At 39.5% G+C, this 118683-nt stretch overlaps 7 protein-coding genes and 1 non-coding gene across 13 annotated transcripts; 4 read left to right on the top strand and 4 right to left on the bottom strand.

The window, feature by feature from the left end:
• Positions 1–422: 422 nt before the first annotated feature.
• On the bottom strand, positions 423–39266 carry syt16 (synaptotagmin XVI). 4 transcript variants are annotated; one of them, XM_063498190.1, is made up of 7 exons: positions 39160–39266; positions 23129–23371; positions 17996–18226; positions 15358–15575; positions 7527–7988; positions 7227–7416; positions 423–7056 (listed from the first exon to the last, which is right to left on the bottom strand). In XM_063498190.1, the coding sequence occupies exons 1-7, from the start codon at positions 39170–39172 to the stop codon at positions 6743–6745; spliced, it is 1671 nt and encodes a 556-aa protein (XP_063354260.1). In that variant the 5' UTR covers positions 39173–39266; the 3' UTR covers positions 423–6742. The 4 variants fall into 4 exon arrangements, with proteins under 4 accessions (XP_063354260.1, XP_063354262.1, XP_063354261.1 ...); XM_063498192.1 differs by having other exon boundaries at positions 23129–23302; positions 39160–39259; XM_063498191.1 differs by lacking the exon at positions 39160–39266 and adding an exon at positions 35582–35667 and having other exon boundaries at positions 23129–23302.
• Positions 39267–40299: 1033 nt separating this feature from the next.
• On the bottom strand, positions 40300–44138 carry snapc1b (small nuclear RNA activating complex, polypeptide 1b). The gene is made up of 10 exons (XM_063498676.1): positions 43757–44138; positions 43191–43347; positions 42967–43107; positions 42672–42776; positions 42179–42337; positions 42002–42055; positions 41778–41840; positions 41556–41694; positions 41029–41100; positions 40300–40927 (listed from the first exon to the last, which is right to left on the bottom strand). Exons 1-10 carry the CDS (start codon positions 43885–43887, stop codon positions 40890–40892), a joined length of 1059 nt encoding a protein of 352 aa, XP_063354746.1. The 5' UTR covers positions 43888–44138; the 3' UTR covers positions 40300–40889.
• Positions 44139–44850: 712 nt separating this feature from the next.
• yipf6 (Yip1 domain family, member 6) lies at positions 44851–50326 on the top strand. The gene is made up of 2 exons (XM_063499465.1): positions 44851–45461; positions 46256–50326. Exons 1-2 carry the CDS (start codon positions 45123–45125, stop codon positions 46628–46630), a joined length of 714 nt encoding a protein of 237 aa, XP_063355535.1. The 5' UTR covers positions 44851–45122; the 3' UTR covers positions 46631–50326.
• A 629-nt stretch (positions 50327–50955) lies between these two features.
• On the top strand, positions 50956–51042 carry trnay-gua (transfer RNA tyrosine (anticodon GUA)). Its single transcript is given in 2 exon segments — positions 50956–50992; positions 51007–51042. It is a non-coding gene; the product is annotated as a tRNA-Tyr (tRNA).
• A 2880-nt stretch (positions 51043–53922) lies between these two features.
• On the top strand, positions 53923–60872 carry LOC134644949 (uncharacterized). The gene is made up of 4 exons (XM_063498146.1): positions 53923–54666; positions 57563–57763; positions 58012–58222; positions 59424–60872. The coding sequence occupies exons 1-4, from the start codon at positions 53961–53963 to the stop codon at positions 59674–59676; spliced, it is 1371 nt and encodes a 456-aa protein (XP_063354216.1). The 5' UTR covers positions 53923–53960; the 3' UTR covers positions 59677–60872.
• A 216-nt stretch (positions 60873–61088) lies between these two features.
• On the bottom strand, positions 61089–75112 carry LOC134645391 (uncharacterized). Of its 2 annotated transcripts, none has more exons than XM_063498814.1 (19): positions 74916–75112; positions 74148–74271; positions 73509–73645; positions 72821–72990; positions 71831–72014; positions 71289–71542; positions 71120–71205; positions 70914–70975; positions 69184–69422; positions 66360–66549; positions 66243–66284; positions 66027–66150; positions 65251–65392; positions 65004–65168; positions 64824–64896; positions 63222–63817; positions 62981–63098; positions 62421–62490; positions 61089–61480 (listed from the first exon to the last, which is right to left on the bottom strand). In XM_063498814.1, the coding sequence occupies exons 2-19, from the start codon at positions 74269–74271 to the stop codon at positions 61152–61154; spliced, it is 3105 nt and encodes a 1034-aa protein (XP_063354884.1). In that variant the 5' UTR covers positions 74916–75112; the 3' UTR covers positions 61089–61151. The 2 variants fall into 2 exon arrangements, with proteins under 2 accessions (XP_063354884.1, XP_063354885.1); XM_063498815.1 differs by having other exon boundaries at positions 66027–66147.
• A 2985-nt stretch (positions 75113–78097) lies between these two features.
• Positions 78098–80134, bottom strand: dtd2 (D-aminoacyl-tRNA deacylase 2). Its single transcript, XM_063499496.1, has 3 exons — positions 79639–80134; positions 79265–79334; positions 78098–79160 (listed from the first exon to the last, which is right to left on the bottom strand). The coding sequence occupies exons 1-3, from the start codon at positions 79747–79749 to the stop codon at positions 78835–78837; spliced, it is 507 nt and encodes a 168-aa protein (XP_063355566.1). The 5' UTR covers positions 79750–80134; the 3' UTR covers positions 78098–78834.
• Positions 80135–80225: 91 nt separating this feature from the next.
• Positions 80226–85298, top strand: nubpl (nucleotide binding protein-like). 2 transcript variants are annotated; one of them, XM_063499494.1, is made up of 11 exons: positions 80227–80460; positions 81498–81642; positions 82067–82101; positions 82358–82448; positions 82545–82584; positions 82695–82785; positions 82870–82963; positions 83115–83200; positions 83296–83416; positions 84430–84512; positions 84831–85298. In XM_063499494.1, the coding sequence occupies exons 1-11, from the start codon at positions 80332–80334 to the stop codon at positions 84891–84893; spliced, it is 978 nt and encodes a 325-aa protein (XP_063355564.1). In that variant the 5' UTR covers positions 80227–80331; the 3' UTR covers positions 84894–85298. The 2 variants fall into 2 exon arrangements, with proteins under 2 accessions (XP_063355565.1, XP_063355564.1); XM_063499495.2 differs by lacking the exons at positions 82067–82101; positions 82358–82448 and having other exon boundaries at positions 80226–80460.
• Positions 85299–118683: the final 33385 nt, after the last annotated feature.

Below are 118683 nucleotides of genomic sequence, written 5' to 3'. Positions count from 1 at the left end.
CTGTGTACTATCAAACCCTTATAAGCTAGACTTACAAAATAAAACAAAGACTCTGTGAATATGGACTTGAAATAGCTAACAAGCTGCAAATTCATATTTGTGGGTTAAGGCCCTTGTAGAGCAAAATTGAGTATTTTGGTCTAAATAACCCAAAATGTGATGTCCACATATGTGGACGCCAGGTCCTAGGAGGTTAAGCTATATTCTGCACAAACAAACACAAAACATAAGATGCTTTCTTCAGTCTCTAATCCACTCTTGATTTGCTCTTGTCCTTAAGCACAAAGATTTAAAATTCAATCACAGTGACGTATGTTTTTGTTTTTAACTACAGAAGCCTAATTTTCAGAATTAAGACATCCAAGCCATGCTCACAAGTGAGGAGAGGACCCAAGAAAACAGATGGCAGGCAGACGTTACCACAGCAGGGATCTTCTGGTTTTTATTGGCAATGACAACTTGGTACAAAAAGTGCTTTCTGGGTGCTGCGGGAGCTCAGCATGCACAGCCCAGACCAGGGCTGCAGAATAGTCAGTGCAGGATCAGGATCAATGTCCACTGTCTCTTTACAGGCCTGAAATGACTCATGAACTTGACCTTATACAGCTATACTTCTCAGGGAGGCCAGAAACAAGATAGAAGTTAGACACATTGCTTTATCTTTGTCTCGTGGAAATGTAATGCTATTCAGTTTTTCCCTCCCAGTTAGCCCAAAACTATGGAGTCAGCTCGAGATTTTGGAGTGAATGGTGTGAATAAAGCATCAAATTAGCCTTATAGCCTACACACCACGGAGGTCAGGTCTAATTGCATGGAAAAACATTGTCTTTAATCAGAGTGAGTGCCTTAAAGCAGACCATGACCAAAACCTGCCAGTACCTAAATATAACCACTAATCACAGGAATCTTAAAATTGTTAATTTTAAGCAAAGTTTTACTCTAATTATAAAACATGAAAAACAATACCTGGATATTTTAAGAAATTACACTTGCACATTACAGTTGCATGAAAAGATTAGTTACTTTCATGTTTGTGTCTTAAGAGCAGAGCTAGACCCAGAAGGTGATTAGACTAGCGTAGCGTAAACACTGATAGTAGCAATATATAGCTAACCAGACTTTGTCCACAGAAAAAGATAAACCCAACAACACTGCTATAGTTTGACACACTTACACGGTATGTGTTTAATATGCACAAAAACAGTGATTTACCATAAAAGGCAAAACTATGCTATCATAATTAGCATAAACTATGCTGTCTCCCGATTCAAAAAAATATCAAATTAAGCTAGCTTACCTATTTAAAAAGTACGTGTGTTCTCGTTTGTACAAGGCCAATGTGGGCAATAAATCTGAAGAAGCCAAAAGTAGATTTCATTTAAAACTGATATTCTGTTAAATGTTCTAAAACTGAATTTGCTAATGCATGAAATAAAACTTTTTGGTCTTGGTTTCTGAAACTGTTTCATCCCTCTACTCACTGGCTTTGCACTTGTCTGACTTCAGCCCTGGTCAGGGCCTTGACAAATAAACCTTCCAGGCAAATGCAGTCCTAGAGCAGCATTCACAGAGAACAACAAGGAGGCTTCATGCAGATGTGTATCAACTCTTTGTCATGGTGGATATGTTTCATCTCAAAATATTACAGGCACTTCATCAGTATTCCATCTGCAGCACAATCTGATCACACAATCTGTTTCACATCTGTAATACAACCTGGGATCTTGAACTGGGCATGCAGATATATAAATACAATCCTGGGATGTATTTAAAAACATTAAACATTTACTACTTTTTTAAAAATATAATAGATATGATAGATTCTATACAACAACTCAACATGCATAAAATATATATAATCTGTGCAGTAAATATAATTCATGTCACTATTCACACTCACAAGTACGAAGCCGGCTGAAGAGGAGTGCTGATATTATTTTACCCACTGCAGAGAAATGCTTCTTCACGGGGGATTGTCAAATTTCTCTCTACATACTATAAAATAAAACTGATTATCAAATGTGGATTGTTCGGACTCATCTGCCAAAGATCATAGTAGATTAGGAAGAATAAATACATTTAAGGATGCGCTGTGTCATCACTAATGTTAATGCAACAAAGAGGGTTTGGATACTTTGGAAGTAATTATTAATCCCAATCTGGTAGAAGACACATTTTTTAGGAATTCTAGATAGCTGATTTAAAAGGAAAAACTTACCTTTTTGCTAAACCCCTAAATTAGTTAATTGTCAATTAATTGTAATTGTCAGTTCACTGCCTTTTGGACAACAAAATGTAAGTTTAGATGATTTAACAGTTGTGTTTTTATATTGTTTTTCCTTTTCAAAGTGAAACCACAGGAGCAGAATTTCAAAGAATAAATTATTACTCTTTTGGGCTACAATGCAAGATGCGAACTTTGGGATGCCTGCAGTACTAACCAGGTGACCTTTTTTTATCTATTTCCTGAATTTACAGATTATAGTCTTAATGTTAGCCAAGAGGCTAACAAATCATTGGTTAGCTATAATAATAAAGGTCAATGTTGAAAATACTGGTTAAAAACCCCCCAACAACAACCAAAAACTTTACCTCACTATGCTAATTCTCACTATATTTGGACAGTGTCGGTTCTTTGTTGTAATAATGCCCTATAATTTCCATGTCTTCTTTAGCTAGGAAAGATACATATGTCCGATCAATGTCATGTTAGCCTTACTCTCAAAGAGCTAAATTACAGAGGCATGTTATCACGTATGCAGTCATTACATGCAGTTTTAAGACACTTTGGCAGGTTTTTCATTTTCTATGAATCACAATTACTTGCTTGTTACACCCAAATAAAGTACGTGATTTTCACATATATAAAAACTTGTACATTCTTCTCAAAAACATTGTTATACTTTTCGAAATGACTATTAATTTGAGAAAAAGAAATAATACAATTAAACATATTTATGGGTGAATCGCAGCTGTCTATATCAAACAAACATTGATGGGATTTGGTTGGCTTTGTCTTTAGAGGGTTTAAACTGAACTACGTCACAGTGTAGAAAATAAAAAAATTATCTGGATGCCTATGTAAGGTAACTGCAGCACTCCTAATCATCATCCATGCTTCATATAATGTACACCTGAAGTAGTTGTCATTACGCATCTACAATCTTAGCATTTACAGCATTTACAGCTTGGTTCCTGTGCTAAATTGATACAAAATGAGTCCATTCACCTATGTCCCTCAACAAGTGACTCATGTTCATATAAAAGGAAAAAAAGATAAAAAGTTGTCTTTCTTCTGCTGGAAACGTCCCTGAACGACTTTAGAAACATAACAAATCACGGAGTAATCAGAAGCTGTTCAGATATTGTGGCTTACTTTCTTGATAAGCACTTGTTCACACGCTGACATTTCCTTTTTCTGAAGAGTTACAAAAAGGTCATGGATAATGGAAAAACTAGGCGAGTATGTTAAAAAGGTGAAAGTTCTGGGTTTAGTAGTGAAAACTGTCAGCAGTCCTTTTTTTGGAGGGGGTATGCTAACACATTAAACACAACAAATCGGCCCTGATTTCTAATGCATGGCGTCGCCTTATGGCCACCAACCTCGAGTCATTTCCGATCACAGTTTTATTAATTGCTAAAGAGACTGTGTTGTCACCTGACCAAAGAAAACAAACGCTCGAGTAAACACATCTCTGCTCTCAGTGTGCGAACCCCTGAGGGTTCAGCTACAGTATTTCTCCACACAAACAAAAATAATCCCCCGATTCAGGCTGCGCTCCTGCCTTATGACTCAAAGACGCTCAGATGGGAAAAGGAAGAGCATTAGCAGCAGCATTACCCTCATCACCATCACACTGTACGGTTTCACTGCCATAACTACCAATTAACACAGAGTGTGACTGGGGGGAAAAAACAGACACACACACACACTTCCAGGGTAATTCATTGGCGGTTCTTAACAGCTGCAGTGAGATATTTAAAGCCTCTTTTGAGCTCAGCATTGATGGATGTTGAAATGAGCTTTGCCCTGTGAAGGAGACTGAGCTGAAGCCAAATAACATCATTCAGGATGGATGAGGCTCATCCCAATGGGTTTAAGAGCCTCCAGCTGCTGGTCTTCCTGCCTGTTGTAGCACGAGCGTCAGGAGAATATGAATGAGCGCTGAATGTGAATGAGACATCCTTCTTCTCCAACTGAATCAGAAAATATTGGTTCCTTTTTCAAGTATTTCACGGGTACATGATCCTTCAGTCATATTTCTGCACTGAAAAACGTAACTAAAATGTCAGTGAGAGCTGCCTTACAATTTTAGGGTAAGCATAAAAACAAAACAAAAAAAGAAGACATAAATAGATCACCAAATGTTATTGCGGTTATAGTACCACTTGCCCAAAAACTCTGTTCCTTTACTGCACTGCTTAGGTCACTGTTTGAACGTAATCACCTTTGAATGTTTAGTAAGTTTATATCTTGTTTATTTAAACTACACAAAGCTTTTTCACAAAGCATTCACTGTGAGGGAACTTTATAGATTAAATTAGCCCTTTAATCTTATCATTTAGCATGTTTACAACGGCTGCAATCCAGAGAATGTAAATACAAAGATGATAGTACTCTAGAATACTTTGGTATCTACCAAATCACCACCTTGCCACCACCGTGCTTGCTTGTGCTGAGCGGCTGTTCGGTTGTCACCAAAACGTGATCATCCTCATCATGAACAAACATCTCTACTTTGGTCTCATCAGTCTAAAATACATTGTGGTTTAATGCAGCTTGGCAAAGATAAACCATACTGGCATGTTCTTCTGTTTTAATATTGATGCTCACACTTACTATTGTGCGTTTGATCAGCAGCACCTAACTGCTACTTTCCCTCTTAATTCCTACAAAAGCAGCAAGGGTGTATTTTCTCACAAAGTACTTCTGCATTTTGGCTTAATTGTTGTTACAGAAATGATGATTTAATATGTAAATTGACATTCTTTAGAGGTTTTAATATCTAATTTTAAGAACCACCAATTTGAATGAAACCCTTTTTTTATTTGAATCATTAAATTTCTGTGTGATGACTTAATTAAATTTGTATCTTTTTGTTTGCATCAGTTTTGGATTACATAACAATTTGCCTACAGGTGGTAAGGGTTACTGTATTGGATTTAGTATTGTTGATCATGTGGAGTTATTGGAGTAAACAATACCCTGACTAAGCACAAAAGTTGATTTTTGACCTGCTAAACAGGAATCCAAATGAGTCAGATTAGCTACTTTTTTGTCGTTTGTCACTTAAACTCTAAGAAAACCACATCAGTTCGGTTTCTGTGGGATTAGCTCTCCAGCAGCGCCCTTGAATCCACAAATTACCACCAGCTTTTCCCAACAAATCTGCTTTTTGTCAGTTTCAGGACGTTTTTTTGTCAAATTTCTGGTAAAGTTAAAATAAATAGAATTGAGTATTCACTGATTTTTTAGTTAAAATGTCAGGTTGGGCGATATGTAAAAATTTTCCAACCGGCAATCTGACGATCCAACGATAGACCATATATTCACACAGGCGCAGACTTTTTGACGGGCGGAGCAAAGTAATCATGCACGGACTGATTTGCACATTTAGAATTTATACGTTTTGTTTGGAGGGAATATTTTACCTTCTCTTTTTGTTTGTTTCAGTATTACTGTAGCTACTTTTTGGATTATTTATTTATTTGAGATGGGCCAAATCACAACGACTATATCGTCAATAGTCGATATATTCCTCCAATCGCCCAGCCTCTACACCTGAGACGGTGTAGAAAACTTTGGAGGCTGGTTAAAGAAACAAAACAAAACAAAGCCCCCCTAATTAACAGATGCCAATGAAGTATAGACACAGGTAACTGACGTCATCCAATTTGAAAATAATAACATTTTAATTTTTGTGAGAGAAGCTAACATATATTTATATATAAATTATCTATTTAAAAAAATCACATGATGTCTACTATTATAATAGTTTCATTTTTTTGTGTTTATAGTTACAGATATTTGCATTTTACCAGCTAACCAAGCTCTCTAAGCTCAGTGGAAGGATGTAAATTGCAGTAACATTTCACTCGAATGTATTTCTCACAAGTCTCTATGCTTTTAAATCACTCCATTCAGGCTAGCAGTGGGATTTAACCAGTGAGTATACAATTGGTTAAACTGATGGGCAGCCATGTGCTTGTGCTCTGATATAAATGACGTTACATCATAAGATCTTAATGAAAAGATGTCTGATGTACTGCAGAGCTCACTGAATACTTACTGAATAATTTTGCTAGTTTTTGTGACCTAAATGAACTTCCTCATATAACATTGATCATTCTCGACCCATAACAAAAATGCAAATCTGTGACACTTCTGACAGGATGTGCCACTAATATTTCCAGAATGTCGACTCTCTCTATTTCTTCTCTGCGGTTTAGTTTACAGTCACTGAAAACAAAAAAACCCCCAAAGACAGCGAAAAAAACAAGCGCACACACATTTTCAGTAATTCCTAACAAAGTTTGCTGACACAAACTAACCATCTGTGCTGGATGTAAAAATTGGGGAGATTCTGTGAATCACTGAGGCCTGAAATCTTAACCATAATAATCCACTCTCTAAATCAAGGCTTTCCTTTTCTTTTCCAAAAGCTCTAAATCTGTCTAACTACAGAATAAAAAAATATAAGAAAAACCACAGAAGAAAGTAAAGTCCTGCCCGACAGTTATTTTATGCCTCTAGCAGGACGTGCCAGCGGCAGACCTGCTGTCCTCGACCCTCCCTCATGTCCTGCCAGTGAAGCTGCTCTTCATCGCCGCTGCTGTTCTGGCCCAGAGCGATCCAACCCACCATCTCCTTGCGCTTCATGCTGCGGCGGTTGTAGATAGAGATCAGCAGAGTGACATCTGACAGCTGGAACAGAGCAACCTGGAAGATAAATGTCTCCTTGTACACGGGGTTGGGCTGACCACGGCGTACTGTCGTCTTAGTCCGACAGATCTCTTGACCAACTGAATTCAGCAGAGTCAGTCGTCCGTAGGTGTCTGGACCAATGGGGAGGAGGGAAGAGGAGAAGTGATGAAGAAGAGAAGAGATTGTTATGAATGCCATTTCAGTTTGGCTGGACGTTTTTGCATGTATACAGTGAACACGTGTACCAAATGTATATAATTCAATTGTTTGTGTGTATGTGTGAGAGAGGCTCCCTGCAGACCTGGTGGCCTGTTCATGGCAAGGTTTCTGAAGTGGCTGCCCTTGATGAGCTCCACAGACATGCGTCCCGTTGTGGCATTGTAGGAGAGACCCACCAGCAGTTCAGGGACGCCACCGTGGGTCAGAGACTGGGTTGATGAGGCGCTGTCGCTCTGAGAGACGGCAGACAGGCTGAGCTGGGAGTCGACACTCTGAGGAATAAAAACAAGTGTGGTGGCAACAGATACGCTGAACAGAAACCTCCCAAAATCCTTTTTAAATTCAGTTACACCCAAAACTTGACGGCATTTTTCCTACTTACCTTCAGGTTACTTCTAGGCTCCAGGACTAGTGTCGTTTCCATCGTCCCCCCGTCTGGGTTAAGTCCTCGTAAACGCAGCACTTTCTCCCCCATCATTCGCTCACGTGATATCCTGCTACCCAGCGCATACAGCCTGAACCTGATAGCTGACTTCTGCAGGTCGGATGGCTCCAGGCGCGAGAAGCGAAACGTCTCGTTGAAGTGCGGGAGTGAGCCTTTCTGCACGGAGGTCTTGTGTCGCTGTTTCTTGGAGGGCAGCAGGACCATGTGCACCTGCCAGGCACTCATCCCACTTCGAGCCTTGTCGGGGATATCTCGGGCCGCAATCACAGTGACCAGCAGTTTTTCTGCGGCAGGACGGTACTCCAGGGAGAGGACCAGATCTCCACACTTGGAGATAGGAGTTCGAGGGGAAGAACAGCCTGGCTGAGACGAGACTTCGCCAAGAGGAGGTGGCTCTTCCTGGCAAAGTAAGGAGAGAAATCATCACAAACACACTACACCAACCTGTAGTTTAACCTTTTGCTAAGGAGGACAGATGCAGTCAGTGGATTCTAGTGGTAACCAGTTCATGACTTAAATAAGCAAAAGTATGTTAGTACAAAAAAATTTATTTCAAGGGATTTTCTGGCTTTTTATTCACATGTCAGTCATAATAATCACTTTCTTTTAAATGTCCAGAGAGACAAAGTGAGCAGAAATGCGATCCTGAAGCATACATAAGCCCCCTCCTGCTTCTCCTCAACCCCTGCAGTTAAATGCTCCCGTGCAGTCAGCAAACACAACATCGATTGTGTCAAGTGTTGACAGAGCGGGCCGAGTGTTGCCGTCGACATGGCAACCACTGGGGAGATAAGATCAGATCAGAGGGCTGCTGAGGTCTACTGGATGTGCAGGTCAGGAGATGCACACATGAAAGATAAAAACATAAGAATGGACCTCCACCTGAAGAAAAGCATTAATGTTTACTGCTGCTAGTAACAGGAAGTAGTGACCAATGTAGTAGTGGGGTGGCATCAGTATAAATGTGCAAACAGTAAAAACATAACTTTCAATTTAAACATCACAGACCTATCATTAGTGGCCCAAGTTAAATGAAGGAATATTACCTTACAAAGCGATCTCCACGAAAAAAAATGTTCTGTTATTTTGCTTACTAAAATATGAGAATTAAGTTTTACACCACGTGTTCCTACTAACTGTTCACTAGCTGTTGTTTTTTAACATATTTTTTAAGCATATGTTCATTTAGTTGTGATAAAAATAAAATCAGAGACATCTTTAATAATCCTAAGTAGCAGTTTTAAAAAAAAACTATCACAAGCAATGTCTGTGAACTTCAGAATACCACATATTTAAAGCTTATTGATCGCTATCGACCTAAAAGACGGCCTATTAGGTCAAAAACAAAAAACCCCCCACAAGATTCAGACTGCTCTAAATGCTTATATCTCTACATGTCCTTGTTTTTTAATATGTTACTGAGAGCCGATATACAGTCAGGTCCATAAATATTGGGACATCGACACAATTCTAACATTTTTGGCTCTATACACAACCACAATGGATTCCAAATGAAACGAAAAAGACATGCTTTAACTGCAGACTGTCAGCTTTTATTTGAGGGTATTTACATCCAAATCAGGTGAACAGTATAGGAATTATGACAGTTTGTATATGTGCCTCCCACTTCTTAAGGGACCAAAAGTAATGGGACAATTGGCTTCTCAGCTGTTCCATGGCCAGGTGTGCGTTATTCCCTCATTACCCCAATTACAATGAACAAATAAAAGGTCCAGAGTTCATTTCAAGTGTGCTGTTTGCTTTTTGAACCTGTTGCTGTCAACTGCCAGGATGAGATCCAAAGAGCTGTCACTACCAGTGAAGCAAGCCATCATTAGGCTGAAAAAAACAAAACAAACCCATCAGAGAGATTGCAAAAACATCAGGCGTGGCCAAAACAACTGTTTAGAACATTCCCAAAAAGAAGGAACGCACTGGTGAGCTCAGCAACACCAAAAGACTAGGAAGACCACGGGACACAACTGTGGTGGATGACCAAAGAATCCTTTCCCTGGTGAAGAAAACACCCTTCACAACAGTTGGCCAGATCAAGAACACTCTCTAGGAGGCAGGTGTATGTGCGTCAGAGTCAACAATCAAGAGAAGACTCCACCAGTGTGAATACAGAGGGTTCACCACAAGATGTAAACCTTTGGTGAGCCCCAAAAACAGGCAGGCCAGATTAGAGTTTGCCAAACGACATCTGAAAAAGCCGTCGCAGTTCTGGAACAACATCCTATGGACAGATGAGACCAACATCAACTTGTACCAGAGTGATGGGAAGAGAAGAGTATGGAGAAGGAAAGGAACTGCTCATGATCCTAAGCATACCACCTCATCAGTGAAGCATTGTGGTGGAAGTGTCATGGCGTGGGCATGTATGGCTGCCAGTGGAACTGGTTCTCTTGTATTTATTGATGATGTGACTGCTGACAAAAGCAGCACAATGAATTCTGAAGTGTTTCGGGCAATATTATCTGTTCATATTCAGACAAATGCTTCAAAACTCATTGGACGGTGCTTCACAGTGCAGGTGGACAACAACCCAAAGCATACTGCAAAAGCAACCAAAGAGTTTTTGAAGGGAAAGAAGTGGACTGTTTTGCAATGGCCAAGTCAATCACCTGACCTGAATCCGATTGAGCATGTATTTCACTTGCTGAAGACAAAACTGAAGGGAAAATGCCCCAAGAACAAGCAGGAACTGAAGACTGTTGCAGTAGAGGCCTGGCAGAGCATCACCAGGGATGAAACCCGGCGTCTGGTGATGTCTATGTGTTCCAGACTTCAGGCTGTGATTGACTGTAAAGGATTTGCAACCAAGTATTAAAAAATGAATGTTTGATTTATGGTTCTTATTCTGTCCCATTACTTTTGGTCCCTCAAGAAGTGGGAGGCACATTTGCAAACTGTTGTAATTCCTACACCGTTCACCTGATTTGGATGTAAATACCCTCAAATAAAAGCTGACACTCTGCAGTTAAAGCATGTCTTGTTCGTTTCATTTGGAATCCATTGTGGTTGTGTATAGAGCCAAAAATGTTAGAATTGTGTCGATGTCCCAATATTTATGGACCTGACTGTAAGTAATTTGGTCACCCTGCTCTTAAGAACAGCAGCCCCCATCCATGTAGTCTATATTTCAAATTTATTTGAGAGGGGCACCCAATCAGAAGAAAGTCAGCTTAAAAGGAGAGCAGTTTCAGTTTTACAAATGCCAATTTAATGCTTAATAGTTTAATAGGAAAGGTTCCCATTAAATATACAAGTTGCTCATCACTGGAGCTGTACTTGCACAAGCCATGGTTTCAGGTTTAAACAAACTGTAGCTGTTGGTGTCCACACACTGAAGAAAAGGTGTGTAACTGTCACGATAGTTTCTTCTACAAGTGTACGTTTAAAAAAAATAGCACTGGGCTACATTAAAAAATGTTCCTTTATACATTCATGTATTTTGCCATCAAGTGTTTTATAGATGCTTTTTTGCTTATGTGGGCTTCACACGCTGCCGTGTAACAACCATATTCCATAAATACTTATAATCAGAGTTGACTGGTTATCTTGGTTACGTGATAATAGTTTAATCTATTACTGATGCATGATGTGGTTTTACAGATTTAAAAAGTTTTATGGTTGTGTCTGTGGGTTCCAGACAAACCTGAAACTTGAAGGTAGTATGAAACAGGTATAACGGCAGTAAACATAGCAGAAAGGGTAGTATTATTAGCAGCTGTAATATTTGCTGTATCTTTAACCACGAGCGGGGCTGTTATATAACTCTATAAATAAACTGCTAACAAAAAAAAGGCTCTCCTGGGTTTCTGTAGCTCTGCAGCCCCTCTGATCCAACCTCATTTGTTATTTATGAAGCATTTCTAGATTTCAGTATCACCCTGTGTGTGTGTGTGTGTGTGTGTGTGTGTGTGTGTGTGTGTGTGTGTGTGTGTGTGTGTGTGTGTGTGTGTGTGTGTGTGTGGGAGGTGTTTACAGCACAGATTGCGCCCAATTTCAAAGTGTGATTCGGTCACTAAGAGGTTGTGAATTCTACAAACACACAAACGATATACACATATATACAAAAAACACAAATACCACACAGAGCAGGAATATTTGCATACGTATGCATGCTTTGTTTACACACGCACACACATACATATGCAGACAATGTAGCAGATATTACCTACCACAATTATAACTGTGCCCCATGAGGACAGCACTAACATTAATGTTAGTGACTGATAAAACAATTAGCCTCTCAAATGATTAACCATTAACTTGGGGACATAAATTAATAACTAAAATCCTCAAAATCAATGAGAAATCAAGATAAGCTATTAGTATAATCAGTCTTATAAAATACATTATTGATTAGAAAGTGGTTAATAATTAAAATAATAATTACAATCAATGTTATATCTCAATAGTCACTGAGGTTGAAGGATTTGAGTGTTCTGCATAAGCAGAGGTTGGCAACATTCACTCCTATACAACACTGATTACGCAGCATATGCATTAGAGACAGGTGATTTACTAAAGTAATTAGTACAAAGATCTCACTAAAGACTGAGACTAAAAGAAGAAGCATGTGTATGTGTGGCAGACAGAGAGAGAAGTGTGTGTCTTTCTTCTGCAACATAGCTGAACAAGTGACCAAAGAGAAGAACGATCATGTGTGGCAGGATCCTTACATTTCCTCACCATGTGCAAAGGTGTGATTATGTGCAATAATGGTGTCAGCTCAATAATAAAAGTTGGTAGTTAGCATGCAAGACCTTGGTGTATGTAGCAAATGCAGGAACAAAACCATTAAGAAGATCATCATAAAATAAATGAAAGTCCACACTCTTAACCATGTGTTATGAAAAACTATGATGTACCAGGGTGGTTTACTAGATTGTGGATCAGTCATTGACCAGAGTGATACTCCATGTGCTAGATCCGAGCAAGCAAGCTAGACCCAGCTGTCTTAGCTAATTATAGGCCAATCTCCAACCTTCCTTTCATATCAAAAATCCTTGAAAGAGTAGTTGTCAAACAGCTAACAGATCATCTGCAGAGGAATGGCTTATTTGAAGAGTTTCAGTCAGGTTTCAGAGCTCATCACAGCACAGAAACAGCTTTAGTGAAGGTTACAAATGATCTTCTTATGGCCTCTGACAGTGGACTCATCTCTGTGCTTGTCCTGCTAGACCTTAGTGCTGCGTTCGATACTGTTGACCATAATATCTTATTAGAGCGATTAGAACATGCTGTAGGTATTACAGGTACTGCACTGCAGTGGTTTGTATCATATCTATCTAATAGACTCCAATTTGTTCAAGTAAATGGAGAGTCCTCTTCACCCACTAAGGTCAATTATGGAGTTCCACAGGGTTCAGTGCTAGGACCAATTCTATTTACATTATACATGCTTCCCCTAGGCAGCATCATTAGAAGACATAGCATAAATTTTCACTGCTATGCAGATGATACGCAGCTCTATCTATCCATGAAGCCAGGTAACACACACCAATTAGTTAAACTGCAGGAATGTCTTAAAGACATAAAGACCTGGATGGCCGCTAACTTCCTGCTTCTTAATTCAGATAAAACTGAGGTTATTGTACTCGGCCCTGAAAATCTTAGAAATATGGTATCTAACCAGATTCTTACTCTGGATGGCATTACCTTGGCCTCCAGTAATGCTGTGAGGAACCTTGGAGTCATTTTTGACCAGGACATGTCCTTCAAGGCACATATTAAACAAATATGTAAGACTGCTTTCTTCCATTTGCGCAACATCTCTAAAATTAGAAATATCCTGTCTCAGAGTGATGCTGAAAAACTAGTTCATGCCTTCATTACTTCCAGGCTGGACTACTGTAATTCGTTATTATCAGGATGTCCTAAAAACTCCCTGAAAAGTCTTCAGTTAATCCAAAATGCTGCAGCAAGAGTACTGACAGGGACTAGAAAGAGAGAGCATATTTCTCCTGTTTTGGCTTCCCTTCATTGGCTTCCTGTTAAATCCAGAATTGAATTCAAAATCCTGCTCCTCACTTACAAGGTCTTAAATAATCAGGCCCCATCTTATCTTAATGACCTTGTAGTACCATATCACCCTATTAGAGCACTTCGCTCTCGCTCTGCAGGCTTACTTGCTGTTCCTAGAGTATTTAAAAGTAGAATGGGAGGGAGAGCCTTCAGTTTTCAGGCCCCTCTTCTGTGGAACCAGCTTCCAGTTTGGATTCGGGAGACAGACACTATCTCTACTTTTAAGATTAGGCTTAAAACTTTCCTTTTTGCTAAAGCATATAGTTAGGGCTGGACCAGGTGACCCTGAATCCTCCCTTAGTTATGCTGCAATAGACGTAGGCTGCCGGGGATTCCCATGATGCATTGAGTTTTTCCTTTCCAGTCACCTTCTCACTCACTATGTGTTAATAGACCTCTCTGCATCGAATCATATCTGTTATTAATCTCTGTCTCTCGTCCACAGCATGTCTTTCATCCTGTTTTCCTTCTTTCACCCCAACCGGTCGCAGCAGATGGCCGCCCCTCCCTGAGCCTGGTTCTGCCGGAGGTTTCTTCCTGTTAAAAGGGAGTTTTTCCTTCCCACTGTCGCCAAAGTGCTTGCTCATAGGGGGTCATATGATATGATTGTTGGGTTTTTCTCTGTATTTATTATTGTGCGATCTACTGTACAATATAAAGCGCCTTGAGGCGACTTTTGTTGTGATTTGGCGCTGTATAAATAAAATTGAATTGAATTGAAGCAAGCGTTGTGTTCCACTTCAGCTGGCCCAGACACACAGCGAACATCTCTTTGTTAGCTGCGTTAGCACTCTGAGCTAACATGCTCTGCTGTTGTTGCTCCTAGTGACTGCGATCAGAAGCTCTGGAGCTTGGAGAGGTCATAGGAGTGAAGAGCAGGCTTCCCACCACAGAGGTAGGAGTGAAAAAGAGCCTCACAATAACTGGTAAATTCCTGAATTAGTCATAACTTGGGATGCTAGCAATACTTGAATAGCTCTATCTTGATAAGAACCAAAACAAATCCTGTATTTACTCGTTTTTTCAGGAACATGCTAACTCAGGAGTGACATCACTCCCAAATTCCAAGGTATTGGGAACACGGCAGTATGGCCGCCTGTGATTTTGTCTTGCAGGTAAAAGGTGTCCCATTACAGATCTAGGAGGTGGTCATTCACCTCCTTGGAGGATGATATTGAATCAATGGATCTTCAGTCTTGCTTTGGATCGTACGACACCATTATTCACAAATAAATAAGCAAAGAATGTATCAGCAATTTATGTGAAATCTCAGAGAGCCGTGGTTGGTTTGTTTCTTCCAAAGTGAACCTGAGCAGCTTACCACAGCAGAGTGGTAATCCTCTCACAACTGAGTGACGATGATACCTCTGCCAAGCATGATGGGAACAGCAGGGCCGCGGTGAGCTCAATGACCCTGTTAAGTAATCCATGCACCACTTTATTTATTTATTTATTTACTTTTAACTTTCTGGTCATTGATGTGAATAAATCACTGCATTTGTTTCCCATTTTCCTAGACATGAGGTGTGGCTCAAGACTTTTGCACAGTACTGTATTGCAGTATTGATTGATTGAAATTAAGAAAATTCTCTGAAGCGTTTATCCAATAAATGCTTCTTTCCTCATTTAAATAGATGTAAGGCAGTGTAAACATAATGCTTGTCTCCAGTTTTACAAGGTCCAGTGTTATCAAACACACCAGTGACTAGAAATGGTTAATGTCTGATTGTAGTACCTCTGGGGTCCAGGCGGAGGGGCTTTCTGTGACCTCATTCTTGTCATGATCCACTGCTTCCGTAGATTGCTGGTCCATGCTCACGGTGGGACAGTCACTGGAGGCCAGTGGGTGGTCTCCTGCAGGTCTATCCAAAGAGAGCATGGATGCCCTTTCTTTTGCTTCTACCACCGCAGAGAGCGGATCCTGGAAACCCTGTTGGCTTTGAGCTGCCGTTTCTGCAGGAAGAAGAGCACTTGTTTTTATACTTTTGGTGAAAGGATACTTTATATTTACACTGGAGATGGAACTTTTCATCATCCTACTTTTATCTCACTCACTTTTATGGTTAAAGGTGCAAAATTCCTAATGGGAAAAGTAACAAAAAAAGCAACAAAAATGTTACAGTAGTTATTATTGTGCACTCACAGCACTGAAGATGTACAAGCAGTTACTAATAATTTTTAGATTATTTGAATGTGTAGAATGTATGTATGTCATGGTCATTTATGGCTTTTAATTATTTTGTTGAACTGTTCTTTTTCCAGGTTAAAATGATTGCACGACACATCTTTAATTATTTCAAAAAGCAAGAACTGCATGCACAAGTTAGAATTTATTTGGGATTTTCTCTAACCCACACATGGCCAAAATTACACATACAGACTCAAATATATACATACATTCTCCTAAATCCTTTAGTGGTTTAGTAGTGCTGAAGGTTCTACGATGTCCTTTAAATGATTGACTACAACTGGTAGTTTGTTTGACAGCATTCATTGTATGACCAATATTCAGAACAATGGGAAAGTCCCAGGAAGTCAGTGAAGATATGGTCTTTTATAGCCTATTTAAAACAACTGCAGATTCCAAGATCATCAACTATACATAAGTACAAGTTATTTAGATGTGTGACCACTTTGCCAGAGTCTAGAAGAAAATGCAAATTGGGACCCTCAGATGAGGCGAAACTACTTGTAAACTAGTAGCATCAATGTTCCCTTTGAAATGTTTTACATCATCATGGATCGAGAGAGCGCTGACCAAGAAAGACTGACTTTTCTCAAAAGAACCTTAAAACCCTGCTCAGAAATGTTATGGCAAAATGCAATGGAAATTTTTGCACATCAGATCTGCACGTACAATAACTGGAAAACTGTGAGTTGGTGCTTCAAATGTTTCAGCTTGATTAAGAAACTTATACTTGCATCATGAATGTAAAATGTATGTGTAACAGTATGTATCCTCACCTAATATATGTGCTCTCTGTGCAGTAATCCAGCAGTGAAACTCTTCCTAACAGAACGAGGTGAACATGTAAACATAGCTGCCACCTACATCAACACAAATTACTGAAATTAGACCTAGGTGGACATGAATATCTCCTCTAGCATACCATCTAATTTAGTCTTAAAGGTCTAAATGCAGTTTTCTAACCTTGTTTAGCACAGCAGTGTGTTAACAGGAGGGATATTGTGCAATTTGTCAACCCTTGGCCTTTTCCTAACGCAGGAACACTCGGAGAACAAGCCGTACCTCAGACCAATCAATAGCAATTATCTCCAATTCTCTGTCATTAAGGTCGGCCTGACTGTTATATCAATGGCTGCATAGAGAGTTCACCATAGCAACAAGCTGAGGTGAGTCATCATCCTCTGTGTGTGTGTGTGTGTGTGAATGTTGTTTATAAAGGTGGAAATATATAACAGAAGCTGAAACAGAGTGACCCTGACCAAACCATGTCACCACCCCCACCAACCACCTGCTGCTCATGTTATAATGAAGAGTAAGTTCAGGATTTTTTTAAATATTTGTCTGTGATTGCTGTATAAAAGCAAATAAGGGTGCTGTTCGTGCAGTAAGTTATGTAGCAGCCGAGCGAGGTGTGAATGAGATAATGTTTTCACAACATACACTTTGGCACTCTCTAATTAAACTATCAGTGTGTTTGTTACATGTAGCTTCAGTTTTGTTTAACCTCTCAGGAATTCTGATTGGCTGATTGTTTTTCCCCTTGTGCTTATTATGTGTTTTTCTTTATTGGTTTGTTGTAATCTTTGGAATTGGCACGGTCAGAATGATAATATCAGGTAATTACAGTGCTGGGCGGTGCAGGTAGAGATGATAATCCAGATTGCATTTTACTGAATAATGTTTCTTTTTTTTAATTAATTCCAGTTTTTAATTAAACTGTGTGAAAGCTCCCCTTCACTCCTAAAAGTTTAAATTTGTGACATTAACCAGTGTGACTGTAACACAAATTAAAACATAAGCTTTCCAAATAATTTACATATGAATATTATATTAGTCTTTTATCCTCCTGTGATTTTGATCATTTGATCCACTGGCAAACAAATCTACAAAAACCACAAATAGAGTAAACAAAATAGTTTAAAAAAAAAGAGAGCTGGTTTGTTTGCAACTTTCTAATTCTTCCTTATCCTCGGGCTTTTCTTAAAACAAACAAACAAACCAACAAGCACAAAGTGTCATATGCCTCCATCTTTCCACGCTCTCTCCCTAAGCTCGTTAAAGCCTCTAATCTCCAGGAAAAACAGTATTTGAGGCTTTTTGGATTCATCAGGACAGATTAGTAGATGACTACTGCTGGCTAAGTCTTTATCTATCGTTATTCCCAAATCAGCATCTGGATGAGTACCTTCACAGTCTGATGGCTCAGTGCTGCCCTCCTCCTGGTCTGATAGTCGGGTAAATTTGTGTCGTCGACCCAGTGACAGGTGAGTCTGCTGGGGCTGCTGTTCACCGATGTTTGCTGCTGCGGTGCGAAAATTCTGTGAACGAGACACGGACATCTCAAACTGCCTCAGGACCTCATCTTCGCTGTCTGACGAGCTGGAGGCATCGTCGTCGTCGTCACCGTAGCTGTTCACTGGAGGGAGGTAAAGACAGGGAAACAGAGGGACTCACAAATGGGAAAAGCTGGGAGAGTTCAGGAGAGGAGGAGAGGAAATCCAGATGAAAGGAAAACATTTGAAAAGACACTGACAAAACTAAAGGAGAAACTTCTTGGACAGACTATCCTACAGGCCCAAAGGACACCAACAGAACTAAGAAGGTCAAGAGCCTCCAGTTTGGTGTACACGCCAGTTAAGACTTTAAAGTCTCTGTTACTCTGTCATATGCCTGTAACTAGAATTTAATTGCACTTGACTGTATGGCTATTGTTGTCTGTGTGTTTGTCAAAAACACAAAAGGTTTTTTGTGAAAGAACAATTAACTACCACCTACCAACCAACATGTTAAAACCATTCAGCGTTGCGGAGGAGGAAAATAATTCCTCTACGAGAGGTAAATAAGCGAGATCACATTTAAAGCTGTGCTCGGCCTCAGTCTGTTCAAAATAACGACGCGTATTAGCATTAGTGGGGTTGAGGGTCACTCCACTACCTTTATAATTTCACCATAACTAGATAGCAACAGCTGAATGAGTGACGCGGCGGTGGAGCAATCGGCCCCCTCTTCTCTAAAGTGCAGGTCACCGTACCTGCCTGAGCAATTGCCATGGTTACATACAGAACAGAAACAAGGCTGTACACACTGTGTGGGCGAGCAAGGCTGATTGGTCTGTTAACTTCTCTCTTCTTTCAGGCTTTTACAATGAAGCAATGTGACTCAGTGGTTATACTGGCTGAAACACATGGGTTATTTCAGATCAACTGAGGGGCTTGCCTGCTAGAAACTTAGAAAGTGACATAAAACCTGGGATAATTCTGACTAACAGAATAGTTTTAATAGGTTTTTAACTGCATCTGAAGGAAGATGCTCGGATGTGTGGATAGCCACTATGATTTTGACATTTATACAGAATAAAATATTTTCTTCAAATTTCTGTTTTAAACTGAAAAACTTTTTTCTTTCCATTTGTATTCATTATACACAATCCTCTTAACAAATACAAATGTTATCTCTTTTAAAGGTTGTTGTTCTTGTGGGAAGCTTTAATATTCAAAGACATGTCAATAAACATATAAATGCAGAGCAAAATTTAAAAGAAGAAATATTTTGGTAACAAAAAAGCAACCTTTCAGAGAGGTCTGGTCCAAACTTCAGGCTAAAGAAAGCCCAATGCTCCACAGCCTAAGCCACACCTACTACTTGTTTTGCTGTACTCAGTGCTGCATATTGAACAGCATGAAATTATGTAGTTAGGTGTGAAATACTGCTCAAAATGAAATAATACAAAGATTTTAATCTGCAGGGACCTCCATTTAAGGGAAGTTCTGGACTAAAACTGTTAAGTTTCCAGTGTTGATGTGTTTACAGTCCTGTTGTTTTCAGTCCTTAATTCTAGTTTTTGTCTGATTTCTTTAAAATAGCAAAGAACAGTGTTAAATTATGCTGTGTGGAGGTCACCATGAGTGAGCCTGCTATGGCAACAGAGACTTGATGGGTGTTCTTGTAAGCAACGTGCGTACAGGGATCCTCTGAATGACAAAAAATACCAATATGGTGCTGAAATCTTCCTTATCATTGATGATGATGCCTGGCAAGATCATAGTTAGTAATGGTAAATGAAGGAAAATACAACATGCTAGCTCAAGTGTTGTGCTGGTTTTAAACTTCCCTGTTTGAGTTCAACAGCTATCCAAATGTATTAAAACAGGGCAGGACTGTAAGTATCATTATTGTAGTATTTATAGCCTTACTTGTTGTTCTATTCATTAGATCTGTATTTAATATTTTCTTTTTTAGTTATTTTATAGGTCACGTCATTATTTTCTTTCTTTCTTTTTTCAAAGCAATTTTTGTGTTTCTATTTCTTATTTATGTCTTACTACATTTACTATTCTATTTCTATTTATAAAGATCTGATGTATTAATTTTACATAATTCAACATGTTTTTTGTTTTTTTTACATTCAGCTATGCACATATCGCTGTATTTATTTATCTCCAAAGGTTGATTCTGTTTATCTGGACGTAACGTTTTCAGTGGGAGAAACGTTTCGTCACTCATCCAGGTGACTTCTTCAGTCTCAGCTGACTGCAGGTTTCCCCAACCTTATAAACAATCTTATATTTTTTATGTTAAATTTATACATTTGTTTATTTGTGTCTGGGTGTTCATAAAGTAAGAAACACTAGCCTGACCTCAAGGATTGTTGTTTACAAAAGGCTAGGTGAAGAATTAGCATGTGTAATTGATAAGAATTATTTGCTTATGTCTGATTCACCCAGAGAAAACAAATTCTGCTTTTGACTACGATCAGGACTACCCAGCTAATTCACATACAGACAGAACAATAAAGAAATTACATAAAAGGGGAAAAAAAGAAATAACAGAAAAGTAAAAATCACGAAATAGCCACAATAATTGTTTCTGTGAGGAAAAGACATTCATTTAATTTAATGCTCTTCTCATTTCCATTTTTTTGTTAATTTTTTATTTCTGTATAAAAGTATTTATTTATACATTTATTCAGTTATAATGAAAACATTTTTCGTCCCACACAGAAAACACAGCAGCTGTTACACTGCCAGATGCTGGTAAAGCTACTAGGAATACAAAATATAAAACACAATGTTTTAAATACATTTGTTTACTACTTAATTCCTTCAGTGTGATTCAGTTTTTTACTCTGTAAAATATGATAAAGAAAAACTCTTGAATTAACAGGACATTCACTGTTACTGTACTTGTCACTTCTCAACAACATACATAATTCAAGCTTATTAGCCCTCAGTATTAGAATATTGATCAAAATATAGGTAAAATTAACCTCAAATTTTTAACCTTGTGCTAAGCCTGAGACTAGAGTTTAAGTTAAACCTGTTTCCACACACAGTTTGACTGAACCTGAGTTTTCAAACAGCTCCTACCTCATCCAGTGACACTCCACAGACGTTCAGCTGTGAATCTTATGAAGAGACTATAAACAGGATATGCTGTTTGTTCAGGAAACTAGCTGGAAATAGCAGAGGCTCCACCTGTTACAGGTGAAAAACTAACAAGCCAATGTTTGCTCACAGTTTGACTCATAGACTCCAGAACATGCCCTTCTTTCATTTCTGCTTCCTTAATAAGAGCAAATATGGGTTTACCTCTGCTGACCACTAGTTCAATTTGCTCTTAATGCTAAGATGATTCAGAGGCTCTCAACCAGATCCGAGCTGGTTTGAAGGATTTACCCTCTTCGGGAAGCTCTCAGCAGGTCTTTTAGAATTTCTGTCAGCATTAACACAAATTAAATAATTACATTCATCAATAGGCAAAGGAAAGAAATTGTTACTACTGAAGAAAAATTCTACGCAAGAAATTCCAGAATCATCTTTTTTTCTTCCACGTACAAATTTGAGGGTTGCAGGGGCCTCGAATTTATCCCAGCTGTCATAGAGGCACGGAGCACCTTGCATGGACAGGTCACCAGTCTGTTGCAGGGCTAACCTTAAACCACTTTGGTGATTCAGTGATGTGTTGCTGAAGATAAAGATTTGACCAGGAAGGTCATGAACAGTTCATGTGGCAATAAAAGATCAAAAGCAGCAGTTGGGAATGAAACCCAGCGGAATAACAAGAACAATGTGCCAAAGAACAGTGGGAATATGTTAGCTATTAATACACTGGGACTGGACACAGGTGAGGATGGGTCAGGTGCACTAAAACAGGTTTTTAAACAGGTAACTGGCACCATGTTAGCATCTTCCCAGTTGGATCAGGTCTAATAGACGTTTTCACAGCAGGAACTCTGGTATGGTAGAGGCCTTTGTCAAAGTAGGAAAGGCTTTATTTAGCAATAATGACAAATGTATTCCATCTTGACTAAAGTCTGCATCATACAAATGTGAATTTCAAAAACATTAATCATTAATCATATTACAAGCTATGAAATTTATATAGTTTAGAAAATAAAGCAGTAGAAGTAGCACAATTGTTTAAAAAAATCCCATCTACTTTATATTTCTAACCAAGTACACAGTATTTGATTTTGAAGTGTTGTCTTCAATGTAAACGTGGCTCATGGTCATGTTTGCAAGACAGGTTATGGGACATTAAATAAAAGTTAACCTATGGTAACCTTTGCTCTGCGTGTTTGCACTGTTTGACAAGTGGGAGGAAGGAAAAAAGTTTAAGTGGGTGACAAAAATGGGAACAAAAGCTGCACCCTGAGTATCCTGCACTCTGTGTTTCTTTCTGAATTTCCTCGGAGGTGGACTTTTTCATAAAGCTTTCGCAGCGTTAACATTTTTTAATCGTGAACAGCTTTGTAGCAGTATGCGGCTGAGTCACGCAACTCCCTCTCTCATAGATACAAACTCGCCCACAGAAATCACTGGACGAATACAAACTCTCCCACGTTCTCTCTCTGCTGCTGAACAGTTTAATTGGGGTCAAACTGTAAACAGGAGACATGTATTCTCTCTGAGATGTTTCTAGTTGAGACAAACCTTGAACTTAAGTGTGGCAGGACTCACTGGCTAGTAAAACTTAAAATTCAAACACCACAGTTTTGCTGCTTCTCAGTAAAATGTATCATTTTTGGAAGCTGTCCTGTGAATTTATTTATGACAAAATAGAGCGAATGGTTGTCTGTCTCTGTGTGTTAGCTTTGCGACAGACTGGCGACCTGTCCAGGGTGTACCCCGCCTCTCGCCCTATGACAGCTGGGATAGGCTCCAGCACCCCCCGCGACCCTGAAAAGGATAAGCGGAAGCGAATGGATGGATGGGATGGAAAATATATATGTTATAATTATGGACCCTGGTTATCCTGTTAACCACAAGTAGGCTTGCTACGGATAATCTGAACTGTCATTGAGTTGTCAGTCACTCACCAAGGCCCTGGCGGATTCCAGCCCGTCCTTTCTTGCGACGACCGTGTACCTCCAGGCAGGGGAGACCGCCGACACGTGAGAAACACAGTTTCTTGTTGATGAAGAGGAAGAGGACGGCCAACGCCACGATGAAGACACCCACTGCCGACAGGAAGCCGATGGCCTCTGGGGTGACTGGCAGGAGCAGGGAGAGGGAGAGGGGACACACAATGACACACTGATCAGACCACACAAACAGACAGCCTGGATACATGCGCACACGTGCACACACACACACATACATGCACGCAACAGTACGCATGGTACATGTGATACACACAGACAGACAGGTGAAACTTTAGTAGTTGAAATATCTTCAGTGCCTTGCTCAAGAGCAGAGTCAGTGTAAAAACAGTTTCACAGTTTGTTTCCTATGCTTAACCAGCAAATCAACTTTGCTCAAGAGCACTGTGAAGCTAGAACAACATTTTTTTTTGTCATATTTTAAAGAAACCAGTTCTCGCATCATAGTCTGTGCTGGTCCATTCTATGCCAATTACAGGTCAAAGTTCACTGTTTCACTGCTACAGTATGGTTGTGTCCAAAATCACTCACTAATTCCCTACTCCCTCTATAGGGAGTTCTATGAGAAGGACCATGTAATGGTGAGCCCATTACCAGTAAGAAAAAACAGTAATATGATTTGAGTGATCTTTTGGCATTTATTACATGTATGCTATTTTTGTGAAGTATTTTGGAATATTCCAAGTGCACTATATAATTTATATTCACTATAAGATGGGACAGGAAAACAATAAAAACAGTCTATGGTCCAGAGACTAGTGAGTGATTTCAAACACTGCCTGTGCTGAATGAATAGCAGGACAAAAGTGCTAGCATTAGCCTCACAGCTAGAATCTGGCTAAGAATATACAGTAAGTTAGCTAGTTAGCTGGCCATGCTAACCACTGCAGCTTGCATATGGTGAGGCAGGTGTGGATGACAAAAGCTACTGATTAACCTTCATTATGTTCTATGATGCTAATACACCTCTGAAAGTATTTAAAACTTATAGTGTTAAAAAACAGAGTCAGTATAAAGAAGGGAAAGAGTGGCAAGAATCACGATCCAGTCCTGATCACACACAACAACAGCCCTGTTGTTGTGTGTGATTAGGACTGCAGAGCTACAGTACAAGTCTGTATTTAATCGTTGTAGGAGGAATTTATAGAATTATTAACTGGAGAGACTTTGTTGGATCAATAAATAGCCTAGATGCAACACAGCAAGCTCTCAGTAAATAAATACTTATCACAAGCCCATCCATTTACCATCTGTGATGTGTGCATTAACACTTTATGTGCTGTATATTGCTAATCTATATACTGCCTGTACACTACTACACATAAGTAGTGAGCCAGTTCCCCTTTCTTTATATTTTGTTTCCCAGGATCTGTATTTTTTTAAAAACTTTTTTAAGCTGTCTTAAACAACAGTTCTCCAGAACTTCTTCTTTTATTTGTTGCAGTTCATTCACTTATTTCTTTCAAATCCTACCTGACCATTTTCAGTGAAAATATTTTGTTTGTTAAACCATTTAACACTGAGCTATGAATCATTTAAGTATAAAAAAGGCGCCTAACTCAAGGGATTAGTGCTGTAAATAACAGGGAACTTAACATAGGACAAACTTTAAATAGCATCTTTAGGCACTCTGATACCACCATCCTGCTGCAAAAACGTGTCAGTTGTTTGCATTAATTTTTGCACCAACAAGATGAATCCCTGTGTGAATCCCTTGAGCAAAGTGAAGAGGAAAACAGGGAGAAAAGGATGAGAAATGGACTAAAAATCAGTGGCAACAGGTTTCATGGAGAGATTAATCTAAATTTGAAATTTCTGGTTCAAATCATTATCAATATGCATAGATGAGTTCAGGAGAGAGGTAGTGAGTGTTATGGTTTGGGGCTACATTTCAGCCAGTGGTCTTGGAGATCTTATTCAAATTGATTGAATCATGAATGCAGAAAGTACCATCATATTTTAATCCACCATGCAATCCCTTCTGAAAAGCATATGATTGTCAGTGGTTTCATTTTTCAGGATAACAATGTTCCCAAACACACTGCAATGCAGAAAAAGCATACCTGAGTAGGAAAAGAAACCCAAAACATACACACACATCTAAACACTATCAGTCATGGACTGGCCTCCCCAGAGAGCTTGGACCTTGACATTACTGAAGCAGTGTGGGATCAGCCTGGTTCCTGAATAACTTAAAGAAATTAGAAGACATCTTGGCTAAGACAGTTCAGGCTGTTGAAGAATAAAGGTGATTATTAAATATTTGTTTTCATGCTTGTTTGAATTTCTTCTGCCTTATGTGCTCTATTGTCATTTTTTGCACATGCCTCAATAAATTAGTGCACCTATTTTTCATTGTCATGTAAGAAAGTAGTGATGAAAGTTGGTCAAAACTAAGAAACGGGTGACCAGACAGAGGCAAACTGAGGTAGATATGGGGAGAGATGAAGAGAAACGCGAGGGTGTACTACTCTGCTCTCAATGAGGTGCCTTAGTCTCCTTTAGCACAATGAAAAGAAATGCAAAGGGATGAGGGACAAGGTGCCTTTTCCTGTTTCCACGGTAACGTTTCAGTGAGCAAAAATCAATGGAACCAAATGAACATGAGTACACATTCTACTGGGAGCTGACGCCAAAGAAAGCACTCGGCAGTGTAGGTGGTGAGGATTCAATACACCTTTTTTTTTTAAACTCTCCACCTTTTGTTTTTGCCTCTCTTTAACTTTCATTCATGAGAACCTAAACTCCCACGCTTTACAGACGTACCTGATGTACCTTCATCTACACCGTAGACTTCCACCCACATCGTGTGTTCCTACGCGACGGCAAAATAATGAGCAACAACAGCGGATGGTTCCTGTTGAGAAGAGGTTTTGACTGCTTAAAAAGACTTTAATCCTTATTTACTTTCTTCCTATTTAGGATCTAGTTCCTAAGAAATTCTAATACTGTTATTGTGACTCATGAGCCTTTCCTTTCTTCTCGTTATAGAGAGAAGACATAAAACTAGAGCTCCATTGCTATATTTCAGAAATAAGAAATGCTTATTCAAAACTTCACAGACATTTTTAACTATTCAGTAAACAAGCATCACTGGAACAGAGCCTTTCTCAACAAAGTCATGCAGCTTAGTTCTTATTTATAAAAAGGCTGTAGTGTATCAGACACTGTTTTTGTATTTTTTCTCTATATTTCTCTGTATTATGCTTTGATGCATTTTTAAGTCTAATGTAAGCCGGGTTGTAACACAACCCCAACTTGTGTATCTTTTCTGCTAGTTAGTTATCTTGCTAGACAAACTAATATTTTTAATTCATTTTATCATTTAACATTCATTCACGAAAAGCCTTCGGAACTATTTAGTGAAAAAGTTTATGAAAATTAAACTCCAGGAACATTCTTCAGTTTTCCCTAAGAAGCAATAAGAAATGCAAAGTAAGCAACTGAGTTACAGAAGGTGACGTCACTATGGCAACTGTGGCTCTCTAGTTTTTTTTATGTGCAAACAATGTTGTTGACAATAGCAGTGTCAACAACTGCGACAGTAATAGGGAACATGAGACTAATCGTAACCTGTGTAACACGTTACTGTACTCACATTTTTCAGTAACGTGGCAATGTAGTGTGCTAAATTCAGTAATTACATTATAGGGACATGTAAAGTTAAACAAATATGTTTTTTTTTCTTCCTGCACATTTGCACTACAAGCAGCTAATTTAAATACATATTCAAGAAGACAACTATGGATTGGTCTATGACTTATGAGGAATGGCTTGATGTATTTATTACTTGTATGATGGGGAAATGCAGTTGATGCCTTGACTGAATAATACTGCTAACACAACTTTGGCTCTCTGAAAGCATCTGCAAAGGCAGCATGCTAACACCTAAAAAACCCAGAGTGACGTTAAAGCTGAGTGCATGCTGACTCCAGTCCAGCAGCCAGAGCCTGAACATCAACAAATAACAAAAGCAGTGATGAACAGTCAGAGTGTAGCATTGTTTCTACAGTAGAACCACTCTCACTTTAAAGTTGTTTTGGGACGGTTTTCAACTTGTGTTCATATTGTAAAAACTAAAATGAAGCTTTTATCTGTGTCCTACATGTGGATTTATGTTGTTGCATGGACACTGCACATATAAAGGCTAATTTGGATCATTGGGCCCTGCTCTTTAAAACTGACACAGATGTGATACTATCAGTGAAGCTGGATTTCACAAATAAGTGCTTCAAGTTTCAGTTTTAAAAACATGTTTAGCGCCATCTTCTGTCTGTGTGGAACATGATGTCATGTTGTTGGTTGGTTGTTTGGTTGTTTGGTTGCAGCTAAAAGATTTTATTTTATGTTAGTCAGCTAGAGACAGAATCGATAACTCAAAAGAAAATAAGAAGACTAAAGCTAAAAATCAGTTCAAGAAGATCACTTTTGTGCTGTCCTGGCTTTAACAATGAGTTTTATGTTAAGAAATCTAGGACATACTGTCCATTTTCACTGTCTGTCTCTTTAGCAGTAAGTGGCTCTACGTTGTTTAGCTAGCTGCACTCATACAGGAAAATCCAGCTGTTAGCTGTAATGTTCGGGTATGTAAAGCACTTTATAAATGAGCACACTCAGCACAGTGTGGAGGAGAGCCTGTTGAGTCACCAGACCAACAAGCTGGAGCCAACACTCCAGCTTTTCCTCACCAGACCAGGTGTACCAGCAATCAGCTGGCAAAGCAGATGTTCGAATGATGTGATCAGCACAATTTTATGCAATAAAATATTCTCTTTTACCAATACGAGCAGTTTACAATATCACAGGTTACTAGATGCATATCAGACCAAAAACATAACTGCTTCTTATCGAAGACAACTGAAAATGCATCGCATACATCGTGTTTTTCCTGCAGACATGCTGATGGGATATCCACGTTTGTGGTGTGGTGTAGTTATGTGTGTAGTAAACTGTTTGAAATGGCTTGGGCAAAGAAAGAGAATTAATTGCATAAAATAGCGCTGATCACATCACCTGATTGCACTGCTCAGTACAGTCAGCCAAAATCAGAGTTTCTGACTCCAACTTGCCGGTCTGGGTGAAAAACCTGTAACTTGACTCAAACAAGCCTCCACACAGTCCTCATTTAAAAAGTGCTTTACAAACACCAAACATTACGGCTCACAGATGGATTTTCCTGTTTGAGTGCAGCTAGCCAACCAACTTTTCTGAAAAAGAGACAGAGAGTGAAAGTGGACAGTACATCGTTGGTTTCCTAACATAAAATTCATAAACATTTTAAAATTTATTTCTTAAATCCTGCTCCTTAGACAGTGTTACATCTATGTCAGTTTTTGAGAGCAGGGCTCCATGATGTAACTGGAGCACAAACTGGGTGTCATCAGGACACTACAACATAGAGCGAACACCATCCCCACAGACACAGCGGCCAGGGAAACAGAAGAACATCGCATCAAGAAGACCCTTTACATCCCAGCTGGACATTTGCCAAAGCTGGGAAGGCACTTAGAGAAAGCTCCAGCCGATCCAGGAGAAAAGGACAACTGCTGCCTAGTAATGCCTCAGTGATCCCGTATGTGTCAGGAGTATCAGAACAGTTGAGACACATGTGTGGCTTTTAAACGCCAAAACATGTTGCGCCAAAAACTGGCCCACCCCCAAGGATCGGGTCCCCCGACACAAACAGAGTAATATAGTGTACGCTGTTAAGTGCAGGAGGATTGCCAGGATTTATACATTAGGGAAACCAAACAACCTCTGATGAAGCAGATGGTTCAACACAGAAGAGCTACCTTGTCAGGCCAGGACTCCACAGTCTATGTACACCTACAGGCCAGTGGACACTCTTTCAAGGATGAGGATGTACACATCCTGGACAGGGAGGAACGCTGGTTTGAGCGCAGAGTCAAGGAGGTTATTTACGTGAAAAGGGAATCGAGTAGGGGCCCTAAAGGTACATCTGTCACCATCTGAAAATGCTATGATTGCAGTCATTCCCCAACTCTCTGTGAATGGTACTCGTGACCATTGATCAGTGGTCTTTGATCAATAATGTATAGTCTTTGATCAATGGTATGTAATCAATGGGCTTTGATCAGTGGTTGTTGATCAATGGTCATGACAATTTGCATATTAATGATCAAGGAACTGACCTCACAGCCCGTTGTTCATTCAGTGGTGCTAGTTTCAGTCATTGTGCACTCACTTGGATGAGTGACGAAACGTTTCTCGCTATATCCAGATGAACAGAATCAACCTTTTGGGAAGTAGTGCAACAACTACAGTTACTTTGTTGCAAAATGAGTAATTAAGTAAAGTAATGCAATTATTATTAAATAATACTAAAAATATGAATAATGATTAATTGTTTTGAGTGACAACCTTAACACTGATCATAACTATACAAAGCCATCTCACAGAAAATATGGGTAAATATCACCAGCAGGTTGGAGCACCATTTCTCAGCTCAACTTAACGTCATTAAAAGCATAATGTTCTGCCAGTAAATCCACAGCTGGATGTTGGTTCACGTAAACAACACTAGAGAAAGCCAAACCTTCTTTCACTTGGTTCCACTTGAACTGCACACTGCAGACATGACAATGTGGAGACGACATCTGTGTACCACCAGTGATGTTGTTTTGGTGTCCGTGCAGAGGATAACGCCTACTAAGAAAATGCTCACCACAGCCACAGCCTGTTCACCGGCTGCTATCTCACAAGTAAGACTCAAGAATAACGAGCAAAATTACTGAACTTATCCTCCACACTTGCAAACCATAAAAGAGAATTATGTATTAATTCTTGATTTGTGTTCAGAAGCAAATTTTGTTAGTTTGTACAATGCAGGGCTTCACAACACGATTCTGTCTCTCAAGGTTGAGAGACTGAAGGATAAATATAGGGTTATTTCAGTGAAGTTGCCTACTGTAACCATTGTAACAAAGAAAAACAAAACTGTGCATTTTTTCTTTTTTTTTTCAAACAGGAAATGCTGCTGTCACCAGTTCCTCACAGTCTCTGCAGACAGGCCACCAGCTTTCTACATGTTCAGCTTCTGTTCACTCCCACAGAGAGAAGTGTGCAAGTGTGCATGACAGATGCAGCACGGGAACACTCCTGCTCTGGCTATAACGCTGTCCAAATTTCACTTTGAAAGCCATCACGCCACCTACTCACTTCTCCACTTACAGGCTTGTGACGACATCGACCGAGAGAGCGCACCTCACTGCATTATCAGTGTTACATTACTTTTAAACGGGAGAAACTAACAGAGAGCTCCTCCTCATTTATTTATAATATACGATTCATGTTATGGTAACTGAATTCTAATTCCTTTCAATGGAAGTATACAAATATTGATTACCCCCGAAAAGTATTGAATTCCTAATAAATTAATTCCCAAGAGATGCAGAAGTGAACACAGTGTGACGGTAAATGTTTGGATGGTGTGTTCGGGTGTGGCTGTAAATTGGAGTTTCCCTCTCAGCTGCTCTGACAGTCAGACACTGAGCTCAGTGTTGGAAACTCAGAGCCTCCCACTGTCTACATGCAGATGGACAGGAAGAAACCCTTGGTCAAAGTCTGCCCTCACACCTGCCACACACACACGCACACACACACACACAAGCGCACATGTGTGCCACTCAACAAGGCAGAATTTTAAACATAAAAATACTTGCATGAGAAAATAATCTAAAATAATCTCTGTGAAAGATGATTTACTTTATTGAACTAAGAGCTAAAAACAGTTTGTTGAACATGCAAACCTATAAAAGGCAAGACCTCATTTTATTCATTTATTTATTTTTTTTTTTTATACAAGCTGATCTTAGCGAGATATCAGATCAGAGTAATGAGATGGAGAAATCGAAAAATTCCCAATTGCTAATCTGCGGCAGACCTCTGTTGCGAAAGACTGTTTGTGCATCAGTGCATGCTAAATCTTTATCCGCTGATTAATATGCAGCTGCTGACTTTTCCAGCCTCGCCTTTGAAGTGAGTAGCTCCAGAGGAGAGAAGAGAGCACTTTGATCTGAGCGTTCGAATAGAAGTTAAAAAAAAAAAGAAGTCACACGGCAGCAGCGGCAGCAAATGCCACGTTGTTACCACTCATTAACGGGGATATGAGTGGTCTTGAAGAGGAAAAACATGCTGCTTTGTAGTTTTTCCTTTCTTCTTCTTCTTCTTCTTTTAGCCATGAATAAAGCATAAGGAGTACATGCTGTCTCTCTCAGTTCATTCTAAGGTCACTCATTAATGTGGGTAATTAGTTTCAAGACTTGCGGCCTCTTTGTGTGTCTCCTTATTCTCTGTCTACAGATTAATACTTTAACACACAGCTGAATGCTCTCTTCTCACTGTAATGAAGGCAGGCGCCTGAGGAATACAGGATGATTATTTCTCTGTCTGGAATTGAGCAACACCATGCACAATCTAATTATGAAAACCTGTTTTATTTCATTCAGTATCCCAGTAGGGCTACATTTATCATCATTTTTTTCCTGCTTGTTCTTTTATTATTCTATACAGACCACAAAACACCTCTAAAAGTAATGTTTTGTCCAGTCAATTTATTAAGCACAACTAGATACTGGATGGCTCAGTTCTTTGAATAAAGGTTGCTCAGTGGCACATACGCTAACTCCCGTAACGTCTGGCTCATGGAGAGTGCTCAATCGGCCTGAGAGCTGTGCAAAAAGTCCCTTTCCCTAGCAGACTGCCATTAGGAAACACCACACACACATACACAACAATTTATAAAAGAAAACAAAGTTGGAACTGAAATTTCATCACAAATTTTAAACTGTCTTGTGCACTACCTGTTCCTCAAAAAAGTAATCACATTACATGTATATGAACATAGAGGGTGAGACACTGAACTGTGGTTCAACACCCTGACAAAAAGCAATCAGCCACCAGCACCAACCACGAGGAGCCTAAGAAACAGAAACATTGGCACAGCATGTTTTCATTGTCAAACACACTGACCACAAGGTAAAGAGCACGCACACACACACACACCTGAAAAACATAGTTTCCTTGGAAACAGTCCATTGGCTCTATTATGGTATAATGAATGTGTTTTTTCCCACCCACATGTAAGAAGGTCTCATGTTACCATGGTGCCATCTGTCTGTCCTGATTGGCTGGGAGGACAAGAACATCTCAGGGTTGAGAGATGATGAAGAAAAAAAAACAAGTCAAAAGTGGCTTCATTTGGAGCGGTGCTCCAAGAAAGACAGTCAAACAGCCAGGGCTCTGGGTTCGCTCTCGCTGCTCTATGAATATGCAGAACTGAGCCAGGTGCAAATGCTCTATTCATGCAACCCTGAGGTCCCAAATGTGGTTCCTGTGAACTCGAATGAGGAGACGGCACAAACACACTCACCATAAGGTATTGAGCAAATCTGAGCATTTTTAACTGCAAGAAGAAGGAGAATCATAAATTTCCCTCATTAATACTTTGTAGAGACAAAATTGATGAGCTAGAGCTTCACTGAAATATTCTGCCGTAGCTGTTTTGAGCTGAAGCAAACCTAAATGATGGTGATAACACCACCGAGCTTTACCACTTTATGACATCTTCTTTTGATAAGAGAAATATTTTCAAGTAAAGTTTGTCCGATTTAAAGATTCAAAGAATTATTCAATGAATTATTAACCATATGCAGCTTTTCACCAGCTATCTGAAACGTACTAAAAAAAAAAATCAAAAACCAAAACAAAGCCATATTTACAGGGAAGCTGCCATGTGTGCTGAGCCAGTCTATCCCTGTGAGGTGAATGACCGTTCCAACAAAGCTTCTAAAAGGAGCTGGTCTCGGTTAGATGTGTCAGTGAGGAAAAGCTCAGATAACATTTTCCAATCAGTGTGGCTCACTAGCTTGTCTTATTTTAAAGAACAGGAGCTGTATGAAGCTGGTTAAAGCCTTAACTTTAATCAAAGATATCCCTCAACAGCACGTATTTTGGCCAAACTGAGGAATAACTTGATTATATTGCGATGTACTGTGAAATTTTCTTTGAATATGACTTCCTGTGAAGTATTCTAAGCTTTAAATGTCTTAGCAACAAAACTATTAATGCTTCATGCATTGCTGGGAAACCAGGATTTACAATACTAGTGCTGAGCTCCCATCTGCTGGTAAAATGCTGTATTACCACGGCAACACCAGAGGACTCTGCTGCTACACCGGAGGCTCGGGAATCTTTATAGAGCCTATGACGTAACCTACGCAAGTGGCCAACATTGTGGCCGGCATTATGTGGTGCATTATGTGTTAATTAAAGTGTGGTTGTGTCCCAGTGTTTTATATGTGCTGCCAGCTCTGATAGAAACATGTGAAATTTGGGGACTTTTTTCCCTCCTGAGTGCCCACTCTTTGTTGTGGTAAGTTTATTTTTGTTGCCAGAAGGAAAAGACATCTTTCACCACATTTGTACATTCCCTCACGTCCACTCCAGTAGTTTCAGGAATCTCATTCAATGAATTTGCTGACATTTGTGAATCTTTACATTAGGGGTGTCAGACATAAGATCGGATGGAACTGAAAATATCAAGAAAGGGCAGATGTTTGACTTTTAACTGTATTTTCACAAGTTTTACGGCTTTTTATGTTGATAAAGAACTAACTGAATGCCATTCATATACACCAAAGTAATTCAGTAGCAGATAAACAACTACATGACTGAAGTTGCTATTTTTTCACTACTGACTATATCATCAGTACTCGCTTGCTTGAGATTAAGTCATTTTGCATTATTGTGAAAGTCAAACTGAATGATTAGCTACATTTCTCAGTGTAAAACCTTTACCACACAGTTAAAAAAATTCAAGCACAAATGCTGACTATTTTAATGCTTATGATTTTAGGAGTTAGAAGTAAATGCATGTTCCAAATACAGATCATAAGTGGTATATTAAAAGCATGTTAATAGAAGTGAAAATATTGATAGAATCTCTGAATATTTTCCGTTTTCCAACTACATCTTCAACTTTACAACATAAAAATCAGCAGTGCTCGCATTATCTATTCAATTGTGCACCAACACTAATTTACACAGAGCCTTTGCCACCTCGCTCTTACTCCCATACTGGTAACTACATGTATAAGGAATCAATGAGAGCTTAAATCACTCTGCTATTACTACAGATAAATATTTCTCTTTTCTTATTTGAAAAACAGCACCTACGCTGTAGAATATTTTATATCATGTAAAACAAAAATCTAAATGAAATTTCCAAAGTTTATTGTTGCAAAGTCTATCGAACTACAAAACAAATCCGCTAACAAACCACTAAGAAAGCAACACTATTAGAGGTTACACAAGACAAGTATCAAAGAAATAAAGAGAAGATAAATAAAAAGAGGCAGAAAGTGGCCACTGTCCCAGCAGAGGGCCCAGAGCAACAGCAGTGGTTCAGCACGTAATTAAGGCATCTGCCGAGTGTTTTTCATGCTAACTTGTGCTTCCTGACCTGCTCTCCTCCTGTGAACCTGAAATAATTCCCACTCTGTGCTCACTGAAGATATTCAAACCCGTAAAACGCACCTTGAGGAAGCCAGGAGCGTTCTGGAGGAGCTCTTACACAGAAGTACATCGCTGGTAGCAGACACTACAGAACCAAGAACTGCTTATTTGGCATGTTTAGCCATTACATCCTTTCAATTAAATCAATTCAATTTTATTTATACAGCACCAAATCACAACAACAATCACCTCAAGGCGCTTTATATTGTAAGATAGACCCTACAATAATACATACAGAGAAAAACCCAACAATCATATGACCCCCTATGAGCAAGCACTTTGGTGACAGTGGGAAGGAAAAACTCCCTTTTAACAGGAAGAAACCTCCGGCAGAACCAGGCTCAGGGAGGGGCGGGGCCATCTGCTGCGACCGGTTGTGGTGAGTCTCACATGCTGGGAGAAGGTAAGGTCTGAGAAAGAGACGTGAGTAAAGCATGAGGAGAAGGGGTGAGGATAAGCCAAAGAAGCTTGTCTCTCCCCGTCCACCTCACACCAGCTAAAAAACAACCTGGATTCATTTGTTCTGTTTCACTGTGCTGACTTCAACTTTTTGTGTTTTGTTTCTACTGTCCTGATTTAACATAATTCATAGCTGATTTGTACGTTTCAGCTTGAGAATCTCTGGACTCCTTCATTTGTGTTCCTATCTAAGATTATTTCTAACTTAGTTAGAAAATATAGGGGATATAATTTGACCATGCAGTTTAGAGGCAGAACAGGTAATGTCTCAGGGTAAAACAAGCTCTGGAGTCTTTGTAACATTTATCAACCGTAATACCGAGTATAAATCCCTAATGAACAGAATACATCAAAGGAAAATGTTGAGAAATTAAAGCTCTCCAACTTTTAACCTACTTTCTTTTGCTGGCGGCGGAGTTTCAGTGGCCATGCTGTTTCTCCTCTTCCTCACTTCCTTCTACTCTCTTAATTTTAATCTTCTCTACAATTTGACCAGTGAAGAACTTGACTGCTTCACTCCCTCCTTCATCCCTCGGTCCTCCTGCTCCTGTAAATGCAGCCAGATCCCTCAGTCTGAGCTGCTTTGTGCCCAGTGTGAGCCATCAATCAGCACAGCCTTCCTGTCTCCCAGTGGGCGAGGCAGATGTGTCTTCCTGAATACCACCAAGGCACAACAACGAGGAGGAAGGCAGAGAAAGCGAATACACAACTGGACTACAGAGCTCACAACCACTCATTTGTAATATTTGTTTTTATACTTAGAATCAGGAAGGTGAGTGAAGATGAAAAGCTTAGTTGTTTAACACAACTTTTAAGTTCAATAACAGCATTTAATATGCCTGCCCCCCCCCCCAACATACGCATTGTGACTGACCTTGCAATAACAAGTTTTGGCCACCTGGGGCAGCACAAACAACAGTTGATGTGGAATATTTAGTGTTTGGATTTTGTTTATTAATCATTAGGACTTCCATTAGTTTCTGCCTTGGCAACATCTTATGCTTTGTAAGTAAACAGTATAATCAAAACAATGTCATTAAATTAGGCAACATAATTCATATATTATTAATGATGCTTTTGACGACTTGGCACATTTAAAATGGATTAACTGATAATGCAAGAGAGGTCCATGATGCAGTGTAGATGTCATTTTATCTTATTAAAAAATGTTTTTTGAAGTGGCCAAAGGAGTACGCTATGGTATCAGACACAAGTACTATAAGACATATAAAAACAAAGCTTTTTCCTTTTTGCTACATGGAGCACATTAATCTACCTTACTGATACTCGCGCTAACGCTAAACAGCATGACGCACAGGTTAACCAGGCTTTGAGCTCAGTGTTAAACTGGACAGGTGCTGCTAGCCCTCAGATGCAGCAGGACGCATGTCAGCAATTAAAAATAGTTCAGGATTCATCCATTATTCATTGTTAATGTGGGCATCAGTCGTAGGTTTTAGCCATTCGAGCTGCAGCAAGCAAACAAACGCCAATAAATCATCCACACACACACTACCTGCTCAGCAGCAGAGACAGCTAAAGACTGACTACTGAACACAGAGGAACACTGAGCTCATCATAAGTCAGATATTTCCATTAGAGGGTGGTAAAGCCCCCCAAACAAAATTAAACCAGAGAGAATAGTGGACCCAAATTTTCTCTGTTTGCCGGACAGCCAAAAAAGAACTCTTGTGCCCCCTTGTGGACACTTTTGACTGTGGCCGATACCTGCTGTAGCTTCAGTTTACTTTCTACTAATATCTACTCTTGCGAAAATTTTTTAGTGACTTCAATAAGCCTGTAAGGCAAAGCAACAGCGAGGCTATGTGGGCCTGCTTTCTAGTAGGGCACTATAACTCCACCATTAGGCCTTTATTCTTAAAAAAAAAAGAGGGAAAAAATGGGTTTCAAGGCAGTTTAAATGTCCTAATACTGTTAATCACACACACACACACGGACACAGCAGCAGCAACATTAGATAGTACTGAGAGCCCTCCTCCACAGCGGGGAGGAGAGAGCCATGAATAAGACATTGAAGCAGTCTGTAACTAGGCCACAATAACCAGAAACAGCCTCTCGTGCATGGCTAACTGCTTCCTACTGTTTTGCGGAGCATGCTGAGCATTGCTTTGATGCTGTTCTGAATCTTGTCTTAGCATCACTGACAGGTTAAGATGTAAACATCCAGTATAAGCCATATCAAAAAGTCTCTGGCTGCTGTTCCACACATCTATTGATTTTTTATGATTCCCAATAATTCTTGACTTACAGATGAGTTTCTCAGTTTCAGTAACATGTTTTTCATTCTCAAAGTCACAGCTGACACAGTAAACTGTATGTGAAAGTTTTTTTGGCAGCTCATGTAGGACAACTTCCAATTTAAGCAGAAATAAGCCTATTTATTGGTCGGTCTCTCACCTGGGATGGGTTTTAATACAACGGCTACTCACACCAGCATCACCAGGCTAAAAAAGAAAAGACACTAAATCTTAAAATGACAACCTGCCTGTGGTCTTTCACACAGCCCACACTTGCATGTATTTAAGCAACTGTCTGGTCTCCTTCTGTCAAAGTAAGCGTCCTCTAAATCTTGACAGAAGGATCTTTTTAGTAGTCAAGCCTCCTGACAAATATGAAATATACCAGAGCTAACAATACCTATTGCAAATGTGGCCTGAGCATGAGGAAGCACACTTATGCTTTGCAATGTCTTCCTGCATGCATCAGTTCCCATGATTTTTTTGTTTTGTCTAAGTAAATCGACTGCACACTAAAATATATTAAATAAAATGTTATCAGTAAACTAAATTCTACAACAAAAATAAGAACACTTTGCCTGTCACCTAACATGGCCATTTGGCGTTACTGCTGCAGGATATTTCAACCTCCAACTCGCAGTGAAAACGTTACACCCAGATGAACAGAATCAGCTTTTTGGAGCTGCATCTGAAGTGTCATGATACCGACTTAACCGACCTGCACATAAGCCTTTATGCTTTTTTACCCTAACATGGCTTGCATTTTGTTGCATTTCACCAACATCTATTTCCTCAAAATCAATTTTTATTATTAACAATAGTGACAGCAAAATATTTCTACATACAAAGGGCTACAGTTTTAAAGTCGTTGAAGATCACGCCTCTCATAGATATCATATGTACAGCTGTTGAGTTACTCTCTGTTTGAACGAATAAATAAATGAATGAATGAATATGCCATGTTGTAGTTCTGTAGTTCTAATACTCTGCTTGAAAGACACAGGGTAACTCGACAGTTCAACTTGAACTTGCAAACTATTTTTATGCAACAGTTTACATTAAAATGAAATATAGTAAAATATGACACGTGTTTCTGGCTTTAATTTATGAAACAAAACGACGTCTCCGTGTCTGTTTCTGAACCACTTCTCTCGCTACCTGACAAACCATCATTGTCCCCACCACCTGCGCCGCCTGACTGACAGAGCAGCCTAAAGGGAGGCTCTGCTTTTGGGAAACCCACTGGCAGAAGAAAGGGAAACCCCGTGTAACATCCAGCACATCCCGCTACATTTTATCAAGGTCCTTACAGATATATATTGCAATATCTCTCATATTATATGCTCTTCATGTGCAATTAGCTATTATACCCAACTGTGCGAGCAAAACAGGCGTCCTTGAAGTGGCCATGATGAGGCAACTATTAACTCTCCGGAGTATCACAAATTTGCTGTAAGCCCCAGCAGAAAGATTGACATAATTAATTAAATTCGCTTAAATGATGACTGGAAAAGGTTCTTTAAGAGCAACAGTCTCGCTCCATATGAAAAATATCTGTAGCAAATCAAAGGAATTGATAAATTGGCCTTCATGTACTGGCGCTCCCAGTCAGTCAAAATAAACCAGGAGGGGAGCCTGAAAACAGCAGACAGGGAGAAAAAAAGCAAACTAAAAACATTAGATGCAGTCACACGGTGAGGAGGTGGGTATACTTACTGTCAGAGGCCATGGCTGAGGCTGTTTCCCTTCAGACTACGAGCAGAATCGGATGTATCATCGGAGGAGAGGGGGCAGCAAGCATCCCCGCCGCTCCTCATCCTCCAGACCCGCAGATCTGCAGTCACACAGCGGTGAGCGGTGAGGCGTTCACTGACTGTGGGACATTTGAACAATTTAAATAGTCTATCGGTTTTTTTTTTTTGGGGGGGGGGTTTACAACTCAATATTTTGTGATCTGCAAATTAAAAATGTCCCGGTTATTTTTTTCTTTTTCTTTTTTTTGGCCAAATAGGTGTAAGTTATAATGAGTTAACAATATTGTTTCACACATACAGTCAGTACTATGTAAAAGTCTTGCACAAACACACCAAAATGCAGAGTTTGTACAGTTCTAATAAGGTTGAAAGTCAATATTTAATATTACAATTTTTAATCTTCAACACAGCCTGAACTTCCTTAGGCAAGCTTTCTTGGAATTTCCTTAAATAGTCTTCAGGAACAGTTCTCCAGGCTTCTTCAGAGACATTTTAAAAACGTGTGAAGGCAAAATTCTAGTTTATTCTCACATTTAGATTAAGTGGTTACAAATTCACTGTAGAACTTTGCATAGCCTTTTATTTCTTAGGTGAAGGATGCATGTGTCAATATGACCTGCTTAGCTATGCTTAACTATGTTATAAGTGCCGGGTGCTTCCTGGAGCATAGTGTGAACGCTCTCTGCCCAGCAACAGCGCAGGTGGACAAGAAACTATTGTAACTGAAACGATACAGAGAGTTGTGTGTGAAAAGGGAGCTGCGACGTCTCAAGGGCAGAGCTCTCCTGACTGTGTAACTGTGATGGTCGATGTCTGTTTTGCTCTCCTGCATGCAGTAATTAAAAAGCTTGACCACAGCTGACCTCCTTGCAGACTTTCCACCACAGCTTTCTTGGATGTTTGCTGCCTAATGCTGAGGTCTGGGCTCTCATTTTGTCAAAATGTATAGTTCAAGCATATAAAAGTCATTTTAAAAAAATCTGTCATAGATTAAGTAATGGACTAATTAATAAATAATTTATTAATTACTAAAAATGTCAACAAAAAAAAAGAAAGAAAACAAAGTGCTAAATAGTAAATTTACAGTTCTAAAGCTGCTAAACGTAAACCAGTTATTAACATAGCAACAACTAGCTTAGGCTAAAATTGAATTTACAAACCTCCCTCCAGCTGTTTTTATCAGTTTTAAAGAATTCAAGGACTAACATCTTGGCATTTGCCCAAAAATTATAAGCACTGCGAGGAAAAAACAAATCAAGCAAAAAGAAGATAATGAATTACAAGAAACAAAATAGCAAGACAGGCTACTGAAAACCAGATGTCCACATTTTCAAACACATGGAATGTTACACAAGAAAGAGACAGACAACTGTAACTGTAAAAAAAAAAAAGTTTTTATATAAAACTATCACATTTTATCAAATATTGAAATATATAAACACATGAATGAAAATGCTTCAGCAGATGGTGTATCCTTCAGAGAGAAAGCTACATAGCGATAAGCTTTGCTATGAACAATGTTTCTATTAATTTACTGTAACTGTAATTTAACCACCAATGAACTGATTAAAAAATAATTTAAAAACATGAATAAAAAAGGTAAAGATGCCAACATGATTTATTACAATAGCAAAGCACATATCAGACTTCAGTGAATGCTCTGAACAGCAGCTCCAGTGTTGTGCAGTTTCTTCAGGACCACTTGAACTTTTTGTACTGTTTCGGTTTATCTGCAAGAAAAAGAACATAAAGAGCACAAGCCAACCAATGAAAACACAGCAGAGGCCAGTGAGCAAACACATGAAATATAAAAGAGCCTAATCACGCTTACCATCACGAGCAGACTCGAGCTGTGCAAGCCGACTGATCTTAGTGGTCGTCATTGCTTCCGTCCACAAGTCACCTGAGAAGTACAAAGGATTCATTCATAAAGAGTTTCCATGTAATAAAATTCTGGAATTTCTCTGTCACTGATGGAAACATTTTAATAATCAGCAGATTGAAATTATAAAGCATAGTGTACATGTGCAGTGATTAGTCTAACTGAGGCGCTTTATAGATTAAATCCAGGCTGTTTCTGCGTGTTTTTTAGCACTTTAGTGTCACTGTTTAATTTTACCGGTGCCTCGGAGGACTTAATTACATCCACAAGAACAGAAGGGGGATAGCAATAATAGGTTTTTATTTATTTATTAAAATATGCCATCTTAAAGCATGCTGATAATTTCCTACAACTTACTGATGGGTTTTATTTAGAAAATCTAATGCAAACCTGTTTGTCAAGGTCAGGTCCTGGGATCGCACATAAAGCAGGAACGGGTGTGAAATGTTTATCTTTAGTGGTTACAGGAAGATTACCTGAAATATGGAGATTCTCACTGGTTCTGGCTTTGAGCGACGGCTTGGTTATTCTGGAGCGACCTAACGTGAGGGCGGACCTGGCCTCGTTACTGGTGAAATCCACTTCCACCTGGCGGTGACGCCTTGACTTGGAGGCCTGAGGGAAAAAAACATATATAAAATAATAAACTGTCACAATAAATATAAAAATCAGTAAAGACTGTATCCACTGACACAAACCTCTGCTGCTTGTCCGTACGCCTTCGATTTGATGGAAGCAAGGAGCCCTGCCCTTTTGGAGCACTGAGGACACACACACACACACAAAGACAGCGGGTCAACAGAGGCGTCTCTGGACAAAGTTACAGCATCTTTGGAAAACTCCAACAGCTTTCTGACTTCCTGTGATTCATCACCTAAACCTGCAAGAGACATGAGGTAAGACACTGAAATGGCTATCTCACCTCCTGCTGGGATGATGTTCCCTCACTGCTGTCCTCTTCTTCATCCACACTGTCCTGTCAGGACAAAACATGACACAGCATCACATCAGAGGTGGAACAAAAAAAAACACAAAAAGTGAAGCTATAACATGGTAAAATAAACTGTAACAACAGGAGATATGTTCTCTGTTTTCAGACCTTCCTTTTCTGCCAATTGTAGAAGTCAACCACAGTGTTGCGAAGCTGAGGAACGAGGTTTTTACGGATCAGGCTGACGGACGGATCTTGCTGTGCTGATGTCAGAGAGAGGGTGGATGCCTTCAGATTTTCATAGTGCTGGTGAATGTTGTCCATTTCCTGCAAGACAACAGGGATACCTGTTTGCGATGTTGTGTCGTTGATGTCCAACCCCCTTTTCACACACCAATAAACAAGCCTTTAGAAGTGAGGCGTTTAGTCTGCTTGCAGTATTTTTATTTTGAAATCTGAAAGGATGCTCCATGTCATTCCCGTGTTCACTTTCCTGCCCTCCTATGCAGCTAAAATCACTTTGTGTTGAGTATTTTTAACGTCACAGAGAGAATAGGATGGTTCTGCAGAGAAATGCAGCCTGAAATGTGATGTAGCTTGACTGCTATGTGGCTACATTTGGTGGGGTTTGGGTAGTAGGGGGAAGGAAGGGTCGACTTACTTCCAGCAGCTCGATGTTAACCAGCTCCTGTGGACGGGACACTCGCTCCATGAACTCCTCATGCATTGGCGACCTTTCCACCTTCCTCTTCTTATTGTAGGTGAGCTGGGGGAAGAAAAGAAGATATATCACTCTAACTAGTGATGTAATGTTTCTAACCTTGGATGGACTACAATTCCTGTCAGCCGAGAGCAGAATTCTGAGGTTGCTGTGGGCACAATATCATGGAAGCTGAAAATAAAATAAAATAGATCCACCTTAAAATATATTTAAAATATTTAGACAGGAAACTAACCAGAGAGGGTGTGGCGGTGAAGTGGAAAGCTTTACAGAACATGAGCTGCTGGAGGATGTAGACCACGTCGAAGTGCTGAGCCTCTGTAGCGTCTTTCTCAAACGTCTTCACGTCCGCCCAGTCCTTCAGTGCCAGACGGATCTGCAGCCAGAGACACAGCAAGAGCTTTATTTCATGTTTGCTGATCACTTTAAAGAGAAAGTACATGTGCTGTCGGTCCTGACCTGCTCAGAGGGTGACGCATTCTGGCACTGATACAAGCTGTACAGGAGGTAAAGTCCTCCTACTCGGATCTGGAAGCTGAAGGGTGGCAGGAAGAAAACAGAGGCCACGTCCAGTATCAGACGACTGAATTTTCGCTTCTCGTGATTCACAGTGCCACTGCAGCGAGAGAAACATACAACACTGAGAAAGGATTTCACCAGTAAGGGGTCTAAGAGCTCAGTGGCGCTGCTGCTGGTGTGATACATGATCTCCAGTTTAATTTTTTAAATGTAATTTATTCTGTTGTTTCCTGTGTGTTTATCCATGTTTTCACCATTGAGATTATTTGTTAATGGCCCTTTCACCTTAATTATTGTGTACTTTGCTTTCCTGGAAATTAAGTGTGTCTATAAATTGGACACTGTTGTGTGAAATGTTTGCCTTTTAATAATAAAGATGATAAGGGTGACATGAAGTTAAAGAAAAGATTCCTCATTCTGACACACAAAAACCTCAAAAGAATTTGGGTAAGAAGACTCAAACCCTGTGGTGGAAAACAAAGGGACGTTTTGAGCAGAAAACCTACTAGAAAATCTGTGAGAACTTCATCTCTCTCCATATTCTGGCGAAAATCTCGAAGCGGACGGACTGTGTTCGCTGGAAGCGTTTCAGGAGCTGCTCGCAGTCTGCTTTCACCTGTTTCCCGCAGAAATCCATCGTCCTGATGCCTCCACACACGAGTCAACGTGAAAACACAACGCCACAGAGCTTACGTCGTGGACATAATAGACTTTTATTTTTATTTACGTTTATTTTGAAGCTTCTGCAGCGAGAAAATGTCTCTTGGTTAGCGAGACCGAAATATAAACACAAGATTCAACAACCGTCGACCACTTAGTACGTCACCAGTCCTCGACGGCTGACGACACCTCCACTGACCGTCTTGAAAAATGGAGGTCACATTTTTTTTAAAGAACTTTATTTATGAACCTCGCTACAGACAAAAAGGCACCAACAATGGTTATTCAAGAAACTAATATACACAAAGTATAGCATTAAAAAGGAAAGAAAAAAGAATAACAAAAAGTGAAACGTGAAAAATAGACACAAAATGTGAAAAAATGACAAATCCTACACTGTATCTGGAAAAGGTGGGGTCATCTTAAAATTTAATTTAAGTTATTGAATAGAGAAACTATTACTGAATACAGCAAACCGTGTTATTTGCAAGTTTTTGACTCTTAATCGGGAGTTTATATTTGTTCAGTCATTTGTTACATGGTTTAGCTTTAAAATATCCACATTTATGAATAAAATATCTCCCTAATAACAACACAGTACTGATAACAGACTCCAAATTTAGATTTGCAATACATATCCATAAATTTAATTACAGTGACTGCTAAATGTGGTAACCGAATCCCTCTGGACTGTAGCCAGCTACACGTGTCATTCCAGCTTGCCCCGACTCACAATGGAAAAATCAAGTGATCCTGACTTTCAATATCATTTTCACAGATTATACACGTGTTCCCATCTAGATTACATTTTCATTTTAGGAATTCATTTATTCAGTACATCTCATTTATGACTTTGGACTTTACTTCTTTTACTTTAGGATGAATGGGAAGTAAATATATCTATTTTCGTATAAATGTAATTTCCTCACTCTCGAATTCTTTCAGAACACAGTTTTTTGTTTAACGACAGGTGGTGGAACTGACGCAGGTGAACCTGAACGTACCACACGGATATCCAGCGTCTGCCGGAAGTAAACAATCCTCAGCTGACGTGGAGCATACGCCGTCAGACTAAGTCACAGAACAGGATTTAAACTCACCAGTAACTGCTGCTCTGTCTGTTTTTTTCTTTTAAAGAAGTTAAATGAAGTTTTCTGACTAATCTCCCAGAAGCTCTGACGACGTTTTCACAAAGCTTCTCAGCGAGGTAAGATGGCGGCATCGGAGGAGGCCAGCAGATCGTTCGCCGGGCTGTCAGACGTTTCCATCTCGGAGGACATTCCGGTGGAAGGGGACATCTCGGTGCCCGTCGGCCCCTCCAGAAGAGATGATGAATTCTCCACTCTGGACGAACCGGTTAAGGACACCATCATGAGGGACCTGCGGGCGGTGGGGAACAAGTTCATCCACGTCCTCTACCCGAAGCGGAACTCGGCTCTGCTGCGGGACTGGGACCTGTGGGGCCCGCTGCTGCTTTGCGTGACGCTGGCTCTGCTGCTGCAGGGCGGTGCGGCCGACCACGAGGACCAGGGAGGACCGCAGTTCGCTGAGGTTAGAGGGTTCATCATCTCTGGATCCAACAGTTCAAACTTTGCTGCGTATCCCTCCATGAATTAATGAGCCGTTTCAGCCACATTTATAAAGTTATTAGTGAATTCTGCTCATTACTACTAATGTCGAACAGTAACATACACAGTGTTGTATGAAAATTCTTAAAAGTATTATTAGCTAAATGTAAATCTTACATTATTCATGACAGAATTACAGATCGAGCCCTCTGCACACAAGCGAGAGAGTCTGAGAGGAGGTGAATCACAGTGTCCCTGTGTCAGGGACTAAAATGAAGAGAGAACGCATATAAAAGGCGAAAAGTGGCGGTGTTTTTCCTATTATGTGTAAGATTGTGTCAAAAGTGCAATAGCTTAGAGCAGGGGAGTCAAACATAAGGCTCGGGGTCCAAAATTGGCCCAGCAAAGACTCCAATCCAGCCCACTGGACGTCTTTGGAAAATGTGAAGGAGAGCATAAGTTTTAGACTTATGTTCTCCTTGAATTAGCAAAAGAATTCTACTTTATAATTACAGGAAAGTCTGGGCATTGAGCTCCAGAATTTATTTCTGTAATTTTAAACGTTTATTTCTTACAATTTAGGCCCAAAGAGTTGTTGCGTTCATTTACCCTCAGCACCATTTCTTTACTATGTAGAACAGCTGAGACGCACTGTTCAAATTGCACTACTTTATCTTTATATTGAGATACCTCAGGGATTAAATGTGCAGTTTTTCTGTATTTTAAGTAAATGCCTCTGCTGACTCCCTGCTAACAAAAATATATTGTTCTTCCCAGGTCTTTGTCATCGTGTGGTTTGGCTCCATGATCATCACCCTCAACACCAAGCTGCTGGGTGGCACCATCTCTATCTTCCAGAGCCTGTGCGTGTTGGGATATTGCATCATGCCTCTTACAGTGGCCATGGTTGTGTGTAGGATTGTCCTGCTCTTCAGCTCCGAGGGGGTGATCACATTCGCAGTGCAGCTGGCGGTGGTAGTGGCGTCCTTCGGCTGGTCGACTTTCGCGTCCACAGCCTTCCTCGCCGACAGCCAGCCTCCCAACCGCAAGGCACTGGTGGTGTACCCGGTGTTCCTCTTCTACTTTGTGATTGCGTGGATGATCTTGACATACTTGCTGCAACAGGTTTTCTCGAAACGTACACAACCGTAGACGGATACCAGAATCTGCCTTTGAACAAAGATGAACAACTACTGAACTGACTGTGAGCAATTCTGAAACAGCATTTAGACACGAAGGACACCAAATTTAGGACTCTTTCAGGAGTAGTGGGGAATGTTGGGCTGCAGAGTGGAAAAGCTGATGAATATGTTCTTATTTTTCCAGTTTGTCTCGCTGATGTGTTTATGTTGTGTAAAAAGAAAAAACGTGTATGTGGAAATACTTCATGAATGTTTGGACTACCAGGGCTACAATGGTTAGTTTTCTTTCTCTCTTGATCTCTCTGGGTGTGATCGAAATCTCCTGTCTTAAGAACATGGACAGCACACATTTTCACACTAAATTCATTTTTAACAACATTTAGCTGATCTGATTATGCAGCTTGACTAATTCCTTCACTAAGTCTTCTTTTTATTTTTGTATTTTGTTGGGTTTTGTCTCAGTGGACAGTGGAGAGGTGACATGGATGATTATAGGTAGACTGGTTTGAGCTTTTTGTGTTTTTCCATCAATATTTTCTCTTTGAAACCGTGCAAAGCAAACCATAAAAATGCCTGATTCGGCGTTATTACTGACAGTTACAGTGAGTTAAGGATACAGTTATTTAACAGTTGAGTAAAAGTGATAGACAGGGGTTTATCAGCTATAAATAAAGACAACTATATGATAAAATCTCTGCCCATGTCTTAGATTTTTTAGTAGTAAGCAGGTATTTCCTGTGAAACAGGCATGATGATAAGTGTGGAAGACCATGTATGCCAATAGAAAAGAAGTTGCTGTAAACCTAAGTGAAATAATAAAATAATTAATTTACTTCACTCAAATAATTCAAGTAAAAATTTTAAGAAATTATAAAAAGTGTTAAGAGAGAAAAATATAACCATTTGAAATGTAGAGAATCATAATTTCATCCAATTTTTCTTAAAATATGTTTTTAATCAGATTTTCTCTATTTAATAAAAATAGCAAATTCAAAATCGTTAGGCAAACAAACTTAAAAACAACAACCCTGAATTAATTTTTTTTTAGATTTTCTGTGTGATGTTTCATACAACATGTGAATTAAACTCCATCTAGCTGCCTAAAGATATGAAACACTGGTAAGAAAACTATTTCATTGCTGCTCTTCACTGACTACTCCTCATCTCCATTCCCCCAAATTCTCAGAGAAACAGAAAAAAAGACATGATAATTTCATTTGGAAAAAATAAGCACCAAGATGACAACAAACTGGGGAATTGAAAGGAGATTTAAGTTGCCAAAAGACACTGTGTTGAAAGCTGACAGCAGGTTTCTTGAGTAATGACCCTGCATCAGTGTGGAAAAGCCTGCAGGACTACAGGAAACCATCCCCCTCCAGCCAAGAACTTTAGAACATGTTCTAATGCACTTTTAAAAGGGACACATTCCTGCCCTTATCCACACACTACCCCACCTCAGGTCAGAATACGCCTCTGTTAGACTTGATTTAGACTTCTACAGGAAACGTATGTCCTCACTTACGACATAACCACAAACTCCTGTAACCCCACACCGCAACCTTCCACGCCATTTAAGTCATTTCAGGCTGCATTGACCTGACATGTAGCTACACTTTATGCCCAGAGAGAGTTTTGCCATTTCATTTTAAAGTATGTTGTAACAAAAGGGTGTTACAGACCCAGTACAACACACACACACACACACACACACACAGCCTGTGTTTGCAGGGAAGTGATGATTTATTTTTCAGTGTGATTACACCACAAAAACTCCTGCTCTTGCTCATGACAGTGTTCCAGCTGTCGCGTCCCTACTGAAATAGGGAGAGCATGATTAGCAAATAGTTCCCAGCTGCCCTGCCAGCCTCCCTGTCACCCCCCCTCCTCTGCAGCAGAGCCACAGACCTCACCCCTCCACATCTGTGTTGACCTGCTGGCTTCTATCTACATTTTTCAACCCTGTCAAACGCCATCATGCTTTCAAAGGTCCATCTAAATTCCAGTCCCCAAAAAACACTCCATCATAGCATTAAATAACTACAGGCTTGCATCACTGACATTTGTAGTCATGCAGGCCTATGAACATCTGGCACTGACCCATCTGAGGAGCATCACAGGACACCACCTGGATCGACCGGTATTTGGTTACCGGGCAAACAGATGGGGGATTTATGATTCTGTGTTAAATGAAGCATGTAGATACACTGTAACCAGCCTGCTGTTGATTTCTTCTGTGCATTTCAATATACTTTTTCACCAGTTTTTTAATTTATCAGTGAGCGAATAACAATCATCGCCTCAGTATAATAATATTCATAGCCTTAATATAAGGACTTGTAATCAGCAAGTAGAGGGAGTTTAATGAAACTATCGCTACTGACCTGAGAGAAAGTGCACCTGTAAAAATTTGAGGGACGAATGAGTCCAGGAGGGAGCTTTGAATTAATGAAATGAATGTTTGTGATGCCAATACATGAATTCTGAACTTATGAATATGGTGGAAACAAACTAGGGAGAGAGTTGTGATGTGAATGTGCTTTTATTATTAAGGACATGTTACATGTAAAATAGGGACAGCATTGTATTAATTTGTAAACAAAAATAACATCTTTTCCACAGTACTGTTCCTCATCTGCAGTACTGTGGGGTCCAAATGATGTTTGCTACCAAAGCAAACAGGCTGCAAGTGACTAAATACAAAAAGATAATTAGAATGTATCCATATACATTGAGTCACAGGCTGAAAGGCTTCTGATATATGGGGTTGTGATGATGATGAGGAGGAAGGACGCTGTTTCTTATAACAGCAGTACATTCAGAAGTGAGCCTCTTCCCTGCATCTCCTGCTTTACCTTGTAAAACCTCTGAAGACTTTTGATGATGACCCTCTCTTCTCCTGTGGTATCATTAAATATGGACGGCACTCTTAGACATCCTGCAATAATTTCATACTGTTCTGATGAGAGTGTGGCAATGTCAGTGTGTAAGTCTGCCAAAGCTACTTTTACACATTCCCTGAGGTCATGAACACGTCGGCGCATTATGCTATGTGCTGTTCTAGCATGTATCCACCTCTTGAATTAGCTTCAGTGCTAGCTGGTCCATTTGCTCCAGCACTTGTGTCAGCCTCCTCTATAAAATTAGAACAAAAAGTGATTATTTCCAGTGTCATTGCAGCAGCAACCTAAACAACATGGTGTCGTTTAGAATATAAAAATAAAATAAGTAAAATGATGTTTCCAGTGGAAAGTGCTCTTGAAATAGCCCACTGTCTTCCTACAGTTTGCCCAGATGTCAGACAACACAGTTATATGGTCAGGAACCCTTTTTGTGTCAATTTAAACTTTGCGCCACACAATTTGTACCACGCACATCAGTCACAAGGCAATTAAAAGTGTGTGTAATACCCCATTCGGACACAAGTGCTGCTTTTATTTTTGCTAAATTTCAGCAGCATGTGCTGCAGGGAAAACAGAATGCAAAGAGCTGCTTGCGTGTATAAAATGGCATGTCACAGCTAGATACGCATCAGTGTTGATAGGGGTCCACATATCTGATGAACTAACTGCAGATGCCTTGGACACAATGACCTTGGCTTTCTCTTTGGATATGTGTGTCCTCCACCATAGTTTTCAGAGAAAATGGGGAAAAGCCACGTCATTGTTATCCCCTGATGAGGAAAGAAAAAGGCAATATTCAATTACAGATGTCCCTAATTAAGTCACATTTTAAACATAAATTAATGGTGTCTAATACAAACGAACTGTGCAATTTTATGTTTGTATACAGTCTTATCACTGCATCCTGAACGGCTTACCTGGATTTTTGAATCCAAGTTCTTTTGAACACAACATACACTTCGCCTTTGAATATACCGGAAATTAGAAGAAAGAAATAACATCACGAGATCCGCTGTGTTCTTTATACTTTATTACTTAGTTTAATTACTAATAAATGACCTTACTAGGCAATACCTTATCAGGTGAGATCAGTTCAAAATCTCCCCAGAGAGGGGAATATCTGCGCTTTCTTGCTGGTTTCATCACACAAAAAAGATGCTCGAATATATTGCCAAGAAAAGCGCGATAAATCCACAACATATGAGAAGGATTTGAATCGCATGCCAAACCTGAGAACCACTTCCTGAATCAGTCACGTGGTCATCACCACAAACCTCAAACGTGCTTCACAAAACTGCAGGAAAAAGGAAACATTATTAGCTAAAGACGAGCAGTCAGGTGAAAGCCGGCGCTCATTAGCTAAACTACACGCATGGATAACTTCACCCTGACTGAACCCATCAGCCTGTCCTGTGTGAGCGGAAACGTCGACGTGCCTTCGATAGCTCAGTTGGTAGAGCGGAGGACTGTAGAGGCATCAGCTGAAATCCTTAGGTCGCTGGTTCAAATCCGGCTCGAAGGACATACTTTTACACTGAATTGTCAAGAAGGCTATCAGTCATCATAGTCTAAGGAGCTTTGAAAGAAAGGCGTCTGGACTTCTTTAAGCTTCCTTCAAGACGTTTCACCTCTCATCTGAGAAGCTTCTTCAGTTCTAAGAGCAACTGGTGGAGACTCACAGATTTTAAGCCGTATGGGAGTGTCCCACTAGACACTGAATTCTATGATGTCAGACAAAGCTGGAAGTCTGTTCGAAGTTCAAGCATTAGCTCTACTTCACTGACTGTACTGACCTGAAGCATGTTTGCTTCTAATAATTGTTTACAACTAGAGAGTCATTGGGCCTGCCAGGTCACTAACTCTTCTTCAGCTTCTGTGTAGATCAGACTATTAAAGATCTGCAAACAGCAACATGTTTCTGCCTCTCTCCACACTTTTAAGGAGAGCAACACTAAAATAAATAGAAGCATACACTTCGACAATCCCGTATTAACGACAGATTTAACACAGAATTTTAAAAAAGATGAATTACTGAGAGGACAGTAAATATTCTCACAGTATTCTCTGCTGACACTCACAAACTGTAAGCCAGCTGTTCCAGTGTTTTTTTTTTTTTTGTTGTTGTTGTTGTTGTTTTTTTTTACTGAGTTTATTTCAAATGTTCAGGTTTCAAATCAGTCTGAATGATTCTTAATGATGTATTGTTCACAAATCTAGCCTACATGTGCAGTACTCTGTACGGCTTAACATCAAGTACTAATCTGTCAAACATTAAGGCAGTTGATGAAAATACTGGTGATAATACCTCTTTATGTTTTTCTCTAGTTTCCTGCAGGTGACCACAATGCAGCACAACTGAACCTGAATGGAAACCTGCAGCATTATCTCATCTTTGTAGTTCTCATAATACACTGAATAAATTCTAAATATTATAATGAATAATCCATGAAAGGGAAGAAACTTCTGGATCCATGAATCCAGACCTAGCTGGGTCTGGCTGCTTGGCCTCACGCGTGTTTTTTCCCAGGGTGAATATAGCTGTTGATACAAAAACAAAACAAAAAGCTAAAACAAACCCCATATAAATATATATGGTATAATAATTTCAAAGGACATATCAGACATTGGACAAAAAATAAAGGACTACATAGACATCATAAATGAAATTAATTAAAATAACTAAAATACTGATAAATAAATATATTAAAAAAAAAAAAATTATTGGGTAGAAAACTAGGCCTCCTTAGGAAGTTCAAGTTTTTCTACCACTCAAAGCTCCAAAGCGTTTTACTGCATTTTTACTTTACATGAATTTCTTCAATGAAAAGTAATGAAATAATTTCTGATGAAAAATAGTTTCATTGTGTGTTTTTTTAATCCACTTTTACATAGAAAACTGTCCTTAAGGTCATTAACCTGAAAAGAAAACTAATGTTGAATTGTCTGAATGCTGTGAGCATTATTATGAACTGTAGCAAAATGATGTTGTAAAAATTCCCAAGAGGCAAAAAAATAATTAATGATTGTAAAGTAGATGTCCTTTGTTCTTGGTGCAATAGGAAACTTGATTCATTTTTATCACAGTTTTTTTTTTTCAGATTAATCTCTGGTGAAATACTGTAAAATAGTAAAAGGTTTTAGAAAAATGTGTTAAAAATGTTTTCTTTTTATTAAATTTTTGCTTGAATAAAAAAAAAAAATTCCTTAATAAAAACTTTCCAGATTGTGATGTTGAGCGACTTTAATTCGATTATTGAATTTCAGACCATTGGGCCTGTTTCCATAAAATAAAGATTTTTTCCTAAATACCACATTCAACATGGTAAATGGACTGATTCTTATATAGCGCTTTTCTACTCTCCCGGAGTACTCAAAGCGCTGTATACAACACGCCACATTCACCCAGTCACACCCATTCTCACAAGCACTACCTCTGAGTGCTTTCTAACTACACTCACACACATTCATACTCCAATGGATGCATCGGAGAGCAACTTGGGGTTAGTATCTTGCCCAAGGACACTTGGCATGCAGACTGGAGGAGCCTGGGATCGAACCTCCAACCTTCCGATCAGTAGGTGACCTGCTCTACCTCCTGAGCTACAGCATACAAATACAACATTATGAGGACTAAAGCTATGCTTGCAGATCAGTTTCCAGTATACCTGTTGAAACAAAAATGATAATAATAATTTATAGGAGTCTTTTTTTTTAGCAAGACTCTATAGAACTTGACTGTATGTTGAGGTGGCAGTTCAGCGATTTGATTCATGTTACAGCAGCTTGTGAATAATTGAACATGGTGCAATAAAAGTACTCTTAGAAGTTCATTTTTCCAAACACTTAAATTTACCCTAGGGTTAGGGGCTTGCCACCTCAGCATACAGTCAAGTCTTGCTAATGACCTTCTAATTTAAATCAGGTGTGTTGCAGCAGGGACGCATTTAAAAGTTTCAGGACACCGGCCCTCGAGGACTGGAGTTCGACACCCCTGCTCTAACCACTGTAAAAACAAAAAATAAAAATATTATGGATCTGAAATGATATGCAGTGTTGGTAGTTTGCAATCTGTTAGCATAAATTCTACGACTGTTACAGATTAGAGGATGTACAACCACGAAAATTATTCTTCTTCAAAATGTTATTGGCGGTTGGCAAACAACTGAATAACCACGAAAATTAATAACTTAGGTTTTTTGAAGTTGGTTGTGTCAAGTCTGTTTTTTTCCTCTACTAAACTTGGTAACTATTCCCTTTCCGGTTCCAACCAAGATTTAAACCAATGGGCATTTGAGTTTCACATAGTGTCGAGCCACAGGGGTGAAACGCTATTGGCCCAGTGAAGAGATGCACTCTCCCCGTTGGTTGAATTTCCACCAGTAGGCGGGAGCTAAAGCAAAACTCTAAACAGAGCCGTGGTTGTTAATTCCTAGCTTAACTATGGAACTGATACAGCTTTTGCCACCAGAAGTTTGGGTCTATGTTCTTAGTTACCTGAGCACGGAGGAAAAACACACTGTCCGCTTCTGCTGCAAACATCTAAAGAATCTCGTCGACCATCCGTCTCTGTGGAGAGACTACACGGTGGTGCTGTCCGACCTCCGACGTTATACGTACGGCTTCTGGGACACTTTAAACTACCGCAGTCTCACCCGAGTAACGGTGCGGCATTTGGGGCGCAAAGAGTGGCGACGCCTCGTGAAGTTCCTCCCGTCACTCTCCACCATTGTGTTTGTGGACGGAGGACGGCAGTATAAGGAGAAATACTTGGACGCCCTTTCCAGGTTCCCCGATCTGAGGGGTGTCGGGGTGCGAAACGCTATCTGGGATGAGCCGGTTCTGGGGCTCAATCTGGCAGTCCAGCTGGGGGAGCTGCTGACTCAGTTAAGCGTGTGCAACGTCCGTCTGCCCAACACGGTGCAGTTCATCAACAGCGTGTCGCACCTGGTCAACCTGCGGTACTTGCTCTTCCACCAGCAGGGAGAGGGCTACGGGCTGGACACGGTCAGGCCGGTGCCCTGCAGTGTTTTCCACAACCTGCTTCTGAACCTGACTAAGCTCAAACACCTATCCTGGGGGATGAAAGGGGAGCCACCGGAGCCGCTACCAGATGATTATTTCAGCCCCGCGGACCCGGACCATCCAGGTGAGTCTCGTCACTCATCCAACGGGAAACTGCTGTGGTATAGGCTATCAAAGCATCAAAACCAGGCTTTAGAGCTGGTAAGCCAAGAACTGTGCCATTGTCCTCAAGATTTTCTATGCTATCCTTCACATCCATCAAGAGACCTAACGCACGTTGGCTCAGGAGGTCACTATTAACAATCCTTAAATATTCTAATATTGCACATAGACATGATTTAGCTTGTAAACTACATAAAAATGCCCTATTTGCAAACTTGCAACACCAGTAACACCAATGCAGTGTCTTTAGGATACAAATAATAGAGTCATAAACAGTAAGTGTACATTATGTTACAGCATTACAAATCCCAGTACAGACGACGCTGAAGTTGCCACATAGCCCTGAGTTGTTCCTGGGAATTTGTCTAGGTTGAAACAACTTTTTGTAGAAGTGTGCTTTGTACCTGCACTCTTACACATAGACAAACCTTAAATGCAATCCGTGATCTAGCCTAATCACAACTACTGCAGGTCAGTTCACTTTACCTCAAATGACAATATTTGTTTAGTGACAGGGAGAGCCTGTTTTAAACATGGCAGTGGAAAGGAAAATCACTCAAAATAAAAATTTTAGACTTAATTTAGTGTGTTGGAGAAATTGGTTTTCCAGCCACCGTCTGATGATACTGATAAGTCTTCAGTCTAGGTTGGTGCAGAATCTGCTTTTCTTTTTCTTTTCTTTTTTTTTTAAAAGATTTTCTAATGACCTTTTTATGTATTGTTGATCTTGGCCAATCTGCTGTGCTAGTATTACTGTATCTCGGTGCTGCATTTGATACAGTGGGCCTCATTGTCCACTGCTTCAGCTTAAGCAGTGTGCGTTATGTCTCCAAACAAGGGCCAGAGGGACGAGTGGAGCAACAACGGTAAGAACCAGGAAAAGAACGAAGCCAAACAGATTAGTTTGTGTAAATAACATGCTTTTATTACAAAGTATCCAGCATAAAGAGATGGCTGTGCCACTATATCAACAAACTAACATATCCTGAAAGGGATGATTAAACAAAAGAAAAAAAACTTCTGCTGCCAAGCTGCAGATTAGGTCATGTAGACATAGTGACTAAAGACAAACTTCCCGTACTGCATACTGCTGTGTTCTGTTTCTTACTTAATTGCTGCAACTTTTATCCAAGTGTAACTTTTTATACTATTACAACTGCAGATGGTTTTATTTGATGTGCAGCACTGTGGTCAAAGTCCGTTGTGTCCACCTCCAGTCCTCGAGAGCTACTGTCCTGCAGCTTTTAGATGCATCCTTGTTCCGACACACCTGAATCAAATGAATGGCTTGTTACTAGTGCTGGGCAATATGACGATATATATCGTGTGGACGATAGAAAAGTGAATATCGTGCCATTTGTCTTCTATCGTTTCTATCGTTTCTAACCCTAATTTTATAAATTATTACATAAAATATATCATTAACCCTTTACAACCGGTCGGAGCAGGCACACTCCGTTTTCCCTAACTATTTTTAAATCCCTGTAGAACTGGAACCATGTAAGGTAGCGCAATAATTATTATTTTTTTTTTTTTGCATATGAAACCGTAGGAGTTGTACTTACATCTTATTCCATTAGCTTGCCCTAGGTCACGGTTTCCTTCCACATATAGCTTTGCAAAAATTGCATAAAAAGCGCTTGCAGCAACAAAAACATAATATTCCAGAAACAGGCTTTGCTGATCCGATCAGCTGTTCATAACACTTCCTACTTGGAATATAAGTCAGCGGGAACTATCGCATGTCCGCCATTACCTGTCCGAAACCGGAAGTGACGTCATTTTCGCGGAAAATGTAGTTTTTTAGCTTCAAAGCCTATGTTGGTGTTTTTAAAAGTCATGTTTGACTTTATGCTTTTCTGTATCATTTCTGGGATGCTTAGAAGTCAAATTACACTGTTGGAAATAATTTATTTTGATGCACATGCTGTGTTCTTGCAAATTTGCATTTATTTATTTTTATTTTTCCTGTAGTATATAAAAATTAGTGTATCTCAAAAATAAAACTATGAAGACACTCAAAATAAATTTCTCGTGGTTGGAAACTATTTTGTGCAACTTTTTTGTATTTACAGTTTTGAGGGATAAGCCTCTTAAATTTCTCTAACTGGAAATATATGTAAAAAAACAAAACAAAAACGATTTTCAATTTTTTTTTTTTGTTTATTGCACTTTTTTGCAATTTATGTAGTTACTATGGACTTAATGCATACATATTATTAAAATTTGGGCTATAATGGTTGTATTGATGTGTAGCAACTTGAAATGCTCCCACAAATGGCACTACAGCATGTAAAATGTAAAGATAAGCTCTGGCGGACTTGGTTCTATGGTAGGTCTTAAAGGGTTAAATAGCCTGTGGCAAATATATTAGTGTTGTCTTCTCACTATACATACTCTTAACTTTATGCAAGAGAAAATAAAGTATAAAAAAATGATATTTTTTGCAAAGAAATTCCGTCTTATGGTTTTGCGACATGGTGCTGCTTTACGTGCACCCGGATTTGCGACATGCTTTACGGTAACTCAAAACAAAGACTGCACCCTCTCCACTCGCTGTTTACAGACTGCATACTTTCCAGATGACCACAGGTCAGGTGGTATATCGTGATATATATCGTTATCGTGATATAAAAGAATTCATATCGTGATAAATATTTTTTCCATATCGCCCAGCACTACTTGTTACCAGGACTTTGCCATACTTGATGGCATGCTGAAGAGGTAATCCAATCATTTGATTCAGCTGTGTTGGAGTAGGGATGCATCTAAAAGCTGCAGGACGGTAGCTCTCGAGGACTGGAGTTGGACGCCCCTGTGCTAGGCTATATAAATAAACATACTTTTCGATCTTGCAGTGTTCTGCTACGGTGGCCCTGTGCTGACCACTCTGGAACTGGTGGATTATCCAGAAACCACCCTGTCAGAGAATGCGCTGAGGAGTCTCACCTCTCTTGAGTCGCTGTCTGTCAGGTACAGGTACATCAGAGAGGGCGTTGAGTGTCGCCTGCAGGCCTGGCTGAGTCCTCTGCAACACTTAAAATCTCTCGCTATCATCGGTGAGTAACTCTGCTGTTCTGCAGTTTGTGTGGGTTTCTTTTAGTTGGTGTGGGACAACTGCATAATTGTTAGGCAACTAATATTATTTACGGAGATTTAAAAAGCATCTTTCTGCATTATTATATGCAGTTTATTTGGCAATCTCAGTGTATCTTAATTCTTTCTGGTTTTCAAAGCAGAACTGAGCCTCAGGCTGGGGAAATCCAAGTTTCTCCTTAACTCTTGGTGCTACTTTCTGTCCTTGTAGGTGGGAATTCTCTCACTACCTATACCACCATCATCCCACCCAGTGTGACCAGGCTGACGCTGCGAGTAGCCATAACGCTGAAAGACATGGACTCTATTGCGCCTAAAGTCCCAGGACTGGAGCACCTTGACATTGAACAGAACCGCTCCAGTGGCAGTCTCTGCAGACGGATCCCTATGCTGTTTCCGCAACTCAAGACACTCAGGATACGGTGAGCCTTAGTTCATCCTAGTTTTTCTGCCTGGCAGTCTAAACAGGAGAATGTTGATCAGACCGTATTATGCTTTATCATAAAGTAAAGCATAATGTCTTCTCATTTGAGAATATTAGGTTTTTCCTTAAGAATGGCTAAAAACAAGTGTTCAGTTATAAAACATTTTAGATTCGTTTTCAACTAACAGATTATCCCATAAGATGATGAAAATTTGGGTTACCCAAAATTCTTTGGATAAATTTGGTCAGTTCAAGATTTTGCAGGGAACTAATCTGTGGGGACAGCTTTCTGCAATGAATGAACATTTTGTTTGTTTGTTTTTTAAATGTGTCTAATCCCTGTAATAAAATTATGTTTCAAGAAATGTAATGATCTAAGTAAGGGAAGATTTGGATAAAATCCCAGTGAAGATGTCTCAACAAACTACTGTTAATTAAAAATGAAAATAAGCATTAATCAGTCATTTAAGAAATGCTGATTGTTTAAATGTGCACTTCTCTATCAACCTGCCTCAAAATATACAGGGCACTAAAGCATCCATACATAATGAAATCTTAGTCCGTTCAGTGGTGATCGGATGTGGCAGTTTGATTTGTGCAAGTTGTTTCTTGTGTCCATCGGGAAGTCCCCCCTAGCATCAGCTATTTTAAATAACTATAAGATTTTTTTTTTTTCTGGAAAAAATTGTTTCCTGGTTTTTGTTTGGCTTTTTTTTGTTTTTTAAAGCTGCAAGCCTTTTTTAAAATTTTTTATTTTTATTTTAAGTATCTGTATAACAGGGTATGAGGTCCACATGACCCAAAGACCTACAATAGACCTATTAATAAGTAAATGAGGGTGGCAGTGGCTCAGGATGTGGATTGTCTACCAATCAGAAAGTCAGTGGTCAGATTTCCATTGGGCAAGAATGTGAACCATGAGTTGCTTTGATGCCTTAATCAGAATGTGTGCATGTGTAAGAGATGTTAGATTAAGGCGCCTGGGCATAGAAAAGCACTTGTATGGATGTGTGTGTGATTGGGTGAATGAGAGCTTTGAGTTCTGAGCTGGAGAAGAAAGGTGCTATTTAAGTACCAGTCCATTTACTGTTTAAAGATATTTCAACAAGCAAACGAGAAAATGACCTGACTACAGTCCTATAAAATATTGTGAGCCTGCTCTTGAGGTACGTTAACGAGTCCTGTCCTGTTTCCTGCAGATTTTTCCGCCGGGAACCAGAGAAAGACCTGCTGAGCCTCCACAAGCTGCGACACCTGGTGCGGCTGGAGCTGATCGTGGAGCGTTCGTTCATCCTCCGAGATTACCTCAACGGGCACCCTTGGCCGAGCCCATCTGTGCAGGGGCTGATCAGTGAGCTGCAGGAGCTGTCTGAGAACAGGATCACGGTCATAACCACAATGCGGCAAAGGAACCCACTGCGTGAATGTGACTGTGTGTGGGAAGGAGACTGAACGGGTGCAAGGCAGAAATGTGGGAATTAAGTTATTTTTCTTCCCAAAAGCACTGCACCAGAATGAGCAGTGTCAAGAAGACCTGAGGTAAGAGCCACCTGTTGTCTGAAGGAAAACGTATGAAGGCAGCCATGGATCAGGAATACTGAAGGTCTTCTCGGTCATAAAGCTAATAAATAGGCCGAAATGTGATACATTTTTTGGCAACAAACAGAAGAGCAGAGTAGCAGTTGCATCATGTTATGTCTGGCTGGTTTGTAAAATGGTGCAATCCACAAACAAAATTATTATTAAACAATGCCTTACATGCTCAGGCATGGTCTTTAAAGACACAAGAAGCTCTTAAATAATCAGATCTGGCAGTTTATTCCAGTTCCCAAAGTGACTGATTCAAGTAGCCTGTTTTGTTCTGTAAGATCTGACAGTACTGTTTACTATAATGTAACACATGAAGAACAGTAGCAGCAAGTCATGTTTTGAGAAGACAGTTTAAGTTGAAAACTCGTTAAAAAATTCTTTCTTAAACAGAGATGTGCTGGGATCAGCCCGTATTGCACCCGGTGTCTGACACGTCTGTCAGAGGCAAACGTTTATCTGTTGGGTCATCTGAGTTTTGTTTTCTGGATGAATATTTAAAGATAGTTTGAAGAGCTGAAAAGACTCTAATGCGGGTTCATTATTTTAATAATGGAGATTTTTGTGTCCTTGACAGAAAGGGGGAAATGATGAGAAAAAACTAAACTGGGTAAGAGGACAAAGACCTCAGGATCAAAGTTGTCTAGTGGTCAATATTTTTGTTTTGAAACCATTACAATGAAAAGTCAGGACCAGAAATGGCTTCTGTGTTACTGCAAAAACGCATCATTGTTACGTTTTGAGTCCAGGGGACTTAATTTTTGAATTTTTTGATTTCAAATTGATCATTGCAATATTTCAGCTTTCAGGTTGTGTAAGCTAATTATTTCTTGCTTTTCAACAAACCCTACAGTTATTTCTGAAGAGCAACATTTTGACTTTTCTAAATGTCTGCAGATTTTTATTTATTTTTTTTTTTTTTTAACTTTACAATTTGAATGTAGCAAGAAATGCAGAACGGTTAGTTTTAAAAACTCCTTTGTGTTCAACGGGGTTAATGTTACATTTCTTTGCTGAGTGCTTTACTTTTGTGGATGAATAAAAATTCATTTGAAAAATTTGTTTTTTTTCTGTGATTTATACAATATGGAAAAGTCCTAAAAATTGATATAGAACTTCCAACTGTTTTGAGTCTTTCAGTCAAGATTCTGCAGAAGAACTGTGATATTTGATGTGTTGTCTCTCCTTCATGCAGTAATTAAAATAGCTTGACCACAGCTGACCTTGTTGCAGATTTTATTAACAGGAAAATTCCACAACACTAGTTTAACCTTTACATGAGGGATGCAAGAAAGCCCAGATGAAGTACTGAATGTCCCACACTGATGTTAAGTTGTACCTCAGAACTCCAGGAGCACAGATTGCGGCTCCACAGAGTTCAGGGCGATTTCTTGTTTCTGTCCATAGAGTCCATGTTCTACCTTTACACCTGCATTTGTACACTTCGCTGAGCCTGTCATGAGTTCTCTGCAGGCGGAGACCAGACTTGAGAAGAGCTGAGCACCCCACCACAGCTCGCATCCACCCTTGTACTGCATCCTTCTGTTGGGTGCTGGCTTCCCAAGCAGGGAGTCTTGGGGGACAAATAAAATACTCCCAGGAAGATCCAGGAGGGACACACAATGCCCGGAATGTTTCCGGAAAAGCCTGGTAGTCATCAGAGTGTTGGCTGTTGAGGACACGGTGGAAAACAGACAAAGCCTTAGGCCACAAGATGGAAATCTGTTTGTTACGTTTAGTTATACATAAATTTATCATCCTGTTAACATAAGATTACCCCTTAAATTCATATTAGGTCTACCTTGCTTGGATCCCCCTTTGCCTTCAGACCTGGATTAATTCTTAGCATAAATTCAGGAAGGTGCTGGAAAGATTCCTCAGAGATTTTGGTCCATATTTACATGCAAGCATCACACAGCTGCAGCTGATCCATAATATGAATCTCCAGTTCCACCTCATCCAGTGAACTCAATGCTATGTTCAAGATACCAATTTAAGATGATCCGAGCTTTGTGACATAACACAATCGCACATGATCACACTTTACTCATCTCCTGATGAGTAAAGTGTGATCATTAAAGGCTGGACATGGTCAGCAATAATACTCAGGTTGGCTGTGGTGTTTAAACAACGCTCAGTTGGTACCAAGATAAATATCCTACACTCACGCATACACCACCCACACCAACCTGCAGGATCCACACTTTCATGTTGTTTACTGTCAGAATGTCACAGCAGAAACAAACTCATCAGACCAGGCAATGCTTTTACAATCTTCTGTTGTCTAAATTTGATCAGCCTGTGTGAACTGTAGCCTGAGTTTCCTTTTCTTAGCTGATAAGATCATTGCCTTTAAGAGCAGTGAGCGTACATACTCTGTGTTTGAGTTGTTTGGATAACTTTGACATGTTTTGTGGGTTTTTTTCAAAGTGCTGTTTGACACTGGGTTTTTGTTCACTTTGGCTCAAAGACCAATTTCTGGATCTCTATAAGAAATTTAAGGTGAGCAACTTTCAATAGTTAATTTAAATTCATTTGTCTAAGCTGCTATTACCATTTTCTGGTTATTAGCTACTGTGAGTCAGCTAACATGTGCAGCAGTAACTCACCCATCTCATTTGTCACATCTTCAGTGGCTCCGTGAAAGAAACACACATAGACAACCAATCCCTGCTGAATCTAAGGAGAGTGTGGAAACAATAATAATTAATTGGGTACTTTACAGGATCCCACATAAGAAACAGAGAAAGTCTCACACATTAATGTTTTGTTAACCTCAAGTAAGCATTTGAATTTCATTAATTATGAGAATAAAGCGCCACATTATGCCTTGTCCTTCAGCCTGTTATACTGTATATCCTTTTTGAACATGGAAGAGGTTTGAGTAGTCATAAACCTCAATATCCACACGAGATGGGGTTATACTCACAGAACAGTGTGTGACTAGACTGATTTAAATATAGTAGTTTTATGACAACTGATTAAATTAATCCAGTAATTGTTAATAAACCACCATCACACAAAATATAATGTACTGTATTAATCAAATGTATTATAAAAGTACACCAAAATCCAAAGCAGTGGGCAGCAGGACATTATGATTATTACATTTCCACAACAAGATAAAGACTTAATTAAATAAAATACATTGAAAAACAAATGCACCCACCTCTGCCCACTGAGCATCTGCTCCACCCACAGCAGGTTTGAGCTTAATCTTTGCGTGACTACACTGCTGAATGACAGTTCGGGCCTGAAGCCTGATGGGCCTATAAAAAACAGCTGAGCTGCTCAGACACACAAATACAGATGACAAACCCATTAAAACTCCGACAAACACCACCTGCCAGCAAAATCAGAATATGAAATAATGAAAATAGGTATAAAAAGACCGATATTTTGTGCTGCACCTGTCAGCATTAGGCGGGGGTTTTGCAGTTTTTTCCACAGCAGAGCTACCGATGGTGAAGACAGGCCAGGGTTTGGTGCTCAGGGCCATCACAGGCTCCAGACCACTAGAGCTCCATTTAGCTGAAGAATCTGCCTCTGGGCCTCTTTTCTTCTTCACTGTGTGCTGGACACTGCAATGACTTCGGATTTGTGTTGATGTATGTGCCTCTGGAGCACTGTTTTGACTTGGAGCCTGAATGTGCTCCAGTGGAGCATGCTGCTCTGAAACAAGCTGTGCTTGGATGCAGTGTTGTGTCCCATTGTTGCCCTGAAGGCTACTTGTTTTTTCCTGTTCTTCAGGCTGTGCAGGCTTCTCTGACTGGGGATTTATCGGATTCTCTATCCTTTTTTGCTTCTTAGAGCTTTCAGGATCCTTATGTACTTCAAAATGCGAAGAAGTCACTCTCTTCATAGACAAGAGCTTTGTGACAAAGGGGATTTTGGGAGACCTGGGCTGTAAATTGATGGGATTTTTCAGGTGAAGGAGGATGGGAATTTGGGGCTGAGGATTATCGTGAATTTCAGTCTGGGAGGACAAACTGGAAGAAGGTTCATCCTACAAGTGAGATGGGAGACAAAGTCAGTTCAACTTCATAACTTACATACAACATAATTATGGAGGTGGCAGAGCATGAGCTAGTTCTTTACTAGAGGCTGAACTGTTACTGTTTTGTTCTTCTAGAAACAACTTGTGCTACCTGCAGCCATTTATCTGAGCTCTGGTATGTAAGTAACTTCTGTTTCATAAAATGTGCATGCATAGAATCATCTGTCTAATCTTAATTGAAAAATACTGCCAGCTGCCAGTGCTAGCCCTCAGCCTCCTAGCAGATACACCAATGGTATCAATTTCAAAATCCTACGCTGGCTCGTTCTTAAGTTATCACATTCACAAGATTTTCAGAAAAGCTGACCGCCGACAGATTTGATCTTGTCTAAGATTTTTAGTACATGCATTCACAAACTTGGGTGTCTACGCCTTCCATGTTATGACAATACCCCACCAGCCTTTCATAACTGAACAGAAAAAAACAGTTAAAAATGTGCAGACTTTGCATCAAAGTAAGCTTTCTTTTTCCTCTAGAATTTCTTCTACCAACTGCTGCAGAATTATCAAATCAAGATTTTTGAGTGCCATACTTATCTCTAATGAGATTTCTGATTTATATCCAGTGATTGCTGGATGGAAAGGCCAATGAGCTTGAAACAGCCCAACAACTGAACAGCTCCAACACAAGAAAACTTGGATCCCAAGACAAGCTGACAGATTATTTTTCTTCTTTTTTTTTCAGGCATAGGAGACTGATGATGTCACGAAATTGCTTCCTATATGAGCATTTTGACTGCCACTGTGTTGTTGTTTTTGGAGCCAAAAGCTACCAATATCCAAATGGATGTTGAAATAAACACAAAAAAAAAATCAACCACCATAAATATGTTTGTATGCAGAAATTATCCTAAAATGTTTGAGTAGGAAGCTGCAAAAGTGCTTTTTAATTCTGACTCACGTTTGGAGCCTGTCTAAGTGGTCAGTCAAGGAGCTAAAGCTTTGGCAAACCCACCACTGTGTCCTTGGAATTCACTGTCAGCTGCTCCTCTGCATCACCATCACTATCAGTATCCTCATCATTCACACTGCCAACATGCAGACAGAGAGAGAAGAGCAGGTAGATATTATACCTAAAAATGGGAAACCATATAAACAGTTCACTAGTACATTTAGATACTAAGATAGAAATTACCTGTCTAAGTCATGAGATGTCAGTTCCTGCAGTTGAGCTGATGTCTGAACCGCTAAACCTCTCACCTCCGCTTGGTGATTCGGTTTCTTCCTCTTCTTCATGCTGCACTGAGAGCAGTTGTTGATCCACTGCACAACATCAGGCCTCATGGTTCTCCAGAAGTATCTGTAAGAAAGTTCAGACCTGAGACTGTGTTGATGATTCTGACTGAAACGTGTCACTAACGAGAAACAGCGCGAGGGGAAACCTCTCATTCAGCAGTCTGAGACACTTGTTGACGTCGAGGTGGTTGAGCTCGTTGTGATAGTCCACCAGCGCGGTTTCAACCTGCTGCCTGTTCCTCAGAACCAAACGCATTTGGTCTCCCTTCACCGTATGAAGAACACCGTCTGGGAAAGCAGTGGTAGGGTAAATGTTACAGCACAGTGTGAAACAGACTAATTGACACCTTTGTCTTTCCAGTTATGTTTGAGCAGAGGCACAAGTGCCATTGTGTATATTGTATCATTATATTTGGATTTTTGAAAATACATTCGGTATCAGATGGATTGTAATCCACAGGATTGAACTAGAACAGCAAAAGTTCAGCTTTTTACTAAGCCTTTTGTTTGTGAGGGCAGCGAAACAGAAGAAAATTGGCTTAAGTGACTGGCCTTAAAGAGAGAGAGGCAAAAACAGTGTGTTTCAGACAGTGTATGAACTGACTGAATGCATCAAAGGCCATTATAAGATAAGCAAGCACTAATTTAAAATATGACTCATACAAAGGTGAAGAATAAAAATCTGAAGCTGGACATTAGCATAATGGGTTTTATTTTTATTAAGGAGTTTTTTTCCACCTCCTTTTTTAAACTTTGTGTTCCCAGCAGTGCATAGTATAAAATATTAACATTCTTTTCCTAAATAAGATTGGAATTAAAACTCCTTTGTTATGCATACCTGCATGCCTGTGTTTTATCATGGAAAATGCACTACACAGGAATTATTAGTATTTTTGTTTTGAACACACAAATTTGTACGAACCTTTAATGGCAAACTTCTTGCAGAACCTCCTAAAGGTGTTCTTTTCTACATAGTTCAGTCCAGGTGGGTAAGTGCGTTTGGTAAGGTAGAGCTCCACAGCATCGTACTTAGCAAAAATGGCCTGCTAACACAGAGACGTAGATCATGTAAATACATATGGTTCATGAATCTCTGCAGCAAATAAAATTTTGTCAACATGACAAATCTACAACATACCTCCTCCCCCACCGCAGGCTGGATGGGACCTCTGGATGGGACCTTTGGAGGAAACAGATCAGTTATTAGAATTGTGACACTGTTGCATTAATAATACTAAGTAAATGTGATGCTCACTGCGGAGTCAGTGTGGACCGAGAGTGTAGGCACAGCATCTGGATTTAGGGTGATGACCTCCCCACTATGGCTGAAACAGTCGTCAGTGAAATGTATCGAACAAATGGAAGACCGGAGCCGAGGATGCCAGTTTGGACGGCCGGTAGCCTTCAACCACTTTGCCAACAGAGTTGCATTGTGAAGAGGAAACCTAGGGTAATATATTAATGATGAAGAAGTACACACACACTTTACCAAAGCACATTAAAGTCACATCTTCACAGTCAAATCTTCCCTGAACAATATTTGGGTATCCTTGTGCTGCAAAAGCAACATCAATTCTTAAGTGTACCAATTAGATTCAGTCAAATGCACCATTGTTGATTTCTAATGGATAATGGTCCAAAACCTATAGCACAAAAACTAATATTTGTTGGGGGGGGGGGTTTCCTTTCAAGGATAAAGTAAAATATAGAAGTGGTTAAAGTGGTTCTATTATGTTCTCCATGCTTCAAATTTCAAAAACACAAACTATATTATCTTATTCTGGCTCAGGGCAGGTTCATCTTATAGCTAAAACAAAAGCAGCAGCTTATCAATAACAACCTCTCTAAAACCCAGTTTAATTTTCTGATCGACCACCTTCCAAATGCATTTGGTATAAACATAAGCAAAACTCTGTCTACTTTGTGCATGTACTTTATCTGCACCAGATAAACCTATTTAAAAAAACAGCTCAACATATAAGTATGAAATAAAAACATTGCTAACCCAGCAGTTAGCTTAAAAGCCTGATCTTTTAACTTAGAGCAGGGCTCGCAAAATCGCTAGCCCGACGTCCCGGGGCTAGCGATTTTTCCAGTCGGGCTACCAGAATCTATCCCTGCCCTGCCCTTCGGGCTATCATAGGAAGGAAAAATATATGTCAATGCTTTTGCATTCTTTCGGAAATGTAGCTGGGTAAATATGTCATTGGCATCGGTGAACCACTGTCAATATGTGACTAGGGCTGCTCAATTAATCGAATTTTAATCTAAATTACGATCTGGGCTTTCAACGATCATTAAAAATGACTGAGCCGATTATTAGCACCTCCCTCGTGCTTTACTCTCGCGCTGCTCCGTGTGGCAAATCGAGCGCACCTCTCTGCGTTTCGAACACGCGGCACAACAATTAAGAGGAGCTAACAGAGGGAAGCTCGGAAAGCTAAGCAGAAGTTATTTGGAGAGGAGAGTGACTGCCGTTGGTTGAAAAGAGAGGTAAAAAAAACCCTTCAGTGGTGTGGAAACATTATGGGTTCGCGGAGTCAGACGTGGATCAAGTAGACATAGTGTGTAAACTTTGGTGTCGTAGCTGCACCACAGAGCGACATGGCAAAGTTCACTAAACATAGATGTTTACATTTTATTTTTTATATTGCAAACATTTGCACTGTTATCAGTATTTGCACACTATTTTATACTATTTTTGACAATCTTTAAAGCCATTATTCAATACATTGTTATTGTTAAATAAATATCATCAAATAATCGCCAGGGTGCACATAAGTGGTCCGCAGGTGCGCATTCGCTGTCAAAATAAAATACGCGCACAAGATAAGAAGTTGCAACGCGTGTTTGCGTCCATAAGATTTTCAGGAGGAGGACAGACATTTGTTTAGAACTCTTAAAGATGTCGAAGAAGCTCCTTTAAGCAATTACTTTGGTGTTCCTCCACCTCCAAAGAAATGTCAGATGGAGTCCGAACCGCAAAAGAAGCGCGTATTCTAGGAAAAGTGGTTGCAGGAGGTGAGCTGGCTTTAAACAAATGATGAATGCACAGAGATTTGGTGCAGAATGTGCCATGAAAATCCCACTCTAGCGGACAAAAACAGTGCCTTTTATATGGACGCAAACGCGCGTTGCAACTTCTTATCTGGTGCGCGTCTTTTATTGCGACAGCGAATGCGCACATGCGGACCACTTATGTGCACCCGTGTAAATAACATAATGTTCTGCCGGGTGTGTTGTTGGTTTCCCTCGATTTCTGAGTCGACAAGTGCCTTTGTTACTGGGACCAGTAATTTTAAGAAAGGCCCCCATTAGAACCCATGAGAAATGCAAGAAATTGATTATTGCTCAGTCTGTAAATAACATACTAAAAATCAACCTGAAAAATCTGTTAAGGACAGCCTACTATGTTGCAAAGAGTGAACTACCACTGGCAAAATTTAGCAGTCTTTGCAAACTTCAAAAAGCAAATGGCCTAGATCTTGGTTCCACTTGCCTCTTACCTGTGACTCCAGTGGAAATTTCAAATTCAGGATCTGACACAGACTGATTCCTGTTGTACAGTTCTTACAAGTTCATAGAAATTTCTGTTCAATTACAACCAAGTATTTGAGTTGATGATTGTAATTTTTATACAATATTGTAATTTGTGTTTCAACAATTTTTTGATTAATGTTTTTTTTCCGTTACAATATTGTAACGGAAACAAAACAGGAAACAAAACATAAAAAAAACTGCTCCCTTATTTATTCGGGCTACTTAAATTTATTTTGGGCTACCAAAAACTGAAGAGTCCCTGCCTGAAGGGCTACCAGGGATTTTGAAATTTTGCGAGCCCTGTAGAGGGATAACATCTGCCTTTGTGACATCACATTCATGATAAAATAACAGAAATAAGCAAAAATAAAGCATAATGTGCACACTAAACTCTCACCAGAACAGGAGCAAACACAGTATGTTTTATCACAGAAATCCCAAAGGTTTTAGGACTATTATTTTTTCATTAATTAATTCTGTGTTTCTCTGTTTACTTTCGTAGTATAAGCAGCAAACAATCAAGAAAAAACGATTCATACTTGTGGAAGGTGAGGCCCAGGCGTCTCTCTACTGGTCCACAGCAGTTTGTGCACCCAAGAACACTGCAGCGCATCCACTTCCTCTTGGTTCTGTTAAGGCAGGTTTGGCAGTTGGCGATCCAACTAGCCAGGTCTCGAGTCATGCTGCCCCAGTGGAAGTGCTTTGAAATTTCTTGCTGGCAGACCCCCTGACCATAGTGGCCCTTGCTGTCATGAAACTCTCGCAGGATTGAGTTTACCTGGGATCAAAAGGAAGCACAGTTGGTTAGCAAAGCATGGTTGGATATTTAATAGTATTTGTAAGACCATTATGCAAATTACAGATCACATAAGACTTATGTGATCATGCAATGTCAGTCTGACTAATAGTTGAGGCATGGGCTGAGGAAAGATGTGCAAATAGAGATGTTAACAGTATTTAAAAAATCCTGGATTTTGGAGCTCTTAGGAGGCTTCCTCCAACTACACGAAGACACCTTAATGCTCATTGCAAAAAGGACATTGGTGTAGTGCTCCAGGTGCAAAGGTGACAGAGCCAAGTGGCCCATACAGAATCAGAATCAGAATACTTTATTAATCCCTAAGGAAATTATGTGGGTTACGGTTGCTCCAAGGCAGTAACAGTAACAGACTAAGCCATTTAAACAATACAATATGTTACAGATTTTACTAATTAAAAAAAAATAGCGCTAATATATACAAATCACTCAATTATAAATATCAAGAATTAACAGAGATCATTATAAATAAATATCAATAACTCACAAGAATATTACAGAGTAGAAAAGAGCATGTGCAAAAAGGGTGTAACTATTGCAGTGTTTACAGTGTGTTAGATGGAGGAGTTGTACAGGGAGATGGCCACAGCCAGGAATGATTTCCTGTGTCGTTCAGTGGTGCTTTTTGGTAATCTCAGTCTCTCACTGAATGTGTTCCTGTGACTAGCCAGCACGTCATGGAGTGGGTGGGAGGTATTGTCCAGCATTGTCTTTATCCTGGACAACATCTGCCTCTCAGACACCAGAGAAGCATCCACCTGCATCATTGTCAGCTTGTCACCCAGGAGGTTTGGCCTCATGGGGTTGAATGCGCTGGAAAAGTTAAAAAACATGACCCTCACAGTGCTTGCCGGCTAGTCCGGATGGGTGTAGACACAATTGAGCAGGTAGATGATGGCGTTCTCAGCTCAGAGACGGGGCTGGTAAGCAAACTGAAGAGGATCCTGATGTGGTCTGACTATGAGTCGGAGCTGGTCCATACAGGACCACAACCTGCAGAAAACGGGGACCTGCCAGCTCATCTTTCATCTAAAAATGCTTCACACAATCTCAGAGGGTCATAAGAAGAGCAGCAGATGAAGCGATGAGGGTCAGATGAAATTAATGGCTGATTTATGTTTTGTTTGATTCTATTTATAACTGCTGAATGAATTTTCATTGTTGTTAGCTTCTGCAAGAACTAAATAAAGAATATAACCTGTACTTAAAGTGAAAATCTCTTCTCCTTAAAATATTTTTTAAAGAGTTTTAAGATGCCATTATCCTCTCCTCAGTGATGTAAAGATACAGATTAGTTGATGGTTTTAACCGGTTGTGTTTAGTCTCTGAAATTAACACGTCCAGATGTGTTATAATAAGGCGTAAACTGTCATAAAACAAAGTGTTTCCTCCGCTGACCACTGACCACCGGCACAAAATGTCTTCATTTGAAATCTGTAAGCTAGCAATTACCTCCTCTCTGCTGCGTGGTACTCTGAGAAGTCGAGAAGCCCGTGTGTACATCAGCACTCCATCTTAAAAAGAAAAGACATATTTCTAAAGTTTGACTATGAACATTTCAGCACCTTTATAAATGCTTTAATGTGTTCCTTTAGAGCACTGAAGCAGTCAAATAAAAATGAGTATTGCTTGTTGTGTTTAAAACCCTTTCCACTGACCTATTAGGCCAAAGCGCTTGGCCATCCTTTTTAAGGCACTTCTATTTTTCTTGCTTTGCGTTGGTAAAATCCTGTGGCTCAGATATCTAAAGTATGCGAAAGAAAACATGCTAATTTAAACGAACATGCGTCACATGGGTGTGAAGTTTTCGTGTCATCAAACACATACCTGGCGATATGGTTGTACGTGGTGAAAGTTGGCTCAATGACAGTCTTCCTCCTTGTGTGCTCCTTCACTGTCTGGACTGCGGTGGAGTCTGGAGCTGACGAGCAGTACTGGTGTTCCTGCAGCTCCATAGGGGTTTCCGACTGATCAGTGGCTGGATGAGGGGGCTTTTCGGTTTCAGTATTAGCAGTAGCTGCAGAGAGGAGGTCTTCCAGCGTGTTGGAAAGCAGGACTTCCTCATCTGAAGGAATGGGCACCTGAAAGGCACATAGGTTTACCTGATCAGCTCTGAGAACTAACTCAAGTCCACACTCTTAGTACGCCTCTGCAGGACTGGATGGGAAAAAAAGCACTATTGCCTAATTCTGTTAAAGTTTCTGAAAGCACTGCAGATGCACCGTCAAAATTTTATAATGAAATGAGTAAATATGCAGGTCCAATTACTAAGAAGAATGAAGTGAGTAAAAAAAACCCAAAAAGTAAATCTGCAGACTTGCTAGTTACAATTGACAGGTTTTTAATGTGCTCTCAGTCTTTTGTGTCACCTCCTCATCGGGCATGATGCTGGGTACAGCATCTGATGATAGTGTCGGCTGACCGTCCTCATTCAGGGTATAGCAGGATGGGTCAAAGTGTCGGGAGCAGATGTAGGAGTTTGAGCGCAGCGAGCCTTCATCCCTCTGTGCAACTGTCAGCCATTTCTGCCGCTGCTCGGGGTCCTTTGGAAACCTGCAAATGCACAAAGGCCAGTTTTGCTTTGGAGAATTTACAGAGAAAGCTGAACAAAAGCCAAGTCTGCCTGTGGTGTACCACAAGGCTCCATTTAAGGTCCACTATAGTTCTAAGTAAATGCACTCTGGAAAATACAACAATATTGTGTTCCAACAATACTTTGTCTTCAGCTGAATCAAAGTGAAATCCTGGGTGGCTCATAGCTCAAAATGGTTCAACTCCAAAGCCCCCATAAGCTTTATTAGCCCTCTGCTATCTCTGCTTGTAATTTAAAAAGTGCCAAGCAAATCAGTTATTTTCTTAGCATGCTTAATACCATGTCTCTTGGGAAATTAAAATCCTCCACGCGGTTAAAACATTACATATGAAATTCATTTGTTTATTTTTAAAGAACTGCCTGAAATCTGACCTCTTCTGGCTGACTTTATCTCTAGATCTCTCTCACATCTTCATATCTTTAAAATCTGTATTGACTGGAAAAAGTTCTTATTTGTCAGTTGATACACACATAACACAAATTACGTCAAATTATGGCAACCTGTCATTCACATATTATTACAACATAAATGGTAAATTCTGTTTTAGTTATTCAATCATTCTTTGTGCAAAATGCAATTTTTTTGTTTTAGATCTGAGACAATTGAGCCCAGTGTGTAACAGTAAGCATCAAGAACACAATATTTTTGGCTGATAATCAGAACAAACTTTACGAAAAAAAAAAAAAAGAAGGCTTTTTTTGTTTTGTTTTTAACTTAAAACAAACAAACAAATAAAAAAAAAACCATGTGCATGTGGTACCTGACCTGTGGAAGGTGATCTCAGGGTGTATGTAACTGGAAGAATCACAACCATAAACCAGGCAAAACTGGACGCGCAGATTAGCTAGCTCTTTAGTAGGTTGATTCTGGCAAACGTCACAAGCCTTTATCCATTTCTTCACTGCCGCAGTCACTCCAACCCAGTAATACATCAGCTGGATGGACATCAAGATTTTTTTTTTTTAATTCAAGTGTTTATTAAAGTCATACAAAGAACAAAAACGAAAAGCACAGTGTTTGATGGCGTCTTTTGTCCTTAGAGTCATATACACAGTAGTCTGAATGACCGCCATCACATCAAAAAAAAAAGATTTCTACATATAAGCATAGATTCACATATAAGGGTAAAATAAAAAAACAAACAAACAAACACATAAAACAAAGAAACATACGCATAAACAGGTATAATATGTAACTATATACATCCAGAGAGGGAGCAGCTATAAAACCAACACTTTCGGTAGCAGATGGTGACATACCATTAGTACATGTTATTATCAAAAACAAAGTAAGCAAGCAAGAAAAGTGCCTGGCCATTCCTTCAATGATGAGTATCAGCAATATCTGGCCTTATAGGACTCATATGGACCCCAAGATTTAAAACACTTTTATATGAATAGCCTTAATTTTAACCATTTTGGTGACTTAAAGAACACACCTCATTTAAACTCACCATTATTTCCCTTACTGCCCGTTCCCGGCGCGCATGGTTGTTGTTATTGTGGTATTGTATCAGGATCTCACGTATTTCTTCGTCACTCCTAACGACACGGAGGAGGCGGCCTCGATAAGACCGCCACAAACAGCCATCTGGAGGTTTTAGCATTCAGCAACATTCCTAATAAGTAACTGAAAGGCTATATTCAGTGCAGTGCTTTCTCTCATGCATTATCCAGGTGATCTACAAAATGTTCATGGGTGTATGAACATTGGGTAATTCATAGATTCTGAAGATGTGAAGTTACTGGAACAACTTTTGTGGCAATGGTTTTCAATCCATACATTTTAATATTTAATTAGCTATTCAAAATTTCAACTTAAAATGAAATGATCTAAAAACATACCAGAAATTTTACTTCCACCTAAATGTAGCACAATGAATTATATATAAATTTTAGTCACAACAGTAGTAGTAGTAGTAGTTCTTGCAACAAAGCACCATCTTGTGGTCAATATAGGTATTACACCAAACTGAGCACAGGGTCACAGCGCTGGCTAAACTTCAATTAATGTCTCTTCAACACCATACAAACATTTTGTTTGATGCTGCCAAACATTGAGAACTGTTTTTTGTGTGTAACATCTACTGTACCTTTGTAAGTAAACTTTTTGCTATCTTTAGAGACCAGCTTTTTCCAGCTTTTTGATGTATTTACATGAAACTTTCCTGTCAGTAAATAATGCTCCAAACAATCCAGAAAGGCATAAGAGGGCATCTGCAGGTGGAAAAGTGGGAAACAAAGACAGAGAGGTTAAGAAAGGTGATTTAAAACTTTAACAATCACAAAATATTATTGCAATTACAAGCTTTGCCTTCTGTGATGACAAATTTTAAATCAATTTTTGGTCTGTATTTTGGACAGAAGAAGTCAATTAAAGACATCACTATAGGAAAATATGAGTACATGATAACGTTTTGTTGTAATAAATGATATCCAAGAAAATGCAGGTACAATACATACTGAACAATAGTAAGTTAAAATGTTTCATTAAATACTGTAAATTTAAATGGCAAGTTCACAATGGTCTGTCAATTATGAGCTAAATATGAATTTTCTCTTTCTTGGTGCTTATGATTAAATAACTGGTATTCAGTCAATAATGTGTTGACTCACTTTGGCTTTTTGGCGGTGGTTTATTTAAAACAAGCAATTAACATTTAGTTACTGTTAATCAATTAGTTCACTGACAAGTAAAAAAATAAAAATAAAAAGTAAATACCGAGAGGTTTGTAAAAAAAAACGTATATATTGTCAGTCTCATATTAAGGCCTGCTCTTGTGGCGCGCACATGCGCAAAGGTAAACCGACATTATTTTAATTCTGGAAACGTATCGTGAAATAAGCCGACGTTTCCCTACCTTAGATCATCTTTCGTCTAGTCGACACAAATCCTCGTTACACCGGTTCCAACTTTTAACATAAATTCTACTGCAAGTACTTATTTTTCCACAGATTTCTTCAAATAATTAAATCTTTTTCTTTCAAATTATCTGAATTTATACACACGTGCTGTAAAGAAACATATTTTAAGAGCAAATTAATAGCTAACTGTGGCGTTTAGTTCCGTGCAAACTTGTCCCGCAGTAACATTCTTTCACGTTCCGGTATGGATAATTTCAAAATAAGGGTTATTAAGTTTTTCTTTTTCTTTCTCTCTCTCTCTCTCTCTCTTTTTAAAGTAATTAGCCCTTAAAAAACGAAAAGTGCATTTTTTTTCATGTTCGCGAAACAATTACAAGTATTATGTTGATCGCAGGGACTGAGTCATGCCAAGTATTCTATAGTAATAAATTACATTATAATGATATATTTAATTCAAAAACAATTTATATGATATTTTTGAACAAACAACAATAAGTTGAATCAAATGAGTAAGCTATACCAAAAAACCCCAACGTTTTACGGATGGGTAGTGATGGGAAGAAAATACATTAAAAGAATATAAAAGAAAATAACGTACACTTATAAAACTATTTCTTGAATGGTAGTCGTTTGTTTGCGTTTTCAGTGCTTTTATTTTCACAGGAAACAATTTTAACGGACGTTTAATTGCTGTCACATGGTCATCACTTGACAGAAGAATGGTTTGACACAGGTTGCAGAAGCTGCCGTAACCCAAGCTTACTGAGTGTAGCTCACTTCCGTTCTCTGACAGAAACAAGAGCGCCCCTCGCAACTCCGGAGGACGCGTTGTTCTCTCTGCAAGACCAGAGTCATGTGATCGTGACGAATAAATCTAAGTAAGTAAATGATACTTCCAGCCATCAAGAAGCAAGGGCAGAGGAGTTGGTTTCCACCAGACGGGGACAAAGATCAATGCTAGTTTTTAATGCAGTACTGCCAAACTCACAGGCATCCAATATTGATTCTCTGCATTATTCTGAAGTCGTTCCACAATTTGTAGATGCAGTTTTTATTTGTTTGTTTGTTTGTTTTTTTGGTTTCTCGTTATTTTATTTTTGCAGATTGGTGACCCTCTGTTCATCTTTATGCCTGACAAAATCTCCCAGCTTAAGATGCTCTTTTTACACCCGGTCTGTTACTGACCTGTGCCAGTTAAGATACATAGATAGATAATTTATTGATCCCGCAAGAGACATTGTGTTACAGCAGTGGGATAAAGAATATAAATAGTACAGTCTACAATAAACAACACGTAATCAACAAAGTCAAAATAAAAGTGTCACAAGTACCTATGAGCTTTAAACCATGACAGAGTGCAAATACATATACACTACCAGTCAAAAGTTTGGACACAACTTCTCATTTATTAGTTTTTCTTCATTTTCATGACTATCTACATTGTAGATTCTCACTGAAGGCCTCAAAATGGACACATATGAAATTATGTAGCAAAGAAAAGATTGATAAATAACTCCAAATATGTCTTATAGATTCCTCAAAGTAACCACCTGTTGCTTTGTTGACAGCACTGCAAACCTTTTGCCCTCTCTCAATGAGCTTTATGAGGTAGTTACCTTTTGACTGGTGTAAGAGAACAGTGATGAACAGTGATGAAAAGAAAGAAAAGTAAAAATGAAATTAGGTAAAAAACAGGTAAAGTAAGACTCACTGGCTTAAAAGGAGCCTTTATTCCCCCAGCTGTGTATTTTAATTAGGAAGTCATCAAATGACAGTATTATTTTAGTTTTGACGACTTGATGTCCCAAATTATTATTGACTGTGATTTTTATTAATTTCTTTTTTACTCTGATGCCTCAGATTTTTGTTGGTATGATTCACTGTTGCTTGGTGGCAAAAATATTCGATTCTTATGAGAAACAATGGGACAGGTATCCAGCAGAAATGCATACATTATGAGATATCCCGAGAGGTACTTGTTCTGTCTACATAGCTGTTTAACTTACCTTTTTTCATCTGCTGTTTGCCTTTCAGAGAGAATGGAGAAAAAAGGAACAATGACTGATTTTAAAAGATAAGTAGACACATATTTATTCTATGACTGTATCAGAACTCTGATCAGTAACTCTTCTTATTTATTAAATTTTTTATTATTATCTTTAATCATTTAACTTTCAGAGAAGAGACGAGGGACAAAATAGTAAATGCTGTAAACTCATTAGAAAAAGATAAGTGTATGATTACTTTATATTATTATGGCAACAGGTTTTGTAGTTGCTGAAATCATTTATTGACTTTCTTCTTGTCTTGTTTTTCTCTTTTTTTGTTATTGTCTGTTGTTGTTTTCTTTCCTCTTAACTTTCAGAGAAGAGAGCGAAACAGCATGTGCTGTAAACTCTCATTATAAAAAGATAAGTCTATATTTATTTTATATTATGATCACAACTGTTGGAAACTGGAAAAGCATAGCAAAAAGTGCTTCTAAGAGTGAGTGCAGTGGGTGAATGAGGTAAATTGTATTGATATTTCAGCAGTCCAGCTTACTTACATCTATAGTGAGATGGTTATGGTACAACAAGTTTCACATCTTATGTTATATGGCAATGATAAAGTGTAGTATAAAAACTGTTTAACAAGATCGTATTAAATCATTATTGATTTCATTATATAGCTACATGATTACTGTCTGTGAGTTATAGTTCCTAGAATTGTACACATTTGTCCTGTTGTCCTGCAGGTAGTTAGCTGGGTAATTATCATGTTTAAATTTTGCCAGAACCACATCAATCTGAATGCAACAGCTGTGCAAATACCTGCATGTAAATATACACAAATATGTAATTTTATTTAAACGTGTATGATTATTTTATTGGTATATTATTGTTTATTACTTGTGTTTTTTTTATATTTGCTATTATATTTGTTTATTATATGTGAATTAATAGGGTAATATAACCAAGAAAATGAAGTGCTATAGTAGCAATATAACATCAAGTTTACACACATTAAAGTTAGAAGGTATTTTAAAAGTAGGGTGGAAGTTAGAGAGATTGGGATCTCAAGTGCATCCCTTTGTTTACAAAGTGACTGAGTAATACATTCCAATGATCATCAGACAGTAACACAGCATGCTGAGATGGAGGAAAGAACAATAATGAAAGCAATGCTCTTATTAGTATCAAATAATTATTACAATTTATTCATTATAAGAATCAAAAGGGTTTATGGAAATATTTATGATGGACCACAAAAGCCATAGAATCACATAGTCATTCGGTTGTTTGATGGGTGTTTTGTAGGCCATGAGATTGACTGTTTATCCACAGTGAATGAGAAACAATTTTCGAGCGACTTGATTGAATTTTGCAAAGCAGTGATTGTTAAAAGAATTAACAAGGCACACAATATTATCATCTGAAGAAGCTGAAGAAATATAAATAAAACTTGAATATAAGAGAATCATCACTAAAGCATGTGGCATAGATTGTTTTGAGAGCATTTTTAAGCCTCACTGAAAAACAACATGCATGGTGAATTGTACAGTTAGGCAAAACAATTATTCCAAGGCATGACTCAGTGGTAAAAGAGTGCCAGCAGCACCTCCCAGTTTAACTAAACAATAAATAAAAACAATACAGCACTCTGTCTGTGTCTGGCTGAGGGATTTTCATCCTTCTCTCTTCATTTTTCAGTTTTTCACGTGTTTGTAGAGACTGGTAGTGTCCCACAGTATCAGAAAGGCTTCATACACAATCCAGTTTTGGCCGATTACACAAACAACTGACAAATTCTAAATCTCTTTTATTTTGTTTATATTGAAAGATGCACAACTCAGATATGAGTACATCAATCTTTCTAGCTTCATTGGTAGACACAATAGTATGACATCTTGTCTCTGAGATGGTGAGCTCAGCTTCAGAACTCCATCAGATGTGTGTATGGTCCATTGGTGTCAAGCTTCAGCACTTGTCTGTTACCATAGGTCCCGTGTTTTACTGTCACTTCAGCGCTGCTCTCAGCTACAGCAGCATTCAGCTCCTTCTCACACAGGGCAACGAATGCGCTGTAGAGTCGCAGCCCATCCTCCTTGCTGATGTTGTTGTGGTACTGCATGCCTCTGCCTTTGGCCTTTCCTCCCAGCGTGGCCTGAGGGACAATCAGCAAACTCCCGGGGAGGTCCAACACTGACACCATCTTCCCAGAATCCGACTCGCTCAGCCGCAGGTTCAACAGCGTGGACACTGGACGGAGCGAGGACACAACATTTTTATCATCTGTGGAGGGATTCACAGGGAAGCAGGGGTTCACTATTTAGATCAAAGAAAAAAGTAAAAGATTCACTGACCCATCTTGGGTAGGATGTCATCTGTGGCTCCTTTGAAGAAGCAGATGTAGATCACCATCCCTCTTTCAATCTGAGAGTAAAGATAAAAGCAGCAATGTTAAATACAGTAAAAATTATGTCATATCTCCAAGATGTTGCATCATGTGCAACACATATAAAGTCAAAATAACAAAATGTCTGACACACACATCCGTGAATCAATATATACATTACTTTGTATTTCTGAACTAGTAATTGATATTAATTTTGTCAATATTTACTTAATGTCTTTGTTTTATGTTGACAACTTTTTAAAGCATATTATCAGTATTGCTAGCACTCTAATGCTGATTGGTTTATGTCTGCAAAGCAGTGATAGAGGATGTATCTCTCACCTGGACAAACTGAGCTTCGGAGTGTTCATCTGCTGGTTTCACCTGCAGCCTGGCCTGCAAACACTGCTGCAGTACCGTGCGGGCCACCGGATTGCAGCCTTTCTCCGTCATTACTGCCAGGCTTTAACTCCTGTCTTCCCCCTTTACAATCTCCACTTTTCAAAACAGTGCTTTAGAGCCCAGGAGAAACTGCTTAACATGTATAATATTAACTAACCGTCTCTCCCTAAAAGCTCTAAACCTCACTAACACCTGAGAAATGAATGAGAAGAAAACATATGACCCATCTAACCCACTTCCGTGTCAACGTTAACTGAAACTGTTCAGAAATGTTCACGACTGCGCGCTATTTTCGCATACCGTCCTTACCTACTTGCTTCCCCCCCGTCTATTTTTTTCGTGTCGTCTTTAAATGGACTTCAGCACCTTTCACCACTCAGAGAATTAGTTCAGGGTTTCAGGATCAAAATAGGTGAAAAAATGAAGAATAAAATATAATTTTTAAAACCAGTGTTGTTGATGCAAGAGTTTTTTCTTTTAATGTACATTTTTAAATGTTTCATATTACATTCTAAAAAGCGCTTACTTTCTTCTCACGGATTAAAAAAACTGCCGCCCGCCACGAGCATGCGCATTTTGCGCAACTATGACGCAAACCATGCCTCGACTTGAGGGGCATCTAAACAGCTAAACATGGCCCTGTTCACATACAGCAGACTGTCACATTTACTGACAATATCCGTTTATAAATCTTCGGTTTTACGAACGGGGAGCGAACTAAAACATGGAGCTACGTGCTGTGTGCAGTTTCAACGCTGCCAGGTAATGTTTCTCTGTGTTTCTCTTCGTACGGCTTCAGTTAGGTTAGCTCTCTGTTTGTGATAATCTAAACGGAAACTCAGCAACACGACCGGAAGTAACATGTTCAGAATAAAAGCCACAATCGTAAAATAAACTGAGGGAATGAAACAATCCGGGACACACCTTTATGTTAACGTACACAAGACTTAAAATGGTTTTACTTGATCAGATGTTGCTGTTCTCCTCTATGTAGTATTCTAAACTTTAGCTGTAACACCCACATCTAGTACACGGAAAGATAATTTTGAAACTTTAAACCGGAAGTGGTTATTGTATTCATAAATACTTAACTGTTGAATATAAAACCACAGATATATTTATGTCAATATAGCAGCTGTGTATGTGATGGACAGGAATATATAATGTTACTGAAATACTATTACGAACCAATAACACATCGTGAACTTGTTGTTCATACGCTTTGCCGTAAGAGTAGTAGCAAGAATAGTTATCCTACTCTGTGCAGTCTCTGTTTAATCCCCATGACGAGGATGCTATAATGTTTGTTTATCCTAAAAGGTTAAATCTATTCATCTGGACGTAACGTTTTCAGTGGGAGAAACGTTTCGTCATTCATCCAGGTGACTTCTTCAGTCTCAGCTGACTGCAGGTTTCCCCAACCTTATGCAAATGTACTGTTTATAAGGTTGGGGAAACCTGCAGTCAGCTGAGACTGAAGAAGTCACCTGGATGAATGACGAAACGTTTCTCCCACTGAAAACGTTACGTCCAGATGAACAGAATCAACCTTTTTGGATTTACTTACCTGGATGATTGAGTATATATCAAGACAAGGTTTATTTATATTTTATGTTAGACCAAAGTCCATTTCAAATTTTGTCAATTTAACAGGGCCAGCCTCTTTAGGAGAGACCACAGTGTCATCTGAGACTATCTGTAATTTCAGCATTAATTTGGTCTTTTAGTCATTGTAATCTCTCAAACACAAACTAAACTTTTGCGTTGTTTACATTATTTACTGGTTTGTTGTTTTACAGAGGTCAGTGGACAGTAAGGCATTGCAGGAGAGGCAGAGGCAGCAGATGGCCCGAGGTCTTCCAAAACAGAAGCCCATCCCAGGGGTCAAGCAAGTCATTGTCGTGGCTTCAGGAAAGGGTGGTGTTGGGAAGTCCACTACTGCAGGTACTCAGTAAACCTCATACTAAACAATGGAAAATGCTCTCACCATCTATTTTCTTCCAGAGCTATTTTATCTAAACCTTTAAGAGGGTAAAATTAGTGCTTTTGAATGAATTCCTTTTTAGGTATGGCCTCTTGTTCGGAGTTTATAGAACAATGCCGAAAAAAGGGACCAAATAAGGTTCTGACATAGAAAAGTAATTGGCGAAGTAGATTTCATCTGCTATTGCAGTGTTTTCCACTAAACGTTACTTACGAGAAACCATTTTGAACCTAAGATCTTATACTTCTTACTTTGGCACTGATCATAAAAGACCTTTAAATAGAAAAATATTAAAAGAAAAATCATGTTTCAGGTGGCCTAATGTTTGAACATTTTCAATAAGAAGTATTTGATTTGATTTGGTCTGTTTTTCTCTCATCCCAGTGAATTTGGCTCTAGGATTAATGGCCAATGACATGGTAAGGGAATCTGCTTTATCATTATATATTTTATATACTATATATGTATGTAATTTCAGCCAACAAAAAACAACACAGATCCATGTGCAATTCCCATACTAAGAATCCTCAGCAGATAACTTCAAATGGGTTAGAGTGGCCTTTCACTGGAAGACAACTTTAAAGTGTTTTGGGTTCTAAAACTGTTCATATGACAGCGAGCTGTTAGTCTGTCCTCCTCAGAGCTATACTATATGACTTTTTCTCTCTCTTCCAGTCAAAGTCTGTGGGTCTGTTGGATGCCGATGTGTTCGGTCCATCGATTCCCAAACTTATGAACCTGAAAGGAAACCCAGAGCTCAGTGACAGTATGGCTAGTTTAAGTCAGCTGAAGGTTTCTAAAATTTCAGTAAACATTTTATAACAGAAAAGTGTTTTTTTTTCTTTTTTTACATATCTTTCAGATAATCGGATGATCCCCCTCACCAACTATGGGGTTCCATGGTGAGACTGTCATCAACATTACATCACAACCTTTTTGTTATGCCCTTAAATAGTCCTAAATCATGTCTATTATGTGACCTGTTCTTCTGATTCGCCTTCTTCTCTGCCAGCATGTCTATGGGTTTTCTGGTTGATGATGTGGCTCCGATAGTGTGGCGGGGGCTTATGGTGATGTCTGCTATAGAGAAACTGCTCAGACAGGTGAGACCAGTTTAGATTGCAATGTCAGTTTATTGAATTTAAAGGAAGCTGATGAAACATAGAGAACATGTTTTGTGATTGTAGGTGGACTGGGGGTCATTGGACTATTTGGTAGTGGACATGCCTCCTGGGACTGGAGACGTCCAGCTGTCGATCACCCAGAACATCCCCATAGCAGGTGGGTTTGTCACACATCACCTAATATTAATGTTGTTTTCTAAACACATAACTTCACTTTTTAAAAGTATCCTCATTGCTGTAGCCTCCAGAAGTAAATAACACTTGTAGTTCAAAGTTAAGTCGGGTCATGTGATGTTTGTCTTGTACAGGTGCGGTTATTGTGTCCACGCCGCAGGACATCGCTCTGCTGGATGCTCGCAGAGGAGCTGAGATGTTTAAGAAAGTGAACGTGCCGGTAATGTGTTGATGTGTGTGTCAGTGGATGCATAAACTATTGGATTCAGGTTGGGTGGATGAATACAACAGGAAGTGATATTTTCTTTCCTGCAGGTTCTGGGTCTGGTTCAGAACATGAGCGTCTTCCAGTGTCCCAAATGCAATCATGAGACCCACATCTTCGGCTCTGATGGGGCCCGACAGCTTGCAGACACTTTGGGAGTCACATTTTTAGGTTGGACCATCACTTTCATTTCATTTGTTTTTAGTGATGCCCGAGGGTGCTTGAAGTAGTTTGCAGTCCGGTGCCACGTTCTTTTGATGTCTTTATTGTCTTTTGTCTTTAACCCTCGTTTGCTCCAAGACATTAGGTGCAGTAAAGATGGCACGCATAAAGTTGAGGGAACATATATATTTTATAAGAATTTTTTCATTCATGTTGTCATTCCTAAATTCTTGAGTGGGCTTTTGACAAAGTAAGACTCAGGAATCAGATTTTTCTTTTATCTGTTAAAAGCTAAGATTTATTTTTGGGCTTTTTACCTTTGTCAGACTCAGACCCGGGCCACCACATTTCAGTTGGAAGGAATATGGGTACCTCTTCAATCAGTCTGCTAAACTGGCACCCAAAAGCTATAGTCCATATAGATTACCAACAGGAATGCAGGTCAGAGATTCACATTTACCACAGTAGCCTGACAGCATGAACTCAGCAGCACTCTCTGCATTCCCTGGGGCAAAGCTGTGGATAGTCCTAACACACATCGTACAATTTAACTTAATCATTTTCTTCGCCATCTTATTGATGGTGAACAAACCCCCATATTTAAGTCATAGCACACAACTTTCATGGACCTGGCCTGTCACATGAGACAGTTTTATCCGCATCGTGGTAGATGTTTGTATGACCTTGAAGATCTAACACTTTCTTTTTGCAAATGCCTCTAGTTGCTATGTTTTAACTGTTAGACTACTATAGAGTCCTAACCCAGACCTGTCTGGAAAGTGGCATTAATTTTGCAAAGAAAAAAAGCGTTTTGCCTCAACACCCCCACACCTGGAATGAACCGAGTGACTTGGATGTGTCTCATTGCCGACACAAGGATGATTTGACATTGGTTTTATGAACTATTTCATTTGAAAACAACAAAGTAAAGCTTTTGATTTTCTGTTTCTGAAAACATTGAAACCGTTTTTGATTTCTTTTATATTTAACGTGTGATTTCATGTATATGTGACTGTTTCCAGGTGACATCCCTCTTCACATAACCATCAGAGAGACATCAGACAGAGGACAGCCAGTGGTCATCTCTTCTCCCAACAGCCCTGAGGTCTCTATTTGAATCTAGTCTATTCTGTTTTGCTCTTCTTTTTTTCAAAAAAAAAAAAAATTATTTATTTTTTCTATTCTACCCTACATTTCTCTCTTTTGTTTTCTCGTTCTTATTTTATAAATGAACAAAATAATATGAGTAAAACTTCAAACTTTGTCGGTAAACCACTCACTGAAAGCACATAACACAATACAACAAAAATTTTATATTATGTCCTAGTTATTTATTCTTCAGCTTCAGTAGAAATCTGTTCATATACCTGCTCAGCTGCACTCCAGTACTGAGGTGTAACTTGATTTTATTTTCACTGTCCAGGCAGCAGCATACAGGAAGGTGGCGTCTGCTGTGGTCCAGAGACTACAGAAAGTCAGTAGCTGACAGACAGCTTCAAGATGAAGTCAGCTGGGTGACACATGAAGACGTTGAATGACATGTATGCAGAACACAGACTAACGCACAAAGTCATCTGCTGTCCTAACGCACAAAAGAATGTCGATTCGTGTCCATGTTGTAACAGTATTTTTATTGTGTGTCCATGTAGTTCTCTGACAGCATTTCATAAAATGGTCAGCTACACAACCCTAGTCTTAACCCTTTCTGATCTACTTGCATGCTGGTGGCCATAAATAGCAGCACATTAGCTGGATGCCAGTAAAGTAAAGACAGTAATATAATAATTCCTTTGTCTTGTTTTCTTTTTCTTTTCCTGCAGACTAAAGTGTTGTATATTATTGTATTAGATAATTGTCTGCATCATGATATAAACAGTGATTTAACAGTCAATTTGAATTTGTTTTTCTGGTGTATTTTTGTCATTTTAGTGAGAAATCAAAGTAATAAAAGCATCAAGGATTTTTGCCTCTATGAAATATTGCTCTTATTTGTATACAGAGTAAAAGTGATAGATCCTGTACTAAAATGACCTTTTCATCTGCTTTATGCAGTTCCATGAATAACCAGCAGAGAGGGCTCTGTGCATTTAAATAAATCCGCACTGGCTTCTGTCACATCAGGATGTGTAGTCGCAACCTGAAACATATTGGTTTCTGGCTGTTCCTCTGGCCACTCTGTGATTTTCTTGGCTGTTATTCTGTGTTCATCTTTTCTCCACACAGGCTCACAGGTCAGAAGTCTCCCTCGTCATGCTGTCAGGGTTCACTCGATAAAGAGTTTGATGCCCGGGCAGTACTTACATCGGGGTGGCCAAGAAACTAAAGCCATTTCTTTTGTGTGGCAAATGACTATAGGGACAATTTCTCTTGTGTGTCTGCAGAGGTGTTTTCAGGAGGTTGTATGTTTGCTTTTTGGACATTTTGTCTCTTTTTGGAGTTGGTTTGCTCCTAGGTTGTTTTGTGTCTTCCTGGTGTTTGTGGCTGTCACTCTGAGATTGTTTTGTGTCCGTGCAGTGTCATTTTGTGTCTCCTGAGGATGTTTTGCATCTCTCAGGTTGTTGTGTGTCTCTTGGAGGTTGTGTCCTGTCTTGGTGGTGTCCTTTTGTAGTTTCTTAAAAGCGTTTTTGCATCTCCGCCGTCAGTGTGTTTCTTTGTGGTTACTTTTTGTGTCTGAGGTTTTGTGTTTTCTTTTGTGTCTCTGGTGTGCATTTTTGTCTCCTGTTGATGTTGTTTTCGGTTTCCAGTTTATGTTTGTGCCTCTCTTAGGTTATTTAGCATCTTTTTTGTTATCCTATTTGTATTTGTGATGTCATTTTGTGTGTTGTTTTAATTATTTAATGTCACTTTAAAATTGTTTTGTGTCATTTTGTGTCACTCTGTTACTATTACATACCTCTAATCCTGTTTTGTTTGCATGTGTGTGTTTTTGCGAGTGTGTGTGTGTGGTTTGTGTCTCTGGTGTACATTTGTATCTCTGAGATTGTTTTGTGTCTTTTTAGTGTTGTTATCCATCCCTGGTGTATATTTGTGTGTCTGATGTTGTTTTGTGTGTGTGTGTGTGTGTGTGTGTGTGTTTTTAATTGTGTGTCCAGTGTACATTTGTGTCTCAGTGGCTGTTTTGTGTCTTTCTGATGTTCTTTAGTGCTGTTTTTAGTGCTGTTTTGTGTCTCTAGTGTACATTTGTGTCTCTGGTGTATATTTGTGTCTCTAGGGCTTTTTGTTGTGCCTCTTTGATGTTGTTTTGTGCCTCTTTATATTTTGTGTGTGTGTTTGTGGTCATCTTTTTCTATACTGGTCATCATCCAGTCTGAGTTAGGCCAATTTAATGATATGTGGTTTCTTGTAAAATCTATTCTTCTAGTGAAACTGATGAGTCATTGTTTATTCGCGGGTTCACCTTTTGCATTGTGTTCACAGTGTCTTGCTATAACAGGCTAAATGTCTGCTGTTATTTAAAGGGATTTGAATCACTGCTGTTATTGCAGTATTTTAGGAAATGTCCAAACTTGTTACTATAGTAAAGGTGATAAAGAGACATGGGGATGAAGAATGGCTTCAGAGACAAGCTAAAGTGCAATAGCTCATTAATGATAGCTGCAATCATTCCATATATTAAAATCTTGTTTATTTTGATCAGGAAAGAGTCACATGACTTTTAGGGGGCATAAAACAAAGAGGAGGGAGTCAGTGACATTACCAGACTGAGTCTTTGGGTTAAAACAGGCGTTTTTCTCACACGCTCTCTGCCAGAAACTGTTGACCGCAGCTGTGAAATGTCTGAGTGTGTTGGCGCAGAACTACACCCACACATAAAACACACATTTCTGTCGCTTTAGAGGACCTTACATTCACTGCTACTCGTCTCAACTAAGGATTTCAGCACATTTCTGTTCATCCCCACAGCATTACAGTGACACAGGTTCATACACAGACACACACACACAAGGAATGAACAATGATTTCTTATCCGAGTTGTCTGCTGATTTCTGTCAGTTTTCCAGAGAACTCCCCCTTCCCTCTCGGTATGTGTGTGAATCAGCCCGTACACAAAGGCCTCTCTGCTTTTCACAAAAGAATGAAGGCTGCTTTTTGTTTTTGCTTCGTTTTATATGTAAAATAGATGTAACAGACGAATACAAAATGAAACAAAAAGTTTACAGTGCTATGATAAAGTATTTTCCTCCTTCCTTAATTATTATTTTATTTGCATATTTGTCACACCTGCATGTTTCAGATCATCAGACAAATTTGAATATCAGTCAAATATAATCCAGTGACTTTATTTTCTAAGGCTCCAGAGAATCCAGTGAGAGCCGTTATCCACAAATGGAGAAAACTTGGAACGGTGGTGAACCTTCCCAGGAGTGGTTGGCCTACCAGAATTACTCTATTGATGACTCATCCAGGCCTCACTTGCCCCAGTCATGGTCAGTGTTCACGATTCAACAATAAGAAAAGTGACAAAGCAAAAATGGCATCCATGGGAGAGTTCCAAGCCAATCTAACCAGTCTAGCCAGTCATCTAACTTTTCCCCAAACTCCCCAAGAGTTTAAGAAAATATTATGTGGACTGACGAGACAAACGTGGAACTTTTTGGAAGGTTCAAGTCATCTGGCGTAAAAAGTAACATTCATAAAAACAACATCATACCAACAGTCAAACACGGTAGTGGTAGTGTGATGGTCTGAGGCTGTTTTACTGCTGCAGGATCTGGATGATTTGTCATAACTGATGGAACCATAAACTCTGCTCTTTACCAGAAGATCCTGAAGGATTATTTTGTGCCCTCAAGCTCAAGCACACTCGTGTTATAAGCCCACCTCTGAATGATTCAGAAAACAAAATTAAGTTTTTGCACTGGCCTAGTCAAAGTCTGGACCCCCCCACCCCCCAATACGACTGAACTAAAACAAGGTTTTTAAAAACCTTTAGGGTAATTTTAATTGGTTCCTCTTTGAGGTAGTTTTGTATCTGTTTGTGATCATATTGCGTCTCATTTTTTAAAATCTCTTTGTTATTATTTTGTGTCTTTTTAGTTGTTCTGCATCTCTTTCAGACTGTTTTTAGTCTAATGAGGTTGTTTTTCCATGGACTGGATTTGTGTCATGTCACTGCTTTGTGTTTTATCGTGTATAGTTAACTTCTCTCTGTGAATATCTGATTAACTTTCCATCAGTGAATTACTAATTACTTTCACTTGGGGATCTGAATCGGGCACCCATGATCCCTGCAGCAACATGGAACATGAAAGGGCTTTTTGGTGCTCCTTGCCTGGTTTCTTTGATTTGAAAATTCTATACAAATAACACACTGGATGAATCTAATCAGGATCACAACACTTGATTATAATCCTAATGGAAGAAAAAAGAAACCAGTGTAAGATGAACTACTGTTACTAAAAAACTAGCTAGTCAAAAATAGGAGTGTTCAACTCCACAAGATAACACCTTCCTTTGGGATTCTTCTCCATAGCTGACATGGCTGCATGACATTTCTGCACATTCAGCACACTTAGTTGCACATTCACACTGCTACATGTCAGAGATGTGGTACTAGATTAAGCTGAGGTGATTGAGGAGTCAGCTGAATTCTGTCATGTTCATGGGACTATTTTGATATGAATTTTGACACACTGTATTATCCTAAACTGTGACCACATGGCAGCTATGGCAGCAATATTCAGACAGGCTTTGCCATTTAAACAATGATCGATCGGTACTAAGGAGCACAAAGTGTGCCAAAAAGCATTCCCTGCACCATTAAACCACCAGCAGCGCTCCAGACTGTTGACACAAGGCTTTGGCTCAAGGTTGGACGTGAGCGTTGTGAGCCTGAGCTGCTTTTCTGCTCAGCGCCGGTCAACAAACAGCTTATCTGAGTTACTGTTGCCTCTCTGGCAGCTCCATCACTTCAGTCTTTACACTATTCTGTGTAAACTAGAGACACTGTCATGATTCTCAGTTTATGGTGTGCGAGCTGAGAGCTGAGATCGCAAGATGTCTGACTGCACAACGCTGCTTTGAAATCATGGATTCTAAACACACACACACACACACATGCAGGTAAACCCAGCGGGATGATGTCGACCCATCACTCAACATATTAATTTCACTGACTAACCCTCTCTCTCTGTGCGTGCCTCTGTGGAGAATTGACATCAAACTCATTTAACCTTGTATCAGGAAGTCAATTCTATTTCAGCTCAGGAAATGAAGCAGACAGACGGGAGGAGATGAGGTGAAGCTTCTCATCCTTGGCTCATGGGAAAACTTCACATGCACATAAAACACTGTTTCCTGAGTGTATTCTGTCAAATTGTGTTTCTGCCAGCTATTTCTCTCTTTTTCTTCCCCCTCTGTGCCAGACCCAGGAGGTAAAAAAGAGATAGATGTGTTTTCAGTTTTTCTTCTTTGTGCAAGTAATTGTCACTGAGGAGAGAGGTGAATAATGTAACAGGGTGGAATATATTACAGATTCGGGATATGTTAACTTCTTTCTTGCCTAATGTTGACAAATTCAAGAAAACCTTTCCATATTTAACAGGTGCCCTCCTTATAAAACAAGCAGCTTTCATGCATAATCAATCAAAAAGGTAGAACAGTAAAAGAAATGTTTATCAACTATCAGACTTTCTTTTCCAGAGCCATCTGGTTATTTTACGTTATCATTATGTCTCATTCTATTCCTTTTGTTGCATCTATGTACACAGGTTTGGGTTGTTTTCTGTTTGCTCTGCAGGCCACCAAGTGCCCCGTCCTTCTTGCATAATTGAAGGCTGTATTTAAGGAAGTCCAGAGTTGCCCTCAGCCTTAACAAAACATAGCAAAACATTTATCTAAATGGAGACTGAGGTCCATTGAACAACTGATTGACTGTGTCCCTTTTTAAGAGGGTTCGTGTACCCTGATTTACTGCTGATTACCAAACACTTCTGACACACTCACCAAATGACGAAAAAGCCCGCTGCACAAAGTTTCCAAACAAACCTGAAACCTGTGGCAAAATGTTTCCCACCATTTTCAGATTAAATATTTTTCTGTAGCCTCCATGCTATATTAGCTGCTGGGCTAATGCTGAAACATAGTAGAAAGAACAGAGCAACATGAGACTGACCTGAATTTTTTTTAAATTCCTTTTTTCTTTTTGAGTCAGGCCAATTTTAGCATGGACTGTTTACTTGCACAACACCAAAGTCTGCTTCAACATCACGGAAAGAACTTGGACAACAGTGGACGCCAAGAGGAAAACCAAAAAGCGTCCACATCTACCACACGTCTGATAAAGGAAGGCTAACTGCTTTCTGAAACACTCTCATTCCTTTTGAGAGCATAGTGATGTGTAGATGGATATTAACATGAACACATAATTGATTTTTTCATCTTCTTTTGTACAATATGCTGTCTGTTAACAGTGCGGTTAACATGGTAAAGTGAACAAGGCTTTGTATTAAACTCTGCATAAGTCTTGCCAAAAATGCAAGCCTTCTAAAATCTGACGTTTTATTTGGTTGTAATTTTGTTTGTGTAATGAAAACAGATCAAATATTTTTCTTCACAGTTTTCAAAATCTAAGTAACCGCAAGATCTGCTGCAGTTGAATTACTTGTGTTACTCCTCCAGGAGCGTTTCCACTTTCCTCTTCCTCCTTTGTGTGTGTGTGTGTGTTTCATCGAGATGCTTTTGTGCCAGTGTTCAGTCAGTGTTGCATATTTGCATAATGTGAAATACACATAACACTTACGAATAAGTGTGTGTGTCTGTGTGTGTGACTGCATAATGAGCGAGTCTGTGTGTGAGTGAAAGTCAGGGAATGTTAATGCCCTATTCCGGATTTCTGTGCATGAATTTGTGCTTGCTGCTCATTGTGGCAAACACCCCTACAAGTATGTGTGCGAGTGTGTGTTTTTGTATGAAAACCAGCAAGTTTCTGCACTGAAAGATGATTATTACAGACATATTTATCTCTCTGTGTGTGTGTTTGTGCCTCAGTCAGCACTAAAATGAAACATAGCTCCTCATTGTTATGAAAACCACATCCTGCATTCCCAAATTAGAGAATAAGCAAAAGAAGAAGAAGATGAAAATGAGTGGGAGAGAGCTGACTTTTACAAACACAGAAACAAACACCGGTTCCCTCCTATCTTCTTCTTCTGCTGCAACTGTGTTCAGGAGCGCAGGTGAAACCTTTGATTTGTAAACAACAGAAGTGAAAAAATTAAAAATGTTTGGAAGAAGATGATGAGAACCTGTGTGCTGAAGCTATATAACTTATATCAACAAACTTCAAAAGAAAAAACATCAGAGCATTTAATTTCAGTCAAACCATTCATATGTGTAGCTTTGTTTGGTAAAGTCTATCTGTGCCATTTAATCTTTTTCATATCTTCTTTGAGCTAAATTTAATCAAATAAATCAAATAGATTTTAATAAAAAATGTTGAAGCTAGAGTAAAAAAAAAAAAGGCAAAAAGCTTCTAGACCAGTCACATTATGACCACCTGTCTAATATTGTGTTGGTCCTCCTTCTGCTGCCAAAACAGCTTTGACGTATACAGGCGTGGACTCCACTAGAAGGTGTGCTGTGGTATCTGGCACCAAGATGTGAGCAACAGATCCTTTAAATCTTTAGCGACGGGACCTCCGTGAATCTGACATATTTGCCCAGCACATCCCGTAGATGCTCAACCGGACTGAGATGTGGGAAACTTGGAGGCCAGATCAACATTGATGTGCTCCTCGAACCATTCCTGAACCATTTTTGTTTTGTGGCCTTGTGCATTATCCTGCTGAAAGAGGCCACAGCCATCAGGGAGTACCAGTTCCATCAAACGATGTACATGCTATGCAACAATGCTTAGGTAGGTGGTATGTGTCAAAGTAACATTCATATGGATGACAGGACCCAAGGTTTCCCAGCAGAACATTGCCCAAAGCATCACACTGCCTTCTTCCATAGTGCATCCTGGTGGGAGGTGTTCCCCAGGTAAGCAACACACAACAAAACAAGTAAATGTGATTGATCAGACTTGTGTCCCAGGAGACTATAATGTCGAAAATGACACAAACCACCATCTGCTAGATAATGATGCAAATGGGGAAGGACAAGACTTTGAATTTTCCTGAGATTTTGTAAAATTCTGTGGATTTTACAAAACAGATTTTACAAAATCCACAGATACAAAGTTGTATCTGTGTGAGGAGTGTCAGGAGTCCTAACAGTGATCTGCTTCCAGTGAACCCTACATAGTCCAGTTATGTGTCCATAAGGCTTTCCACCACCTTCGGATACTGTTCTGGTGCTCCAGAAACTACCAAGCCACTGAAAAACTTCTGTAAGTCAACCGTTTCTGTATTGTATGTGTAGTATAAAGAATGCTGGATAAGAAGAAATTGAGACAGAACAGTCCCTTCTGGAGCGCCAGCTGATTTCTGATAAATACTGATTACTCATATTTTATCAATATACAACTTCAGGGTTCAGTCTGTTCCTTACTTCTACTACTCTGGAGATCATATGGTATGTATAGCTGTAACTAGACTGCGTTCCATTAGCTCGTGGTTCAGTATTAAACTTCAGTGTGGTCACCATATTGCTCTGGAGCAGCCAATGCTCCTAATGTACCATGTTTATAAAGCCAGGAGGTCTGCGCACAATTAAAATCACTACAACTCATGGAGTTTTGAACTAGTTTTTAAAGAGGTATGATTCCGCATGAGGTATGATGACTGAAAATTTAAAACAAGCAAAGTAAAAAGTATGACTATAACTAAGCAGGGTGGTTCTGCAGAACTTACTGCAGAAAGATTTGTATGGAGACTATGTCAGACCCAACTAGAGAAAAGGGGAACAACGATTTGCACGAGTGTTTGGAGATTAACCCGCAGGGTGGGAAGGCTGCTGGTGCTAAGACTGCTTACACTGGCTATACCTTGACATTGTATGCGTGCTGTTACAAAATGACACAAATGATCTTTGAAGAATGTGATTAATCATGTCAACCTAGTATTTACACAGACACTACCCAACTGTTTTTTAAAAAAATCATTCTTTTCTGCAAAGGTACCACATGAAAGAAACTGAGTGCTGCAATAAAAAGTCAATGTTTGTGAAACAGTGTGAAGTCTTGATATTTTTCCTGAATGGTTGCCTTTACCAGGACAAGGGTTAGTGCCTAATTTGGCAGTCAGAAGTGACTTTCTAGTTTTCGGAGGGTCCTTTTCTTTATTTGGTTCTTCAGAAGGTCAAAGATTCTTCACATTTCTCTTTTCAAAGAAAGTCTCCCCCACATACTTTTTGTTCCTCTCCATGGACACACTTCTCCTTGACCTTGCGATCACTGTTCTGCCCACAGCCCCAGAGCGTAGCCTTGTTCCCGTGGCAACACAGCTGCATTGCTTGTGGTCGGATAAACAGCAGCAGCTGGTTCCAATTGTACTGTGTCACTGTGAACGTGTGTGTATGTGTCCTGTTTTTAAGGCATCAACCCCACACTTCTCCACTAATCTGTCTTCATCTTCTCAAGAACGAGGTAAAAAAAATAAACTTTTTCCCTTCTCATTTTTTTCACCTCTCCCTCCTGATCCACTCATTGGGTTTGCAGAGTTAGAGGGAAATTCATGTGTTTTTATCCAGTCTTTACTCGAATTTTAAATTTACCTTGAGTGATGTTTGTCTCTATGGAGTCAATCATATATAATTTAGCACATGTAATCTAAGAACTTGATTTAATTTTCAGTCATTTTGGCAGAGTGAGCGCAGAAAAATGTTTAAGGTCAATCCCAGTTTATTTCAACCATACATAAATTATGTTACCAAAAGTATTTACTCACCCATCCACATCATGCACAGTGGTAAATGGTGGCTTATCTGCTTATCTGTGACAAGGCATAAAAGGTCAGTGTGGAAAAGCCTGGCTGCTTACACAGTGCAGTATCTGAGCATGTTAATGGAAAAATGAGTGGAAGGAAAAGGTGCACAAGCAACAGGGATGACCTGTTGAGAGGATTGTTGAGAAAAGTTGATTGAAGGACCTAGAAGTGATTCATGAGGAGTGGATTAAGGCTGGTGTCAGTGCATCAAGAGTCACCACCCACAGATGTCTTCAGGAAAGCTTCTGCAACTGTTGTATCCCTAATACTGAGCCACTCCTTGTCTCTTGTTTAAGACACAATATCAATAGCAAGCATGGGCTGAAGAGAAACAGAACTGGACTGCAGCTCTGTGGTCATGGGATCTGCTGGTGTTGGTGGTTGGTCATTCAGTCACTGAAGACTTCTACCAGAGCACTTTATTCTTCTGTCTGTTGACAAGATATATGGAGATACTAACATGTTTCCAGCAGGACTTGGTGCCTAAACTACCAAATGGTTTGCTGACCATGTTATTACTATGCTTGAGTCAGCTCACATGGCCTGAACCCCATACAAAATCTGGGGGGTATTACTGGGTCGAAAACACCCAACCCACTAATACAGATGAACTGAAGGCTATCAAAGCAATAAATTAGCAATGAAGGCTTCCTTTTCCTTTTTCCAGCAGAACTTAATGGCAAACCTACTACCAAATTGTTTGCTGACCATGTTATGATTGCAGCACGGTGGCACAGTAGTTAGCACTGTTGCACAGCACAGCAAGAAGGTCCTGAGTTCAATTCCACCATCAGGCTAGGGTCTTTCTGTGCAGAGGTTGCATGGTCTCCCTGTGTTTGCATGGATTCTCCCCGGGTACTCTGGCTTCCTCCCACAGTCCAAAGACATGTAGTTAGTGGGGATAGGTTAACTGGAAACACTAAAATACTGTAAAATACTGTGAGTGGGAGTAAATGTGAGCGTGAATGGTTGTCTCTGTTAGCCCTGCGACAGACTGGCGACCTGTCCACGGTGTACCCTGCCTCTTGCCCTAAGACAGCTGGGATAGGCTCCAGCGCCCCCCGTGACGCTGAAAAGGATAAGTGGAAGCAGATGGATGGATGTTATGATTGTGCTTGATTATTTAGTCAACACCCAACCCAATAATAAAGACAAGCCAAAAGCCAATAAAGTAAGCCAGGTGTCAATAACACCTTAGCAGTGACACAAACTGATTGCCTCCCTGCCACGACACACAGGTGGAGCCTCAACCAAGTACTGAATGCATAGATGAGAATATTTTCCAGAAGTTTGACATCTCTCTATTGTAATTTTGTGCTTTTATTGATCTTTGAAAACCGCCCCCTTTTACCCGGAACATCCTGTATAATGAGCAGAAATGGATGATGATGCAGATAACTTTACTCTTCACAGTCATTTAACTCCACTGCTCAACTTCCATGATCAGTCTCTGACTGATCTCACTAGTCAGAAGCTACAAGGTCATATCTTGAGCTTAAAGTGGGAATCCACTAGGGTAGATTCAACAAGCTGCTTTAAACACAAGCACATCAACATTTAAGAATCTAAACATGCAAATAATAATTGTAATCAAACAACCTCATAACCTCATGCCCTTTATAGATGGGAGTGTCAAATCTTTTAGCATTAGCTTAGCTAAACTGCTGAGACGTGCAAGGAACAAATTGTATCCATTGTCTTGTGTTCTTTAGGAAAGGTAGGAAAATGAATTCTCCTCTACAATCAGAAAAAGTGTGGAGTGCTCTTTTGTTGAGTGGAAGGCAAACATGCAAATTTATTACGGAATTGTGATCATATTAAGAAAATCCCATTTGCATAACAAGAATCTATTCTGCAATTTACCTGGATGATGATCAAACTGCACCTCCATGATGACACACTTATTCTCTCATTCATGTCCTTCATTCATTTTAGCTGGATGATTTCTTTTATTGATTTATTTAAGTGTAAATGCAAACACCTCAACACACATTAGGACTTTCCTTTCCTTTCCTTTCCTCTGTATTTTCAGGGGAAACTGAGAGCCCCTCCTGCTCCTCTCATTTCCCATGATACTGTGTGTGCACCACTGGTTTGAAACTGAACAAAGATAGAGTACAACGCCCTGTTCAGTTCTCCTGTTAAAAGATAGAGCGTCCCTTTGTCTTGTTAAAGGTCGGTGTGTGTGGCGAGACAGTGCATTCATATGCCCGTTGATGCATGGGTTTGATTGTGTGTTTTGTCTGTGAGTTTGTGTGTGCGTGTTCCAGGGTTAATAAGCTTTGTGGTTCACAAGAGTCCCTCAAGCCTTCAGGACAGACGGCCAGATGTCTGTGTTGTGTGTGTGTGTGTGTGTGTGTGTGTGTGTGTGTGTGTGTGTGTGTGTGTGTGTGTGTGTGTGTGTGTGTGTGTGGAGGAAGATAAAATCATTTCTTTCTGTTCATAATTGGTGTTTGTCAACATTATCCAGTTGTATAGTGAGAAACCCAAACTTCACACAGCTGTTAGCACTAACATACCACATCCATATCTTGACAAGTCATTTTCTTCAGTCCTTACACCCACAACCCACTATATAAATCCCACTAAACCACAATTTTTCATGATTCCTTTAAAATAAGCAGGGGCCATGCACAAGAATCTTAAATACTACATAGTCGTTAAATAACAAGAAAATTTTACCTTTTGTGATCCTCCTTGATGAAAGCAAATGCATGGCGTGTGGAGAGTATAACAGTTATCCTCTTTTTGCAGTGCACTTTGACACTTTCCAACCACCTAAACATTGCTGCAGACCACGCATATCCAGACTTTGATGGGTCAGAGCTGCTGCTCCTTATCAGCCATGGTCATAGTTGCAGTCCCAATAACAAACTCAAACATGATTATGTAAAAAAAAATAAAAATGAATATGTTTTCTGTGACCAGAATATTGTGTAGGACGTGCATGTGCAGTCTGACCTGATGGAGGCGGTGCCTGAACCCAGATGCAGTGATACAGAAGTGTTTTGGGGTTTTTTTTTTTTGGCTTATTGTACCATCAACATGGTGATGTAGCAGGATGTGGGCAAAACAGCATTTTTTTTTATATATCTACTATAGGGATTTCATGACAGCAGCCCTTGCTGAGGATAAAGAAGATGTTTGGTTTTGTTGTTTCTTTGTTTTTCAGGAAAAAAGTAGGGATCCACATCAGTTGGTGACTCATGTAAAAATGCTAGGAACTACTTGAAGCAAAAATGTGCAAAAACCTTATTTAGAACAACACACCAAGACAAATGAGACAAAGGTTAAAGTGTGCTTAGCGTTCATGTTTTTAATTAAGAATTATATTTAACAAGAGCTGGGCTCTAATACAAAAACCATGCAGGGTCCAACCCTTCTCCTCTAAACAAGGCTTTTAGAGATGTAGTCTGTGAGTTGTCTATTTTTGGGTCGTGCTTGGCTCGCAGGTATGAAAGTGCATCAAAGGAAACATGCAGAGATGGCTGTTGTTTGTGCTCTAGTGTGGAAAAGAAAAGGAGTTTTTTCTGTTTAGAGCCTGTAGAAAGCACAAAATGTGAGACGCTGCCCCTTCACCAAACGTTGTCTTCAGTGAGGCTAAGATGGCACACGTCTTCATGCAATAACAGGAAAAGCATAGATATTATTACTTTTGACAGGAGTGTATCGGTTGTAGGGTCCAGGCATTGTGTATGCATGCTGACCCATACTTTTTATTATTTGTATATGTTGGGTTTTAAATGGTGCTGCAGGGGATCACGCAGTATAGGTGGGGTTTACTGAATAACAACCCCTCCCACCTCAAGCAGGTCCTCCTCCTCACGTTTATATGCCCCCTAGAGCATAACTCACATTCATGGCAATTTTTTGTGCTGAAAAGAAATATGGAAAATGAATTAATGCTCAGTCTGCGGAAATGTATTTCAAGTCAGTCCTGATGAAAGCCAACAGCTCTTCACCTTACAGCAGTGGCATTTTGTGTAGGTCAAATGTAAGCACTAACACAGCTTCAACATATAGAAGCTGCAAAGCTCTGAGTAGCACTAATGATCTACTAACATGGTGGGCCTTTAAGCAGATAAGAAAATTGGATAGATGGATATTGAGCAGATATTTTTGTATATTCAGCATTGTAATACAGATGTTTTTGAAGCCTGAATGGAGGAAACCTTTTCAGTGAAGCAAGAATTGAGCCATTTTAACTCCATATTGAACCTCTAAGATCAAGACTGCTGACGCCCACTCATCGTCATTCCGTCCCACCGGGAGCCAACGCCTCAGAGTGTGTGTTGGTGTGTGTGGGTGTGAGCGATTGAGATAATAAGTGCATCTGTGTGTGTGTGTATGGAAGATGAAAGGGATGCAGACTGGCCTCAGGCTCCAATTAAAAACAGGCTGAGGTTGCTATGGCGATACAGGTGAACTGAGGTACTTTATGAAATATTACTGATAGACTCACCAAGTGACTGGTGTACACCTCCAGCAGAGAACAAACTGTTCTGTGGATGCTTTAGTTGTCTGGGTTAATGTTTAATCTTTTAGTCCTGCCTCGAACCTTTTATCCTGCTGCTTTTATTCTGACACGCTGGAACCTTAAATATATTAATATTAATAACAATCCTGCTCTGGTTATCTCAGATATTAAAATTTCCATATTACAATAATAGAATAAATGTATTAAATCTAAAAAGATAAAATAAAATAAATTATTTTGCATTAATCAAACCCCACCTGACACTCTCTACTCTTCCTTTTTCCTGATGTTGCTATCACTTGGTATAGTACTACTGTTTCCCATCACCAGTTTCAACTATCCTAGGTCCCATTTTGACCTTGGAACTTCTAGGCCATACTCGGCACAGATGTTCCTGTACGCTATGGTTTCCATTTGGTTATGGAGTTTCATGTATGCCCTGTCTATTAGCATCTTGCACCCTGCTGTTATGTGCTGGATTGTCTCAGGGGCCTGAACATTGGCCCTTGGCTGGTGCGGTAAACCCCAGCCTCTATCGATTTTGTGCTTAGAGCTTCTTCCTGTGCTCCCATGATCAGTGCCTCTGCTGTCTTTCAGTCCAGCTTTGTCCAGCCACTGATAGGATTACTTAGGAGACACAATCTGCCATCTTTCTTTGTAGTGAGACATTTTCATAAGTAAGAGAAGAAGGCAATGCAAAAAATATTAGGATAAGGAGCTAAAAATCAAACATGCTCAGTAATTTCTTTTTATATTAACTTTTACTTCTTCAAATTGTCTTCCTTCTGCTAATGATTTCATCTCCTTGTTCTTCCTCCTTTCCCCGGAGGCAGCCGTTGATTCACTGCAGAGGAAAGTTCACTTTTTAGTATCCTGTTTTGGGTTTTTTTTCCGATTAGCGATGAAAACACAGAATTTTCATCTTGTTTTTCTTCCTTTTATAAATACTTCTGCTTTCATTTCCCTATTCAGATCTTTTACAATGATTTCTTAAAAAGTCAAGAATCTTTCTGATACCATATGAAACTTTTGATTTATGACATCTTTGTATTTTGAATTTTTTTATACACTTACCACCACTTACTAAATTCTTAAAGCACCAAAAACACCATGAGGACAAGTGGTTCAAAAGAGAGCCAAGAACCAACTAAAAAACAAAAGAAACTAAAACAAAAAAACAACAACTTTTGAGTCAGCTTGACAAATCTGGCACATGACAAGATTGACCAATTATATTGCGCCTAAAACAATTGCACAGTTTTAAATGGAGGGTTGAGCATTTCCTCATTTCAAGTCGACTGGTCTGTGTGATTTGAAGCTTGGCAGTTGGATCAGGAACTTGTGAATCTCATGAGACTCTGGCCACTGCAGCCAGAGGCCAGACGCTAAATCAGTTTTGTGGAAGTAGAGGCAGAAAGCAAGACATTAAGGAAAATGAACTAAACCAATCATATTTTCCTGTCCACCATATGAAAGAAGTTGAAATAAAGCAGATATATCTGTTGTGTTTGGGAACAACAGTCTGTCCAACAGCTATAGCAATAGTCAAGATAAAGAAGAGATAAAGAAATAATAAAAAAGAAAAGAAATGAAAATAATAAAAAAGAAAAATGCAGCTGTCATGATTTGTTTTTATCCTCATAAAATTCAGTGGATTTCATTTTTTTTCGTGTCTTGTTCAGTTAGATTAGAAATCACACTATTAGCTATGTATAAAATTTTGAATGAGTTTAAACTCCAGGATAACGCTCATCCTGTAGCTGTGGAGTCACTGAGCGCTGGAGAGGTTGCTGGTCACGCTTTACTGGAAAGAAAGAACCTGAATGCTTCAGACAGAGCTGATTCATTGCAGGCTTTTGTTTTAATTGTTGCACTGTTTCCTCTTCGTGCTCACTAATGCAGTCTTCCCGTATGTGTTGACTGTTTTAGTTACTCCTGTCAGTGTATTCTACAGGTGCATTCATCTCTGCTACGGGAAAATCCTGAGCAGTTTTTGTGGGGCAGATTGCTTTTGTGTCTCCAAAATGCCTTTGTTATCCCAAGTCTCTGCAGACTCCTTCTCTTTAAAGATGATTCCAGTTTTTCTCCACTTCATTTCCCATGAATGTATCTGTTGTCCCTAGTTTAAAGCCCTATTGAATACAAAATAATGGTCATTTGGTAAATTGATCCCTGTGGCCCCTGTTAGAATCAGGAAGGAGATTAAACGCTATGAATGGCTCAACACATTGGGTGAGCATTGGGCACCCTGACTGCTCTGCAGCTATGCAGCTCCATACACACAGTGTGTATGGAGTTTCAGCTCCAGAACACACAGTGTGATGCACTGTGTGTTCTGACACCTTTCCATCAGGACTAGCAGTAACTTTTTCATCAATTTGACCTACAGTAGCTCGTCTGGTGGATCAAACCACAGAGGTTAGTCTTTGTTTCCCACGTGCATCACTATGACCCAGTTGCTGGTTCACCACCGCTCCTTCCATGGACCACTTTTGATAGATACAGCACAACTCACAAGAGCTGTAGTTTTATAGGTGCTTGGACCTGGCTGTTTTGGCATGAAACTGACTAAAGTTTAGTTCCAGTGAACTAAACTGTAGGTGAGGCTTTTGTTGGGCTACAATCATGAGGTCATAATGACACAAGCCTTTTTAAACTCTATATGACGCTCTCACCAGCTGCATTGGCTACTATCTATCATCACAGGTTGGCTAGCATAAAGATAAATGTACAGATTATATTTTCACAATGTCTAATGTCTGAGGTCGTCTAAGGAGGGAAAACAGCTGCTGTTTTTCTCCTCTTTCCCATACGTCTTCTTATCCTTCCTCTCCTCTATTTTTAAATGTCACCTCTCCTCTGTCTCTCCCACTCTTTCCTCTCCTCTTTATGCCAACTCACGCCTCCTCCCTCCCACCTCCTCCCCCTCACATCTTTTCCCTCTCTCCCCTCTCTGTCACCACCTTTTCTTTCACACTCATCTGTACTTTCTTCCTCTTGCCATTTTGTTGCTCTACAAGGACCTGTTCCTTTTTTAAATTCCTTACACTACATGTTCATCTTAACATAAATTTTGGGCTAAAAATCAAATTATTAAAGCTTAATGCTACAGCATACATTAATATTCTAGAGAGAATAGACATTTCAGTTCAACTCGAGGGTGGCCTACCGTCTGGCTCGAACAGTTGGGGGTGAGATAACTGAGTGTAGAGAGGATGCCTGCCTTCGAAGCCAAACTGTGAGCTGGTTCCAGAGCAGCGGAGCCTGATAGCCAAAGGCTCTGCCTACCATTCTACTTTTGGAAGATCCAGGATTCACATGTAAGCCCTGAAAACATGGAGCTCAGGTATTACAAACATTATGGGTCAGGATGTCTTGATGCATGCTCAATCATCCAGGTAAGTAAACCCCAAAAGGTTGATTCTGTTCATCTGGACGTAACGTCTTCAGTGTGAGAAAACTGAAAACGCTACGTCCAGATGAACAGAATCAACCTTTTGGGAGTCACGATGCAAGGATGATTTTGAGTCTGGATTCTACAGAAACCCAGTGTAGAAGGTGAACGGTTATGGTGAAAAATGGTATTAGATCGTTAAATGCAAAACATTACATCTCTGTAGCAGAAACATTCAACTGCCAAAGAAACAATACATAACTTTAATCTTTAATATGTAGAAATCCCCTATTTTTACTGTGAAAATCAATTCTTTTCTGCAAAATGACACTAAAAATAATACGTATAATATCACAGGCACATAATGACGACTGTAAAATACATTTTGCTGAACTGCACCTTTAAATATTAGTTGATCACTTTATTTCCACAACTCATTCCACAGCTAAATACAAACAACAAAACCTAAAGAAACAGTGGACTCTTTTTTGTGCTACTACAGCATTAATTGAACGTTAGCTAGTTTTAAAGACTTCTTTTTAATTTATCTGTATTTGGTACATGCGTGGCATTCATTTCGTTGTGTAGTAAAATCCATTTAAATTTATACATATTGATCGCAAGTTTATTTTGTTGTCATGTGAAATTTTGAATCCTTATATTTGTTCATCAGCCTTCATGAGCCTCACATTTTTTGAGTAGAACTGGGTTTCGTGTGGCACACACCCACAATAGCATATTTCAGATTTTGCCAAAATGTCTTTTTGCTGCAGCTCAAACACACACTTCTGTTAATAGTATCCGGGCCAGCCAGCTGCTCTCTGCTGCAGCAAAGACCCCCTGTGGAGGCTTGTTAAATCTTTGTGTGTGTGTGTGTGTGTGTGTGTGTGTGTGTGTGTGTGTGTGTGTGTGTGTGTGTGTGTGTGTGTGTGTGTGTGTGTGTGTGTGTAGATTGCTTCCACCCTCATAGTAAGCAGATAAAGTCATCATATCCTGATGAAAATAACCAAATAGGTCACCAGAATGCTTTTCTCTTTCCTAGATGCTCTGTCTGTGTGTGTGTGTTGTTGCAGCAGACAAGAATCAGTTCTAATGAAAGAAATGGAAGGCGCACTGTATTAAAGATGAGGGTTTCTTTATTGCTGTTAGCCAAGCAGTGGGTGTATTGAAAATCCAAGGCAGACTGAGGCTGTGTCTGAGGGAACTTTGAAGTTTCAGAAAGCAAGAATATGCAGAGCGGAGCTGCTGCTGCTTTCTCTCGGCTCAGCGTTCACCGTGAGCTCTGAGCACTGCAGGAGATCCTCAATATGCTGAAGTCTTTAGAAATAAAATTCCAATTACAACCGGGAGATAAATTACAAGGCCAGATGCCATCCTCCATTTGTTAAGGAACGTATATGGCAATGCTCTAAAACATCTAAACTATACTTAAGGCACAGGAAAAGTAATCTTTTAGTATCAAAGTTTGTATCATATGCAAATAAATCAGTCATATTAACGGGAACTTGTTTTGATTAAAAATCATGGCAATTAAAGCACCACAGTGCAAATACACAGCTCTATAATCAATGGTGGCCCTGAGGTTCAAAACAACAACAAGAAAGAAAGCACAAAAGCATTTGAGGAAATAGAGAACAGCACTAGGAGGCAAGATTGATGGGTCTGGGAGGTGTGTCGAGCTTAAAGTCAGAGTGTTCAGTGTCAGTCTGGCCAACACGTTGTGCGATGACCAGGATGCACCAATGGAATAATGTGTACCCTGTGTATCATCATTTTAAAGGTTCGTAGCTGTAATGTGCCAGAAGAGTTAGAAACAGCAGCACTGAGGGCGCACTGAGTCAAAAAAAAAATATTAACAGTAGTGCTGTCAGCGTTAATCTCGTTAAAATGACGTTAACGCCGTAACCGCATTAACGCGGCAAATCTCCATTAGCGAGTTATCGCGTGACCCAGAGAGAGGCTGCACGCCGTCAACGCGTTAGCGCCGTGCAGCCCCACGCACGGGTGAACTCGCTAACGGAGATTTGCCGCGTTAATGCGGTTACGGCGTTAACGTCATTTTAACGAGATTAACACTGACAGCACTAATTAACAGACAAATTCACAAAATTAATGATTTTTGTTTTTCTAACATTACTCTGTTACAATGTTTGTATCACCGGTGTTTACTTCTTCTCTTATATTTTTTTAATGTGTTGTTTGTTTGTTTTTTTGTTTCTCTATCACTTGAATCAAATGATAACCACCATCGTGATAACCATTATCTCTGGCTGACCTTTGGTTTTGTCGATCCAGCTAACACAAAGAAAGCCTGGCTATGTTGAACTTGTGTCATAGTGCATCCCTAGGAGAGCCTACTAGTTCATGTAAATAAATTAGAAACTTACAAAGATATATATTTTTCTAATTTGAAAAGTTAACCTTTATCTGCTGTGTGTTCATTACAGTTTATTTGTCATAGTCCAGGACTATGACAAATAAACTGTTGTGTTTATTTGTTCTTCTCTATCCAAGTCCACATTGGGTTGGACAGGTGAATATCTGATTGTTGTGGTGGTGGAAGTCCTGGATTCCCGCTCTTCAGCAGACACACCTGGTTCTCGACAGTCCGTTTTCGGCGAGTAGCTTAGGACCAGCTTCAGTTTGGTCTATACAATCTATGCCAGATTGTCTGCCTCCTTAGAGTGGTAATCGGGCTTCTTCATGACTCCCCTGTCTTTTGTGGGCTTTCAAGTCAAATATCTGTGTTTCCTGTTTCTTGGCACTCCCTGTACAGCAGAGGAGCAGCCCCATACTCATTGTGACCTCCCTGTTCCTGTTGACCTGGTCCATTCCCTCTGGAATCTTCTGTCAAAGAACTTTCCACATCAGCTCACCTGTCTGCCCACTTTCCCATGGCTCCGTTCACCCACGCAAAACAAATAATCTCTCAGTTGAAGTAAACAGCCCGACTAACCTAATGCATAACCCTCTGGAACATTTCTGTGGAGCGCACGTCTGATTTAGCTGGGCTAACCTAGCTCTCCTCTCTCATAGTAGCTCTGGTCCCTGTAACTTCAACATTTCCCAGAATTTCCTTTAGCTGACATCTCCATCTGTGTTTGGTTGTCACTATTCAATAAACCTTTTGAAATTTGAATTTGTCAGCGTTCAATCCTCCTCAACACTCCAGTGTTGCCATTTTGGCTTATGACTTTATTATGAAATGTTGTTGTTTTTTTGCTAATTTATTTTGATTTTGATTATCATAGGTTATAGTTTATTCAAATCAGAAAACCAGTACCTTGAATTATTAAAATATCTCCAAAGATGAATACAAAGGTATTTACAACTGAGCCGAAATGTCAAACTTCTGGAAAATATGCTCATTTCTACCTTCAATACTTAGTTGAGGCTCCATCAGTGTGGTGTGTCATGGAGGCGATTAGCTTATGGGACTGCTAAAGTGTTATTGAAGCCCAGCTTTCTTTGATAGCCTTCAGTTCATCTGTATTAGTGGGTTGGGTGTTTTCAACCCAGTAATACCCCCCAGATTTTGTATGGGGTTCAGGCCATGTGAGCTGACTCAAGCATAGTAATAACGTGGTCAGCAAACCATTTGGTAGTTTAGGCACCAAGTCCTGCTGGAAACGTGTTAGTATCTCCATATATCTTGTCAACAGACAGAAGTATAAAGTGCTCTGGTAGAAGTCTTCAATGACTGAATGACCAACCACCAACACCAGCAGATCACATGATGCTCCAAATCATCCAGTCACACTGTAAGTGCCTTGGCTTCTGTGCCTCTCCACTCATGGACCTTTAGTTCCAAATGTTTGGAAAACTGTCTTTGATATAAAAAGACTTTGGACCACAGAGCTGCAGTCCAGTTCTGTTTCTCTTCAGCCCATGCTTGCTGTTGATGTTGTGTCTTAAACAAGAGACAAGGAGTGGCTCAGTATTAGGGATACAACAGTTGCAGAAGCTTTCCTGAAGACATCTGTGGGTGGTGACTCTTGATGCACTGACACCAGCCTTAATCCACTCCTCATGAATCACTTCTAGGTCCTTCAATCAACTTTTCTCAACAATCCTCTTAACAAGTCATCCCTGTTGTTTGTGCACCTTTCCCTTCCACTCATTTTTCCATTATTATGCTTAGATACAGCACTGTGTAAGCAGCCAGCCTTTTCCACACTGACCATCTGTGGCTTGCCACAGATAAGCAGATAAGCCACCATTTACCACTGTGCTTAAATAAGTGAAGGCCAGCAATAACATTGCTGTGAGGCTGGATATGCTAGGGAAACATTGCAGTTTTTTTCACTAAACTACAATACAATAAGTGACTACTGGAAGGAACTGGCAGAAAGGCTGAATGGTAGCGATGTATATTCTTTCAGAGACTTGCTATTTTGTCCATCTTTATATACAGTCTATAGGTCGTGACCTCAGTAAATGTCCACTCTTGCTGGACTAATTCCAGCAGAAGGAAATATTAGAACTGTAATAAAACTGGTGTACGAAATTGCTGCTCCAAAACATTAAACTGTACTAGATTAATCAATATTTCTATAAATAAGACCGCCCAAGCTTATATATGGATATTTCTCATATTACATCTACATTCATGCTACAAATTATACACCAGTAAAAGTGTGTCATCACTACACTTTGATTTCAGAGAAAGAAACTGTCTTATAAGGATAAGGATAAGCTTTATGAAGGGAAAGGCAGCAGTGCTGCTGTATCACTATGTAATTTACAGTTCTGGTGTGTCAAGATGAAACTCACTGGCAGACTTTGACCTCTGAAAATGAAACACAGTCTACTCCACTCTTTGCTTCATAGGAGCAATTGCTCCCAGCCTGGCGGCATCTTCCTAACCTTTTTTGCATATTACTGCAGGGTTTGACATCAAAGAGAGGAAGTCATGAGGCAGGCAGAGGCAGGCTGCGTCTGATGAATTGCTCGTTGGTGCTACCACGAGCCCTGGGAGAGGTTTTACTGTACAGTCTGCACGCTTTGCATTTACACTTGAGACACCCGATGATGCACTGGTTCAAGGCAACGCGCTGGTAACGCAGGTGGGAGGGGGGGTCGCTGTATCGCTCAAGGACTCATTGATAGAAGTCGAGGGAGCTGATGAACTCACGCTAGTTCCAACCGGTGACCTTTCAGCCTGAGGAAAGGCACTTTAAAGCTGCAGTATGACACTGAATCAACTATCACTTTGTTCACATCAATAAAAGACTTCATTCATTTGATCTCACAGACTTTGAGATAAAAAAGAGTGAATATTTTGCTTGTTTGGATCTCCTCAATCCAAATGTTCAGATCATTCTGTTTTGTGTACTATTTTTGGGCACCATACCCAAATTTAGAAAGACCTTTAACTGCTCAGATCTGTGGATTATGAAAGAACTCTACCAAATAAAATGTTTATTTAATAATTAGAGTGAGTAAGCAGGTGGATATACAGTATTACACGTTTACGTCCCCCTGGTCCCACCAGTGCAGTTTTAAACAAATCAAGATAATTGTCAAAAATAACTAATGAATGACTGAGTGATGAAAATAAGAGTTACTTGCAGCCCTGCTCTCTCCATTCAGACACCAAATTTATGTGGAAGTTCCATCTAACTTGTACAATAAGAAGCAATATAAAACCATAATAAAGATAAAATCTTGCTGGGATGGTTTTGGGGTGACTCAGTGCGAAATCCTGCTGGACTTGGCTCGTTCACAGCTTTGTATTGTTGGAGAAGAGGGAGATATAAATACTCAGACAGCTTCCTGCTTCTCCCTGCTGGGTTTCAGCATTACAGCTGTCCCAGCTGAGCACACACCCAGACACAATAGGCCAGCCCAGACCTTCATAAAGGATTATCAAACAAGTCTCCTTCATAGTTCTATTCAGAGCGTGACAGAACAGGCACAAAGACAGAGAGAGAGAGTGTTTTCAAGGTTTTAAAATGACTTCATGTGAGTCATGTGAAAATGTGTCGAGAAACAGAAAGTCATGTGAATATTTGTCTTTTTTTTTTAACTTAAAATTAAGCCTAATGCACTTCTAATGAAACAGTGCTGCCACTTCTTACACTACAATAAGTAAATCATCAGTAACAAACTAACTGCTACTTGCTACTATTATAAGACTACTACTACTTATAAATAATACTGTTTGTTAATAGAATCTTGTACTAGATTATCATTATTTGGACTCAAGGCCCTGACTGAACTGCCATGCTATATACACCAGTCAGTCACAGCATTATTATCACCTGGGTAATTTTATGTTGGTCCCCCTTTTGCTGCCAAAATAGTCCTGACCCATCAAGGTATGGACTTCACCCCTGAAAGCGTGCTGTGGTATCTGGCATCAAGATGTTAGCAACAGATCCTTTAAGTCCTATACAGTAACCTGCGAGGTGGGGGCTCCATTTATTGGACTTGTTGCTCCAGCATACCTGTTGTGACATTAAAAAAAAAACCCTCATTTGTCAAACAAATGCTAGCAGGTGAAATTGCTGTGACTAGTCTTAGCTAACTTAGCTAAAACTAAGAGCAGCTACTGATTTCCGCATTTTTTTCTGTTTAATTATGGTTTCCATAATGATACCACGAAGTATTAGGGCCACAGAAGAAGAAAATTTCGAGATTAAAGTTGAAAATGTATTTTGAGATAACTGCATTAACGCGGCAAATCTCCATTAGCGAGTTATGGCGGATCGCCCCGTGTGTGGGGCTGGATGGGGCTGATGCGTTAACAAGCTAACCGTGCTAACGCGTTGACGCCGTGCAGCCCTACGCACGGGGTGATCTGTGATAACTCGCTAATGGAGATTTGCCAGGTTAATGCGGTTATGGTGTTAACGTCATTTTAACGAGATTAACGCTGACAGCACTAATTTATAGGCATATGGAAATCAAAAATAATGAAAACATTTTAATATTTTAACCAAAATGGCAAGCATAGAAAATAACAAACTTCTTAAAAATACATGTCTGATAATACTTTAAGAAAAAGTTATTATATTTTAGGTTGTATGTGTGCATTTGTACTTTACACAATATAATGCTACGAAGCACACAAGAAATAGGTTCACGGTTTACGAGTCGACCTGCTTAGCACCTGCTGCACTGAGCTGTAGGGGAGGAGAGGGCATCCTCTCAGCCGATCTGATGTCTCTTTCGCAGTTCTCACACCTTCGGGGCTTTACTTTGTGACTGGGTTTTAAGGAGATTTTCCCAAGGAAAAAAACGGTTTCATAAGCCCATGAGTGCTGCTTTTGAATGATGTGTGTGACAGCAAGAAAGTTAGTCTGACTCTGAGCGAGCTGTGCTGTTTTATAATCTTTAAAGTGCTCTGAGCTCTAGTAAGAGAGATGCTGCAAAGTTCAGGGTGAGGATCAGGGCAGGATATCGGCTGATAAACCTTGCATTTAAAAATACTGTGTATTTTTGTCAACATTAACTTTCCATTTTTGGTCATCTTTAAATATTTTAGCAGCAAAAAGTAAAGTATGTAAAGTATCAAACTGTCATCATGACTGACTGTGATTTTTCTTATCAGGAGGTTGATATTTTCTGACTGTGAAAGTTATCAACAGCTAAACAGTGAATGTCCAGTGAATTTGACTCAGATAGTGATGTGAATTAATTGTGATAGCTTTGGTTATCTTATGTACAAAGAAATGTAAGGGCAGAAGGTCTTTCTACAGGTAAAATGATCAAAATGATCAGAATTTTGTAATAACTTTCAAGCTAACTAAACATGTTGTGGAATAAAATTCTGCAGGTTAACTGTCCTCCACATCATAGATTACAACAAAGACCTGCACTCATCCACCAACACCAACCATGAACCCAGACCTGCAACACTTCAGAGCAATCGTTGCACCAAACCTGCTGCTGACACCACGGCCGAGGAGCTCTTCACTAACAAGGATGAGTCACAGTGAGATTTGAAGCAGCACAGCTCCACATCTGATGTAAGGGTAACAATCTCTCGAAAAGTCAGCAAGCAACAGGAGACGGCTCTTGACTTGAGAAGGACCTCTTTATATCAGTGGTGCCACCGCTCGACCTCCAGTTCTTCCATTCAGAGTAGTGGCACCAGAGACACCGCATGCATTGTGAGCGCACATCACACAGTGACACACAAGAATCTCTGTTTCCCGGACACGAGCTGTGATTGCTCTTCCTGACCAGCTGTTACAGTTGTGATTCAGAGAGCATGACATGCTAAGACAAGATTATGAGATAGAATGTAAATAATCTAATATATATATATTTTAGTTAAAGCAGAGCTTGCTCAGTGAAAATTATGAGAATTGCAATTTTAAAAGATGTGAGATAAGGCAGTGCTCTGTCTGATTTGGTGATTTGCAGTGCAGGGACTGTGCTGTCTCCTCTTCATCCTGCAGCAGAAGTTCTGGTGGAGGAGTACAAAGCACAAGTGAATGATTTTGTATAGCAGTCTGGGTGAAACCATCTGTGAATAAGACCAGAGAGATGGTGATGATCAACTTCAGAAGGAAGAGGACAGTTATACGGTCCGTGTATCCTGGGACAGGATACTGATGTAGTGGAAGAGTACAAGTAGCCGGGCATCCACACTGACAACCGGCTGAGATGGAAGACCTACACAGAGGCAATATACAAGAGGGGGATGAGCAGGCTCAGTTTCCTAAGACAGCTGAGATCTTTCAATGTGTGGAGCAAAATCCTGGCGATTTTCTTTTACCCCAGTTATGTTGTGATGTACAACAAAGTGGATAAACTGATAAGCAAGGCTGGCTTTGTAATTGGCTGGACACTAAGTTGTGGTGGAGAGGAGGTCACTGATCAAACCAGTGATCCATCCTGATCACTTACTGGACTGACTGACACCTTGGAAAAAAAGACTCAATTTTTTTCACCAGGGCAAAAATATAAACATTATGAAAAAAAAGCCCAGAATTACAGTTCTGACGTACACCTTTGCTGACATTTTTTGAACTGTTTATTGTATTATTTTGACATAAGTTATGACTTAACATGAATAATTAACTTGTCTTTTTATATTTGAATAATTTTATGTGTATATATATGTCCATGCTTGAATGCCTTTATTTATTCTTTGATAGTGGGAACATGGGCTTCCATAAATGACAGTTCTTGACAATGTAACATTTGAAGGGTACTTGTTATGTGTGAGAGGAAGGACTGCGAGATCTGAGGATATTCCTGAGTCCTAATTTGCACAATCAGCCATCAACAAAATGCATATGAATTATTATATTTAATCATATATCATATCATATCCTAAAGTCTGTGGACACCAACAAATAATCTTTATAAAAATGCATGAAATCCCATTTTTAAACACAGCTAATATTCAAATCAGTTATTTCCCATAACTAATCACGATGATCAGGTTTAATGCAGATGTACCTCACCTTCATTTATGAATCACCATGACTCTCTTTCTCCAGCAGATAGTTTTGTAATGCTAACGATAGGAATCATTGCGAGTGCTGGACTGAAGATGCTTTAAATTCTTGTCATTAGTAGAGGAAAATCACAAGCTCTGCAGCTGAAGAACAATATATATATATATATATATAAATATATAATTTTTGAAACTTTAATGATACACTGAGATAATGTTTGCATTTGAAAAGCTTGTATCAGCAGGCCAATTCGCTCACAATTTGTTTTTGTTTTGTATAAATAATTGATCAAGTAGATGGTATCTCTAGTGTATTTGAACTACTAATTAAAACAAAACAACAACAACAACAAAAAACAGGACAGAAAATATTTTTGATTAGGTTTTAAATTAAATATTGCAAACAGCTAAAAATCAACCTGAGAAAACTTGTTGTGGCTGTTTCAATTGTAGACTTGCCAAAATAATCGTGACCGCTCTAAGGACAGAGGTTACTTCTCCAGGCTTGGGAGTGATGATGTCGTGTTATGAAATAAAAAAAAGTGAAAAGGTTTGCAACAGTGAGGCTTCACATCATCTGGGCTCAAACTTAATTTAATTCTTGCAATATTTACACAAAGTCAATATTTCTATCAATAGGATGTTCTTTAGGCATTTGTCCAGTGGTGATGTTGTTAGGATGCCTGGGTCGTTGACCCAGGGTTTTGAGTTTATTATATTATTTATCATTTCAAGTCTTTGGTTTCTTTGTTAGAGTTCTGTCTTATGGTTTATGCCTCTGTGTAATCCTTAGTTGCTATATCCCCGTGTCCAGTCAGTGTCTGTGTCTGCCCTGGTCCCACGTCTCTGTTCCCTCTGTTGCAGTGCCTGTGTGTGAGTCTGTCTTTAGTTCAGTCTGTGTTATGTTTCCTGTTTTATTTTGAAGGTCCATGTCTGATGTTAATGTATCTGGTTTTGCTTCCCCTTGTCTTGTTAGGCCTGATTTGCCCCAGCTGTGTTTCCCTCCTGTTACCCATTCCCTGATTGCTCCCTCTGTGTATTTAAGCCCTGTGTTTCTCTGTGTCTGTGTCATGATCTACCCTTATCTTGCTGTGTGTTCTGTCAGTCTTCCAGTGTAAGTTTACTTTGATATATCCAGTTATGTTACATTTGAGTTTAGCATTAAAGCTGTTTTGAGTTCAAGTTTTCCCTCCGAGTGTCTGCACCTTGGGTCCTCCTACTACCACTCCTGCCTGCATACAGCCTTCTCATAACAGATGTTGTGTGCAGTAAGAATCCAAATCCTCCAAGAAGCTGATAAACTGGAGAAACAACCCCAGTACAAACTGATATGTTCTTGCGCTGCCTTGTTAGAAATAATTCAACCATTTCCCCCCCAAAGAGCAGATGTATCTGCAGTCTTTTTTATGTGTAATGGTTCTGAAATTCAAAATGTTTACTCTTGTTGCAGGGGCAATCGATATTTTCAGATTTTTTCAGTTACTATGTCGCTACAATATAGAAGTTGTTTGATCAAATATTTTGGATTTGAGTAATACAATAAGTAAAAAGCTATAGGATAATTGGACCTGACATCACTACTCCCAGACACAGTAGGTTCCACTTGAATATGTGAAGCAGCAAAATAACGCTGAGCTAAAAGTCACGACTTGGAGTTAAGGTTGTAAGTTGTATTTCCCCCCACTGTACAAGGGACAACATGTTAACCCATCAGCTCACACACAGATCTCAGAAGGGATTTTAGTCCACTCCTTTTTACAGAAACTCTTTCTTCTGTTTATTGGCTGCTATCTGGCAGCTCAAAGCTTCAGCTCCCTCTACAGATTTTCTACAAGACTGAGGTCTGCAGACTGGTACATGGCCCCGTCAATTGGCCCCCTTAATGTGATAAAGTTGTGATATTCCCCTAGCAGAAAACCAACCCCAAAGCATAATATTTCCACCTCTGTACTTGACTGTGGGGAGCGTGTTTGGGGTCATACTCTTTCTCCAAACCCAGCAGGCTAAGTTTTTGCCAAAGAGCTCAATTTTGGTTTTATCCGACTACAACACTTTCTCCCAAGCCTTCTCTGAATAATTTAGATGTCTCCTGGCAATCTTGAGATGGGCCTGTGCATGTGCCTTTTTGAGCAGGGGGACCTTGCGAGATTTCAGTCCATTTCAGCATAGTGTGTTACCAATGGTGATCTCGTTGACTGTGGTCCCCCCCAACCTTCAGATCATTAACAAACTCCTCCTCAGGGCGATTGATGGTCATTTTATATTTTGTCCATTTCTGAATAATCGCACCAACCATTGTCACCATCTCACAATGTTTCTTGACGATGGTCTTGTAGCCCATTCCAGCTTTTTGCACGTCTACAAACTTGTCCCTGATTTTCTTTGACAGCTCTCTGGTCTTTCTCCTGGTGGTGGAGAAATTGATTCTGTGGACAGGTGTGTTTTATGCAAATAAAAACTTAAGCTCATGGGTGCCTGTAATTGATTGATTGATTGTGCGACATGTGCACACTGCCGGTCTGTGATGCCAGAATTGGGTTGTAGGGGTTTAAATACACACGGCAGCACAGTGGCATGGTGGTTAGCACTATTGCCACAAAGCAAGAAGGGTTCTGAGTTCAATTACACCATCAGGCCGAGGGCTTTCTGTGTGGAGTTTGCATGTTCTCTCCATTTTTGCGTGGGTTCCCTCCGGGTGCTCTGGTTTCCTCCCACAGTTCAAAGACATGCAGTTTGTGGGGATAGGTTAATTGATTAGTTTAAATTGCCCATAGGTGTGAATGTGAGCGCGAATGGTTGTCTGTCTCTGTGTGTTAACCCTGCGACAGACTGGCGACCTGTCCAGGGTGTACCCCGCCTCTCACCCTATAACAGCTGGGATAGGCTCCAGCGCCCCCCGCGACCCTGAAAAGGACAAGCGGAAGCAGATGGATGGATGGGTTTAAATGCTTATTTCATTCAATAACGTGTAAACCAATTTAGAACTTTGATGTAATATGTTCTACCCAATGAAAATGAAACTACCATAAAAATCAGAGACTGTTCATTTCTTTGTCATTTCTCTAAGTGAGAAAACTTACAAATTCAGAAGGGGATCGCGTATAATTTTTTCCCCACTTTAATAGTGAATTGGTAATATTCCTTTTAAGCAGGAGTTGGTGGGTTTAAATCACAGGCACTCCAAGATATTCCTGATTATTGACCATACAAGAAGTTAGATTATTTAATAAATGGAGAGTTTGTGAAAACATGAGTAAATCAGAATAGTTAGCTTAGAATTTAATTTAATAATGCACTTTTATTGAATTTCTTTCTTAATCTGGCACATCATTCACTCTTCTTTTTTGTGGAACATTGTGGTTTGCTGTACCTGCTGTTTAATTATTGTGTGTTGCCTTGTGTCTCTTCCTTGTAAAGTGGCTAGAGTAACTGCATTGTGAATAATGCTGCTGTAATCTAAAAAATGAAAATCCTGCCTCTTTATATGCCACTATATCCTGCCTGGATTACCCAAACCTCATCAGCAAGAGTCAAAGAGGAAGTACTTGTTCTTGTGTCCCACCCTCCCCCGACCCCCACCCCCAACACAGCCAATTACAGGCCTTTGTTGCTGCCGTCGAAACCTCATGCCAAGTTTGATGTTGTGTTATAGCAACACAAACTTTGCGACTGAGAGAAATGAAGGACAGTGATGCATGCTGAGGAAAAAAATGCCCCGTGAGGAGTTTAAAAAAAAAACCCCAGAAAAGTGTGAAACATGAAAGGCTCACAGAAAGTGTAAGAAAGTGAAAAAGCTGCACATTCTGTGTGAAGGTGCTGATCGAGCATCAGCACCTACAGCAGGGGTCGCCTGTGGGCAGTCACTGCAAACTTCTCAAAAAAACACACACAAGTCAAATTTCTCAGCAAATTTGACTTTTCCTTATAATAAAACTACATTAAACTACATTCGCAGCATACTCCCCCGGAAATTATTTCAGGCTGTATCACACTGCTTGCAGTTGTCCATAACAACCATAACCTAAAAGAACTTGGTGATTATATCATATTGGTCATTAAAAGGGTGCAGAAACTGTACATATGTCTTGTTTATGTTCTGTTAAGTATGTAAGTGGAATAAACAGTGAAAGGGGACAGATAGCAATGAAAATAGGTACACTGATGTTTCCATCATATTTACATGATCATAAAATGCTTGTTTGCACACTGGTGGAGATTACAGGGCTCTCCAGCAGTGTAAATATTGTTTACTCAGTATTTTGTTTGTCATAATGGAAGAAAAGGCCTTCCCCTTTGCACCATCATAATTGCTACTAGAAGGTGCTTGAGCACAAATTCAGTATTTTGGGGCTGAAATAAAGTCTAAAGGTTGTTTAACAATAAAATATAACTATATTTTTGTAATAAGCTGCAGCACAAACAATATAGCATGATTTTTCTCTATGCGAGGACGACCTCTATCTACTCTGATAACTACTTTGTTAAGTTCTTGAAGTGGAAAAAGATTATATTTACAAGCCTGAGCTTGCAAAATATGGCCTACAATAAAAAATAACAACAAATTTAGAGCCTGTATAATGCCATGCAGGTTGTCTGTGGACACTTAAAACAAACCTTTCCACTATAGCCACATTTCATTCTGGTCTCTGGTGTCCCTTGGGTTTACAAATTGCTTTCAGTGTTTCTTCTTCTCTGATGGATTTGTCCCTGTGGCATTGTTACATCACTGGTGTGAAATGGGAGCTCTGGAAAGGAAGCTTTCAAAATGGTGATGGACTGAACTCGAAATCAAGCGTGTTTGAGACAGAAACACTTTGTAAGTGAAAGATAAACAAACACCTAAACTGAATGCAGGTCACGATCAATGGCATTTTTTCTTTTTCAGGACAAAGGACAGCTTTCCCTCTATTGGTTATAATAAATTTAAATGACTTCGCCGTCTGCTAGGTTTTTCTGACCCATCCTTGCTTAGTGTTCACTCCTGTCAGAGGGAGTGTAGTCTTTCTGAGCTCTGAGGCTCATTAACACACCATTTCACTCAAGGGAATTCACTGGAACCACAGCAGTCCATATTGATCCCAGTCCAGAACAACTGAAATATAAATGAAGGATTTTCATTGTGTGGACTCCTTTGTGCAACCGTGGCTCACCACTATCCAACAGTGTGTGCAGAGTTTCCTTTACTTACTGTGAGTATTTACACAGTAACACCACAGAAAGGACATTTGAATTTACTTTGTTGTTTTAAGCACCTAGAGAGAAAACAGTGCCTAATTCATTGACTAACCTCAACTGCTTCCCGATGACACGCTGCATCCACTCACTGTCTGAACCTGTATTCCCTGTTGGAATAATCCACAGGCACATTATACATGATTAAACAATTTTCACTGGGAAAAAACAATCCCTAATTACATCACAGAGAGAGTGAGAGCGAGAGTGAAATTTGAATTTGTGTTTAGATGATTTGGCAACATGGTTTATCTAACATTTATGCCAATAAAGAGGATTATTGAAATGAATCAGGGACGAGACAGAGGCACAAAGACAGAAAGGTAAAAATGGACAGGGTGAAAAATCACTAAGAAGGGAGAATATGTCTCTCGATATTCTGTTACTACAGTTGCATGCGAGTCATATAAACACTGCAGTTTTATGGATTTGTGCTCATAGCTTGTTTTTTTCCCACTTAAGTGAATTTTAATTCATTGCCTTATTTTTTTATTGTGCCTGCACACACGCTTTTATCTGCCAGCTGTGTGGAAACAATTATTTGATAAGTCCGACTGAACTTTTTCATTGAACTGAAAGCCAAATCACAATGAAAACCCCCCTAAAAACTCAGAAAAATAACTATTATATTAGAGCAAATGTGTGGTAGGTATTCATCATTTGGTTGTTTTGTACATTTGTAAATGCAAATTTGTCACCCTTCATTAGTACCAAGCACCATGTAATGTCATAGAATAGGTAGAGTAGGTACTCTATGCTACACATCCTTCAAAAACTTCTATTCTAAAGTAAATAAATACAATATGGAAGATATTGATGCCAAATAAATGGATGAGCGGGTTATATAAATAGATAATGTTTATACTGAATGAAAATTACATTGATGTAATCAGTTAACTCAAAATTAAAGTTTGAGTTCTGCATGCAATTTAGCTGCTTTGCTCTCAGTGTCCTGGTATTACTTATGTCGGTTCAAGCAGCGGCTGGTTGTTAAAGATTTTGGGGAGTGTACTTTGGTTAAACAATGTAATGTATCTTACAGGGCAGGAAAAAACAAATCTAAAATCAACACAAAAACTTTATGATTGAGTCTTTGATTCTAGACAGAATGTGGTGATTTTCTGTCACTTCTTCACTGTGCTTTCTTCTGCCAATTCGATAGCCTTTATCCAGCTGTTCTACTATGCTAAGGCTGCCAAAAAGCTTTCATGCTATTGTCCAAGTGGCTATAGCTACTCTTGTGTCTTTCACACTTTTCTTTCAAGTGCTTTAAGTACCATAAACCCACAGTGGTTGACACAGCAAACACAGAAAGCAAAGGGCGCATTGCTCACCCCATATCCAGTTAGCCAACTCTGCTTGTCATATAGCATACTGGAGAATTTCTCTTTTTCATCACATAACATACATAAAAAAAACATGAAAGTCAGATACTGAAATGTAAAAATCTGGAATAAAACAGATGTGACAGGTGAAGTTGAGAAACTCAACATAGAAATAATATAAAACAAAAGAAAAAGATGAAACTTGCAACATAGAAGCAACACAGAACTCAGTGGACAATTTAAAGGCAAAAAATATGAGAAGGATGATAAAAAACAAAAATCAAGATTCAATTTGACATGAAGAGTCAGGTGTGATGCTATTATATACTTGCCTTTTTATGCTACAAGGAACAAAGGAAAATGAAGCTGATCAGCTTGTTTTACCAGTTGTGTTATTGTGAATTAAGAAAGCAATTGATAAAGCTATCAATAACTTAGCTATAAATAATATCATTAGTCTGATGCAAATAGCTTCATATTTGCACATTTCTCCTTTCAGAATGAAAGTCTTATATTGTTTTTGTGTGTTAGTGTAATTATATTTTCCATATGTTGCGTTAAAATC

Source organism: Pelmatolapia mariae, linkage group LG16_19, assembly GCF_036321145.2.
Source record: "Pelmatolapia mariae isolate MD_Pm_ZW linkage group LG16_19, Pm_UMD_F_2, whole genome shotgun sequence".
Taxonomy (NCBI): Eukaryota; Metazoa; Chordata; class Actinopteri; order Cichliformes; family Cichlidae; genus Pelmatolapia; species Pelmatolapia mariae.
Note: the sequence above shows the minus strand (reverse complement) of the source record. Positions and strands in the feature narration are given on the sequence as shown.

What these genes read in the sequence shown, in the direction of transcription:
- syt16 (XM_063498190.1), bottom strand. An exon ending in TGGAATCCGCCAGGGCCTTG is followed by an intron (nt 18,227 to 23,128) that starts GTGAGTGACTGA and finishes ACCTCCCTCCAG; the next exon opens with TGAACAGCTACGGTGACGAC. An exon ending in TGCCATGAACAGGCCACCAG is followed by an intron (nt 7,057 to 7,226) that starts GTCTGCAGGGAG and finishes CCATTGGTCCAG; the next exon opens with ACACCTACGGACGACTGACT.
- snapc1b (XM_063498676.1), bottom strand. Translation starts at nt 43,887, where the DNA reads ATGGATTTCTGCGGGAAACAGGTGAAAGCAGACTGCGAGCAGCTCCTG. An exon ending in AAGTTCTCACAGATTTTCTA is followed by an intron (nt 43,348 to 43,756) that starts GTAGGTTTTCTG and finishes CTCTCGCTGCAG; the next exon opens with TGGCACTGTGAATCACGAGA. An exon ending in TTAACATCGAGCTGCTGGAA is followed by an intron (nt 42,338 to 42,671) that starts GTAAGTCGACCC and finishes GTTGTCTTGCAG; the next exon opens with GAAATGGACAACATTCACCA.
- yipf6 (XM_063499465.1), top strand. Translation starts at nt 45,123, where the DNA reads ATGGCGGCATCGGAGGAGGCCAGCAGATCGTTCGCCGGGCTGTCAGAC. An exon ending in GAGGACCGCAGTTCGCTGAG is followed by an intron (nt 45,462 to 46,255) that starts GTTAGAGGGTTC and finishes TGTTCTTCCCAG; the next exon opens with GTCTTTGTCATCGTGTGGTT.
- LOC134644949 (XM_063498146.1), top strand. Translation starts at nt 53,961, where the DNA reads ATGGAACTGATACAGCTTTTGCCACCAGAAGTTTGGGTCTATGTTCTT. An exon ending in AAAATCTCTCGCTATCATCG is followed by an intron (nt 57,764 to 58,011) that starts GTGAGTAACTCT and finishes CTGTCCTTGTAG; the next exon opens with GTGGGAATTCTCTCACTACC. An exon ending in CTCAAGACACTCAGGATACG is followed by an intron (nt 58,223 to 59,423) that starts GTGAGCCTTAGT and finishes TGTTTCCTGCAG; the next exon opens with ATTTTTCCGCCGGGAACCAG.
- LOC134645391 (XM_063498814.1), bottom strand. Translation starts at nt 74,271, where the DNA reads ATGCCCTCTTATGCCTTTCTGGATTGTTTGGAGCATTATTTACTGACA. An exon ending in CAGATGCTCAGTGGGCAGAG is followed by an intron (nt 62,491 to 62,980) that starts GTGGGTGCATTT and finishes CACTCTCCTTAG; the next exon opens with ATTCAGCAGGGATTGGTTGT. An exon ending in AGATGTGACAAATGAGATGG is followed by an intron (nt 61,481 to 62,420) that starts GTGAGTTACTGC and finishes TGTCCTCAACAG; the next exon opens with CCAACACTCTGATGACTACC.
- dtd2 (XM_063499496.1), bottom strand. Translation starts at nt 79,749, where the DNA reads ATGACGGAGAAAGGCTGCAATCCGGTGGCCCGCACGGTACTGCAGCAG. An exon ending in CCGAAGCTCAGTTTGTCCAG is followed by an intron (nt 79,335 to 79,638) that starts GTGAGAGATACA and finishes CTTTACTCTCAG; the next exon opens with ATTGAAAGAGGGATGGTGAT. An exon ending in TGACATCCTACCCAAGATGG is followed by an intron (nt 79,161 to 79,264) that starts GTCAGTGAATCT and finishes CGCTCCGTCCAG; the next exon opens with TGTCCACGCTGTTGAACCTG.
- nubpl (XM_063499494.1), top strand. Translation starts at nt 80,332, where the DNA reads ATGGCCCTGTTCACATACAGCAGACTGTCACATTTACTGACAATATCC. An exon ending in TGCAGTTTCAACGCTGCCAG is followed by an intron (nt 80,461 to 81,497) that starts GTAATGTTTCTC and finishes GTTGTTTTACAG; the next exon opens with AGGTCAGTGGACAGTAAGGC. An exon ending in TGGGAAGTCCACTACTGCAG is followed by an intron (nt 81,643 to 82,066) that starts GTACTCAGTAAA and finishes CTCTCATCCCAG; the next exon opens with TGAATTTGGCTCTAGGATTA.